At 39.4% G+C, this 141,097-nt stretch overlaps 11 protein-coding genes across 24 annotated transcripts in view; 8 read left to right on the top strand and 3 right to left on the bottom strand.

Annotated features, from left to right (window-relative positions):
- LOC116265001 (uncharacterized) overlaps nt 1–4,945 on the top strand; it is a 7,063-nt gene extending 2,118 nt beyond the window's left edge. The window contains exons 3-9 of the mRNA XM_031645501.2: nt 1–40; nt 1,108–1,225; nt 1,750–1,819; nt 1,899–1,979; nt 3,244–3,300; nt 3,598–3,709; nt 3,780–4,945. The exon at nt 1–40 is cut by the window's left edge and continues 120 nt beyond it. Of these exons, the coding sequence (XP_031501361.1) occupies nt 1–40; nt 1,108–1,225; nt 1,750–1,819; nt 1,899–1,979; nt 3,244–3,300; nt 3,598–3,709; nt 3,780–4,288 (987 nt within the window). The 3' untranslated portion in view covers nt 4,289–4,945. The remainder of the gene's footprint in view (nt 41–1,107; nt 1,226–1,749; nt 1,820–1,898; nt 1,980–3,243; nt 3,301–3,597; nt 3,710–3,779) is intronic.
- A 1,756-nt stretch (nt 4,946–6,701) lies between these two features.
- On the bottom strand, nt 6,702–13,052 carry LOC116265061 (uncharacterized). 2 transcript variants are annotated; one of them, XM_031645597.2, is made up of 7 exons: nt 12,325–13,052; nt 11,999–12,088; nt 11,410–11,637; nt 9,424–9,588; nt 8,931–8,984; nt 8,448–8,594; nt 6,702–7,243 (listed from the first exon to the last, which is right to left on the bottom strand). In XM_031645597.2, the coding sequence occupies exons 1-7, from the start codon at nt 12,634–12,636 to the stop codon at nt 6,866–6,868; spliced, it is 1,374 nt and encodes a 457-aa protein (XP_031501457.1). In that variant the 5' UTR covers nt 12,637–13,052; the 3' UTR covers nt 6,702–6,865. The 2 variants fall into 2 exon arrangements, with proteins under 2 accessions (XP_031501457.1, XP_031501458.1); XM_031645598.2 differs by having other exon boundaries at nt 11,999–12,085; nt 12,325–13,047.
- Nucleotides 13,053–24,054: 11,002 nt separating this feature from the next.
- LOC116263819 (uncharacterized) lies at nt 24,055–28,986 on the top strand. 2 transcript variants are annotated; one of them, XR_004174700.2, is made up of 7 exons: nt 24,055–24,343; nt 25,421–25,573; nt 26,586–26,732; nt 27,226–27,378; nt 27,884–28,006; nt 28,490–28,754; nt 28,837–28,986. XR_004174700.2 is itself a non-coding variant. In XM_031643608.2 (6 exons), exons 1-6 carry the CDS (start codon nt 24,191–24,193, stop codon nt 28,565–28,567), a joined length of 807 nt encoding a protein of 268 aa, XP_031499468.1. In that variant the 5' UTR covers nt 24,055–24,190; the 3' UTR covers nt 28,568–28,986. The 2 variants fall into 2 exon arrangements, 1 of the variants encoding a protein (XP_031499468.1); XM_031643608.2 differs by having other exon boundaries at nt 28,490–28,986.
- A 1,414-nt stretch (nt 28,987–30,400) lies between these two features.
- LOC116264261 (glycosyltransferase BC10) lies at nt 30,401–38,360 on the bottom strand. 5 transcript variants are annotated; one of them, XM_031644395.2, is made up of 12 exons: nt 38,085–38,359; nt 36,415–36,734; nt 34,885–35,001; nt 34,266–34,366; nt 33,275–33,346; nt 32,846–32,927; nt 32,643–32,723; nt 32,246–32,284; nt 31,983–32,048; nt 31,518–31,667; nt 30,864–30,992; nt 30,401–30,733 (listed from the first exon to the last, which is right to left on the bottom strand). In XM_031644395.2, the coding sequence occupies exons 2-12, from the start codon at nt 36,631–36,633 to the stop codon at nt 30,713–30,715; spliced, it is 1,077 nt and encodes a 358-aa protein (XP_031500255.1). In that variant the 5' UTR covers nt 36,634–36,734; nt 38,085–38,359; the 3' UTR covers nt 30,401–30,712. The 5 variants fall into 5 exon arrangements, 4 of the variants coding, with proteins under 4 accessions (XP_031500255.1, XP_031500256.1, XP_031500254.1 ...); XM_031644396.2 differs by having other exon boundaries at nt 36,415–36,688; XM_031644394.2 differs by having other exon boundaries at nt 36,415–36,670.
- Nucleotides 38,361–39,513: 1,153 nt separating this feature from the next.
- On the top strand, nt 39,514–46,206 carry LOC116264727 (disease resistance protein RPV1-like). Of its 6 annotated transcripts, XM_031645088.2 has the most exons (7): nt 39,882–40,706; nt 41,800–42,904; nt 43,329–43,616; nt 43,725–45,002; nt 45,110–45,402; nt 45,671–45,715; nt 45,885–46,206. In XM_031645088.2, exons 1-6 carry the CDS (start codon nt 40,219–40,221, stop codon nt 45,711–45,713), a joined length of 3,495 nt encoding a protein of 1,164 aa, XP_031500948.1. In that variant the 5' UTR covers nt 39,882–40,218; the 3' UTR covers nt 45,714–45,715; nt 45,885–46,206. The 6 variants fall into 6 exon arrangements, 4 of the variants coding, with proteins under 4 accessions (XP_031500946.1, XP_031500948.1, XP_031500947.1 ...); XM_031645086.2 differs by adding an exon at nt 39,514–39,576 and having other exon boundaries at nt 39,987–40,706; nt 45,110–46,206; XR_004174919.2 differs by lacking the exons at nt 45,671–45,715; nt 45,885–46,206 and having other exon boundaries at nt 39,879–40,706; nt 43,725–44,697; nt 44,868–45,002; nt 45,110–45,248.
- Nucleotides 46,207–54,675: 8,469 nt separating this feature from the next.
- On the top strand, nt 54,676–59,133 carry LOC116263672 (disease resistance protein RPV1-like). The gene is made up of 5 exons (XM_050080380.1): nt 54,676–54,780; nt 55,979–57,163; nt 57,696–57,983; nt 58,091–59,089; nt 59,125–59,133. The coding sequence occupies exons 1-5, from the start codon at nt 54,676–54,678 to the stop codon at nt 59,131–59,133; spliced, it is 2,586 nt and encodes an 861-aa protein (XP_049936337.1).
- A 20,273-nt stretch (nt 59,134–79,406) lies between these two features.
- On the top strand, nt 79,407–86,853 carry LOC116264838 (disease resistance protein RPV1-like). Of its 2 annotated transcripts, none has more exons than XM_031645256.2 (5): nt 79,407–80,221; nt 82,173–83,280; nt 84,350–84,637; nt 84,746–86,020; nt 86,133–86,397. In XM_031645256.2, the coding sequence occupies exons 1-5, from the start codon at nt 79,593–79,595 to the stop codon at nt 86,253–86,255; spliced, it is 3,423 nt and encodes a 1,140-aa protein (XP_031501116.1). In that variant the 5' UTR covers nt 79,407–79,592; the 3' UTR covers nt 86,256–86,397. The 2 variants fall into 2 exon arrangements, with proteins under 2 accessions (XP_031501116.1, XP_031501115.1); XM_031645255.2 differs by having other exon boundaries at nt 79,409–80,221; nt 86,126–86,853.
- Nucleotides 86,854–92,141: 5,288 nt separating this feature from the next.
- On the top strand, nt 92,142–97,842 carry LOC116264932 (disease resistance protein RPV1-like). The gene is made up of 5 exons (XM_031645397.2): nt 92,142–93,183; nt 93,405–94,509; nt 95,337–95,624; nt 95,711–96,979; nt 97,175–97,842. Exons 1-5 carry the CDS (start codon nt 92,387–92,389, stop codon nt 97,532–97,534), a joined length of 3,819 nt encoding a protein of 1,272 aa, XP_031501257.1. The 5' UTR covers nt 92,142–92,386; the 3' UTR covers nt 97,535–97,842.
- A 1,358-nt stretch (nt 97,843–99,200) lies between these two features.
- LOC116265060 (disease resistance protein RPV1-like) lies at nt 99,201–104,936 on the top strand. 2 transcript variants are annotated; one of them, XM_031645596.2, is made up of 4 exons: nt 99,202–100,368; nt 100,513–101,611; nt 102,566–104,095; nt 104,233–104,936. In XM_031645596.2, the coding sequence occupies exons 1-4, from the start codon at nt 99,593–99,595 to the stop codon at nt 104,587–104,589; spliced, it is 3,762 nt and encodes a 1,253-aa protein (XP_031501456.1). In that variant the 5' UTR covers nt 99,202–99,592; the 3' UTR covers nt 104,590–104,936. The 2 variants fall into 2 exon arrangements, with proteins under 2 accessions (XP_031501455.1, XP_031501456.1); XM_031645595.2 differs by having other exon boundaries at nt 99,201–101,611.
- Nucleotides 104,937–107,523: 2,587 nt separating this feature from the next.
- On the top strand, nt 107,524–113,807 carry LOC116264788 (disease resistance protein Roq1-like). The gene is made up of 6 exons (XM_031645176.2): nt 107,524–107,620; nt 107,734–107,908; nt 108,646–109,199; nt 109,304–110,396; nt 111,105–112,598; nt 112,693–113,807. The coding sequence occupies exons 3-6, from the start codon at nt 108,667–108,669 to the stop codon at nt 113,113–113,115; spliced, it is 3,543 nt and encodes a 1,180-aa protein (XP_031501036.1). The 5' UTR covers nt 107,524–107,620; nt 107,734–107,908; nt 108,646–108,666; the 3' UTR covers nt 113,116–113,807.
- A 750-nt stretch (nt 113,808–114,557) lies between these two features.
- LOC116263671 (disease resistance protein RPS2-like) overlaps nt 114,558–141,097 on the bottom strand; it is a 38,764-nt gene continuing 12,224 nt past the window's right edge. Inside the window, exon 2 of the mRNA XM_031643402.2 lies at nt 114,558–116,305. Within this exon, the coding sequence (XP_031499262.2) occupies nt 114,719–116,305 (1,587 nt within the window). The 3' untranslated portion in view covers nt 114,558–114,718. The remainder of the gene's footprint in view (nt 116,306–141,097) is intronic.

Here is a 141,097-nt window from a genome sequence, read left to right as displayed (position 1 = left end):
AACTGCTCTGACTACCGCTTTGTGTATATGGGTTGTAAAGGTATGCTGCTTCACATCATTTTTTACTCTTTGCTGTTGTTCTCCTTATATGCTTTTGTCATTTTTAACTCCTTTTTTATTTTTTTTTTCTGAAATAACAAATAATGATAATAGAAACTTGTGCGTACACACACATGCTCATGTGTGCTTTTGCAAGCACTATATGATTTTAGTCATTCCTAAACAGTGTTCACTGAGGTCAATAGGGGGAATGGATGTAAAAATGCCACAAGTGTCACTGACTACATATTTCAAAATTCGAACATCTTCACCTTCCATGATATGAACTTTCACATTTGTGTTGATTATTCAGCTTTCTACTTGCTTAGGATATTCAGACTTTTCTGTAAAAAATCATCACTATCTATTATCCCTGGGGCAAAAGATAATAACTTTTCTGAGAATTTTTAAATCAGGAGAGAGCTTTCCCTACTCTCTCTCTCTCTTTCTCTCTCTCTCAAAATGAATTTGGTTATGGGAAATGGGAGTTGTTGATGATTCTCATTTCTCCAACATGTCAAATGTTGGGATGTGAATGCAGTTACATCACATCAAACTTCTGGAACTGTCCCCTAGAAAATTTCTTATGGAAAAGCATCTAATCTGTGCCTGATGTCTGAGAATAGAGTTAATTCACATTAATCATCTGAGGTTTTTGTTGTATATTATGTAGATCTGCAAAGGATCTTCCATCACTATTTTTCCCACGTAACTTTTGTTAGAAACTTAGAATAAGCATTGGCATTAATAGCAACTTGATGTGAACTTTATGGAAATTTAATACAAAGGAACATATGAAGGCTTATTATATAATATTGTAACAGGTTTGGCATGGAAGCATTTTACCATATAAGATCTACTCAGTTCTCAAGTTTAATGAGTTTTTATACATTTATTTTATGCTGGATGAGAGCTTTTGCATTTTTTAAAGTTAGTTGTTCATGTTCCTCTTTTTTTAGTCCACGGCTTGCTTTATTTTACAATCTGCTAAAATGCTTCTTATCTACAGTTTTAGAATTTTCTGGAGAATCCAATGTGCAGATAACTACATTTGCTTTTGTTGCATAGGGACTTGGACTCCTTTGCATGCTGATGTATTCAGGTCTTATAGCTGGTCAGCAAATGTTTGCGGAAAGAAAGTCTGGCATTTTCTGTCGCCATTACAATCTCACCTTATATTTGATAGGTACGCTTCTTATCCTACATCACTTGTTACTCAACAAGCACATCTAATCAAATAACAAAGCACCTGTTGAATATGATAGCATGTGATTTGTCAGTATGCACATAGACACTCCTTTGCTGCCGTTTGTTTCATTCTACCTGTGTTGAAATACGAAAATGACATCAATTTGGTTAAAGAGGGATGACCATGGATCTTTGCTAAGTCAGCTTTTCATGCAGAGGTCTGAATTGGTATACACAATTATGTGATATGTCTATAACATGCACATTCATGACATATTTATGGCATATCCTAACATTATCGTGAAGGATAACAAATGAAAGTTTTTAACAAAGACGTATTAGGTGATTTTTTTAATTGTTGAAAAATATTTGTGAAAACATCCAAGTAAAGACACTTTGCAGAAGATGTTATAAGCTAGTTTCACACTTTTTAACATTTTTCTGATAGTTTATGCAAGTAACATTGGTCATGTGCCTTTTTCTTATAACCTACATTTTTTTGGGCCTGTGATTTACTGTTAGGAATTTGAAAAATTCTGTATACGACATTTTTGATGATGTTTCTGATACACAGTTCCCAGGCTTTAGAAAGGTATCTTGGTTCTTTTTTTTTTATGTTCTACTTTTTGTAGATTTTAAATCTAGAGATGCTAAATAATATGTTTCTGCAGACCGTTTGGATGAGGTGTACTCAAGAGAAAAATGAAGTTATTTTTGTGCCTAGCGGCTGGTATCATCAAGTCCATAATCTGGTATTTTTCTCAGGCAACTGTTTGTCTTTATATCAAGTCTTAAATTCTTTTATTTTTCCCTCTTAGGCATGTATTTTCTTATGCATGATTACTTCTTCTAGGTGACTTCACCTATTTGATAATCTTCTTCTTCCTGGATCTTGTTTGTGAATTGTGACCGTGTAAAACTTATTGTTGATTTCTAATTCTTCTGCAAGTCTGTGAGCTTGTTTTTGAATGCCTTAAATGATAAATCTCATTTCCATCTAATAAATCTGGCATGGCTCCATCCCAAAATGGAAGTGAAAAACTGTGCATGTAAGAATTCGGATCTCAGTTTGTTCTTGTTGTTGTCAACATGGGTCTCTTCCTGAATGAAAAAATCCTCCAGTTTCATGGTGGTGTATCTGGGATAAAAGCTATCGTGGTGGGAAATGATATTTTGGTTTAAAGTATTTGCAAGTTAAAGGTCATGAGAATGATGAACAAAAACATGGCAAGGACCTCCTTAATCTATCAAAAGTGCAGATACTCAGTAATAGCTTATGATAACATTGTCAAACTTTTTATCAGCCTAATGAAGATACCGATATATCCATGTACATGTAGGCATCCTCGCTGGGTCATGCACAGTGGGTTCAATGCAAGTGATGATGCTTCTACTGGAGTATTGGTCATCTCTCCTTGTCTTTGTTTTGATAAAACCTCAGCTTTTCCCATGCCTAGCTATCCCATCTCTCTCTCCTTTTCTTTTCTCTTCATGAAAAATCCCCATACGAACCCTTGGCTGTGGTAGCTGCATGTAGCCTAAGACACTATAAGACAGGAGCTTCTTTCAAATCTGAAAACCAGACCCAAAACAGCCTGACTACGTGGCTGTGCAGTTCATTCCCCATCATTGTTGATATTTCCTGGATTTGTTTCTTTTTCCATGCTAAAAAATACCCCTTATTATTTGGCTAAGCGTGTTGGTACTCTGAATCTCATACTCATCCATGTTCATGTGTGCCACCTCAGAGTGTGTTCCATTAGGTAGTTTCTCAACAATTTAGATTGTCAGCTCAAATATGTTGAAGTCCGTTCAGCTGAATATTTCTCATTTTATGTAAATCCCCTTGTTTTCTTATTTTTGAATGGTTCAGTGCATGATATCCTGTTTCTGAAATAGTAGATGTGTGCTTGTCAAACATTTGGTAGTATTTGTCCTTCTATGTTGGCATTTAGTACCATCTGGATTGCTTGCTAGATTTGAGATTCTAATATCACTCTCTCTGATTTGGTGCAGGAGGACACTATTTCCATTAACCACAATTGGTTCAACGCTCACAACCTTTTTTGGGTGGTAAGAAAGAGTATTTCTGAATTTTGGTTGTATTAAGAGGATCAGAATGCCTTTTAAGGTGTTATAATAGCTTTTGGACTGAAACCAACTTGTCTAGTATGACTTTGTTAGTTGCCCATGAGCATGCAACAAATGGCACACACAAACCTGGTCAATTGACTCTTGAATTTCTTCTGTGCCACTTGATGTTGATATCTGTCTGTAAAAGTGGTGCTTGTGGTATTTTCCTTGAGCAGTATGAATATCAATACAAGGAATAGTTGGATAAGTTGTTGATTTTTTCTTTTTAATTTTCAGTGGAGTCTCTTAGTGAAAGATTATAATGAGGCAAAAGAATACATAGAAGACATACGAGATATCTGTGACGATTTTGAAGGCCTCTGTCAACGAAATCTTGCTGCAAATACAGGTAATGGTTGTTAGTCTCTGTCCTTCAGTATTCCTGCGCATCTAGCTCATTGACATTTTTCTTACTGCAGGCATGAACTTCCCTGACTTCTTCACTTTCATTGGAAGATTCGCAATTGCGAACATGAACCAACTCCATCAACTTGAGGATAAGGGACTTTGTATAAATTTGGCCAAAGCACGTCATCTATATTGCAATTTATTATCTATACATAAAGTTGCAGAAGAGATGAAATCAGCAGTTTTCTTCAAAGCTGAGCATTCTCATGAATTGACTAAGAATGAAAGTGCCTTTCAGGACATTAAAAGTTTGTTCAGGGAACCCAAGTTCCATGAGCTTTGCATGTCTGTCAATAGAATATATGGTACCTTGGCTACATCTGCGAGACCAGATAATGAGATGGGAAAAGTATTGGGATGCAGTGCAGAAAAATTAGCAGAGAAAGAAAGCAGGAAAGACTTGGATATTATCAGTGACCAGAACTGCAATAAAGATGTGAGCTTCAGCATATGGGGCCCTGAAGACCTTGCCAGAGTTATTGACTGTACAATTAGAAATTTCAAAATATTTTCATCTTAAACGGAATTTCTTTCTCAAATCTCTGGCACTTGAGAACGGTATATCAACTGCTCAATTTTGGGTGTGTTGATTTTGCTTGGTTATTCGTCATCAGTACTTTGCTGCTTATCAGACCACCATCACCAGGAAAATGCACCAATAATTGGAGACTTGCTTGTCTTTAGTGAAGGTATTTTGGTCAATCTGTCAAACATCTGCTTGACGTGCCTGATTCGGTTCGAACTGTCTAACCAGCTAATTCTTGCAAGTGTGGTCAGAGTCGTCTTTTCTGATAAGCATCTACAGAATTTTGAGATCGGGACCAACGTTATTTGGCCAATATCTGTTAGCTAATGGGAACAAAGGGCAGTTTGGTCACTTTACTGGAGGAACAGAGACTGGTCCTCATTGAGCATTTTCCGCTGCATCCGCTGATGAATTTTATGACAATGTCAGTAGCCATCCCTCCTTTTGAAGGCATGAAAGAGACTTCAACTCTTGTATCTAAACGGATGAGAGAGATTATAAAGCTGCAATTGTTACCCCCAAAGTTTGCATCTATCCTCTGTACTTCGTTCTTTTAGTTAAAAAACCTGGATTTTGTACACTCTGCACCATGCATCTGGGGACAAAATCTGATCCACTTGTTTGTCGAATGGAAAACACCCTTTCTTTGTCTTTCTATGTTTTGCATGTTGAACCGCCCAGTTGTGATCTACATTCTCCGTTGAGTCACCATCAAACTCTGGATTGTCTTCTTCTGAAATAATGATCTTTCTCTCTCCGGCGGTGCGATTGGAGAATCTGCTACCATGGTTTTTATAATCTTCGACCACATTTGAGAAAAGGTTAAAACGTTCAACGTGGTCCTAGCTCTGAAAGGGAGTGGCAGTAAAATCTTGCAGGTCATCTCCAACTTCAGGAGTAGTATACATGGTTGCTGGTTCTTCTGCAGTCAGTAACATTGGTGAAATTCAACTGACTTTGATGGCCTTGGCATGCCCAATAATGCTAACTCCTTTCAGTCTGAAAAATTTCTTGTGACATTCATTATCCAAGTCCAAGAGAGAGGCCTGACACTATCTAGTTTCCTTTTGATCAAAGCTATAACAACATTCATCTCCAAGGTTTGCTGCACAGGTGAATAGTGTCTGCGTTTTCAGAGGAGGATGATTGGTCCAACCCTTGTTCTTCCTGACTAAAATGCAGATCCGGTTCCCAACAAATCTATAGCTCTTCTGCACCTGAGTCATGGATTGAGTATCATTCCATTCTTATAAGATACAAGTATGTATAGTATACGTGGATTAGTGTGCCTGAACTAATAGTTGCTAACTTGCTGTGAGGTCAGCCAAGAGCGTATTAAATATCTGAAGAAAGTGGGTAATGAATATCCGGAAGAAAGTGGGCATACTAGTGGACATGTTTGTGTTGGATTCAGCGTCATATCCACGTGGGTAGAAGAAGCCTTGATTGGGGCCATTTCTTTCAGCAAAAGTGGAGTTAATAAGAGTGCTGCTAGTGACCAATACCCTCGTCCAATTAACAGAGGCTTGACATTTCATGGCGCCATCCATGGACGTAATCATGTGCACCACATCGGCACAGGTAGGTGTCAAATCGTAATCTTAAAGGGATCTGAAATCTTCAGCGTCCATCTTGTTGATGAACGATGGTGGAAGTTTAACATAGTTTCTCCAATGCCAATTTTCATAATCACATAGTTTCTCCAATGCCAATTTTCATAATGCGGATTCCATTAAAGATCATATTAGGTAGGATTTTTCGGTAACTGAACACCAACCACTCGGTTGCATTTACAGTTTGATTCATTGGTTGCATTGACAGTTTGATTCATTGTGCAGGCGAGGTAGGTGAAGCAGCAGAGGAGGAAAGAAGAAGTCAGTTTCAGACTTCAAAGTGTAGCGATTTGTTTATTGTTCTCCGGAACCAATTTCTTGGGTTCAGGATTGATCGAAAGCAGTGGTTGTCCCAGCCAACTTGACGTCCACGTTAAATTGGCTTGATGCCCAACACAATGATCTAAACAAGCAGCAATTGTACGTAGCAACCAAGTTGGTTTGTCAGCTCACCGAAGTAAATGTGAACATTTATGTCCCTTGCAGTGCAAGAAAAGGAGTATGGTGTTGGTTGGGGACCGTGCAACAATTTTGACTAGAAAACATGGTAAAAGATCCGCTTAATTCCATGAAATACATATAGTTAATTTTGTAAAATATGATCCCCACTATTCATATTGAACTCAAAAGTTCTTTTATAATTTTGAGTGATTGTATTCGATAATACGCACAGTAGTTTCTCTGTTGGCTCAAGAGTGACCTGCACCTTGCCTTTCATCCGAGTATATATATATATATATATATATATATATATATATATATATATATTTGACAACATGGGCACAAAGAATGCATAGCACAACACAAGCCGTTGTATATTTCACTAATTTTTTCCCCTAGAATTTACATACCATGAGAAGGTGGTATAAAATTAATCAATAAACCGCTGAAAAAAATAAAAGCAAAAAAAAAATGGGTAACTTATAGCTAAAGAAAGAAGCCCTTCGTCATCTTTTTTTCATGGACACCTTGCATTTCTTCCAGGGCCGCCGTAATAGAAATAATTTCCCCATACCCTGTTGATCCCTCCTTGAATATTGTAGCAGTTGGGGTGATCAGCCACAACACGAAGGTTGGTCGGAGGGATCAAGTTGTTATCCCAGTCAACCACCTGCAAGTTCCGGAAATAGCTGGATTTTCCGAATCCCTGGTCGGAAAAGTGGCCGCTTCCCATCTGAGTGTTCGTGTGGATTCCATAAGGCCTGGTGTTCACAATTTCTCCTCCAAATTGCACCATGCTGGCGTGGTCCGCTAGGTGGCTGAACAACACCGACGGCCAATACCCCACCAACACTCCCGATCCAAATTCCAGCCACCAATTCCCATGTTTCGGATCCTGGACAATTGAAAAACAAAAATTTAACACTTCTCAGTTAATTCTTGTAAAACATGTTCACACAGGTCTGAAGTAGTTCTAGACCCCAGAGGCGAGGTGAAGTGAGAGAGCTTCGGCCCTTCTTCGAACGGCTTCCGCTTATTATGGAACCGATCGGACATTATCAAGGGTAATTAACTCAAACACATACAGCCTAATCTTGTGTCCTCACATCAACTGAATCGGTTGTGAATCAGAATCGGCGGAGTCCAATTGATTTAATCCTCGATCATGTGCATCACGGCACTTTCTCATTACAAATATATAGTAGGATATATAGTTGGTGCATGGGGTTGTTGAGAATCGAACTAGAGACTAGCCTTCTACTTCTAGCTCTTGCTGTTGGTGTTCTGATCAGCTACCTCAAGCCCCTTCAAGCAGGTGTTTGTGTGCCCACACTAACTACTTTGCCCAGCATTTTCAACGAGGTAGGTACGCAATTAAATTCCCTAATTAATGAGAAAAATGTACATCATAAAAGGCTATATGCTATAAAATGTTATCCCCCAACGACTTCTTGCATCATTTCATGAATGCATGTACTTTCATTCATAACCAAGAGTAAATCCTACACTTCCTTTCTTTCTTTTTCCTAAAATTTATTCATAAATATAGTGTGGCAATTAACACCTAAAGGGTTGTTTGGCGAACAGAACAGTAATGTACCATTGGACAAGTTCTTGGACAGCTAGTTCTAGTGTTCTATAAATTAGCGTTCTATGAACCTGTAAAAAACAAACACTAGTTCTAGTGCTCCATGAACCCCCTCCACTGTTTAGGATGTGAAACCTTTTATCTAGCATTTAATAGTTTGCGACAAAAAAGGCTTCATATTTGCCCCCCGTTTTTCATAGATGCATTATCATACCACATGCACTTCATCTGCCCCATATAATTAACTGGAACATCATTAATATTCATCAACTGCATCTTTTGACTAAAATTATGAGCTCAAATTAATATCCCAACCTATAATTCGACCTCTAATTACTTCTAAGTGGCCAACTTATGTTATGTACCAATTTTCTCAAAGGACCTACAACCTTCTCAGCTGGTTATGAAATGTTTATGTTGTTAAATTGGATATCATTGTTTGGAATCTTAAGTGGCCACTTACCCTACAAAGGAGCAGAAGGAAATATAGGGAAGACAGAAGAAAGTTTACCTTCCAGACCAGCAGGCTGATGTCAAATTGGCCGCCATTGTAGGTGGAGATGGGAGAGATGGCTGCACCAATGGCGATCCTATTGTTGGTCTGGACGAACCCAGAACACAGTAGGTTGTAGCAGCCAGTCGTCTGGTACGCGTCGGTCTGTGAAAGTTACAAAACTACCCTTGTCATTCTAAATCACCCGTGATCCCAAACAAGGGCAAATCAGTCACAATTTCATGGAGATCCATGTCGTTTAATTTGCAAAAACTAGTTAGAAACCGGATTGAGGTTGAAACAGACCGGGTCAGTCCACTTGGATCCGGGGCAAAAGAAAAGATTTGTAGTTTTGTACTCCTGGTCGGTGGATCCAAAACCGGAGACACTTAGACCGGATTTAATCCACAACTAGAACGATTTTGGAAACTTTCTAAACACCAAAATGATTTGTGAATCCAAAGGAAGAAAGAAAAAAGCAAAAACAAAATTTCTCCTTACCGTCCAGTAGGTGAAAAATCGGGGACGAAGGTCTCCGTACAACTCGGGACTGACCTGCATAAAAGAGGAACGGAGAGTTGAGTCAGGAATTAATTGCGACAACCATAGCCCTTTCCAATCAAGAAACTATTGCACCATCAAACTGATAAGAGGAAATAATATGCATGAAGATCTAAGACCAACTAATTAATCTTAAAGTTTGAATGTTGGGCATGTCATATTTAGCTCCAAGCTGCTCTAAACTTGAGCAAGAAAGAAAAGATACAGATAAAGAAAGAAAGGAAGAAAGCTTTAGGTTATTAGTTAATACTCAAGATTGGTAGTGGTAAAAATTCATTAACATACATAATGTCATCAACCAAGTTTAATGAACGCCTGAAAAGACAGCATATTCAAGCATTTTGATGTCCCCGAAAAACTTAAAGACTGTGGTGCTCAATAAATGAGATATATACATGCTCTTAACTACCGGATTAATGTGAAGAGTACTGACCTGCCATCCGGCTTCAATGGTGTTGAGATCCTCCCCAAAGGAGCCAGAGATCACCCACATCTGTGATAGGCTGAACTCATTTCGGTTGTTCACAAAAGGGGCCCAGACATTTAAGCTAGACTTGGCCCCGTAGTATTGCTCCCCTGACATGTATCCGACTGCATGCTGTAGCCCCAATTAAAACACCCATAATCAGATGTTTCAGTTAAATCAACCATCAATGAAGACAACAGGACTGCACATGCATGGCTATGTTCACGTTGAAGGTAAATAACATAATATAGTTATTCGGTATTTTGATTGTTAAAACAAAGTAGTGAGATACCCAGAAAAGGCGAAAGCGCAAGGTTGCTTAGAGACTTGAGTGGAGAATGGTACACCCATTAACTAGAGTGTCGTAAGTCCACCATTGATATAATCTGAAAAATCAGACTGCCCTCTAATAGATTCATCCCAAAACCACCTAAAGTAGCCCCTTCTCATAGAATATAAGTGTTTGTACCCATACACAAACTAACTCACTGATCAGGGACCAGGCATTTCAGATCGACCATTCCAACGAGAGCAAGAAGATCGCAGAGAGCCGGTACGCGATCTTTGTTGCAGATCAGTACTCTTGGAGATGGAGGGTGGAGAAGGAAAGCTGCATATGATGGTGACCATCCACAGTTTCTGCATGTTCTTCTATTCCGATGTTTTTTCCATGCACAGTACTGCTGCCCCCACTGTGGGGCTCGTCTTGTACAATCCTTCTCTGGATATGCTCTTCCCCGAGTCATTATAGGGCACATAAAAGAACATGTTCATCGCTGTTGAAGGACTTCATGTCCTTTATGCGATGCTACAATGGAACCGTCCATCTCAAGATGGACGGTCTGGACATGATGATCGAATGCTGGATAAAGAAGGCGTTCTGCAAGCTTTTGCAGAACAGTGTACCAACACATTGACTATAGTGTCTGGTTTCAAAGACGCGGTCCTATATATACGCAACTGCTCAGTTTCTTTTGAAGCCAAAGAAGGTGGAACTAATTCGACATCATATGAACTTATATGCTTTATTTATCAAATTTCGTCGCATGAATGCGCCTAAGTTTTCTAAGAAACTAGCATCAGTACGTCCTTGTGATATGGGCATCCATCTCATGCACGCACCTCCTTTATCTGTTCAGATACTGTAAAATTCTTAAAAAGTGTCAGGGGCAAAATTGGTATTTCGTGTGGCGTATGTATGATCGACATGGTGGCGACCATGGGACAGGGGTTCGGTCGACTCGAGGTATTTCCCAGTTTGCCCCTCATGCTTTTGCAGAAGCCTGTATGAGAGATCTGAAACCCTAAAATAGAGCATTTCAGAGGGGAGTAAAAGCAAAAGGTGATCTTAAGTCCCTGAAACATAAATGTGTGAAAGGGACGTGCTGTGGTAATTTCTAGAACGCTCATACTGCTCCTTGAAATTACCGCTCCTACCTGCGGCTATCATAGTGCTGATTTTCATGGTTAAATGTGGATGGAAATTCTGATGAAAAGGAAGAGAACAGGTAAGGGATGCTAAAGAAGTTGCAGAGTAAATCAAGAACGCCAGAGAAAATCTTCCATTCTGGAAACACCACTTTTATGAAAAACCAATTTCTTGCATCTTTCAATGAAAAGTTGCCTTAATAAATCAAAATTAGATGCATTAACCGTGTCGATTTGCCATCATAAAATGCATCAATCGATAAAAGAAAAAGAATTCAACTGAACCAAGGAGCTCATTAAGAAACAGTATGAAAAGCAGAAGTTATAACTTCTCATATAAATAAATAATGTATTAAACAAATAAAGAGAATTTGCAAACAACTTTGGAAGAATTATGAAAAGAAACAATCGTGGGGGATCGATCTCCAAAGTAGGCCACAACCAGATTGTCTTGCTGCTGTCATGAAAGCTCTTTTTGACCCGGAGACTAAAACTGTTACTGCAGAGAGAAGACAGGTAACGAACCTCATGACTGCTGCTGGTCGTGTCTCGCCGGACCACCCTCAGTGCCGGCCTCCTTGCCTTCCGTCCAAATCTCGCAAGAGAGCTGGCCCGCAGAATGTCGGCCTCGGTCACCCTCCTGATGGGCACGGTTCCTTCTGGGCATGACTCTCCCCTCATGTTCCATGATTGAAAGTTCTGTGCCTCCGTCCCTGGTTCAGTGTTGTGTCCTTTAGGCCTCTCAGGCGGATCCTGATATCAGACAAGACCAGGAAGAAAGAAACAATGAGCGCCAGAACTTGAAGGACCGATAAGACTAGCTAGTGCTCAAGAAGGTGCTTCGAATCCCACAGCCATTGGCTGCGCTTGTTTGTTTTTTGGTTTCAGAAACACCCATAACTTCTGAATCAATGGCATCTAATTCTGGTTTGTACTTTTGCCGCGTGCATTTATTACACAATCAAGCGTCTGTCTATGCATTAAGCCTAATCTAATTCTTGCCAAGATTAGCATCAAAATAATGGGAATAAGAATGATACTAGGACTGATAGTAATGTAAAGCTGAAAACCAGAAGGAAATGGATGAAGAAAGGGAAAGTGAAGCGGGCGGTACCAAAGGCCTTCCTCCTCTCAATTTTGGATGATCAAATGCTGGTTGGAGGTGAGAAAGAACACAGTCAATCACGTCACCGTCTGGACTCTGCTGAAAAGTTTCAAGAAAAAATGGTTAGAGAGAAAAAGAGGATACGTGGTGAATTTGGTGCAAGCATCTTTTAGTCCATGGCAGACAAGGCATTTATTTGTGTTAATTGGTGCTTCGCTCCCATTAATTCGGGTGCACCAAGAAGCTGGTAGTATTCCGGCGTGCCGGAAACCAGGTAAAATTCGGAAAGCAGAAGACAGAAAAGAAAGAGAACGGAGAAGAGACTTCAGAATTGCCTGAATTGTCCTGACAGAAGGCTTGTTGAACTTCTTGAGGTGAGCTCTGATCCTCCTCAGCTTCTTCAACTCCTCCCCCACATTAAAAGTCTGGTTGGTCGATGGGACGCCGGAATCAGGCGAGATGGACGAGGAAACAGGGCAGGTGCAGACGAGGAGGAGCAGATAAATGATGGAGACGGCGAAGACGGCTGGAGAGATCCTGAGACCGCTAGCGTCCATTTTGGAAGAATTTTGAGAGTCTGTGGAGGCTAGTTTGAACCATCTCTGTTGTCTTCTTCTATGGCTATTATGATGGCCAAGGAGGTCCATCCAAGGGGAGGAGAGCCACACTGATGAGATCTTACTTCATTCTTTTTTCACCAATAACAATGGTATAAAAAAATTGCGAGACAGAGAGAGAGAGAGTTGGGGAGGAGGCAGAAGCTGAATTAAAAAAGGAAGCAGGAGGATGAGGGTGAGGATTTTTAGGGGGTTTTTCCCATGTGGGTTGGCGAGAAAAATGGTGCACTTACAAGGCCCAATGGCGTGCCCTGCAACTTTCACCTTTAAACATTTATTAAAGAGAGGAGGAGGGAAATAATGAAGCGGGTGGGCGGCTTTTTCTTTCTTCCTTCTGTTTTTCTTCCTGCTCTTTCATTTCTGTGTGTGGATGTGCGCGTGCTCCCCACTGCATCTCTGCGGGTTGCAGAGAGAGAGAAGATGATCCGGATTTAAATTCTTTACGTGGCCTTCTCTTTTCTCTCTTCCCCAGATGTTCCTCTAGGGAACTGACGTCTTCTCCTGTAGCTTCGAGTGCCAAAAGCAAGGGAGACATCATTATCATTTGTCTATATTATTACCGTGTTTATGCGGCAAAATTTATGACTCCATGGAATCTCACTGATGCCTTTATCTTTTCAATAAAAAAGTTCTTCATAACCTAGAGAAACTCCGAGCATGCATGCATGCATGTATGTGTGTGCGTGCCAGCGCCTTCTTCAAATTTGGTTTACCAGTTTCGATTAAAAAGCAGCTGAAACCTGTACAGATCTGTTCTTTATTATAAAGAACAGAGTTGGACTCTCTTGCTCAAGCACAGATCAGACCATTATTTACTCATCTATTTCAGTTCAGAGAATTTCCTTTCCCGCGGTACATAAAAGAGGTTTTTTGAAGGTACCAATTATTTATTACTTAATTTTCATGAGATTGGTAACTCTTCATTCTTATGAATCTCCCCGATGTTTCAGCTTGCAGAGGAAAAACCGGTAGAAATTCCCATGGCCGCTTCTTAAATCTAAAGCATTCGCGTCCTTTAACTTTCCCTTTCTCTGAAAGTTCTACCGTGTAAGTTAAGTGCCCATTTCAGGAAACCCCCTCTACTCAACACATTTTTTTTTCCCAATTTTTCTCAAATATTTGAAAGAAAATAAGAAAAATCTTGCACATTTTTTCCACAACTTACTTACTGCATAAAGCTAAAACAAAACTTACAAAATATCAATAGAGATTATTATTATTATTAATAATATGGTTGGGGGAACCAAGGTTGGGTAGCTTTTTAGGGTTTCTGGGCATCATGCTTCCCACTTGCCCTACAATCTTCCTTGTAAGATCCACTTACATCAATCCTGCCAATCTAAAGGCATGGCAAACTTGTGGGCCCACAAGAACCTAACTCCCAAGAGCTGTGAGAATAGATTCTCTCACGAATTCTCTCTTTCCCCTACTATATATATATATATATATATATATATATATATATATATATATATATATATATATATATATATAAAAGCATTATTAAGAGCACTGTATTTTTTGTTTTTTTTTTTTGGTATTTTGAAATATTTTTCCCGCATCTGTGAGTTGCACGCTGAGCAGTCCACTCTTGTTCGCCACTTCAATTCTTTCTTTCTCATCTCCTTAGAAGTTAAGTCAACCTTTCATTTTTCTTAAAAAAAAAAAAAGAAGATGACAGCCTGTGGTTTAGAAAGAACTGAAACTCAAAAAAATTCGAAAAATATTTAATTTAATTAGGTTTGGGATCTTAAGCATGTGGGGAGATGATCAGATCATTAAATAGGGCCGCGTGGTTCCATTAAATCCTTGGCAACCCATGCCCGTCAATCCATCCATCGGTTTCTCCCTATTTTTAAATCCTGGCCCTTGAAATTACCGTAAAAAATATAAAAAATCTTTTTCGGCTTTATTTTATTATTTATTTAATATGCATGATTAAGAGCAATCGGTAAAGTTAATTGAATTTTGTCAGTCAAAGGATAGGAGGAGGAATGGTCGATTTTGTCCTTTGACCGGGGCCAATCTCCGGCTTGGCCTACAAAGGCTGCCATGGATGCTTTTCCTCTTTAAAGAAGGGAGTGACATTCCAATATACAAAAACACGCCGTGCCGGGAGCTCGAAAAGTTGAGACCGCATAATTTTAAGCCACGGCACGCTTGTGGCATGATGACCGGCATCGTGAAATTCATTTTATAATTTAACGAGAAAAAGACCATTTCCGTTTTTTTTATTTATTTATTTTAAAGATGCCCAAGATACGCGGTCTCTCACGTTCGAAAAAAAAATACAACGATTTCCAAGTAGCAAGAGCCAATCTTTATATACTGTTCTTTCATAGTAGCTCAAATCTAAGTTTTGTTTTTTCAAATATTTAAAATTAGGTTATTATGTATTAACGCTCCTTAGTTACAAATTTCTGGCTTCGTCACTGATAGAATAACAGTTACGAGGGCTTCTGAGCATACTCAAAGTCTAACCGTGGCTGATTGAGCACCCCATATAGCTAAAGCTCGATCTATAGAGGTCCGCACATGCTCACATCTAGATCTTTCATTAGTTAAGATGTAACAACCCAACACATTTTTGGGTTCGGACTTTTAGTTTGGCAGACTCCAACTTGCTCCCTAACAGTTTCAGCTCTAACTTCAAAAGGACTATGAATCAAGACAACCATTTATTTAATAACTTTTTTTATAAGCCTTTTAAAATTTTTCATAATTTTTAATACATGACTAAATTTTTAAACTGTAACATATTTATCAAACTTTTGTTAATTTGCAATTTGGGGTTGAAAGGCTATGTGCATATGAAAGTCTAGAATCCAACTTTGGGGAATCAATCTTTTTTGACTTCTATGAGCTAAAAGATGTTGGATCCAATCTTTTTCTTTTTTCTTTTTTTTATATATAACTTGGATGGAGATAAAAAGTACCGGATGCCGTCAAGAGCAAGAGGGGAGCAAGTGGTTCCGTTTGAGCCAAGGAGTGAAGTGCAAGGACGTAATAACGTAATGCAGGCGTCATCTTCTTCCTTAGTTGCTTGAGCTGCTAGATCCATGCCCTTCTTCTTTGGGGCGGTAATAATTCATAATTGGTGCTTATCATATAAGTTCCGACTTTTTCACCGTGTTTGACAGCGAGGAGAAAATTTTTAGGTGTACCATTCTATTGTTTTAACTTTAATCTGTTGCAATCAATGATATCTTTTGAAGGGTACCATGTGCAACATTTTAATTTTCTCCTAAGGTGTTATAAGATTTATTTTTATTTTAAATTAATTCTTACATCTTTTCCTTTTTTGTTGAAAATAAATTTTTTATATTTTTGGCTAATTTTGGCTCGACAATATGAGCCTCAACAAAAACGAAAAGCTGGTTATAATTTTGGTGAAGCATATCTTAAGTAGAATTGCTAAGGGACGTAACAATAGTCTAAAAGATTTGGTTATGAAAAATTATTCTTTGCTTTAGAGTCTCATCTAAGCAATATGGAAAGATTATGCCCACGTTTGATTTGACAAAGACATTCCCTCTTGCTGCGTTTCTCCGAGATGCCTTCCTTTCATTCCTTAGGACATCGGTATCGATGGAACAATTTCTTCGTGTTTGCTTTTTATTTTATCCCCTCGACAAAGTGGAGCACGCTAAGATTAGAATATCATATCCAGACTTTTACTAAATCCGGTTTAGTTCAACTCTATTAAACTGAATTCAGATTTGGAGTTGGATTTTCACTGTAATTTTTAAGGTCCGACATATATATGCAACTGAAGTACCACTTTTATGAAATCTCACTCAGAAATGGGACTCGAATTGTGGATTCAACTGTAAAACTAGACACTGAATCTGTGCCACATTAGTGATTGATCTGGATTTCTTTACAAATTCTTACCAAAGAATTCGTAATCGAATCAATAATTCTATTATACTCAATCCATTTACATAGTGCTCAAAGTGGATGTTCATGGGTCATGTCTGAATGGACCCAACGTGGGTTAGTCTTGCTTCCCTAGAAATGAACCACTCAACTTTTCCCAAACAAATAAACAAACCAAAATTCTCGGTGGGTTCTGACCAAAGAGTAGTCATGTATGCATGCATTTATGTGGACAAGAAGATTGCAGTGGAACAACAGATCGGCCAACTTAAGATCAGAATGGAAGGTCTTGACAGGACGTGTTGAGAAACAAGGGAACACTTAACTTAGGTGACCACTAGTGTCTTTTTGGACTACAGCCATAGTGCACCCACTGGCAGCAGTGGTACTGCCATAATCTGAGAAATAAAGTGGGTCACTTGGCCCATGGAATTTCAACAAAAGAATTCGTGGGACACACTTTTTTTTGGCTACCAACCTCAAATCTTTTTGATACAGGAAAGTTAACTTTGTGCCAAAGAAATTAGAGTTGATGGTTGTAAACAATGTTACCGGCATCATGATCTTCCAAGTGAATATAGTGATTTTAAATGATGTTCTTATATTCAATCGTAAGGTTATTTAATTGTATGTATTAGCCCATACAGGCACTAGCAGAGCAAAAAAAATTTTTTAGTGAGAGCATTCATTCAATACCTTTAATTTCTTTGGGACACTTACATGTATAACAATCAAATATATAAAAACATTAACGTATATTTAAACTAATTTTGCGAGCCTGGTGTGGGTAGCCACCATGTGGCTACGCCACTGCATACAGGACACCATATGTATTGGTAAGTATTTGGAAGGATGCAGTTTGGGCCCTTTCTCGTTTCATTTCCGTTGCCGTTATGACGTGTAGACGTTGCGACAAATTTTTCCACCCCAAGAGCGGGTTTTTCTTTTGACCTAGAAAAAAATGTGTGAGATATTAATCAGGTTAGGCGTTTAATTACCATAACAAAAACTATGTTCAAGATCAGAAAGTTAAAGCATGGGGTTGACAAAGTGTACCATGGCTCCATCCAAATACGAAGAGGGGAGGTATTTGTCTCCTCTCATCTAAAGTTCGGACATGACATACGGGGTGCACTGGGTCCGAACCACACCGACCAACTTGTACAAAACAAGTTTAATTTGCCTCAATCCCTTAATTGAAGTATTCGACTCCCCAAGTGTAAGGGAATTCATGAACCAAATCAAAATTCTTTATTCACGAATGTGTTTACTTGCATCGCCGTGTGAACCAAGGGTTGGGAACTCAATGAAACTTGACCGGAAAAGCGATGGACCGGAACTTGCAAGGTAGAAAGAGAAGGCAAAAAAGAAAAGGTTCGTTGTGGAAACTTTTCTGCAAAGGTAAGAATATTTTGCACCTTTTAGAAGGGAGGTGGTGGCACACCAGTACATTATCAATATTCCATATTCGAGAACTTGAGATTGCCTTGCCCACTCAAAAAGAATAAGGTAGAAAAATCTTCCCTTCTTCAAAGCTTACATACACGCATGCATGTGTGTGTGTGTGTGCATCCACGTCTAAAATAATGTATCTTTTGCCTTTAGATTCACCATACACATACTGGTCTTCACCTTGAGGTTAGCTGCTTCCGCTGCTTCCGTTTCTGTTAATCACCTCGGCGGCTGGTCATGATGCCAACATTACTTGAAACCGGTGTCTTGTTTATCATATTGTATAACCGGAGAATGCCGTCATGATAAGGGGCGGAACCAGGATTTTCTTCAAGGATAGGCCCGACAGTTCAACCTCTGGATCTGAGTAGGGCCAAATTGAATTCAAAACCAAAAATACATGACACAATTAAAAAATTATATTTTTTTCAATGTAATTTTTTTTTTCATTGGTCAGGGTGGGGCCATGGCCTAAGCCCCCCCCCTCCGCCCCTGGTCTTGATCTGGATACCTGTAATTATCTGATTCAAATCAACTATGTACATGTGAATTGCAGTTTACATAAAGAAAATTTAACGAGAATTTGGTTATATATGTAAGATCAACTTGGTATTAGACATTATAACATAGTGCTCAAAAAAATCAAACTAACTAGCAACATGTCCTCCTTCGTGCACCACCTTGAAACGTGTGTATATATATATATATATATATAAATGATTATGTCCTTGTTAAGGACATACTGTGCAGTGGACGAAGACCTTGACGACTGAGATAGAATGTCCATGATTCCAAAGTGTTGCAACTACTATAGCCAGCTGACTTGCACAGTGAAAGTTAGTTGTTCTTGAATCCCCTTGTCCTTGGTTTCGTAGGCAGCAGAAATGATCGGTTCTCATGAGCTATCAGATCAAGTTTATGAAATGAAATGCTCTCAAATCTCCGTCGTCTGCTGTTTCGATCTGATGATTATTTGCTAGCCCAAGCGGTGGGGTCGACGGCATGCTCTCGCCGGCGATCATTGATCTTCATGATTGGCGACCACAGATATTAGAGCATTTTAACAGCGTATTTGGGTAGGTTCCATGATTTAGTTAGCGTATTTTTGGAATGCTCATCATTGTAATAATGGATCGTAGTTTCTTGGCATCATGATGAAGAGGGAGCTGCTCTTTTACCATTTCAATAAACAGTGGTCGTCTTTTCAAATTATGATGTATAGAAAGGGTCAGCTTCGTATTATGAGGAGTTTTCCAAGATTTCAGATCCAGGAAATTGATAACATAAATCTTCTTTTTTGCATAGGGGTCACAAGCTCTTGAATTTCAGATCCGAAGCTATCAAACATACCTGCAAACAGTCGTGAATTCAATTTATGGAACACTAATCTCCACTCAGCATGGTGCTGGTTGTATAGAAGAGTACTGAAAAGCCTCTGGTTTGGCTTTTCACTGTTGTAACAATTTTATAACAATAAAAAGAAGGCTTTATACCACGAGTAATTATGTCGCTACTAGTAACAATGGCCACATTTTTTCATGTGTGCGATTGTTCTATAAAGTAAAAGCAAAAGCAAAAGTTGGGGAGATAGAGAGAGAGAGGATACATCATAATTGCAAGTCTTGTTTCCAAGAATATGCTCACCGTGGTTTCATATATTAGATTGACCTATATAGTAAAAGAAAATGTTGGTATTCGTGTAGAAATTAATCAAGAGAGAGAGTAAGTTGAAACCCCATGATCCGGACTATAAGGATGTAGAAGAATAGCAATTCTTTATAGTAGAACGGGAAAAATGGGAGGGATGAAAGTCTCAAATGTACTCTAAACCAATAAAAAACAATTGAGATTTGGAACCAAAAGGTCTCTAAGTGCTTTATAAAAGTGGGACTCTGGACTCATCCTCTTGCTGGGACCATCATAATTTCGAGAAGTGTGAGCACTCATTGTACTGCTACGTCAGTTTACTGAAATAAATCAATAAAGCTTGATTTGATTTCAAATGGGTTTCATATAAAGTGAATTCAGGGCATTGCTTTTCTGCAGGTTAAATTAAAGTGCATAAGATTTTAAATAACGAAATACAATCATATAGTCCAACTAATATTATGTGTTAATGGTACCGTTGGATACCAATTTTTTGAAGTATGGAGCCAAGTGGTGGAACACATAATCCTACAAACAATCTTTATATAGTTTGCAGAAAAAAAAAAGAAGATGACAATTAACATAGCATTGTCTTCTGAGTTTATTATGGGTGTTCAGTGGATAAAAGAGATTAATTATTAAGATTCATCATATGTATTCCCAGTTGGACCTAAGTTTCTTCATTTGAAGCAGGACTGATCGGTATCTAAACTCTGGATCCAAATCAGTTTTTGGTATATCCAACCATTCTGCATGTAAAAGTGTGTAGTTGAGTGCCTTAAGGGGCCGTTTGGCAATAGTTAGATATATATGTTACTCAATCTGCATCAAAATATGAGACAGATTTATATAACATTTGTACAATTGTCCCAGTAAATCTGCTACAGAAATTTTTGGAAGAACTTTATGGAACAATAACAGTGCATTACTATTACCAAACAGCCCCTAAATAACCAACAGGTCAGAAAGGTTATTGAATCCGATAATCTTGTGCCATCTTTGTAACATCTGATAATCGAGGGTCACCTCTGGTTCACTTCTTAGATAGCAGATCCATTAAGCTACTTCTCAGCATGCTCCTTAAAATTAATTCAGAGAAGAAGAAGAAAAAAAAAAAAGTATGTTAGGGAAGATTGAAATATAGTATCTGCATTCATGCAACATCTTGGTGAACTCTTCAAATCTGAGCCTAAATTGACGTCTGTTTTCAAATTGAAGTTCTCGACAGATTGGATCTTCCGGCCATGTCAGAGAGCATAACTTCGCCACAACGAAAAATCTTTTTCGGGATTTATGGATTTCAAGGACAATGCGGGATTCAAGTGAAATTCTTGTATTAACATCTAAACAAGTGTTTCTTTCATAAATGTGATCCGTTTAATTTGGACTCCCCGTCTTGGTTTCTGCTTCAAATGATAAAAAATGTTTGCTCCACTCTTATATTTGTGTTGTCCTGTATTTCTAGCCAAGTTTTAAGAAATGACGATCATCAAACGTGCTAAACTATCACAATATGTTCTCTTGCCAAACTTTTTCTGAAAAGTAAGATCTATTGAGCTCCATGAATGCTATACTAGAGGAAGGAGACTGAGTAGACCTATATGGCCTAACAATACTTATATTTGGCTTCACAAGCCATGATGAGAGAACTGAGGCATCATTTGGTAAGACAAAAGATACAGTTCCTTTGAACAGAACTCTCTTATATCTCCATTTTTCTTTGTTATTTTCTAAGCACTTGCAGTTTTTAGGATTAAGAAAAACTACATTTGTTCCTTAAAAAATTGTCTAAGAAATGGATCATATAGAAGAAATGAACCACGAGCTGTGGAATGCAAGGGGACTTTATCAATCGTGCTTTTGCTCTCTCTCTCTCTTTCTCTCTCTCTCTTTATATATATATATATATATATATATATATATATATATATATATATATATATATATATATATATATATATATATATATATATATATAGCGCTCGCGTTCAGGGTTAGGGCTGATGGGTGTTTCTTGCAGTTTCCGGAGTTGGGTTATTAGTTGTGCTGTGTGTGTGTGTGCTGATATTGAGCCTAAGCAGATGGTGAAACAGACCCATCTAGCTAGCACTTAAGTGAAGGCATCGTTGGATGGAAACGTGATTAAATGAAATAAGATGCAAGGCATGTAAAGCATCAACTAATCATCAGCATGGTGCTTTTGCTGTCACTCCTACCAAATGCAAATAATTTATGTTTCTGATCTCATCAAAGTCACCTGAGCAAGTGCAAAAAGATCAGCTCCGTATCCAGCATCTGATCAAATCCACCCTCCGATAGCCAGTCAAGTTATTAAGCAAGCCGAATCTGATCAGTAAGAGGATCAGAAGTTGGCTTGAGATTATATTTTGTGAATTTGAGTATAAGACCACAAAAGTTTAGTCTCATAATAAAGTAGTTTGTTAAGTGATTGATTGTCCTAGTTCTTAATCTTTTTGAGGCTACAACTGAAACTGATTAGGAATGGGTTAAGATCTGCTAGCCGAGTCATTACGGTAGTATAAGAGCCAGTTCAACACTCAAACTTGGGGCCCCACACATGCAGATATATAAACTTTAAGGGGGGTAAATTGTAGCATTTCATAAGTTTAGTCTCGTATATAAGATTGTGATACATATTGAGGGACTTATAAATATAATTGTTAAGTAATTGGTTGTTAACCTTTTCGAACTATAACATTTTTGGACCGTAATAAAAACTACTAAGGGGCAGGTTGAGATCCACTAGGGTCGCTACACTGAGTCTCGCATATCCAAATCTTATTTACCATTTGTCTGGATCTGATTGTATTGGACTTCGCAAAAACAGCAACTGAACCAAATCCAACATGTTACTCTTCCGATCCAAAGCCATCGAAAGTGTCATTTGGCCATTTTAGCTTTGCACCACTGAACTAAAGCTCTTTGCATCATGTCTACCAGTGAGCTTTAATGGTGAGATGGGTCTTGGCTGTATGCGGACACAATCCAAATCTAGTGGACGTCAGTATTAAATCACGACAAAAAATGTTCTTATAACAGTTTGGAAAAATATTTTGAAGTCTAAAATCTATAAAATCCAATAAATTCATATGTGAAAATGAGAAAAAGTATTTCAGACTCATTTGGTTTGCTAAAAGAATCAGCAAAAAGAAAAACAATTAGAAAACAGCCTTTTTAATTCATAACAATTGTGAAATACACAAGAATAATAAATCATAACAAGAGAATTTGTTTCTCAGGCAATTTTTTTTTTCTTTTTTTCTCCCGATCCGATTTGGCTCGGAGGGTCCATTTAGGCCTATCCGAATCGATTCAGAAAACAGTTGAACCAACCACAGGATGCATCATTTTACCTTATGTATCGCAATGAAAACCTATTGTGTGGATAGCTTTTCTTTTTTCTTTTTTTTCCGCATAATTCCCATAATAATATAACTGATGTCGCCAAATGTGAACCATCTTAAATCATAGCCTATCGAGTTCACTCATGACGATGAGCATGCCTTATGATATATATATATATATATATATATATATATATATATATATATATATATATACAACACGAAAAGGTAAATACGGCGGTCACTGTTTTTTTTTTCTTATGTTTCTTAAAAAGTAAACACACGGAAAACCTGTGATTATTTATTTTATGTATGACTTTGTGTTCCAAAATCAGGAAGATTTCCAGCCAATTTTCAATTAGTGGTATAAAAATCTCATATTGTTACTGTTATATAAAATCTCATAGGTCGGACACGGTGATGAAACTTGGTTGAGAGACACTCTAGTCACCAGTCCAGGTCTAATGTAGGCGCTCCATATAATTGTTAAGTTATCATAATGTTTTTTTTTTTAATTCCAATAAAATTTTTGATGGGTAATGTGGGCAATAGCCCCCCATGTATCTATGCCACAAGTGGGAGAGAGATGTTCTATCTATCACAATGTTTTTCCTATCACACACACCCCATTGGTGTTGTTTAGTTTTCTATAGAGTATGTGGCCATTGGTGTTGTTTACTCTAGGATATGTGGACAATGGCATTCCTTGAATCAAACATGCCCAAAATATACAACCTTATCTTATGAGTCATAGACTTTCGAAGAAGGTTTTGCATCATTCATTACTATCTATACCGCCTGCCAATTTGGTTGTTTTTATTTATTAAGTAAGTTTATTTGTTTTAATCTTTGAATATGAGCTCCATTCAGTTCATATTAAGCTCATTCAATCTCATAAGCTTACCAGACATGCGACTCCTTTCTTGCTGCCTCGTTTCAGAATATGATCAAAATAATGATCAGTAAGACAAGAAGTTGAATTCAAGTGGATAGTTATACCAAAGAGACTTTGTCGGTTACAATGTCTTATCGCTTACAAAGTGAATCTCAAATATGTAATTTAGATTATTCCTGTTCAGAAAATTACGTAAAAAACACCGGAGAAACCTTGCTTCAGCTTCGTCTGATTCCGAAGCTCAACGGTGAGACGCCAAACACGTAGAACAGATTGTTCCATTTGATCAACAGCGGCTGCCACCAGTGCCACCAGGCAGCTCTCACAGAGAGAGAGAGAGAGAGAGATGGCGTTCGCTGTGCGTTCTTCTCTTCTTCCTCTGGTGTATGGGAATGCCAGCGTCTCTCTCCGGCGGCCCGGGCGGAGTCTTCCTGCCCTTCTCTGCAAGTCGTCCCTCCGCAACAATCTCTCCACGTCATCGTCCGTCGATGAGCAGAAGGTACTTCCTCTCTCGCTCCGGTTGAATGCCGACGCAGTTGTGTTTTTCCTCTATCCCTTTTTTTTTTAGGACCCGGCATAATGTATCCACGACCATTCGTTCTCCTACTTTTGTTTTTGCTTTCACGAATGGATGGCACTAGCTGTTTCCTTTTACTCTTTGGCGCTCTGTTAAGCTTTGCTTTTTCGTCCAATTGATGCATCTGCAGTGCGATGATGGAGGACAGGAGGAGGGTAAGAGTCTTATTTTGAGCATTTCTTCTGTGTTAGTGTTCTGGGTTAGACGACTACCCAAAACTAGTGAAACTTCTCTGAAGCTCTAGCTTCTATTGCCAAGGGCTGACAGTAGCAACTCTTCTATTGACAATTGATCCATGTCTCCATGGTCATATGGTGTACACTGGCTTCTTGCTGGCCGGCATTGGTCATAATAAGAGCCAAATAGGGGGCCTAAAGTGCTTGTCTTTCAGGCACAGACTAAAGAGGGAAACCTTTTTATCTCCCTCTGGTGCTATTAGAGATTCTTCGTGAAAAGAATGTTTTTTTCTTAAATTTCGGAAATTATAGGAACTTCCTTTCTGCGGAAACAGTAGTATGTTGAGGGGCCTAGCAATTTCCCCAAGTAAACATCTTTTCGCAATTTTTCCTGGCCGCCAAGTTCCTAAATAGCCTTTGCTTTGAAGTTCTGGAGTCTATAAGCCATGTGAAGAAGTAGGTGATGATGGATGGTTCTTATCTCTTCAAATGTTGCTTCGGTTGACTCCGGTTATCCAATAATCATCCGTGCACCTCTGTAATTCCTGTTGCCAACGCCTGTTCTTCAAGTTGACAAAGGCTTTGAATTTTCCTTCTCAACATGTCTGGTGAACCCAATTGGACCGGGGGCTTTAATTTCGTAGTAAATCTAACTGCCGGAAAACTACTAAATAAATGAGTTTTCAACTTTTTTATTTCATACGATTTATTAATTATTTTCACTTTCTTCTGCATATGTTTCTAGGCAATGCTGTTGATCTTTTGGTGTTACAGCCTTTTTCTTTTGTAGAATCTTTCATTTTGTTTATTCTGAACTGTGCAGCTCATACTAGAAGTGAAAAACAAGCTAGAGAGAGAATACCCCATGCTTCCACTAGGCAGCTATGGAAGGGATGACGATGAGATGATTCTGTGGTTTCTGAAGGATCGGAAGTTTCACATTGAAGAAACCATTTCAAAGCTTACCAAAGCTATCGTATCCACAAAGAGATGTTTATCAATTATGTTAGATGATCTGGAATTTAAATTGTTTGTGGAACAGGCTGCGGTGCTACATTCACTGATTTTTTGTTTTTAAAACCTTCCTTATTTCCACAGTTTCATTTTAACTAGCAATTAAAGGAGATATATTCTGGCTTGAAATTAATTTATATCTATTAAATAAGCCATTCTTCACCTTGTTTATTAGAAAATGAGAAATTTTTGGCAACTAGTGCACTTCCTGAAAGGATGTACTTAGGTTTAACGAGCGTCACAATTCAATATAGTCAAGTTGCTCTCAGCTTCTAAACTCGGGTTTTGGGTAAGCAGAGTCACTTGAGCAGACCAGACAAGCTTGGGGATGGAAGCAGAAGTTTTATAGCCTACCTGATAGGGGTGCCTAATACTGGTCTTAGTCATCTAGCTAGCCTGGACAAGGCCAAGGCAATTAGCTGATACAACACAGTCGTACAGAATAAGCATCTTTCAAACAGCAAAAAAGCAGACCAGTTACTTAATTAACTGGCACATCGGATGCAAGTTGCAAGCTCTCGACTGACCTTGAACTCAGGAAATGACACGCGTGCTATAAACCAGCCTTTTCAAGATCTGAACGTTCTGGATCTCGAATACTGCACAGACAATATATTCGGTATGGATTAGTTCCATTCATGCAAAGAAACAAAATGTTCTTACTTATGTTGCAAGAGGGATGAAAGAAAATGGTTGTCCGCCAGTTGCATATCCCCAGTTTGCTTTTTAACTATTATCTAAGCATAGGAAATCCAGCACTATGATAATCATATTTTTTGGTGCTCATTCTTTTAAAAGTGTGTGTCACAGCAGACTTCTTAGATTGTAACTGATAATTGTATAGTTAGCATGAAAACCTGATTTGTTTTTGTTTTTGAACAGATCCACTTGTGATTCGATGTAATTGGTCCTCTGAGATGGTTGTCTTTGGTAAATTTTTTCCTATGTGTGTTTGTCTTAAACTTCCTTTGTAGACATGGCGTAGAGAGTTTGGTGTGTCAGATCTCTCAGAAGACACTGTCAGTGAGATTGCTAAGACTGGCAAGGCCTATGTGCATGAATTCCCTGATGTTCATGGTAGGCCAGTTCTTGTGGTCATTGCCTCTAAACACTTCCCAGCAGTGAGTTCTTTGGCAAAATTCCATTTTGTGTTCTTGGAGTTCATAAAAGTTCTGCCAACATGTCACATTCTCTTAGCTATTCTTGTTTCGAGTGTACCATGAAAATTCTCTGCTTTTTCCTGTGACTGTATTTGCTATCATTCATTTCCTATCAATTGCATTAACAAACCCCTTCCCTTGGGAAGAAAGCACCAAAAGCTGTCATGGTTAGGTAAGTAGACATGTATATTCTCAACTACCATAAAAGTTCTTATTTAAGTAGACGGGCCCAGCGAAAAACATAAGATACGTTGTAAGAAGGAACTGGTTCCAACAGGTTGGAGTACCCCATGATTGCCTGCTTGATATTCTCTTGCATCTGACAGTTTTTTTTTGTTCTTTTCTTTCTCAGTTATGCAGATTTAATTGTCTGTAGAATTTACTTTCCATAATTTTTTCTCGTTTTTCGATACGTTTGCCTGGTATAACCTTGTTCTTTTTCCTTTTTTGTCAGAAGCATGATCCTTTGCAGAGTGAAAAGCTCTGCGTCTTTCTGATTGAGAAAATCATCAATTCATTGCCTGCTGGGAAAGGAGAGGTTCTGGGAATATTTGATCTCCGTGGATTTGGCCCTGAAAATGGAGATATTTTATTTTTGAAGTTCCTGGTAAGAGTATCAAGTTGCAAATGCTCATTTTTTTCATTGTTTTGGTTCTTTTTATGTAAAACAACATCTATTTATGTAAATGTGCTTTACAAAAGGGTGTCTTTCTCAGTTTATATTTTCTACTATGTGAAGTCGCAGCTACTGACCAATGTCTATGTTTTCTTGTAATTGTTCATGATCGTGCCCGTTGATACAAGTAAATTTTCTCATGAATGTCTTTTGCTTATGAACCATGAGAAGTTTGGCTTAATCAAGGAAGGTGAAATTCAGAAACCGAACTAAGGCTCGACGAGTTGCATGCAGAAACAGGAGCTATATTTCCTGTCAAGTCACCATCTTGATTTGTTGCTTTGAGGCTTTTCTTACTAAATGCATGTTGTATCTGTAGAACTCCGGACTCATATTCTATAGACTAGAATGTGCTTTTCATATGTTCATACTTCATAGGTATTCAGTATGCATTGGTTTCACCTTATAAGATGGTTTCTCTTTTCTGATGGTGCAGATTGATGTCTTTTATTACTACTATCCTCGGCGGCTGGGTCAAGTCCTTTTTGTCGACGCCCCTGTTGTTTTCCAGCCAATTTGGCAGTTAGTGAAGCCTTTATTGAGATCATATGCAAGTTTGGTATGTTTATACTAATGAGAACAAACTTTTGTGATTCTTTATTGTTAATGAATCTACTTTTGTATGGTTAAATTTTCATGTGTGGTTTCTCTTTACGTATACAGTATGAATTGGTAGTTTGACCCTTAAGGTTTTTATTTATTTTTAGTTTATATTCATTTCTCTGTTTTCTTGAGACCAAGTATTTGATCTGCTTTCTACTTCCGTCTATTGATAAGAAGATGCAGCATCAGGCTGCAGGTGCGTAAACTATGTATTCATAAATTGTTTGCATTTAAATTTATACAAAATGTTCAGTTACATAAATGCATGTGTTCTCAAAGACTTTCGTTCAATCAATGCTGCAGCAAAGATGGCGCAGAATGGGCGTCGATGGGTTTAGAGACCTTATTCATTCAACAGAAGAATGTAGCATTTTTAGTCTCAGTTCATTCTTTTAGTCTATTTTTCCTGCTGATGGATTTTTTCTGAACTCTTTTGAAGGTAAGGTTTTGCTCGTCAGACACTGTCCGAAGGGAGTACTTCACAGAGGCAACAATACCTCCGAACTTCAGAGGCTGAATTGGTGCCCAGTATCAATTTTCCTTTCACATTTCTCTACAGGAAGAGATGGAGGCCTCTTGGAGGAAAGAGATCAACGACTGCGCCATCCTTCACCATCATTAGTGCCAAAGAACTGTTAGTGCAGAGATGACGCAGGGGTATTGAAGATGTCTGCTTTTTTTGCAGCATCAGCTAGTTTGAACAGGTAAGTTCTTGCCACTTCTAGAACGAATAGTCCCAAAATCTATGCCACCCTTCATCTAAATTATGTTTTTGTCATGCATAAGGTTACATCAACTGTGACAATTCAGGCCATGCAATTACGGTATTCGCTATCGACAATGGATATCTTCTGTATATGATCAAGCTACCTGTAACTTGACAAAGCATATCAAGAGTATGGAATAATATCAAATTAGCAGCTTGAAATTAGAACACTTGCGACTGGTTCTATTATCTACTGATAATAATATAATTAAAATAAACGTGGTTTCCTGGTAAGGTCTTCGACCTCTTGGCTTCTATCCATTTCGATAAAAAACTGCAAACTTTGGAATACTAAGTCATGAATGTGAAACCAAATGTGGAACCTAAACCAATTCCAAAGAAGGTCCATTAGGTTATATGTTTGAGCTGGCTGGAATTGAATACTAACCCAAAATTTTTCTGCTTAATAAAAAATGATTATCCAAACTTTGGGGATGCTGATCTTTTCATGTCAACTTGGTTCAGTGGGCGATGAATTGGGTGATTATTTGATATATTTCTTCTTCGAGTTTCACTAGGAATGTCATCAATTTAGATCTGATATTTGGTTGAATCGTTTTAAAAAAATGGATATTGGGAAAAACTTGATATGAAATTAAGAAATTGGATCTGATTTGGACTTAAGGGATGGCATTCGATTGGATTCAGATCGGTTATAAATTTAATAAACATACTATATGCAATGTCTTTATATTTTGAAACTTGTATATTAAGATTGGGTTTCAAAGTCGTGTGGATTGGGATATTAATCTGACGATCAGATTTTGATAGGCTTCGGTTTGTGAATTGGGATATAGATATATTATAGATTTTTTTTTGTTGTTTTGTATTCGAATCCAAATGTGTGAAGATTCGAAAAAGCGTATGTGGTAAAGAATACATCCCGTTCGAATAGAATCTGCTGACATTGTCCTTAAGATGTACTGGTTTTTTATTTTTTTGACTGCTAAGCAAACCCCTAACCGTGTGTGCGTAGAAAATGAACATGTACTTTAAACAATATTGAAAAAACAGAACCTATTTTTTGGTTCCTAGTATCTTGTTCTCTGATCGTGATTGCCCCGCAGCCACTGGCCCCAGTAGAGGGTACAACCTTTAGATGGGAGGAGAAAGTCATAGCAACTTTTCTCTTAAATGATAATAAGAATTGGATCAATGCTTTAGAGAGTCATACGTCAGGCGAATTTAGTATGACAACGGTCGGCAACGAGGTAGAAATGTAACTTTGCATTTTTTCTTTATTTCCTTCTGAAAAAAAATTATATAATGATGCCTCATTAGGTCCAGAATACAAATGCAGAGTTGATTTATATGTTCTCAATCATTTGGTTAATTTCACGCATATTTGTCAACATAACTTCGCCTGCTAATCCCAAGATATATGCTCGTATCGATTATATGCCAAGTATCTTAGAGATTGCTTCATTCGGAAGCCTCAAACGATTACCCACGTTGAAATGCTGGAGGGAAAAAAAAAATTGGATGGACGTGCAGCACAGCAGGATATTTGCTCGGACAGAGGCTCTCTCTCTCTCTCTCTTACACTCTCTTACACGCACACACACACACAGAAAACACGCATAGTATCGAGGATGCAGAGTGCACTTGCTTTATTTTTCGCATACAAACAATCCTTTTTCTCCTTTGGTTTCGTCAAGATGCACAGCTCATCTTATTTAGCACACACAAGAACATATGATACTCTCCTATGACGCCAGTATGGCTACTTATTTTGTTGATGGAAGAGTTGGCGGAATAAACTGTTCAAGGCTAGGGGGGTGCTGTAAGGAGAATAAGCAGCTTCTGCGGTTGACGTTGTTTGATGATGCCATCGGGGTTTTTGTAATAGACAGCAGATACAAAACCATCACCGGCTTTCTCAATGCAAGAATAATACTACTGGAAATTCAACAGAGCCTGCATGAAAGGAAACCAAGGAACCAGCAAACAGGCACATAGGTCGATGAGCACGAGAAAGTCGACGAGCATAACGAGTTTTAGTTGAAGAACACGAATCATTACTAACCCAACGTGGGGCAGTGCTTACCGTATTAATAAGGCGGAGTGCAGCAGGCCGAGTGAATTTCCTGGCGAAAAGAAAACATGCGGATGGTCGGCCCTTGCTGCTGCACCATTCTCTTCTGTTCTCGGTCTCGTAGTGTATATTATCAATTGCCTGCAAAAGGAACGGTCAAATCAGGACAAGGATACGAGTAAAACAAAATACAGTTGCCAACTTGCCGCTCGTTCTCATCTATTTAATAGATGGGATCAGAATTTGCTAACGAAAATCTGTGCCAGATTTAGATTTGAAAACAACCAAAATGTAAGTCCGTATTTCCTTTGTTAAAAACAGATGCCAACATATTGTGTCAAAAGGAATGAACAAGTATTACCAGCCACTATACAAAATACCAACAAAGTGAACAGAGGTTTCGAGAAATAAGATACTTGACTTGATAAATTGATCCATTATATTATTTCTCTCATCTTCTCTAGATTATCGAGTGCGGTAGTAAAAGTCGTGACGCCACGCTCTTGGACATTAGTCTAGCTCATCCTTTTTCCACCATTACTGCATACAGATTCAATGCCTTTTCATTCTATTGGGTCTCAAACTATATGATATCTTCCCAACTTGTAAGGTACACCAGATTGAAAAATAATGTTTCAGAACTGATCCTGATTGCATTCTTCGTACCTTTATGTCTTGAATAAGTTTTGCTGTAGCATCTGAAAATTTGTAGGAAAGTGGATGCCATCCTCGTCTTTCAGGATCTTTTGAGGCTGACAAATCCCATGCAGAGTGGGTCAACGGTCTTCTAGTTATTTCCTTCTCAAGCCCCTTGTGCTGGAAATCAATGATGAAGAAAGGTCACAAAAACATACAGAATCAGCTACAAGAATGCAATGACCACCAACGAATTTATGCAGTTGAAGAGAGAAAACAGTGGCCACCAATTGCAGCTTCAGGAACAAGTACATAGATGAGGTGATCGTATTTGACCACCTTAACAACGTTATAGGGGTAAGGCTGTGCATTTCTCTAACTTGGAGTGACAAATGAAATTTTATGCATTGGTAATGCAAAGAGGCTACAGAAAAACAATTTTATGCACAAGTAATGAATTTCATGGTCTAAATCAAGGATTCTACAGTAACTTACTGCCAAAAGTGTCTGGACATAATGTTCATCAGGTATGCAGTTATGCTCTTTGGATGGATCCGCAGGCTAAAAAAGGAACCACTTCGTGTCAGAATATAGAACTCCAAGATCTAGAATTTTATATCTTACATCAAAGATGCATTGGTTAGCAAGGTACCAAGAAAACCAGCTATTTCTTTATATTTTCACATGAAAGCAAATATGTAAAGCAAATCAAACTTGGGGACACATCGTTATATCAATCTTGTTTGACAAGTACTTACAAAGGGTTTATCCCTCCAAAACTCTGGAAGTGACCTCCGCTGCAAATGTTAAACGATTCAGTAGACCAAGCGAAACAATATGGCTGTAAAGACAATATTCAAGAAATAAATGATTAAAGAATAATCGGAAGAGCTAATGAATTGCATGCTCTGTCACGGTAGAAAAACTGAGAAGCTTGTTTTCAATTTCCCAAGCACACCAACCCCATTGCAAAAGGATTAAGAGCGAGAAAACTTTTTGGCAGCTTTAGATCATAGACATTCCTAGAAAAGAGAATGTTTGTTGAACTCGAGACTTCAAGTAGAATCCGCTGCCAAAAAGCTAATAAAAGACCTCAACTATATCGTTCCAGGCCTGACCAAATACATAAAAACCCTGATTGAGAGCTCTGCAAACCTTGCAATGCAGCTGAAAAACTGGAAAAACCACTTCATCCTCCACTATGACCTCAGCATGTTTTCTGATCAAAACAGTCCACTGTAAAAAGAAGAAATGGTAAAACAAATGAGGATAAACAATCATGGAGAATATGTTGCAGGTGAAATGACAATAAAAAGTAGAGACAACCTTCACCAAAAAAATAGGCTCCCGTATCTTACCTGGGATCCCTTCCTCCAACTAGTAACAGGGACTATTGGATGCATTTTTGGATTATATCGACCATGTTTTGTGTCAGCAAAGCTGTTTGAAGTGTAAATGATCATTTAAATCAATACTGCTTCACTCAACACAGGAATCTGCTCTTTGATAATTATAACAGCATTCCAGCACACATAAAGAAATAGGTTGCAGAACGGCAAAAGTTTCTTCAATGAATGAAAAATTTGAACAGAAAAGCAGCAAATGAATTCAGATTCTTTTTCTTACATAATGGTCAGTAGCAAGGGCAATTGAAGCATGTCCAGAAAAAAAAGAAAGGGAGAAACATGAAGAAGAAAACTGAAAACCACTCATAAAAAAAATGAGAATTAGAAAACAGTGTCGACCCATGCAACAAAGGAGAGGCTGAGAGAAAGAACATTAGCTACCTGTCAACAAAACTTGTTGATGAAGACATTATGTAGTCGTATATGTAGCTGAAGTTGTACAAGGGAATACAACTGCCAATACATAAAAATAGAAGAGCATAAGCATCTACGTGAGAGTCAGAGGAGGAAGGCCATTCATCCATTGATAAACCAATCTTATCATCCCAACCTATGTTTTGACAAATCAATCCTAATTCTGGATTTATGCAAAATGATGTTTGATAGTGACAACATGGTGGTTTTCAGTCATTTCTAACGGCTGCTGTTACTTGGTGAGGCCAACTCTATCTCCAAAGACCGGAAAGGAAGGAATAGAATTGCAGAATGATATGCTACACAAACAAATTCCCTAACTAGTGTATACCACAGTTCTTTAAATTAAAGAAAAATCCCAGTTATTAATTCCATCATTAAAGTTAAATATACCAACGGTACCCATAGGAGAAAGTTATGTCTCTCAACTCGGATGCTGGATCCACGCTAAGTCATGAACTACCAAGTCTAGTCAGTCATTTCAAGAAGCTTACCAGCAACCAGGCTCAATCGTCCCTATGAAAAAGTCGATTAAACTAGAAAGGATTCAGATCCGCTGTTCTGCTCTAAGGAAGTTTCTGCTGTCCAAATTATAGAACCACTAAATGCACCAAACCATGGGACCCGAACATTAATCTTCTGAGTTACAGTCCATGAGTACGATGGACAAGAAACTTCTCCACTTCTACAATCACAGAAATCTTTTGTAGTAGAAATACTATTCACAGAAAATATTTTGCATAATAGATATGGGAGTCAAGTGAAACATTTTTTTAAGGGAAACCTGTTCTATTAAATGGCAACTCTGCAACATCAATTAACATGAATGAATGGCCATTTACAGCCTCAGAAGTAAATTTTTCTTATCATGCCTATTTCATTCATGAATTTTGGTAATATTTGCTCATACTAAGATGCTCAAACCACATGAATGCAATACCAAGGTAGACAAACCCACCTATCAGACAGAAAAACAAATCTTTGATTTAGTGGATCCTTCAAGGCATGCTGAAGCAAAATACGCTCAGCTTGAATCATGCTGGCCTCCCCCCAATCTACCTGAGATTATGGATGAGAACATAAGTCAAAATATTATGAAGATTCATAATCAGTTTTCCATATGAGCTCCATCCAAGAATTACTATGAAAACTAAAAGAAACACGGACTTCTAGTAAGAAAAAGGATTACTTTCAAAATATAATATATTAATAGACGAGAAAATAGCAAGCAGATACTTAGCAAAAAGATACCGATTATGACAAGAAAAATAACATGTCCAGGAGAGGTAGTGAATTTACTTTTTCCTTTGAGGTTAGAATTAACCTTCCGTCCTCGAGTGGAAATAGGTTAGTTAACAATTTCCTGATGGAATGCAACAGAATAAAGATTTAAAGTTTTAAAAAGTAAAGAATTTATAATAACCATTACAGGCTCTGACAGAGGAGGGGACAGGAAAGACAATCACGTGTCCCAAACCATAAAACACCATCAAGAAGGCAAAGGGAAAAAGAAAACATAGATTCATTTCCAAGTTAACGTTAACATTCATGTAGATATCAATTTGATCGCCACAAACCTGTATGCTGTCACTGACTTGACGGCCAAGAAAATATGCCGACTTTGTTGTTGCCTTGCTAAACACAAACCCAGGCCTTGAATGAACAAATATTGAAAATAGAGGCTCTTTTGCTCCCTGAGAAACGGTGGGAAGAAAAGCCCAATCAGATTATTGCTTTCATGCTCACAAGTGACACCTTAATGAGGAATCTTCCTGGTGTTAGAACTATCTCAGTCAAGAAAATCAACATATCTAATGTAACTGAAACAAGTAAGACAAGATACAAAATGCGAGAACAGGCTTATTACACCTCGTTAATTTTTTAGTGTTGGAAACTGTGATATGTATCTGTTGCTATGTTGTGAAACAGCTTGCACAAGTGAAGTGTAAAGTCCATGCTGTAGTTCGATAATGATATGAAAAGCTCAATTCATCTCCTTTTCTACATGAAGATTCTGATATACAGTAACCTTCATTAAGGCTGTTCATGAGCTGAATTTGACCCACAGTCAGACAGCTCAAATTAGGTTTGAGTCCTAGGCAGCCCAGCTCAAGCTTGAACGTATTAGCTTGGCTTGACTAAGAGCGTAGCCAAAGCCATGTATATAATTTCTTTTCTCTAGCATAGAAAATGCAATCATGAGCTTGAACTAAAAATATCTTTTTAGAAAATGAAAGAGGCACCCATTGATCCCAAAGCATTTCTTGCGACAACAAGAAGAAACATATTGTACATATGCACATTCAATGAGCCTGATTGTGCTTAAACAAGCTGAGCCTGCCTCGTTCAAGCTCGGCTCATTTGAATAAGGCTCAAACTTAGCCAAGCTTATAGAAGTCGAGCTCGAGCTCAAGTTACTCAACTCATTGTGCGAACATCTCCCAGTATATTGGAAGAATTCTAATTCTGCATATAAGAGAGGGAAAATGGAGGGAGAGATTTGCATATTTTTAGTTTCCCATTAGTATAATGCTTGTTGCTGTTATCCTTGTGTTTTTCTAACTCCTGAAGTGGAATTAACATAAATAATCCACATTACAGAAAACCACCTTCCGATTGACCCTTGCGGGCACAAAGATACATTCCTTTCCTAACAAGAATATGCTATAGCATGGTGTAATTAATATGCAACTCAAGTGATGTTCAATGCGGTTAAAAACACCAGAGCTAATGAAATTATTAAAGGGAGTCATGTCCTTGTTGGGAGATGTTGAATACGACAACCAGTGATTGAAGATCCTCTATCCACTAAGCCCTCTTTGATTAACAGCTCACATGCATGATCCGACAATCCTATTAAGCTGCCATCTTTCCACATGCATAGATAGCTTACTTATTCATGCACTCCAGTTTTACTGATTGCGTATTGTATGTCGCTTTGTTACCAAATATTATAAAAAGCTAACTCTTTTTTTTGTCACAAGAATATGCATGACATAGGCTCAAGCTTTATCGGCAATGTCTAAAAAGAAGTCCTAAATTGATGCAATTGAGTGAAAACTAAAATTTTCTGAAATTTTAGAAATTTTAGAGGAAAAAGGAACAACCTGAAAAAACTCATCCCAGACAAGATCTAAAGAGAGCCGGTTCCGTGCTATAAAAAGAAATGAAATCTTAGGCTCCCGAGATAATAACTGGAGCTTAATGCGGTTGTGCCACATATGCATCAACACAAAGCTCCCTAGACAACAAGTGATCAACAGGAAAGCAATAATTTTGTACTTCCATTGGTTCTGTTGCATCTGCTGGAGGTTTCTTCTTTTCATTCTCTTGTGGAAGGAAGTTATATCCAATTGATATACCCTAACAGGGAAGAAAAAGCTGCATCATGCTAAAGAATTATCAATTCCTTGTTTTCGTGAGCAACCTTGTCAAAACAACATAAAGGTTAGCCATTAAGAAAATATTCCGAGAAAGGTATCCATACGATCATCAACTAGTTCCTCAAATAAAGTAACCACGTGGACAGTTTTCATGCTGTACAGAAAAACATAAATTAAAGACTAAAGCAGATTGTTCATCATAAGAACCACATAATGCACAATGTTCCGACATGGTTTCAAAAGTAATCCCAGCTTCACAATAATTAATGAAATTTTTTCAAACTTTACTACTCTAGCAAACTTGAACCTAGAAATCGACCTGATTGTTCTTTAACACTACCAAAGTAGCCCATGTCCTTCACATGAAACTTAACCACAATTTCTTATAGACTAAAAAACAACAATACCAGTTTCCTCAAGTCTAGCCACAAACGGTTAGATTTTTTTTTTCCTTTCTATAGCAGAGAACTAATTACTGATTTAAATTTAAATTTCTATTAATTTCATGTTCTTGAAAAAAAAAAAAAAACTTAAGTGCAATTTCCAAAACAGTCACAAACATGACATTCTTGAAATCAAGCAATGAACTTCAAAAAAAATGTCTGCAAGCACGTGATTACCCTCTCCACAAAATTATACTTCGAAATCACAGAATACAAATGACGATCGTAAGGAAATAAAAAGATTTAATGCGAATGTGTTGTTAGCTCCAAAGGCTCGCATCAAGGATCAGAAGACGAACAACTAAATTTTATGTAAAGGAAAATTTTATTTCATGGGAACGTTTCTGACAGAGTTACAGGTAAAGTAAAGCAGGAAATTCTTCTTCAAGAAAAGACTACATAAATAACCGTTAATTTTGAGAAACGAAGAACACAATAAATTTGTTCGCTCTCCGTTGGATTGCTTAATTATACTGAACAAAAGCCTCTCCTCATCCGCCATTTTACATAAATTCTCATCCACTAGTCACATGGCATTATTTTCGGATGTTGACGACACAAAATACAGAAAAATAAAAATGCGATCCTGCACTTGTCCCACATTGTCTAAAGACTCTAAACTGAAAGCGTTTTAACAATTCCACGTTATATTATCTCTTTCGAAAGGCAAAAACATGAAAAACACAAAAAATAGCACAAGTGTCTCATCTTTGGCTCAATAATCGCACGAACTTTCAGTCGCCCTTCCATAAACCAAAAAACACACCATTCCTCTTCAAACACAATTTAATGCTTAATTCTCAACCAAATGCTTAATTCTCAACCATTACTCAACTATTACTTTAAAAAACATCACTCCGCAATCACAGGGAAAGCGCATAGGGCAACAACCTATCCTTTATTTCCTTATCGAAGGCTAGAAGCAAGAGAAAACAAAAAAGAACAACTTACAACTTCGAGCTCTGCTCTTTTCAAAGAAGAGAACAATCCCATCCGTCGTTCCTGCTCTAAAATTCATGATTCCCCCAAATTTTGCGACCTCCCCGACGATCGTGAGCTTAAGAAGAGCAAGCACGGGGATCTCGATCTGGGCGGCCAAACTCCGGGACTCAAAACTGTGGGGAAGGAGCAAAAATCAGGTGCCGCGAGTCCGAATTTCTGTCCGTTTCTATTTATTGCGGAGAGGGAAAAGAGAAAAGGGAAAGGTGAAGAGGACGCGGGAGCTGACTGACTGGAAGACTGCCAGGCAAGAGTATGGCCTCCTGGTGATGTCGTTTTACCAATCGGTCCTTGCCTTCCGTCCAAGCTAACGAGCATGTCTTCCAAGGAGACCGGTTCAGTGGATTCGTTCGACCCGATACAAGCCCCATAGATCGAGGATCGGTTGACCGATTCGATCGAATCCGTTGTGAACATTTAATCGAAATCATTTCAAGAAAAACAGGTAAATAAAATTTGCATAAAAGTTTATTACCAAATATTTTTAAGTATTGAAAAATAACTGAATCGGTCATCGGATCAATTGGATTCGCCACCGATCAGATTCGAACGCTAGACGTTGCAAACTCGTTGTTGCTTGTGCCTACCTCATCCAACCTAATTTTTTAACGCGAAGCCCAAAGTCATTAACAAGTCTTACAAAATTGACTCGAATCGAATCGGTCGTTCCAGATTCAGTCAATGGAAAATAAATTTTTATTTTGTAGCCGCTTTGGAAGTTTTTGGCAACCCATTGAACTATTCCTCCAACTATTTTAAATTATTCTTTTATATGCTTTATTTGTCTACTTTTCAAATCCCTCTTAGCACTGTGGATCTTAAATCCATGCTGTTTGTAAGAAAGTGTTGATTCTAATAGGAAGAATTGTTATTATTTTGTGAATCTGTTTTAAAGATTAGGACAGATTCATAAAACTATTGCGACATTAATGTAGCACAAACTATTTGTATCATTAAATAGCTCATCCAGTTTACCAAATTGGCAGTCTAGTCACCACAAGCCCTCTTTACAATTTTACTTTTAATATATCATGAAAAAAGTTGGCTACTCTTTTTCAATAAAATAGGCTTTTAATTTAAAACTTAATATCTAATGCGCTTTAACCGGAATTTTCTGACTTAGAAAAAAAGATTTAATGTTCAATTAACTGTGCAAGAAACCGTTGAAGGCTTTTGGAGATGGTGGTGTTTCAGAAAATTCATACCCAAATGGCTGCTTAAGGGATGGATATTAATTTTTTTTCCTATAGCCATATAACAACGTTACATAAAAGATTCGAGGAAAGGACATTTGCGTTATTGATGTCAAATCTGGGTGCAAAGCTCTTGTTTGAACGACCCGGAGGAGGAGAGGGTAATGTGTCTCTTCCCCCCACCCTCACGCGATTCTCACGAGAAAGAGACCACCTAACCGCTTTGGCCTTTTGCCCCCACCGGAGCTCAGGTGAAAGCGCCCTCTCGTTCTTTTCTTCTTCTTTTCCTGCATTCTTCCTATTGATAGATCTTATGTGGAGACCTTTTTTAAACAAATACTGTGATTTCATTTTTGTTTTTCTCAGAAATAAAAGTTTTTTAAGTCTTCTTGGCCGATTCAACTGGATCGTCAGCCATGAAATGATGACTCGGTTCACGAACGTCAACATTTATGACATTCGCCCATAAACATGAGTCATGCATTACTTATCTCAAAACTTCAATGCAACCATTCGCTCTCTTAACCTATAGTTTCGATTGGGTTTAACCAATGCTGTTATCACGATCTTCAATTAGTGCTTTATTGATGATATATCGGCCAACGTGAACTGATCAGCTTCGTATTTGGGGGTCACGCGCTGCTATTAACGGCGGTGGCAGGTCTGTTCTGTTCACAGCTCGAGCTCTCCAAGTCCATCCCTTGGTGCTCCCAAGTGAACTAACTATTCAAGAGATTCCTCAACATGACTTCTCAAGAACAAAAGATAGAAAGGTAGGAACGATACTGTCGCAAAAGGAACAGCGAGAGTGAATGGCCGGGAAACGGCCGGGAAGGTGATAAATCTGTTGCGTGCAAAGCTCCTCGGATTTGGGAGCAGCCTCTGTACCATCCATGACGCCGGCCGGTGGTGTTCATGATCAGTTCGAGTTCGATGTTTTCCTGAGCTTCACTCGGGAAGGCGACCTCCTTAATGGCTTCACTGAAGGTCTCTGCGCAGGCCTCAAGCAGAGAGGTGTGCGTGCCTCCTTTGGGGAGCAGGAAAAGAGTTTGGATGATGCGGTGGATCAGAAGGCGGGGGCGGCGCTCAGGGAGATCGAGGTGTCGGATATCTTCCTGCCCATCTTCTCCAGGGGATTTGCGGATTCCAAGCTCCGCCTTACGCAGGTGGCGGAGATGGTGGAACGTAGGCGCTTGATACTTCCCGTGTTCTACGACGTCGAGCCTCGGCAAGTCAGGAACCAGAAGGGCCCCTTCGAGACCGCGTTCAGGAAGCATGAAGAAAGCCAAGACTTAGATGAGAAGATGGTGGAGAGATGGAGGGCTGCTCTGAGAGAAGTTGGGGAGACTAAGGGATACGATATGCAAACCGAGGCTGATGGGTAGTCATTATACACACCCTCTCTTTCTTTTCACTTTCTTTCTTTGCAAGAAAAAAAACTTGGTTGAGAACAAAGTAATTGAGAGCATGACTTACTTCATTTTTATCTCAGGAAAATTCCCCTATCATTGTAGTAAGTGAACTCGATATATAATGGAAATCAACGAAACACAATCGTTCCTAATATGTTCAATTTTTTTTTTGAAAATGGAACATTGTAGTGAGAGGCAGCAGGCTTTTAGGTTCACATCGATGAAAATAGTTTCATGAAAAGCGCACTCACAACTAAATATTCGTTTGGAGTGCATTTTACTGCAATGTATATGACGAATTTTTCACATAGTTTACCTGAACTTGCATTTTCTTTGACCAAATGATAATGAAGATTGTCAGATCCGACTGGAGCCTTGGGTGGATATCTATTGAACAGGTAGCTGGGATGTATGTTTTAAACGGTCACTCTACAATTTATGACTCGTCTATCACATTGATGAAGTAGCTTATGGTATCGGACACTGGTGCTGATATGTTTTAATGCTAAATCCTGACGTTTGAGAAGACTTACACGCCTGAAAATTAATGATATCAAAAGTGTCTTTGATCTGACCATACAGATCTAAAAGACATTGCCTTAAAACTTTGTCCGCTTGAAATCCTTTGGCTTATAAAAAGTCATTTATACGCCAGAAAATTACTTACTGTATGTCACTCTCAGTTTTCGAACATGTGAAATCTACTGTATATGGTTCAATTTTTGCAAAAACAAGCACTTTGATTGAAGCTGTTGGATTTGCGAAAAGTGCACCTAGTTGAAGGCCCGAATGTCGGACTGAGCCTATTTAGATGTTGGAAGTACGTTAAGTGGCTGAAGAGATTGATTCTGATTGTTGAGACAGTCCATTACAAAGAGTGAAGACGTGAAATTGAATGGCTTCACATTTGTGGAGAGGGACTGAAGCCTTTTATTCTGTGGATTAACAATCTCTATCTCGGCAAATTTTTCGCTTTCTCGTAGCTCTTGCTTTCTGCTTGCATTGCTTTTCTTACTGCAAGTGCCCTTATAGTTTCTGCATCTGGTTCTTTGCTTTTGGCAGGAAAGAAGGTAAAATCATTCTGTTGATTGTGAAGGATGTTTTGGATAAAGTGAAAAAGGTGGCGTTGGATGTAGCGAAATACCCTGTTGGGCTTGATTCTCGTGTGAAACATATGATGAAGTTGTTGGATGTGGAAACCCCTGGCCTTCGAATGGTTGGCATCGTTGGGATGGGGGGAGTCGGGAAGACAACCCTCGCAAAGGCCGTTTACAACAGAATTTCTTCCAGGTATCAAGCTAGCTGCTTCTTTTCAAATATCAAAGATGTGTCAGAAAAATTTGGTGGGCTCGTCGCACTGCAAAAGCAACTGATCTCTGAGGTTCTGAGAGACAAATATGCATCCATACATAATGTTCAGGGGATCAACCTCATCAAAAGAAGAATACACAGCAAGGCTGTTCTTATTGTCCTTGATGATGTGAGTGATATTAGCCAACTTCAAGCATTGGCTGGTGAACGGAATTGGTTTTCTCCAAGAAGCAGAATCATCATTACGACAAGAAATAAGCACATACTGAACTTGCTAGGATTGGAAGAAGATGAGGTCTACCAGCTTGAAGAATTGAATCTGAGGGAATCGCTTCAGCTATTCAGTTACCACGCCTTTGGAACTGCCAAACCAATTGAGAAATTTGTGGACTTATCCAGGAAAGTGGTAAGGGTTACGGGTGGACTTCCCCTTACACTTGAAGTGTTAGGGTCTCTTTTCTTTGACAAGAATGACCCAAAAGAATGGGAGGTCTTGGTGGTGCGATTGAAAAGGGATCAGTCGAAAGATGTTCACTTAAGGTTAAAGATAAGTTATGATGGATTGGACGTGAATGAGAAGCAAATATTTCTCGATATAGCATGCTTTTTTATCGGAAAGGGCAAAGGAAACGCGATCCACATGTGGAAAGATTCCGATTTCTTCCCATACATTGGTCTCAAAGTTTTATTGCTGAAGTCTCTAATTAAAATTAACAATGGTGATGAGTTTGAAATGCACGACCAACTTCGAGATATGGGCAGACAAATTGTGGTCGAAGAAGGCCCTTTGAGGCCTGGGTTTCGTAGTAGGCTTTGGGATTCTTGCGAAACACTGGAAGTGTTACATGACCTAGAAGTAAGCTGGCTAACCGCTTTTCCACTTTTTCTTTTTCCTTTTTCTTTCTTCATTTGTTCTCTACTTGCACAATCTGATCTTGAGTCTTAAAGAAGAGCTTCTCTGACCAATCCAACGATTGAAAATATGGAATGATTTCAATGCAAACAAATTTTGATGCTTGTGGTGTCAAGATTAGAACTGTGGACCAGGTTATTTGGTGTTTTACACAACTTGCCCTAGAGATCATAGACATGCCCTTGACAAATTTGTCACTGTCGGGTCTTGATAATGTGTTCCAAGTAAAACGACAGGGTGACGGATCTCTCCAGTAGACCAATTCTTAAGCAACTCATAGTAATCGTTACTGGTTTGCACGTATAGAATCATGGTCACAACCATATGTCTTCTTGAAGCCTGAAGCTTTCGTCTGTTTTGTCTCCAGGGAACGAGTAACATTGAAGGTATTGTCCTTGACCTTGGGAAGGAAAACCTAACAGATTTGGAAACTAAGGCTTTTGCTGCAATGTCCGGGCTCAGACTGCTTCATATTGTGAATGTAAACTTTGTTGGTGAGCTCACTTGCATTCTCAACAAAGTAAAATGGTTGGAATGGAAAGGATGCCCTTTCAAGTCATTGCCTCCTGAGTTTAATCTTCAGGAAGTTGTTGTTCTGGACATATCTTTCGGCATGATGAGTGAAGTTTGGAACCAAAACGTGTCGATGATCAAGGTGCACCTAGTTAAAAATCAGTTCTTTTGCCAATGGGAATCAATGCTTCAACCTTTGTTATGTCTTTGCATCATATTATTTCTTATTAGATATTTTCATCATTGACAGGCCTTTGATAGATTAAAGGTGCTCAATCTCATGAACTGTATGCATCTTACTGCTACACCAGATTTTTCTTGCACTCCACACATAGTAAAATTGATGCTCGATGGATGCCATATGTTGGCCCAAGTTCATGAATCCATTGGATGCCTTAAGTCTTTGATTAACTTGAGTATGAGAGATTGCTACCAACTAAAGGAATTACCTGACAATATTTGTCAACTGAGTTCTCTTGAAACACTTAGCCTTTCCAGATGCTCCAAAGTTTCAGTATTGGCAAAACATTTGGGAGATATGGAATCATTAAAACATCTCATACTTGACCAGACAAAAATAAAGGCACTACCTGACTCCATGAAACAGCTGAAGAAGCTCATTCTACTATCTTTAGATGGGTGCAGATCATTGACAGAGCTTCCTGAATGGATAGCAAGCATGGAAGCTTTGAGGAAATTGACATTGCAAGGCAGCACAGTGGAAAAAATACCAGAATCCGTTGGACATTTGACCAACCTCTCTACGCTAAATGCTGAAGGTTGTAGTATTGTAGCTTTGCCCCATTCTATTGGCAGCGCAAAGAGCCTGAGGCGGATTTATGTTGATCATACAGCAATCAAGGTGGTGCCTGATTCAATTGGATCCTTGGAAAGACTTGAGATATTATCATTAGATGGTTGTAATGGCATCAAATCTCTGCCTTCCTCGATTGGGCTTCTGAAAAATCTTGCCGAATTATCAATTGGTGCACAAGTGGGATCCTCTGGTGGTATAAAAGAGCTCCCTGAAGGCTTTGGAAGGCTCACTGCTTTGAGGCGTTTAAACATGGATAATAACCTTGAGCTTCTCACAGTTCCTTCTAGTTTTTTCCAAATCAGCTCATTGGAGAATTTGAGCGCCCGTGGCTGTAACTGGCTAGAAGGGATAGATGGAAATGATTTTAGTAAATTGTCCTCATTGAAAGAATTGGACTTGGCACGCGGTAATTTCTACATTCTACCTTCTTTGGCTAACTTCTCTTTTCTGAAGACCCTTACTTTGAGCTTTTGTGAAAGGCTTTTGTCAATTCCTCAGCTTCCATCCTCCTTAGAAAAACTTTTTGCAATGAGTTGCTCTTCTTTAGCAATTATCTCTGATGTTTCGAACTTGAAGGCCTTGGGAGTGCTAAACCTTGATAGATGCGCAATGCTCATTGATGTTCATGGCCTTGAAAAATTGAGATCCTTGGAGGACTTGACATTGGACAACTGCAGTAATCTTTCTCATGCTCTAAGGAACAGACTGAAGGTAGCCTCTTATTCAATGTGGCAAATGCTTTGCATACTAACATTACTTGCCTCTTCAAAAACTGAGAACAATTTCGCTTACTGATTAATGGCCTGAACCTGAATCAGGATGCGGAGTTTGAATACTTATCCCGCTTCACAATTTCTGGTACTATGGGCCTTCACCAGTGTAATGATCAAGGCCTATCTTTCGTTCTTCCCAAAATGTTCAGATGCAACAACCCTCGATTGCAAATAACTGGAGACTTCAAGGGCAGGAGGGGTATAGCTGTTCATATCAAAGTCATGGTGGACAGCCTTTTGCTTTTTCAGACGACACGTCAACCTAATCTCGAACTCGATGACTATTGCATATGCAACTTTGACAAGGGCGATGAGATGCTGACGCATATCGGAAACAGGTATAGCATAATGCATGTCTGGACAGATGGCTTCCCTATGTTGGGAGCCACAATCTACATGGGGAACGCGGAAAGCTTTTAAAGCATCTGCAAAGAACCCATGGGAAACTAGATGCAGAGCAAAGGTCAAGGCAGGACATTGTTCTGTCAGCTACTCATAGTGGGTGTATGGAAAATGACATAATGTCTTCTTGGACAAGCTGCACAGCTCGAAATTTTTCAGTGAGTATGAATAATAATATAGATTTTCTTTTGTCTCAACCTACAGCTTCAAAGCCATCTTCAGAAGATTGATGACCAGTAGAAGATAAAGGTATTATAATACCAGCCTTTTGTCCTGCGTTCTTTTTGAAACTATCTGTGTCATAATTCTCAGGAAGGGAAAGAAAATTTTATTAGACTTCCTAAGTCAACGCCTCCATCAAGCTTCTCAGCATGCATTATTCGTTGAAGAGAAATTGAAAAACAAAGGTGGGATGCAGGTCCAAATGGTTTTTCAGTATGAAAAACAAAGGTTGGTGTTCATGTATCTACTGCAAAGTAGCGCAACGGTCGAATTTAAAGAAGGGCAGACGATAGCTGGTGGTTAGATACTTAACATCAGGAGGTTTTTGACAGAAATTCTATCATTTCAGTGATACGTGAAGCAGAACAGAGGAGAAGAGGAAAATGAACTCTAAAATGCTTTTGTATATCACAATGAATTGCTTTTGCTTCCTTTAAAATATTATGTCATTTTCTGGGTGTGAAACTAAACTACGCATACCAATGATTTAACTTTGTGTTTTACCCTAAATTTGATAAGGTTGAACTGTGGTTAGTTTGTCCCCTGCTTGATTATGCCCACAGAGACGAAAGATGTTCACTTACCAATCCGAATCGCGAGTCAAGTCAGTTAGGATCGTCCCTTCATTGCGAGTCAAAGCCCGCCGAGTTTGCTGGGATTGTCAACTAAGTACCTTTTCTCTTTTATTGTGCATCGGTTAATACTGAAGTTTGTATTTTTTGAATTGTGAAATATAGTAAACTTTACTAAATATACACAATACTCATATTACATGTCATTCACTTTTATTTGATGATAAAATCAAATATGAAGTCTCAACAGACTTATGTCTTTCATTTATTAATTATTCAAAAAATGCACTATAAAAATTTATGACATAACCCAGCCGAGTTGCCAAGTCCACTCTCTAACCCCATAACCCAGCCTTCAACCGATCCGACTCTTAGTCATGAATTTACCAACTATGTGCTCTCCTTTTAGTTCCTAGAGGGAAAAAAATTGGTTCTTTGCTTAGAAAAGGAGCAATGAAAAGTTTGTTGCTCCACCTGATTGAATTACTCCGAATAAACTGGGTGAGAATGAAACAGTAAGCAAGATGTAAGCAGCTTCTTATGGGTATAGGCCGAATTATTTTTATGAAACAAAATGAGGCAAAATCTCTAAACTATAAGGGGTATTTGGTTATTTCGCATTTTAATTTATATAGACATGATGTCGTAAACGTTTGTTGGTGTGAGCATTTGTTGATGTGACAAAAGATCCACACTGATAAATATAGTTCATCAAACTAAGGATCTTAAATCAGACTTAATATATGTACAATTGAGATCCTTATTTTACTTTTTACATTAGCAAAAGACTTGATCTAATTAAGATTGGTGAGAAAGGTTCTCTACTAAATTTATAGCTCGAAAACTCATTTAAGCCCAAAATTAAACAGACTCAATTAAGCCCAGGTTTATACTAAACCCACTTTCTGTTTCTAACTTTTGCTTCTTCAACTTATTCGTTTGCTTTCTCCTAAAAAAAAAAATGTCATAAGTTTTGTTTGTAATTTTGTCCTTGCTTTCTTAAACTGTTTTGTCTATTTTTCATTTTATATATAACGATTTGTTTCTTTTGCATTATTGATTTTTATCTTTGCTTAACTCAATCACATACTTGTTTCTTATTAATTTTTCCTTTTTGTTGCTATTTGCTTTACTAATTTGTTTCTATTCACTTTATTTATTTGTTAGTTAGTTTAGAAAGCATGTCAACTTATTGAGAAGCTCCTGACGCAATCCTGTGAACTTCAACCAATATTGGCTGCTTCTTGAAGTTGGAGAGAGAGGATATAATCTTGTAATCTTCCACCATTTTTGGCTGTTCCTGGAATCTGGAAGAGGACATGATTTTGTAATCATCAACCATTATTGGCTATATCTCAAATGTAGCGAGACAGAGAGAGAGAGAGAGAGAGAGAGAGAGAGCATGAGAGAAAATGAACATGAGGCAGGCACTACAAGGAAGAAGCAACTACATTGGCCAGCCACGGCAGATGCTTTATCTGGAACTTCGGCAAATATGTCTGGTTCCATCACTTTCCAGGCATACAGTTACTTTATTCTTCTCTGGTAACGTCGTTGAGGAAAACTATCCAGGATTCGTTTTCTTAATCGAAGAGGAATTATATGCGGATGTTACACAAGCAGAAAGAGAGAGAGACAGAGGGTGTGCGAGAGAGGACCGCTGCGAGGGGAAGAGACTCGAGAGGAGGCGGCTCTCCATGTCTCCAACAAGAAAAATGCTTATGATTGTAATGCTGGTAACAGCGGTGGTCGTAGCAGCAGCAATCGTAGTATGGAGATTTAGAAGGAGGAGGAGGAAGAGAAGAACAGCTGCTGCTAAAAACAATGGGAGGGAAGAGACGGAGGAGATTTGGGTGTCTTCTGCACCTGCAGGATTATCTTCAGATACAAACGTAAATAGGGATGAAGTTGAGGATCCCCCCGCATCTTCTAGGTCGCCGTCTTCAGCTGCAACCGTTGCGAGAGATGAAGGTGAGGAACGCTCGGTGTCTTCTTCAGCATCAGGGGATGGGGCCGGTGGTCGGCTTGAGTTTGAAGTGTTCATCAGCTTCAGATGGCAAGACACAGCCAGTGGCTTCTCTTGGCAACTCCACGAGGCACTCAAGCAGAGGGATGCACGTGCTTTCCTCATGCATACCGATGTAGAGATGTTGAACACAGCAGGAGATATGAGTGAGAAGGCATTTGAGGCCATGAACAGCGCGGTGGTCTTCATACCTATCTTCTCCAAAGGCTACGCGGAGTGCAGATCCTGCCTTGATGAGATGGCCAAGATGGTAAAATGCAAAAAATTGATGCTTCCTGTGTTCTATGACGTTGAACCAAGGGAAGTCAGAAACCAAAAGGGACCATTTGAAGCAGCCTTCAAGAGATATGAAGAGGATGAGGGATTGGACAAGAAGAAGGTGAAGGCATAGAGGGATGTGTTGGGATTTCTCCCCGTATCGCATATACAAAACCAAACGTATATACCCTAAACAGGATCATGCTCATGCTAAATCATTGAAATAAACGAAACTTTAAACTGAAGCGAAAGCGTACCTGAATCCATTTGATCTGGTGCACGGGAAAATCGCAGCAGGGTCTTCCAGGGTACGTGCGGTGCGCGTGAGGTCTCTCTCAGATGGGGAAGAGAAAACCCTAGAAACCAAAAGCAACTGTTCGCATGACCCCAGTGACCACTACCATTATATAATGAGGACAATTACGGATTCAACCCATCAAAGAGTCCGTAATTGCGTACTGGTATCTACACATTTCAAAATTACCCCATACCATCTAAAATGACGTAATATCCCAAAATGCAATCACTTAAGCGGATATTTACGTTAAGACAGCCATAATGTCTGAAATTCCTCATAGACATATGTCGGCCCACCAAATAATCTTACAATCTCCCACTTGGGCCAAATATGTCTTAATACATTCAGACATTACATAAAACCTTAGGAGCTCATAATTGCTATCTTATAAACGTCATTTTCACCAATCTCGTCCATGACCATATCAACACAGAACCAAAGCGGCTTTCGCTATAATAAAAATTAGCTAAACCTTCAATGATCACAAATGTTAACATAATCAATGACATAGATCTGATATGGATGTATAGCATGAGAATTACATGTAATGTGATTACAACATGTCTATTCTCAACTGGTCCAACTTTAAAACCTTATGGAGATCAAAACATAAACACAGAATGGAACCAAAGAACTTTAAACTTTATTCTGCAGAAAACTGAATATGTGTCCATACATAAGAGCAAACAAAATACAAACTCCCACTAAACCAGCACATCATCCAAGGATAACACCCCCATATGAACAACATGTTCGTGAAAGACCTTATGTGTTAAACCCTTGGTAAGCGGATCCGCAAATCATAGAGTTTGTCCCAATATGCTCTAAAGACACCTGACCATTCTGTATCCCCTCTTTAACAGCCCAAAAACTTAATGTCGATGTGCTTCGACTTTGACAAACTGTGGCTGTTATAAGAGTACATGACTGCTGAATTATTGTCACACAACAACCTTAGTGGTATTTCTATATCATACATAATGCGCAGCCTCGTGACAAAATTCTGCAATCACAAAACCTGATTGAATGCCATGATCTTGGCACTTAGTAAAGTCAGAATCTGAATACCTAATGATCTCCCACTGGTCTGACTTCCTGTATGTGAGCATAAAATCTTATGTTCTTTTTAAGTACCTCAAAACTCTTTTGGCTGCTTTCCAATGACCCATACTAGGATCACTTAAGTATCTGCCTAACATTCCAATGATAAATGCAATATCCAAACGAGTACAAACCTGAACATACATAAGGCTTCCCACAACAGACAAATAGGAAATCCTTTCCATTTCTTTAGATTCGATTTTACTTTTAGGGCACTGTTTGAGACTAAACTTGTCTCCTTTAGCAACTGGAGTCTTTCATGGTTTACAATCCTTCATGTCATATCGCTGAAGCACCTTATTAATGTAGGTCTTTTGTGATGATCCAAGAATACCTCGAGAACGATCTCAAAATATTTGGATCCCCAATACAAAAGATGCACAACCAAGATCCTTCATGTCAAACTTTGTTGACTAAAAATCTTAGTTTCATGTAATATGCCAACATCATTACTTGCCAACAATATATCATCGACATATAAAACTAGAAAGATAAATTTGCCCCCACTGAACTTTTAGTATACACATTTATCAACCATATTAATTTCGAAACCAAATGAAACTATAACTTGATGAAGTTTGTAATACCATTGACTGGAAAACTTGCTTTAGTCCATATATGGATTTCCTTAGTGACACCTCTACTTAATTTTCTTGAGGTTGTTGAGTTTGTTCTTCAGTATGGAGATCGACATCATTGCCTTCTTCTGAATAGAGTGGACTCAGGTCCCTCTTCAAAAAACAATGTTCATAACCTGATCACCTCCCAAACTCAATATCCTCAAAGAAATGAGTGTTTCCCTTTCAAAGAAAGACTTACTGAATGGATTAAATAAAACTTATACCCCTTAATGTTTGTTCATTTTCCCTTTATACATTCAGTGCAGATATTAAAGTTTGCAAAATCAAGGGACTCAAGAATTCCTTTTGACATAAGCCTTTATATTATCTTTTCAGAGATATGTCCTAAGCGCCAATGTCATAACATAGCAGAATTCTCTTTGGCTAATTTTCTTTTAGTACCACTAAACGTAACATGCAAAGTTTCATTATATGAAGCAACCGTATCAAACAAATAAAGGTTATCGCTACTAGACAAAGAACCAGTAGAATTCAAATTTGAATGCAGAAACTACTTAAATTTATTTCCTCCAAATGAACAATAATAACCAAATTTGTTCAGTAAGGAAATAACAACCAAATTCCGTCTAAAAGGCGGTATTACATAAGTTTCTATCAAATTCAAATAACAACCAGTCTTTAACAATAACTCAAAAAATCTGCTATGGCTTCAATCTTCGCCTTCATGTCATCGCCCTCATAGATGAATCTTTCAGCATCAATTGGCGTCCGACAATTTAGGCAGCCCTGCACAGAAACACTTATGTGAGTAGTAGCAACTGAATCTACCCACAAGTGCCTTGGTACTGAAATTAAATTAACCTCAGAACAAACCAAAGTAAGAATCGTACCTTTCTTTTCACGCCATGCGTGATACTTAGTACAATCATTCTTCATATGACCTTCATCCTTGCAAAAGAAGCAGCTTGATTTGCCTTCCTTATGCTTCTTCTGTTTCTTAATGGATGCGTGATCAATTGCAATTTCCTTAATAGCCTTCCTTTTCTTACTTTTAGGCGTAGTAGCCAAGTGAGCACTTTCTATCCTATCATGCTTCAATCTCTCATCTTCTTCCACACAGTGCGAAATGAGCTCATTAAGAGTCCATTTCTCCTTCTGACAGTTATAACTAACTTTAAACTGTCCAAACTGTGGTGGAAGAGAAAGAAGAACCATATGCACTATAAAGTCTTCGGGTAACCTCAGACCTGGCGCCTGTAATTTTGAAGCAAGATGAGACATTTCCATAATGTGCTCCCGTATGTTCCCCTTATTTTTATACTTCAGCATCACAAGTTTACTCAAAAGACTGTTTGTTTCAGTCTTTTCATTTTAGCAAAACGTTTTTCAATCTCTTCAAGGAACGCCTTGGCACTAGCCTTTTCAGTAATAGAGCCTCTAAAATTTTCTGGGATTGACCTCTTCATAATCATTAGACACATGCGGTTTGAGCGTTCCCACCGTTCAAAGTACCGCTTATCCTCATGGGAACTTTGATCTGTTGGATGAGGTGGGCACAACTCCCTAAATGCAAGGTCAAGATCCATACAACCCAGAACAATCATAACAGTTTCTTTCCAGTCCTTAAAATTCGAACCATTTAACTCAGGAACAGTACTCAAATTTGCAGATATCATAGAAGCAGAACCCACTGTACAAAGAACAACAAAAATACCAAACATGCTCACAATCAATACATGTACAAAGATGAAATAACAAATATAAATGAATTTAAATACAATGGCCTGAATCCCATCACAAGGTACCGGTGCAACATTAATATCCAATCTTTGGATTGAAATACTAACTGCAAGTGGTATTCTTGGTCAACAATGAATATAGATGATTAACCCTGTCAAACAACGAGCCTATCTTTGGATTGACTCGCTATTCACATGGAAACCTGAAAAAATTATCACATATTCATTGTCCTGTATACTTAAACCTGACCAAACAACAATCATCCTTTGGGCTGATCATTGTCCGCATGGATCAAGTATACTATCATCTAATGTTTAAAACAAGCAAATTCGTACAACAGAGGTCACTTTGGCGACATAAAGTACAAACGTACTCATTTAAAACAACAGACATGGCCAAAGATCAAAATTCATAATCCAAACATTCATCTAAAGTACACCCATAATTTTAATAACATGCAAAACATGATACATGAATTAAAATTTACATACAAAATTTGTCATTCATTGAATCCAAAACCTGATGCATAAACCAAATTACATACAAATTTGCCCTACATTAAATCCAAAACCAAATGATTCAATGATATGGGCCCAAAAGAGTCCAAAATTTTATAAACCGATACCATAATTGTGTTTAAGTGGGTCAAGAACCACTGAATCGGCCTTAAAGTGGCCCTTATCATTCTTAAACCGCAACTAGAACACCCACATTACCCTAAATAGAGCTGAACCGGTCTAAAAATTGGACAAACCGGTCAAAATTAGACCGTATCGGTTCTAAAACCCACTGAACCGGTTAAAATTGGCCAAAAACAGTTTCCGAACTCAATGAACCGGTCTGAAAATGCCCGAATCGGTTCGAAAATCAACTTAATCAGTTCTGAAATGCTAGAATCGGTTCTAAAACTGAATGAACCGGTTCTGAAAAGCCCTGAATCGGTCCGAATCGGTTTTGAAATGAATGAACCGGTCCCAAAATGGTTCGAATCGGATCTGAAAGGTCCCAACCGGTCTGAATCGGATTGAATCGGTTCTGAATCGTAATGAACCGGTTCGAGTCTTTTCCAAAACCGGTTTAAAAAATGAACCGTTTCTATAAAATTAAACCCGACCCGGTCCAAAAACCGAACACAGCACGCAGGCGGGCGGGCGAGCGCGGCAAAATGATTTTTTTTTTTTTTTAAACTGATGGATCCGAATCGGGTCTGTCACGACCCGACCCGGACCGAACCGCTCGCTCGACCGCGCGAGCGGTCGCGGGCGTCGTCTCCACCGCTTGCCTGCCGAACGGCAGGAGTGCGGTGGTGATCCTCCGGCAGGCCACCCAACTGCGTGGGTGGCCGCCGGCGGGTGCCACCTCGACGGCCGGCCGTCGCCGCTGCGATGCTGGCCATCGCCCGCCCAACACCGGTCTGAATCGGTCCTGGTTTTCTCGATTGCAAATCTGCCCCTTTTCTGGTTTTGGGCGGTTGAAACGGCAGCCAGAAAACCACCGGCAGGCCACCCAACAGCGTGGGTGGTTGCCGGCGTGTCGCGCTAGGACGCGGACGTCCGGCCATCGCCTAAGGGCCGGCCGACGCCTGCCTGACCGCCGGAAATCGATGCCCTAGCCTGAATCCCCTTCTGCCCGTTCCTGTTCCTTCGCCTTACGGTTGCATCTGAGGCGCAGAGGGCACCGCAGGCCACCCACAGCGTGGGTGTCCGCCGTCGGGGTTTCCTCACGACTGCCGGAAGCCTGCCGTCGCCTACCAGCGATGGACGCCGCCGATCCGGCCGTCCCCTTGTCCACGCCTCGTCCTCCTGATGCTGCAACGGAAGCCCGACATCTTCCGTCGCACGCCCTCAACCCTAAATTTTTTTTTTTTTTTTTGAAAACCAAAAATTGCAGTCGAAGGAAAGGAACATCCAAATGGGAAGAACGCCAAAAAATCAACGATTCAACAACAAGCATAGACTCTGATACCAAATGTTGGGATTTCTCCCCATATCGCATATACAAAACCAAACGTATATACCCTAAACAGGATCATGCTCATGCTAAATCATTGAAATAAACGAAACTTTAAACTGAAGCGGAAGCGTACCTGAATCCATCTGATCTGGTGCACGGGAAGATCGCAGCAGTGTCTTCCAGTGTACGTGCGGTGCGCGTGAGGTCTATCTCAGATGGGGAAGAGAAAACCCTAGAAACCAAAAGCAACTGTTCGCACGACCCCAGGGACCACTACCATTATATAATGAGGACAATTACGGATTCAACCCATCAAAGAGTCCGTAATTGCGTACTGGTATCTACACATTTCAAAATTACCCCATACCATCTAAAATGACGTAATATCCCAAAATGCAATCACTTAAGCGGATATTTACGTTAAGACAGCCATAATGTCTGAAATTCCTCATAGACATATGTCGGCCCACCAAATGATCTTACAGGATGCTCTTAAAGAAGCAGGGGAAATCAAGGGATACGATATGAAGACCGAAGCTGAAGGGTATGCTCTCTCTCCTTTGGTAATATAAATAAAATACAGAGCGGGCAGGGTGAACAGTTCCTACCTTTGTTTATTTTGATTTCTCCGGGGGCTGGCCCCCCTTGAGTCTTCTGATCTCCCTCTTTGAATTGACAGCAGATTTGGTGCAACGCAATCTCTCCCAGTCTCTCAATTCAGAACAGTTTGGGTTCTCTGTCATCTCACAATTTTATAGTTTGCATTTCTCAAATCAGTTTACAATTCAAAATTCTAGTCGTAGGTATGCAGTTTACAGCTCGGTGTTGAAATCCTGAAAATCTGGACCAATTTATTTGGACTGCGTTGTGGATAAAAACCATTTTTTGAATATTATAAATCATAACTAAGTGTAAAAAAGAGTCTGATACAGTCACGGCAATCTATTGGAAAAATATGTTTTAATGTTTTCAGACATTTAGATTTACATCCACGAAAGTAGTTTCTTAAAAAATGCACCGAACTAAAATATTTATTCGGCATGTAAAAGGTGAATTATATGTCAGAAAATTATTTATTGTGTGTCAGTTCTTAGTTCACCGAACTTGTGAAATCCACAGTATATGGTGAACTTTTTAAAAAATTTGCACTTGATTGAAGCTGTTAGATTTGCGAAAGGTGCACCTATTTGAAGGCCTTAATGTGGAGAAAGAGCTCATTTGAAGGCACTTGTGGGTATAATACTTGGCTAAAAATTGTTGTTGGCATCCACTATAAAGGATGAAGTGAATGTAAGAGATGAAACTGAGAGCTTTCACGTTCATTATGGGGAGAGTGGACTGAAACCTTTTATTCTGTTGGCTGACAGTCCCTATCTGGGCAATTCTTTTGTTTTCCATTAGCTCTGGTTTCTTCTCTGCCATTAATTTTTCTTCTTGCAAATGCCCCTTATATTTGTGCATTTGGTCTTAGTCACTCGGGCACCCGCATCGGTGTGGGTGCTTGTGTTGGTGCGGCCGACGTAAAATGAGTTTTTGTTGAGTTTTCATTGATATATAACCTTGACAAAAGAAAGTTAGAAATATAGACAAAAAAAACTAATTATATAACAAATAACAATATATATATATATATATATATTGGAGCTCGAACTGGTATCCACACCAGCACCTGCACCCCGCACCATGTGTCATAGCATTTGGTTCTATTCTATTCGGTGGGGACCCATGTGGCATAGCATTTGGTTCTTTGCTTTTTGGCAGGAAAGAAGGCAAGATTATTCTGTTCTTTGCTTTTTGGCAGGAAAGAAGGCAAGATTATTCTGTTCTTTGCTTTTTGGCAGGAAAGAAATCAAGATTATTCTGTTGATTGTCAAGGATGCTTTGGATAAAGTCAACAAGGTGGTGTGGGATGTAGCAAAATACCCTGTTGGACTTGATTCTCGTGTGAATCACATGATGAAGCTGTTGGATGTGGATACCCCTGGCCTTCGAATTGTTGGCATCTATGGGATGGGCGGAGTCGGGAAGACAACCCTCGCAAAGGCCGTCTACAACAGAATTTCTTCCAGATATAAAGCTAGTTGCTTCTTTTCAAATATCAAAGAAGCATCGACAAAATTCGATGGGCTCGTCGCCCTGCAAAAGCAACTCATCTCTGAGGTTCTGCATGACAAATATACATCCATAGATAGTGTGAGTCAGGGGATCAACGTAATCAAAAGAAGAGTACACAGCAAGACCGTTCTTATTGTCCTTGATGATGTGAGTGATGTTAGCCAACTTCAGGCATTGGCTGGTGAACGGAATTGGTTTTCTCCGAGAAGCAGGATCATCATTACGACAAGAAATAAGCACATACTGAATTTGCAAGGATTGAAAGAAGATGAGACCTACCAACTTGAAGAATTGAACCCGAAGGAATCCCTTCAGCTGTTCAGTTATCACGCCTTTGGAACTGCCAAACCAATTGAGAAATATGTGGACTTATCCATGAAGGTTGTGAGGGTTACTGGTGGACTTCCCCTGACACTTGAAGTTTTAGGGTCTCTTTTCTTTGACAAGAATGGCTCTAAAGAATGGGAGGACCTGCTGGAGCGATTGAAACGGGATCAATCGAAAGACGTTCACCTGAGGTTAAAGATAAGTTATGATGGATTGGATGTGAATGAGAAGCAAATATTTCTAGATATTGCATGCTTTTTCATTGGGAAAGGCAAAGAAAGAGCTATCCACATGTGGAAAGATTCCCACTTCTTCCCAAGCATCGCAATCAAAGTTTTATTGCAAAAGTCTCTAATTAAAAATAAGAGTGGTGAGTTTGAAATGCATGACCAGCTTCGAGATATGGGCAGGCAAATCGTGGTTCAAGAAAGTCCTTTGAGGCCCGGTCTGCGTAGCAGGCTTTGGGATTCTGCTGAAAGCTTGGAAGTATTACACAACCTAGAAGTAAGGGACTGCGAGCCAACCTCTCATTTTTCTTTTTCTTCTGTTCTTCAATTCGTCTTCTACTTGCAGAGCCTGATCTCTCAAGACTTACAATTGAAATTGGATGCTCTCAAGTTCGAGTCTTGTAGAAGAGTTTACAATTTCTTAGACCGGACCATCGGTTGGGAATATTGAACCATTTCAATTTTCAACTTAAAGTAGTTATGAGTTTCGATGCTTCTACTGTCCTTACCAATTTAAATCAGGTTATTTGGTGTTTTTCACAACTTGTTCTAGACGTCATAGATATGCCCTGATAGCTTTGTCACTGTGTGGTCTTGGTGGTGTTTTTCATTACTAAATTAAAACACTCTGTGACCGGCCCTCTATTAAACCATTTCTTAAACAATTCCTGTTAATTGTTACTATTGCTTGATGCAACTCATAAACTAAGAGTAGACAACACAAAACCTTGTGCTATTATGTATAAAATCCTGGATATAAATGACCATGTCTTCTTGATGACGCAAGTTTTTATTTGTTTTTTCTATAGGGAACGAGTAACATTGAAGCTATTGCCCTTGACATTGGGAAGAAAGACCTAACAGATTTAAGAACTGAGGCTTTTGCTGCAATGTCCGGGCTCAGACTGCTACACATTGCCAATGTGAATTTTGCTGGTGATTTTACTTGCATTCCCAACAAGCTAAAATGGTTGAAATGGGAAGGATGCCCCTTCAAGTCGTTGCCTTCTGAGTTTAATCTTCAGGAAGTTGTTGTGTTGGACTTATCTTTTGGCATGGTCAGTGAGGTTTGGAACCGAGACGTGTCGATGATCAAGGTGCACATGGCAGAGTCTTTTCTTTTACCGAAGGGGATCAATGCTTCAACTCTTTTTGATCTATTTTGCCCCATACACTTTCTTATTCGATGTTTTCATCATTGCAGGCCTTTGGTAGATTAAGAGTGCTCAATCTGATGGACTGTAAGCATCTTACTGCTACACCAGATTTTTCTAACACTCCTCACATGGTTAAATTGATACTCGATCGATGCATTTTGTTGGCCCAAGTTCATGAATCCGTTGGGTGCCTCAAGAATTTGATTTGCCTGAGTATGAGAGATTGCTACCAACTGAAGGAATTACCCAACAGCATTTGTGAATTGAGCTCGCTTGAAACACTTGACCTTCACAGATGCTCCAAAGTTTCAGCATTGGCGATGCATGTGGGGGACATGGAATCATTGAAACGTCTCATACTTGACCAGACAAAAATAAAGACACTGCCCGACTCCATGAGACAACTGAAGAAGCTCAATCTACTGTCTCTAGATGGGTGCAGATCGCTGACAGAGCTTCCTGAATGGATAGGAAGCATGGAATCTTTGAGAAACCTGACATTGCGAGGCAGCACCGTGGAAAGAATTCCAGAATCTATTGGGCAGTTGACCAATCTAGTAAGACTAAATGCTGAACGTTCTAGTATTGTCGCTTTGCCCCATTCTATTGGCAAGGCGAAGAACCTGAGAAGAATTTATGTGGATCATACAGCAATTGAGGAGGTACCAGATTCAATTGGATCACTGGAAAGACTAGAGATATTTTCATTAGATGGTTGTAATCACATCAAATTTTTTCCTTCTTCCATTGGGCTTCTCAAAAATCTTGCAGAATTATCAATAGGTGCAACACTGGGATGCACCGGTGGTATAAGAGAGCTCCCTGAAAGCTTTGGAAGCCTCACCGCTTTGAGACGTTTATACATAAATCTTAACGCTGAGCTTCTCACAGTTCCTTCTAGTTTTTTCCAGATCAGTTCATTGGAGGATTTGAGCGCCCATGGCTGTAACTGGCTAGAAGGGGTAGACGGAAATGATTTTTCTAAATTGTCTTCATTGAAAAAGTTGAACTTAGCAGACGGCAATTTCTACACCCTACCTTCTTTGGCTAGCTTCTCTTTTCTTAAGACTCTTACTTTGAGCTTTTGTGAAAGGCTTCTGTCAATTCCTCAGCTTCCATCCTCCTTCGAAGAACTTGTTGCGATGGGTTGCTCTGCTTTGGAAACCATCTTCGATATTTCGCACTTGAAGGCTCTGAGAGTGCTAAAGCTTAACGAATGCACAAAGCTCATTGATGTTCATGGCCTTGAAAAATTGAGATCCTTGGAGGAGTTGACATTAAATGACTGCAGTAATCTTTCTCATGCACTCAGGGATAGAATTAAGGTAACCTCTTACTCAATGTGGAAACTACTTCCTAAAGCTTTAAAAATTTACGACATTGCATATCGATTAACGCCTTGAACCTTAACCAGGCTGCAGAGTTTGAGTACTTATCCTACTTCACAATTTCTGGAACTCTGGGACTTCACCAGAGTAGACATCAAGTGCTATCTTTTTCTCTTCCCAAAATGTTCAGATGCAACAATCCTCAATTGCAACTAACCGGCGACTTCAAGGACAGGAATTGTGCAGCTGTGCATATCGAAGTCATGGTGGATAGTCTTCTGCTTTTTGAGGCAACACGTGAACCTAATCTTCAGCTTGATGACTACTGCATATGCGACTTTGAAGAGGGAGATGAGATGCTGACGCATGTGGGGAATGGGTATAGGATAATGCATGTGTGGATAGATGGCTTCACTATGGCGGGAGCCACCATCTACATGGGGAACTTGGAAAGCTTTTAGAGTTTCCCCAAAGAATCCATGTCACGACCCAATTTTTGACACCAATTTTTTTTTCTTTAATATAAATCATAGCAGACAAAACTTAAACGTCATGACCAAAACTTAAACAAATGCCCTGTATTAAAATAAAACACTTGGACCCAAACAACTAAAATGACCACTAAGCCCAAAACTGACGCAGTGTCCAGAATATCAATGCCCGTCCATCACAAGACTGAGGTCGTCACTCCAAGAGCCAAAATCTATCAAGGGCTACCTGCAGAGATAGAAAGAAGGGTCAGAATTCCTCTGAGTATGAGAAAAGAGCCAAAATCTATCAAGGGCTACCTGCAGAGATAGAAAGAAGGGTCAGAATTCCTCTGAGTATGAGAAAATCCAGCCATGAATGGAACATGACCCAAAATATTATTTAGTTTCGTAAAACTATTCCAAAAAGACCTTATGAACTACAACCATAAGTTTTCCAAAACTTTACACACACAAAAGTTACGACCCATTATCAGAACAAAACGAGGTGTTCACAACCTCCAAAATTTCATAGGCTTCCAACCATGGTTCTATGACAATGTCATGGTCATCGTGCCGATCAACAGAAAACCCCGTGGGCACAACTCACGGGCAGAACAGAACATATCATCACCAGGCGATCCAACGGATCGAGGGTACCTGAAGTGAAGCCTCTTGAGATATCCCAGATCGCCGCTGCAGCAGAATGAACCCTCTAGGAACCCGGTTTGAGGGACCAGGAGATGTCTCTCTCCCAACACAGCAGCAGTACCCCGGGCCCTTGTGCTGCCCAATACCCTGTGGGCCCTCCAGTACAGACAGAGGAGTGAGCGACAACAGTAAGCTCAGGCGCACCACTACCTCTCGGGATGAAACCAAACACTGGGTAGAAACAAAAAACTCGTACTCGCATAAACCATCGGACAGAGTTCACATTTCGCCTTCGAATTTCAAAAGTGAGAGTTTCTCATCACTAGACATCCTCTAGTACCTCTCACAGAAACCGCCCTTAGGCTCGGTTTCTCAGACCACAAAAATAAGCCATTTCATATCTTGATTTAATGGCAACAGAACAAAGTCAAATAGACTTGTAACGGTACAAAGCATATCACATCCAAAATTAACAGAATAATCACTATTTCAAAACAAGAGAGTTCAACACCCTTTTCCTGAAATTTAAATAACACAAAAGGTAACACAGAGCAATAATGCATAACATTGCGCTTTCCATCGAAATTGCAAACAACTTCATGAAAACCCCTATTGGGAAGATTTAAGAACTTAGAAAGTACTATTTTGCAATTTCGTATAAATCTTCGGTTTTTATTGAAAATAACTATTGCGAGCCTCTTTCTGAAAAAGGTTTCAGCAAAAACGTTGCGGGATGAATGTATAAAAATTATAACAGTCTTTTCGAGAATCTAGCTAATAAGATGGACCTGCTTTGTAATTTTTCAACAATGATATAAATTTGTCCAAACCCTCGTTTTCCTTCATTTCTATGACTGATTTTCTCTCTCCTCACGAGAGCACCTTCTTCTTCTTCTCGTTCGACGGTGGAGCCTTCTTCGTTCTCCAAAGGAGGACGGAACCAGAGAGGGACTCGACTTCGTCTCTGGCCTTCCTTCGTGTGCAGCAAGGCGAGCGGAAGGAGCCCCGTCTGAGCGACCGACGCTCACCGTCTCCGCCTCCTCTGCTGCTCCCCTTTTTTTTTCTTTCTGTTCGTTGGCAGAGCTAGAGGCATTCTCTTCTCTCTCTCTTGTTGCCACCGTGAGGGGGATGATCTCCCCAAACCAGGTGTGTGTCTCTCTGCTCCCCCTTCCTTACGACGAGAAAGAACCGACAGCAAGGAAGAGCGATGGGTCTGCTCGTAGATTGAGTTGAGGCAATTCCTTCCCTACCCTTTTCTTGATCTTTCACTGTATTCCTCTCTCATTTGGGCATTGATTTAAAGCTTGCTGATTTTGGTTTACCCCAAGTCAAGCAGAGCGGGCCTTGCCCTCTGCCGACAACGCTTTGGATTGTTGTTTTCCTTTCTTGTTTTTTTTTTTGTATTAGTTGCAATGTTCTACTGCAGCCCTAATCTAATATATACATGCTCTGCTAAAATCAGATACAGTCTCGGTTTCTGACTGATAGAGATAGCAACAAAAACAAAGAACAGGGAGAAACAACATAATACGAACATCAGAGAGGTTCAAAACCTAACGAAGTCTAACATACTTCACCCATCATACCTGGCATGCTTCATTTTCTTTTTCTTTGAAATCAAAGAGATCTATAAATGGGAACAATGTATTCCCTTTTTCCGCAGGCCACCATTAGGCATGTACGCACATAGTTCCGTCGTTAAATCATGCAACCTATATATATCTATCAATCCTTAGTAAAAGAAAAGTACACATGCTTCATGCTACATTCATGACTGAGTTTCCCCATACCTGTTAATCGAGATTGATTTCCAGCAGCAACCCCTTTTTGCTTCTCCTTCATTTCCAGCAGCCACCAACACAAATGAGGATCTCTTCCTCACCTTCTCCCTCTTTCTCTCAAAGTCTTTATCGTTGAGCCTTCTCCTTTATGAATGCAGTAAAGAAACAATCATTTTCTGAAACATGGAGTTAAATAAACCCTCTACAAAACCTCCCCCCTTGCCATAGAGTGTTATTTTTAGTTTCTTTTCTCCCCCACTTCATTTCCCCTTTGCAGTCATAACTTCCCATTATGGTAAACGTGACGGTTACAAAAAGATAAAGGGAAAACAAAAAGATAAGGGAAAAATAAATCGTGGGTCTTACATCCTTCTCCCCAAAAAAGAAATTTCGTCATCGAAATTTGAGCGTATCTTATTGAAACAATTGGGGATAACTCTTTCTCATGTCTTCTTCTGGCTCTCACGTACATTCTTTGATGTCATGATGTTGCCATTCTACTTAAACTAGGGGGATAGTCTTCTTTCGCAATACATGCTCCTTTCGATCTATAATCCGAAGCGGCATTTCTTCTGTTGTCATGTCCTCTTGCAAATCAACTTCTTCGTAGTCTATCATATGCGAAGAATAAGGTACATACTTCCTTAGCATCGACACGTGAAACACTGGATGAACATGACTATACTATGGTGGAAGTGCAATTCGATATGCAACCTCTCCAACTTTTTCCAGAATCTCGAACGGACCAATGTATCTTGGGCTCAATTTTCCCTTCTTTCTGAATCGAAAAACACTTTTGGTGGGTGATATCTTGACAAAGACATGATCTCCTGCTTCAAAAGCCAACTCTCTTCGTCGTTGGTCTGCATAACTCTTTTGTCGACTTTGAGCAGCCAAAAGTTTCTTTCTAATCATGTTGACCTGATCAGTGTAATGTTGAATTACTAAAAGATCCTCAATCTTGTTGTCTCCTATCTCAGTCCAACATGATGGTGATTTACAAGGTCGGCCATAAAGAAATTCAAACGGAGTCATTCCAATGCTAGAATGATAGTTGTTGTAAGCAAATTCGGCCAACTGATCCTTCAGCTACTTTCTTCTATAATCTATCGTCGCATAATCATGGTATAACCAATCCATTCCTAGGACCACGTCATACCGCATCATATTTATTACCACAAGCTGAGCTGGTAATAAATGTCCATGTTTTTCCATTTTCACATTTTCTAAATACGTTCTACATGTATCTTTGTTTCCCATGGGCGTAGCGACTAACAATTCACAAGGCATATTCTTTCTTTCTAACTTTAAATGTTCAACAAAACTCTTAGAAACAAAAGAGTGCGATGCACCAGAGTCGAACAGAATATGAGTCCAATGAGATTGTACAAGAAGGGTACCTTCAATTCACGTCGGTGGATTTCAAATCCTCTACTGTGGTTGCATAAACTCTCCCAGGTACCTTCTTCTCTGCTGGTTGGTTGGCTGCACCACGCCTCTGCTTAGCCTCTTTCTTCTTTGGGCACTCACGAATAAAATGTCCTCGTGTTCCGCAATAAAGACATGCCCCGACCTCTCTATAACATGGTTTGCCCGGGTGTTGGCGATGACATGTGGGACATTCCTCGTCCTGCCTGAACGATGATGGCCTGTGTCTCTTGAATCTGTCCCCTTGATTCACCCTGTCACTGCTCCTTCTCTTGAACGTGTCTGGCCTCGACTTGGATTGCAGAAACTCACTCTTCCTATCTAACCCTTGCGTCCTATTCCAACCCTCCTCAAGACGTGTGGCCATGTCGATAGCGTCGTCTAGATCTCTCGGACGACTACTAATTACTTGGTTCTGCAACCTGTCTTTAAGTCCTCTTACGAACTTATTTGCTTGGTCTGCATCAACAATATACACATGGGGACAATATTTTTCCAAATGTTTGAATTTGATGACGTATTCATGCAGACTCAGACTCCCTTGTTGAAGGCCCAAGAATTCTTGCATGCGTTTCTCCCATGTGAAGGTTGAGATGTAGGCATGTGTGAAGGCTTCCTTGAATTCTCCCCAAGTCGCTTCGTGATTTGCGAACTTCACTTCACGTTGCGTCTGCCACCATTCCTTTAGCATCTCCTTTTAACATAAAGGTTCCATACCGAACCTTCTTGTTGTCAGGAACTTCCAGGGTGAGGTAAAGATCTCCTCAGTTTCCATTATCCACTGTTCAGCATCGTCAGCAGTGCCCTTCCCATGAAACTTCGGAGGATGCAAGCTCATAAACTGTTGGTGAGTTGTGCCCCTTGCCTCACCATTTGTTGTCCCGTTTGTATCCATACTAGTTCCTCCTGCAGAAGCATTCTGCACAAGACCATGCATCAATCCCGTAATCATATGCAATGTGTTCATGATGAACGCTTGTTGTTGTTGATTTCCACTAGACGTCCTAGGTCCAGTAGGATGAGTCTTGACGTTTCGGCTCCTGGTGCTGCGAGGAGTTCTCCCTCTTCCACTAACACTCCCTCCTCTAGTGCGTGCCATTTAACTACACCGATCGAAACAAAACATAAATATGTAAGACCCACGATTTTTGTACAGATTTCCTTAAACATTGGGAATGGAGATTAGGGAAGAATCAAATGGAAGATCAAATGAATTCCTAATGAACATTTCAAACTGTTAAGTTATCATAAATGAGAACTTTTTGGGAAAAGATAAGGATAAGGATGTAACTGCCAAGGGGAAACTATCGTTTTACTGTAGCATTAGAGGGGTTCGTCTAGGAGAGATTGAGATTGAAGTAGGAGGCTGATGGAAAAGAACCTCACGCAGAGGGAAGGAGTTGCTGCCAAGGTTTACTTCAGATTTTAAGAGGTATGGGAATATTCAGTGATGAATAGCATGAAGCCATGTATTTTCTTTTGATTTTGTAGATACATATACATGTACGTCTATGTATGCTTATGCCTGAGTATGAATCTATGCTTGAGTTATTATATGCTGGAATGGAAATAGAGTACTCTACTGTTCTAGTTCCTTATGATTTTCAAGAAACAAAGCATGCTAAGTGTAAGGCATGTTGGTATCGGTTGAACTTTGAAACCCTCGGTTTACTGTATTATACTATGTGCTTTCATCCGTGAGAAACCAGAACTACAATCAACCCAAAAACAGAACATGTCTCTCAAACCAACTACAGAAGAAAAACAAAGAGATAAACATAGTCATACAGGGATAAAACGTAATAACACAGTTGCAAAATAAAAAGGAGAGAGCAGTCCAGAACGACATCGACAGAAGGCAAGGCCTGCCCTGCTTGTCGTGCAGCAAGTGTAAAATCATCACCTCATATTGAGGGAAATACAATAGGTTTTAACGAAGAGCACTCGACCGACTGAAAAGAAACAAAAAAAAAAGTCGCCTCTTCGTGGTGGTAGCAGAGGCGAGTTGGGGAAAACGAGGACGACGACATTGAAGTTGCAGGCTTCCTCCCGTCGTTTCTCTATGATTGTCAATTCATCCCCGTCGCAGCGAAGGTGGAGACTGAGGAAGACACCATTGAAGCACCAGTTTTTGGGGAGGCTGCTTTCCTCACTGTGGATCCGATGGAAGAACGAGAGGAGAGGATGAGACGGCGGCGGCTGAAGGCGTGGTCCGTCAGTGGCGTGGCGGCGTGAGAAACCCAAACGCAGGAACGAAGCTCTCTTTCCCTCTCTGTTTTTGGGTGGTGGAAGAACCGTGTGTCACGACCTTAATCATGTAATGACCATTGTGGCATCGTGGTAATGGTTAGTAGGCGTCATGGTCCTAGTTAGTCATCAATTATGTTGATTTTAGTTATTCCATGTAGTGGGGGTTTCCCACTACCTTGCGAGAAGTTAGTTCCTGTTAGTGGGTTAGCCACGTTGCTTGTTTTGAGGCTTCCACTTCTGGTTATAAGGCCTTAGTTGTTAATGAAAGGTTCATGGTTCTAATTCCAATTTCTCTTACTCGCTTCTGTCTCTTCCTTCTCACTCTGCTCTCTTCCTCTCTTCAAAACTCTGTTCACAAGCAGAACGTAACAAGTGGTATCAGAGCCACACGATGGCTACACGCTCCAAAACCACCGACAACAAAGCACCTGATGATCTTGTCCAATGGCTGGAGTCCTCCATGGCCGACTTTCGCCAAGAAATTAACCTTCGTCTTCAGGAATCTTGGCAACGCATGGAGCAATACTTTAAGCAAGCTGATCAAAGGTTCACCGACTTACAGGATGCGATGGCTTCCTGTCCTTAGATGGGCATGGACTCTGATAATCACGGGCTCTTAGGAGCACCCCCTTCCCACCCCACCTCAACAGCAGCAACACCTTCCATCACCGCAACATCATCCGCTTCACCCGCTACTGCACAACCTCCCGTTCCCCCTACGATGCGGCGTTCTAGTGATGTTTCATTTCGCCTCTATTTTCTCGAGTTCACTCCGACTAATCCCAGATATTGGATTCAAAAATGTGAGCAATACTTTGATGTCCATGACGTTGAGGAACACCGTAAGGTAAAGCTCGCCCGCCTCCATCTAAACAAAGAAGGAGACACTTGGCTGTCCAATGAACTGCTCCACCACAATGACCTCACCTGGCCTCAATTCGTGAATCGATTATGCGATAGATTTGGCATTCAAGATTCTGAAACCGTCTTTGCTGAATTCAACCACCTCAAACAAATAGGAAGTGTCTCTAATTACATCAAGCGCTTCGAGGAGCTACAAGGACATGTGTTACGTGCTCACGTCACCCTGTCTGATAAGTACTTCATTTCCTGTTTTCTTGGTGGACTTACGGACCCGCTTCAGCCCCTCGTCCGGGCCCACACACCCCTCACGATTCAGGAGGCCATGGCCAAGGCCAAGTTGCACGAAGCCGCCTTGAAGTCACTTGCAAAACACCAATTTCGTAGCTCGCCATCCACCCCATTCCCTTCCGGCGGACTGAAAACCCCACGGGATCAACATCCTGTCAAGAAGGATCCCACATGTTACCGTTGCGGTGCCCCTTGGGTTCGCGGACACTCTTGCAGACCTCGTCCGCATGGTGAAGCTCACGTCTTGGATGAACCCGGTTCGGATGAAGGTGGCCTCGAGGAAGACCACCCACTCCCTAGCCCGGATGAGCAACTTGTGGAACTCTCCATGCACGCCATTAATGGGAGTACCGGCCGAGGCACCTTAAAGTTGAGGGGGCACATCCGTCAAAAGCCAGTCTTGATTCTATTAGATACAGGGAGTACCGCAACCTTTCTTAACTCCAAATTGGTTGATGCTCTTAACCTGGATGTCCTGGACGGCCCGGATATGACCATTGCTCTAGCCAATGGCACCAGAGTCGGGTGCTCCAAAACTTGCCCTGACTTGAGTTGGGAGATGTGCGGCAGTCACTTTCGACGTGATTTTCGCATTCTTGATCTTGGTACTTACGACCTTGTCTTGGGTACTGATTGGATGCAGGAGGTGAACCCCATCACTTTCGATTTTGTGCAGTCCCAGGCCACTATTAAAAAGAACGGGAAGGAGGTTATTCTCAAGGGCCATCGTGGTGATTTAAAACACTTGGAGGAGCTCAGCTGTCTCATAGCTAGTAGTACTTCCCAAAACATCAACATTCAGCAGATCGAGCACGTGGCTTGGGTATTTCAGATAGACCACTAGCTGCCAGCGCTTTCACCATCAAATTCACTTGGATTTCCTACTTGCAGCAGATCAGACCTCCCCATGGATTTCCAAGACAGGCTGCATTCCTTGCTTCGCTCCTTCGGCGACTTGTTTGAAGAACCCAAGAAACTCCCACCTCAACGTTCTCATGACCACGGGATCACACTAGTTCCAGGGACTCCACCCATAGCCGTCTGCCCATATCGCTACTCATACCACTAAAAACGGGAGATCGAGGTCCAAGTGCAAAACCTATTGGATGCTGGGTTCATCCGCCACAGTCACAGTCCTTTCGCCTCGCCCGTCTTGCTTGTTAAAAAGAAGGATGGTAGCTGGCGACTGTGTGTAGATTACCGTCAACTCAACTGTCGGACGATCAAGGATCGATATCCGATTCCAATCATTGACGACCTTCTGGATGAACTACATGGCGCCAAGGTATTCTCCAAGCTCGACTTACGGGCTGGGTACCATCAAATTCGTATGAAGGAGGAGACGTGCCTAAAACGACATTTCAGACGCACCAAGGCCATTATGAGTTCAGGGTGCTACCCTTTGGTCTTACTAATGCCCCGGCCACCTTTCAGTCCTTAATGAATCAGGTTTTGGCTCCATTCTTACGTCAATTTGTCCTGGTATTTTTTGACGACATATTGATTTACAGTCGCGAGTGGACCTTGCACATTGAGCATTTGCGATGGTGCTAGAGTTACTACGCCGTCAACAATTCTACCTCAAGTTATCCAAATGCGAGTTTGGCATGACTAAAGTTGATTACTTGGGACACGTCACATCGGGATAAGGAGTCAATACCGACCCAAGGAAGGTGGAAGCCATACTCAGCTGGCCCACACCTAAAACCGTCCGAGAGTTGCGGGGTTTCCTCGGCTTATCTGGTTACTACCGAAAATTCATACGGCATTATGGCATGGTGGCGCAACCCCTAACTAACCTCCTCAAGAAGGACGCCTTCTGCTGGTCTCCAGCCGCAGATGAGGCTTTCACAAATCTCAAGCATCTCCTATCCACTTCTCCCATACTTTCATATCCTGACTTTAATAGTGGATTTGTGTTGGAAACAGATGCATCAGAACGGGGCATAGGGGCAGTCTTAACTCAACATGGGCATCCAATCGCCTACATGAGTGAAGCATTAGGTCCTCGCAATGCTGGATTGGCCACCTACGAAAAGGAGTTGATGGCTGTCCTATCGGCAGTGACGCATTGGCGACATTATCTGGAGGGAGCCCATTTTGTGATCAAGACGGATCATCGCAGTTTACAATTTCTTACGGATCAGAAGGTTCATACAAACTTACAACAGAAGGGTGTCTCTCGTTTGATGGGGCTGAACTTCTCTATCACCTATCGAAGGGGATTTGATAACAAGGCAGCCGAGCCGATGCCCTTTCACGCTTCGCTAACACAACCAAGAACGACATTCCAAACGAGGTTAGCGCTATATCCTCAGTCATTCCAGCCTGGAGGGCTTCCGTTGAGAAGAGTTATATTGGGGACACCAAGGCAACTCAAATCAAAGAGGAGTTATTACTAGCTCCTAATGGCAGGCCCAAATTCAAGCTGCAACATGGCTTGCTGCGTTACAAAAACCACCTCTATATCGGCTGTTCTAGCAATCTTCGCCACAAGATTATTCAACAATTACATAATGCAGCCATTGGAGGGCACTCGGGCAGGTTAGCAACTTATAAACGAATCAAAAGACATTTTTATTGGCCTGGCCTCAAGAAGGAAGTAGATCAGTACGTTGCTAATTATGACACATGCCAACGTTGCAAATCTGAAACCGTGGCAAACCCCGGTTTACTTTAGCCCCTACCAATTCCAACAGGCAATTGGAAGAACATTGCGCTTGATTTCATCAAAGGATTGCCTCGTTCGCAAGGCAAGGATGTGATATTAGTGGTGGTGGATAGATTCTCTAAGTACGGCCACTTCATTGCCATGGCGCATCCATTCACTGCCATTCAATTGGCGCAAGCTCTCTTCGACAATGTGTTCAAGCACCACGGACTTCCGGAAACAATGGTCTTAGACCGAGACAAAGTCTTCACCAGCAATATGTGGCGTGAGCTCTTCAAAAGATTCGGGACCCAGCTGGCCCTTAGTTCAGCATATCATCCCCAATCTGACGGCCAAACAGAAAGACTTAATCAATGTCTCAAACATTATCTAAGAGCAATGTGTTTCAATCGACCGAGCACTTGGAACACTTGGTTGTCACTAGCTGAATTCTGGTGCAATAGTTCCTACCATACGGCCATCAAGAGTTCACCCTTCAAGGTGGTTTATGGTTACTCGCCACCTCCCATTCCCGGAATTCACGGCGAACAGCCCTCCGTAGCCGTGGTTGCAGACTACACCACCAGGCATGCTCAAATGGTGCGCTTATTATCTGACTCGCTCGTTCAAGCACAGAACCGCATGAAGATTCAAGCTGACAAACAATGAACTGAGAGGGAGTTCGCTGTAGGAGACTGGGTGTTCTTAAAGCTCCAGCCTTACAGGCAAAGCTCACTAGCTATCCGTACCAACCTCAAGCTTGCAGCCAAGTATTATGGGCCCTTCCGTGTACTAGCCCGGATAGGATTGGTGGCTTACAAACTCGACCTACCTCTATTCTGCGCAATCCACCCAGTTTTTCATGTGTCGTTACTAAAACGACAAGTTGGGGAAGGACAAGTACCAATCACTACACCACCTGTCACTGATAAGGAGGGCCTAATTCGGTCCGAACCTAAGGCAATACTGGATCGTCGTTTGGTGAAGCGTAACAATGTGGCAGTCGTCCAAGTACTTGTCAAATGGGCCAATTTACATGATGATGAGGCGACATGGGATGATTATAATGCAATTAGGGCTCAATTTCCCATCATATCCGAATTGAATCAAATTGCTATTCTTGAGGACAAGAACAGTTCCGAGGGAGGTCGATTGTCACGACCTTAATCGTGTAATGGCCATTGTGGCATCGTGGTAACGGTTAGTAGGCGTCATGGTCCTAGTTAGTCATCAGTTATGTTGATTTTAGTTATTCCATGTAGTGGGGGTTTCCCACTACCTTGCGAGAAGTTAGTTCCTGTTAGTGGGTTAGCCACGTTGCTTGTTTTGAGGCCTCCACTTCTGGTTATAAGGCCTTAGTTGTTAATGAAAGGTTCATGGTTCTAATTCCAATTTCTCTTACTCGCTTCCATCTCTTCCTTCTTACTCTGCTCTCTTCCTCTCTTCAAAACTCTGTTCACAAGCAGAACGTAACACCGTGGAAGTTCCACGTCGGTCGGACGGTGGGCGGCGGTGTGGTAGACCCAAACGCAGGGAGCTCTGCTCTCTCTCTCCCTCTCTGGTTTCGTTTTCTTTGAAGACAGAAGGAGACTCCACCGGCGGTTGAACGAGAGAGGGAAGGAGCAGCCCGTGAGAAGAAGAGGGAGATGCTCTTGCGTGAGGAGAGAGAAAACGAGGGCAAGAAATGAGGGAAACGAGCGTTCGGGTGATTTTATAACAAAGTTGAAAAATTTCAAAAGGGGTCCATCTAATTAGCAAAATTTATGGATAAGCTGTTAAAATTTGTAAATGTTCATGCCGCATCATTTTGCTAAAAACCTCTTCAAAAAGAGGCTTGCGAAAGTGACTTTCAGCAAGAACCTGATTTTTAATATGAAATTACGATTTGGTACCCTCTAAGTTCTTGAAAATTGCCAAAAGGGGGTTTTATAAATTAAAAACCTAGTGTTATGTTTTATTGCTCTTTGATGCCTTTAGTTGTGTTTAAACTTCAAACAAAGGGTTCTCAAAATAAGTTCACGCTCTAAGGATTTTAAAAATGTAACTTCTCTTGCTTTTGAATGATTATTTTATTTGAGAATTCTTGGCGTGATATTTCGTATGTTGTTTCTCTATTCGACTCTATTTTGTTGCCATTGTTAGAAAATGACTTATTACTTCTGTCTGTGAAATCAAGCCTGAGGGCGGTTTCTATGAGTGGTAATAGACAAGGTCTAATAATGGTAAATCCTCACTTTTGAAATTCGAAGGCGAAACATGGACTTTGTGTGATGGTTTATGCGAGTACGAGCTTTCTGTTTTGCCCAGTGTTTGGTTTCGTCCCGGGAGGTAGTGGTCACACTCCTCTGTCTGTACAGGGTATTGGGCGGCACAAGGGCCCGGGATTCTGTTCTGTTTTTGTTTGGGAGCGAGACGTCTCCTTGTCTCTCTACCCGGGTTTTTAGAGAGACCATGCTACTGCAGTGGCGATCTGGGATATCTCAGGAGGCTTCACTGCAAGTGTCCTCGATCCGTTGGATCGCCTGGTGAAGAGATGTTCTGTTTTGCCCGTGAGTGCCCACGGAGATTTATGTTGCTCGGCACAATGACCATGACATTGTCAGAGAACCACGGTTGGAAGCCTACGAAATTTTGGAGGTCGTGCACACCTCATTTTGTTTCTGTTAATGAGTCGTAACTGTAATATGTGTTAAGATTTGGAGACTTATGGTTGTGAATCATAAGGTCCTTATATGGATTTGTTTTACGAAATCAAATATTATTTTGTTGGGTCATGTTCCATTCATGGCTAGATTTTTCCATACTCAGAGGAATTCTGACCCTTCTTTCTATCACTACAGGTAGTCATTGATAGATTTTGGCTCACAGAGTGACGACCTCAGCCTTGTGATGGACGGGCATTGGCATTCTGGACACTGCGTCGGTTTTGGGCTTAGTGGTCATTTTAGTTGTTTGGGTCCAAGTTTTTTATTTTAATACAGTGCTTTTGTTTATGTTTTGGTCATGACTCAATGTTGCTTCCGCAATTATTTATGATAAAGAAAGAAGAAAATTTTTGGTGTAAAAAATTGGGCCGTGACACTCCTTCTTTCACTAACACTCCCTCCTCTAGTGTGTGCCATTTAACTACACCGCACGAAGGAAAACAAAACATAAATACGTAAAACAACTCGTTAGAACTACCACAAAAATATGAAACTCAATATTCACAACGAAATCTAAACACCCTTCTTTAACAGGTTTGGATGACCTTCTTCTGCTTGTGATCGACATTGACATTGAACATGAACTCTAGACACTCTGCTCTGATACCAAAGTTGTGACGACCCAATTTTTTACACCAATTTTTTTTTTCTTTAATATAAATCATAGCGAAAGCAACATTGAGTCATGACCAAAACTTAAACAAATGCATTGTATTAAAATAAAACACTTGGACCCAAACAACTAAAATGACCACTAAGCCCAAAACTGACGTAGTGTCCAGAATGCCAATGTCCGTCCATCACAAGACTGAGGTCGTCACTCCAAGAGCCAAAATCTATCAAGGGCTACCTGTAGAGATAGAAAGAAGGGTCATAATTCCTCTGAGTACGAGAAAATCCAGCCATGAATAGATCATGACCCAAAATATTATTTAGTTTCGTAAAACTATTCCAAAAAGGCCTTATGTACTACAACCATAAGTTTTCCAAAACTTTACACACACAAAAGTTACGACCCATTATCAGAACAAAACGAGGTGTTCACAACCTCCAAAATTTCATAGGCTTCCAACCATGGTTCTATGACAATGTCATGGTCATCGTGCCGATCAACAGAAAACCCCGTGGGCACAACTCACGGGCAGAACAGAACATATCATCACCAGGCGATCCAACGGATCGAGGGTACCTGAAGTGAAGCCTCTTGAGATATCCCAGATCGCCGCTGCAGCAGAATGAACCCTCTAGGAACCCGGTTTGAGGGACCAAGAGATGTCTCTCTCCCAACACAGCAGCAGTACCCCGGGCCCTTGTGCCGCCCAATACCCTGTGGGCCCTCCAGTACAGACAGAGGAGTGAGCGACAATAGTAAGGTCAGACGCACCACTACCTCCCGTGACGAAACCAAACACTGGGCAGAAACAAAAAGCTCGCACTCGCATAAACCATTGGATACAGTCCACGTTTCGCCTTCGAATTTCAAAAGTGAGAGTTTCTCATCACTAGACATCGTCTAGTACCTCTCACAGAAACCGCCCTTAGGCTCGGTTTCCCAAACCACAAAAATAAGCCATTTCACATTTTGATTTAATGGCAACAGAACAAAGTCAAATAGACTTGTATCGGTACAAAACATATCACATCCAAAATTAACAGAATAATTACTATTTCAAAACAAGAGAGTTCAACACCCTTTTCCTGAAATTTAAATAACACAAAAGGTAGCACAGAGCAATAGCAATAATGCATAACATTGCGCTTTCCACCGAAATTGCAAACAACTTCATGAAAACCCCTATTGGGAAGATTTAAGAACTTAGGAAGTACTATTTTGCAATTTCGTATAAATCTTCGGTTTTTATTGAAAATACCTATTCGAGCCTCTTTCTGAAAAAGGTCTCAGCAAAAACGTTGCGGGATGAATGTATAAAAATTATAACAGTCTTTTCGAGAATCTAGCTAATAAGATGGACCCGCTTTGTAATTTTTCAACATTGATATAAATTTGTCCAAACCCTCGTTTTCCTTCATTTCTACGCCTGATTTTCTCTCTCCTCGCGAGAGCACCTTCTTCTTCTTCTCGTTCGACGATGGAGCCTTCTTCGTTCTCCAAGGGCCCGTTTGATTGCCCAGATAAAATTGATGGAGCGGTTGAAATTCGTACGGGCGGGTGAAATTTCACTCGCCCGACACAAAAACCATCAAACGGGGTGAAATTTCACCCCGTTTACAATAAAGTGAGCGGGTGAAATTTCACCTGCTCGACGTCTTCCTCCGCAGTCGACGAGCTCCCTCGCGGGCATCGGGTTAGGGCTTTTCGGAGGTGAGGCCATGGGAATCAAGACTCGACGGTGCTGAGGCTGTCAATGGACGCGGACAGGAGATTGGGGTTCTTCGCAATGGCCGCCGAGGAGTTAACCCATAGGCTCTCGAGGTAAAGGAGCTTGCGGCGAAAGAGGAGGCCAGAATCGGAGATGGGAGACGAAGAAGGGGAATTGGTGGACTTGAGCGGCACAACAGAATGAAGGTCAGGGATGGAGTAAGCGACAGCGTCGAGGAATATCAGGGCTTTGGAGAGAGGCCGGTACTTGCGAGGGAGGTCGGAGGAGGAAAGGGATCCCCATGACGTCAATGAAGTTCGCGGTGCATTCCAAGAACCTGAGGATTAGAAAACCCTAAATTAATGAAAGGGAGGCCGGTGCTTACTGAAAACCTAAATTAATGAGCCATCGAACCTGGACAAAAGAGACTCCTCATGAAAGTTACCTTCTTTTGTTTTTCTGTTTATTTTTCCAGCAATTGGCTTGTCTATCACTAAGATTCTGAGGATTATGAGAAGTCAGTTTTGTCAAATCTGCAATAAATTATTTTTTTTGGCATCCCTTGGTTCATCGTTTTAGAATTTGTGTCTGTTCTTCTTTTCTCCCCCTTCAGTATGTTTCAAAATTACCGATGCATAGTGATTACATGCAGTTCTCGCTGGCCCTCTGTTCCATAGTTTATGTTGCAACCCATCGGCTGCTTACAGGTGCGTTCTCAATTGATTACATGCAGTTCTCGCTGGCCCTCTGTTCCACAGTTTATGTTGCAACCAGCTTCTTCGGTTTCCTTCTGTTTGGGGAGTTAACTCAGGATGATGTCTTGGCTAACTTTGATTCTAACCTTGGGATCTGCTATAGCTCAATACTGAATGATGCTGTCCGCATTAGCTATGCTGCTCACTTGATGTTTGTCTATCCCATCATAACTCAGTGATTTCCCTCCTTGCAACTACAGAAAGACACATAAATGTTGTTGCTAGTGAATAATGGTAGCTCAGGTGGTTGGATTAAAAGTCTAGACAGTTTTTCAATTAAGTGCCCCTCAAAGATCTGCTGCAACCCAGCAGCTGCTTACAGGTGCGTTCCAAGAATGGATGTCAAAAGATTGAATCCAAGTCCATATCTGGTTAGCCAGATCCAGCAACTTATTCTTAGTGTCAAATTATGTTTTAGCTTGTTCTACCGAACTTGAATTTGATATAGCAAAATCTGATTATGTCAAATCCAATAATGTTTATATCAGACCTGGCCTGCTTCCCTAATTCCCACGTCAAATTTGGAGAGGAAAAGACAAAAAAAAAACATTTACCATGTTAAATTCTTATTGTGCATCAAACAAGGTTACATTTACCACGTTAAATTCTTCTTGTGCATCAAACATGGTTAAATTTACCACGTTAAATTCTTCCTGTGCATCAAACAGGGCCTCAGATTAGAAGAGGAAAAAATTTCATCCTGTAAATTTTTCCAAAAAAATTTACCATGTTAAATTTACCACGTAAAATTTCACCCGACAATCAAACGGGCCCCAAAGGAGGACGGAACCAGAGAGGGACCCGACTTCGTCTCTGGCCTTCCTCTGTGTGCAGCAAGGCGAGCGGAAGGAGCCCCGTCTGAGCGACCGACGCTCACCATCGCCGCCGCCTCCTCTACTACTCCCCTTTTTTTTCTTTCTGTTCGTCGGCAGAGCTAGAGGCATTCTCTTCTCTCTCTCTTGTTGCCACCGTGAGGGGGATGATCTCCCCAAACCAGGTGTGTGTCTCTCTGCTTCCCCTTCCTTGCGACGAGAAAGAACCGGCAGCAAGGAAGACCGATGGGTCTGCTCATAGATTGAGTTGAGGCAATTCCTTCCCTACCCTTTTCTTTCCCTGGTCTTTCACTGTATTCCTCTCTCATTTGGGCGTTGATTTAAAGCTTGCTGATTTTGGTTTACCCGAAGTCGAGCAGAGCAGGCCTTGCCATCTGCCGACAATGCTCTGGACTGTTGTTTCCCTTTCTTGTTTTTTTTTTTTGTATTAGTTGCAATGTTCTACTGCAGCCCTAATCTAATATATGCATGCTCTGCTAAAATCAGATACAGTCTCGGTTTCTGACTGATAGAGATAGCAACAAAAACAAAGAACAGGGAGAAACAACATAATAAGAACATCAGAGAGGTTGAAAACCTAACGAAGTCTAACATACTTCACCCACCATACCTCGCATGCTTCATTTTCTTTTTCTTTGAAATAAGAGAGATCTATAAATGGGAACAATGTATTCCCTTTTTCCGCAGGCCATCATTCAAGCACAGTATCATATTTAGGCATGTACGCACATAGTTCCATCTTTAAATCATGCAACCTATATATATCTATCAATCCTTAAAAGAAAAGTACACAGGCTTCATGCTACATTCATGACTGAGTTTCCCCATGTTAATCGAGATTGATTTCCAGCAGCAACCCCTTTTTGCTTCTCGTTCCTTTCCAGCAGCCACCAGCACAAATGAGGATCTCTTCCTCACCTTCTCCCTCTTTCTCTCAAAGTCTTTATCGTTGAGCCTTCTCCTCTATGAATGCAGTAAAGAAACGATCATTTTCTGAAACATGGGGTTAAATAAACCCTCTACAAAACCTCCCCCCTTGCCATAGAGTGTTATTTTCAGTTTCTTTTCTCCCCCACTCCATTTCCCCTTTGCAGTTATAACCTCCCATTATGGTAAACGTGACGGTTACAAAAAGATAAAGGGAAAACAAAAAGATAAGGGAAAAATAAATCGTGGGTCTTACAATCCATGTGAAAGTAGATGCAGAGCTAAGGCTAACTGACCAAGGCCAAACCATGCAGGACATTGTTTTCTCTAGAATTTGAAGGACTAGAAAAGTTGAGCCTCTTAAAATAAATGTAATTGGTTGATCGAACTGTGCTTGAGATTGTGCTTCCAACAGTCGGGTGTTCCTAAAATCAGGTTAAAGATGGTGGTCCTCTCCTACTTTCTTCAAGTATAATGGTAATCTTGAGTTTCTTGCTGTATCTGCTTGATCTGTTTAGTGTTCAATTCCACAAGGTAAACACTCTAATCCATAAGTTCATCTTTTTATGGGGAAGTGCGGATTAGTTACCAAGGGGTCTTATACATGGGAACTTTCAGAGATGGAGCATGGGCGATTAAGAATATATCCTGCAAATCCATAAGTCGCTAGCACTTCTAAGAAAACTAGCTCTTCTCATTCGCAAATAGAAACTCAAAATCTTTGGCTGATCGTCTACGGAAATTCTTTTCTTTTTTTTGATAAATAAATTATGGGTTTTTTGGGTTAGCTACATATTACTTGAATCTTCGAGGCAAGGAAATTTCTTTGCTCATGTGAAATGTAGGGCGCGAGAGATGTATTTAGGGTTGAAAGCTGGCCTCCTTCAAGTGCCTTGTGGAAGTACAATGGCGCCAGTTGGAGGCCAGCAATGAATGTGTTTCCTATCCCATGCAATCCTGAGAAATCATCACAATACAGAGGTAATTCCTTTTCAGGGGAGGAACGGTCAAAGGAGAAATTATCTGGCCTCAGTCACGACTTTGCAAATGTTTCTTTGGATTAAATAAGTTATCCGGCCCATCAAACACGCCTTTAATGCAGCCCAAATAGAACCAAGCAACTCGTTGAGCTCATTTACTGTGAACTAAACAACTAGTTGAGTTCGTTCATGGGCACCAAATAAAGTACTAAAGCAGGTTGAAAAAACTTCAATTTGAAGACCTAGCAACGGGTTTCTTTTGTGGCCTAGTTATGATATAGGTCGAACTTTGGATCAGCTAAATTCCAAAGAAAAATCCATGAAACCAAACGAGGGGAAATCTTGGAATTGTAAAGAGATCATTTTATTACTTCAGATTTTAAAATATTTAATATAATATGCATTTGCTGATATGGCAAAAGATCCATACGAAAATCTATAGTTCATAAAATTAAAGAACTTATGTCCAAACCGAGGATCTATACATGAAATCCTCATCTTACTTCTTAGATTAACATAAGGATTGACCTAGGATCAAAAGAGTGAAAGGCTGTTCTTAAATCTATGTTACTCAAATACTGAGGATCTTATATCAAAATAACTAAGAGGATAGTCAAACGACCATTAATAAAACAATTTAACCTCCTATTAGCAAATAATATCGGCTTCTAAATTGATTATTCTTTTCATATAAATTGGCTAGTTTAAATTTTTTTTTACTGCATTTTTTTTTGTGTTTCTTATTTGAAGGTTCCATATCCGAAGTTTCAATTATAGTGTATCGGTTATTGAAGCCCGATACGGGCTAATACGACATTTATCAGGTCCGTGCCAGCCGATAATTGAAAGGGGCTGATATGGGCTGTTTTCTTGTTGGAACATTCGTATTAGGTGCCCACGGAATCTGGAGACCTTTTTTTCTCAGAAAAATTATTGTAATTACATGATTATTTTTCTCAGAAATAAAATTTTGAATTCGTTTTGGCCGATTCACGACCGATTCAGCATGAACTGAATCGTCAGCCATGCTGACTCGGTTTAAGAACTGATATTTACAGCATTAGCACAGCAACTCGTCTCAAAACTAAAACGCAACCATTTGTTCTCTTAGCCTTAGTTTCATTTGTGTTTAACCGATGCTGTAATCTTGATCTTGTATTAGTGCTTCACTAAAACATCGGCCAACGTGAACTGATCAGCTTCGTAGTTGAGGATTACGCACCGTTATTAACAGCAGTGGCAGTTCTTTCTGTTCGCAGCTCGAGCTCTCCAAGTCCATCCGTTGGTGCTCCCAAGTGAACCATTCAAGAGATTCCCCAACATGATTCCACGGAGAAAAGGAACAAAAGATAGAAAAGCAGGAACGATACTGTCACAAAAGGAACAGCCAGATGTGTGCCTGGAAGGTGATAAATCTGTTACGTGCAAAGCTCCTCGGATTTGGGTACCATCCATGAGGCCGGACGATGGTGTTCATGATCAGTTCGAGTTCGACGTTTTCCTGAGCTTCACTCGGGAAAGCGACCTCCTTAATGGCTTCACTGAAGGTCTCTGCGCAGCCCTCGAGCAGAGAGATGTGCGTGCCTCTTTTGGGGAGCAGGAAAAGAGTTTGGATGATGCGGTGGGTCAGAAGACGGCGGCGGCGGCAAAAGCGCTCAGGGCAATCGAGGTGTCGGAGATCTTCTTGCCCATCTTCTCCAGGGGATTTGCGGATTCCAAGCTCTGCCTTACGCAAGTGGCGGAGATGGTGGAGCGCAGGCGCTTGATACTTCCCGTGTTTTACGGCGTCGAGCCTCGGCAAGTCAGGAACCAGAAAGGCCCCTTCGAGACCGCGTTCAAGAAGCATGAAGAAAGCAAAGACTTAGATGAGAAGACGGTGGAGAGATGGAGGGATGCTCTGAGAGAAGTTGGGGAGATCAAGGGATACGATATGCAAAACGAGGCTGATGGGTAGCCATTATACACACCCTCTCTTTCTTTTCATGTCTTTGGTTGAGAAAAAAACTTTGGTTGGGAACAAATTAATTAATAAAAAGCATGACTTCACTCATTGTGGTAAGCGAGCGCAGCATATAATAGAAATCAACGCACTCATAATCGTTCCTAATATGTACGAATTTCATTTCTTGGAAACTGAACAGTGTAGAGAAGAGCAGAAGGTCTGTGAAGCTTATTAAATGTTTGGGGCCCAAATAGTTCGATGGGTGTTTGAAAAGACAAAAACACCTTCAGAACACAAAAATTGAGGAAACAAACGAAAACAACCCCTTCTGTAACGACTAAATAAAGAACTAAAAAAAATCACCTTTTCTTTTTCATAGTGACGTGCTGGTCTGCCAGGAGGATCGAACGTAAACACCCAGCACGCACTAGAAGGTTCACGTTGAAAATCCCCTGAATGGAGTAAAGCATCTGCAGTGGCATAGATCACGACACAGATTACAATGCTCTCTTTGAGATTTTACTTAAATAATACGAAAATTGCCGCGTCTCTGGTTCGTAATAGCAAGAATGCAGAACGAGAATCTTTGCCTCTTCCTCGTTATTCCCCCCCTTTCTCTCTCTCTCTCTCTCTGGCTCTGGCTCTGGCTCTCTCTTCATCTTTTTTTCTCTCATATTTCTTCTTTGTTGGGTAGCTTCTTTATTTACGTTGTTTTTTTGCTTACTTTTTTTTAGTGACTACTAGTCACTCAATTTTGTTAATAATTTTTTATTTCGTCGTCTCTCTCTCCTCTTCCTTCCTCTCCTTCTTCCTCTCTCCACACACACACATATATGTCATATATATGAAGAAAGAGAGAGAGAATCTGAAAAAAAAAAAAAAAGAAAGAAAGCTCCTGATCTCTCTCTTGGAGTTGAAAATATATTTGGTGGAGTGTAATCTCTGTGAGTTCAGAACAGATTGGGTTCACAGCCGCATCACAATTTTGTACGAACAAATTTCTCAAATCAGTTCTTCAATTCAAAATTCTAATCGTAGGGATGCGGTTTGCAGCTAAAGATTAAAATTCTAAAAATCAGTGCTCAACACATCGGAATAATGTGTTTTGTGTTTTCAGGCATTTATGTTCACACCGATGAAAATAGTTTCACGAAAACGCATTCACAACTAAAAGAATCAGTTGTCGTGCATTTAACTGCAGTATATCTGCGAAATTTTCTCATACATTTACCTGAACTTGTGTTGTCTTTGATCAAATGAGGAAGATTGTTAGATCCGAAAGGTTTCTTTGGTGGCTATCTACTGAACAGGTAATTGCGATGTGTGTTCTTAAAAGGTCGCCCTACAATTCATGATCCGTGCTATCATATTGATGAGACCCTGTACTGATATTTTAATGTTAAATCCTTACATTTGAGGATATGTGGTCCAAGACTTACACGCCTGAAATTAATGACATCAAAAGTATATTTGATCTGACCATAGAGATATAATATATTTTGTGTTAAAACTGTCTGTTTCAAAACATTTGTCTTACGGAAGGTGATTTATGTGAGAGAATTACTTTGTCATTCTCAGCCTTCGAACATGTGAAATCTACTGTATATGCTTCAATTTTTGCAAAAACAAGCACTTTGATTGAAGCCGTTGGATTTGCGAAAAGTGCACCTAATTGAACGCCAGAATGTGGGCAGAGAGCCTACTTAGATGGTGAAGTATATTTTGCGGCTCAAAAGATTGACGTTGAGAGATTCAATTCCATTTCAAAGTGTGAAGATGTGAAAAACTGAACGGCTTCACACAGTGGGAGAGGGGCTGAAGCCTCCCATTCTGTGGGTTAACAATCTCTAGCTTGGCAACTGTTTGGCTTTCTCGCGGCTCTTGCTTTCTGCTTGGCGATTGCTTTTCTTACTGCAAGTGAGTTTTACAGTTTCTGCATCTGGTTTTTGCTTTTGGCAGGAAAGGAGGCAAAATCATTCTGTTGATTGTGAAGGATGTTTTGGATAAAGTGAAAAAGGTGGCATTGGATGTAGCGAAATATCCTGTTGGGCTTGATTCTCGTGTGAAACGTATGATGAAGTTGTTGGATGTGGAAACCCCTGGCCTTCGAATGGTTGGCATCTATGGGATGGGCGGAGTCGGGAAGACAACCCTCGCAAAGGCCGTCTACAACAGAATCTCTTCCAGGTATCAAACTAGCTGCTTCTTTTCAAATATCAAAGAAGTGTCGACAAAATTTGGTGGGCTCGTCGCACTGCAGAAGCAACTCATCTCTGAGGTTCTGAATGACAAATTTGCACCCATACATAGTGTGAGTAACGGGATCAACCTAATCAAAAGAAGAATACACAGCAAGACTCTTCTTATTGTCCTTGATGATGTGAGTGATATTAGCCAGCTTCAGGCTTTGGCTGGTGAACGGAATTGGTTTTCTCCGAGAAGCAGGATCATCATTACGACAAGAAATAAGCACATACTGAATTTGCAAGGATTGGAAGAAGATGAGACCTACCAACTTGAAGAATTGAATCCGAAGGAATCCCTTCATCTATTCAGTTATCACGCCTTTGGAACTGCCAAACCAATTGGGAAATATGTGGACTTATCCAGAAAGGTTGTAAGGGTTACTGGTGGACTTCCCCTGACGCTTGAAGTTTTAGGGTCTCTTTTCTTTGACAAGAATGGCTCGAAAGAATGGGAGGACCTGCTGAGGCGATTGAAAAAGGATCAATCGAAAGATGTTCACCTGAGGTTAAAGATAAGTTATGATGGACTGGATGTAAATGAGAGGCGAATATTTCTAGATATTGCGTGCTTTTTTATTGGGAAGGGCAAAGAAAGCGCGATCCACATGTGGAAAGATTCCCACTTCTTCCCAATCATTGGAATCAAAGTTTTATTGCACAAGTCTCTAATTAAACTTAACAACGACGATGAGTTTGAAATGCATGACCAGCTTAGAGATCTGGGCAGGCAAATCGTTGTTGAAGAAAGCCCTTCCAACCCTGGACTGCGTAGTAGGCTTTGGGATTCTGGTGAAACCTTGGAAGTGTTACGCAACCTACAAGTAAGCGACTACCGACCTCTCATTCAGTTTTTTCCTTTCTCGTTTTCTTTCCAGTCATTTTCTACTTGCAGAATTTGATTTCTCACAACTCCACGACTGAATTGGATGCTTCACTTCATAAGTCTTGAGAAGAATTAACAATTTCTCCGCGACCGGATTGAGAAGACTGAACCATTTTAACTCAAGAAAGAGTTTTGGAGTTAATTTGAAGCTTTGTAGCGTCTAGTAAAAAGATTTGAGGTAAGGTTAGTTGGTGGTTCACACGACTAGTACTAGAGACAGTAGATGTGCCCTTCACAGCTTTGTCACTGTGTTGTCTTGATGGTGTTTCACATTAAACAATACTGGGTGACAGCTCTCCTGTAAGCCAATTCTTAAGCAACACATAGTAGTCTCTGCTGGTGCTTGATGCAACCCATAAATTCAGAGCCTCCGACAAGACACAGCTCCTTTTGGTTATTTCTATGTACAAAATAGTGGTTACAACCATATTTATTACGGATGCACTGCTGAAAGCTTGGAAGTATTACACAACCTAGATGTAAGGGACTGCGAGCCAACCTCTCATTTTTCTTTTTCTTCTGTTCTTCAATTCGTCTTCTACTTGAAGAGTATGATCCCTCATGACTTACAATTGAAATTGGATGCTCTCAAGTTCGAGCCTTGTAGAAGAGTTTACAATTTCTTAGACCGGACCATCGGTTGGGAATATTGAACCATTTCAACTTAAAGTAGTTATGAGTTTCGATGCTTCTATTGTCCTTAACCAATTTAAATCAGGTTATTTGGTGTTTTTCACAACTTGTTCTAGACGTCATAGATATGCCCTGATAGCTTTGTCACTGTGTGGTCTTGGTGGTGTTTTTCATTACTAAATTAAAACACTCTGTGACCGGCCCTCTATTAAACCATTTCTTAAACAATTCCTGTTAATTGTTACTATTGCTTGATGCAACTCATAAACTAAGAGTAGACAACACAAAACCTTGTGCTATTATGTATAAAATCCTGGATATAAATGACCATATGTCTTCTTGATGACGCAAGTTTTTATTTGTTTTTTCTATAGGGAACGAGTAACATTGAAGCTATTGCCCTTGACATTGGGAAGAAAGACCTAACAGATTTAAGAACTGAGGCTTTTGCTGCAATGTCCGGGCTCAGACTGCTACACATTGCCAATGTGAATTTTGCTGGTGATTTTGCTTGCATTCCCAACAAACTAAAATGGTTGAAATGGGAAGGATGCCCCTTCAAGTCGTTTCCTTCTGAGTTTAATCTTCAGGAAGTTGTTGTGTTGGACTTACCTTTTGGCATGGTCAGTGAGGTTTGGAACCGAAACGTGTCGATGATCAAGGTGCACATGGCAGAGCCTTTTCTTTTACCGAAGGGGATCAATGCTTCAACTTTTTTTGATGTATTTTGCCCCAGACACTTTCTTATTCGATGTTTTTCATCATTGCAGGCTTTTGATAGATTAAAAGTGCTCAATCTGATGGGCTGTGAGCATCTTACTGCTACACCAGATTTTTCTAGCACTCCTCACATAGTTAAATTGATATTCGATCGATGCTTTCTGTTGGCCCAAGTTCATGAATCCATTGGGTGCCTCAAGAATTTGATTTGTGTGAGAATGAGTGATGGCTTCCAACTGAAGGAATTACCCAACAGCATTTGTGAATTGAGCTCGCTTGAAACACTTAACCTTCACAGATGCTCCAAAGTTTCAGCATTGGCGATGCATGTGGGGGACATGAAATCATTGAATCGTCTCATACTTGACCAGACAAAAATAAAGACACTGCCTGACTCCATGAGACAACTGAAGAAGCTCAATCTACTATCTCTAGATGGGTGCAGGTCACTGACAGAGCTTCCTGAATGGATAGGAAGCATGGAATCTTTGAGAAACCTGACATTGCGAGGCAGCACCATGGAAAGAATTCCAGAATCTATTGGGCATTTGACCAATCTAGCAAGACTAAATGCTGAACGTTCTAGTATCGTCGCTTTGCCCCATTCTATTGGCAATGCGAAGAACCTGAGGGGCATTTATGTTGATTATACAGCAACCGGGGAGGTGCCTGATTCAATCGGATCACTGGAAAGACTTGAGACATTATCTTTAGATGGTTGTAGTCACATTAAAGTTCTACCTTCTTCTATTGGGCTTCTGAAAAATCTTGCAAAATTATCAATTTGTCCAGAATTAGGATGCACTGGTATAAGAGAACTCCCTGAATGCTTTGGAAGCCTCACTGCATTGAGACATTTATACATTGATAATAATGCTGAGCTTCTCAGAGTTCCTTCTAGTTTTTTCCAGATCAATTCATTGGAGGTTTTGAGTGCCCGTGGCTGTAACTGGCTAGAAGGGCTAGATGGGAATGATGTTAGTAAATTGTCCTCATTGAAAGAGTTGAACTTGGCAGACAGCAATTTCTGCACCCTACCTTCTTTGGCTGGCTTCTCTTTTCTCAAGAGTCTTACTTTGAGATTATGTGAAAGACTTTTGTCAATTCCTCAGCTTCCATCCTCCTTAGAAGAACTTCATGCAATGGATTGCTCAGCTTTGGAAATTATCTCTGATATTTCCGATTTGAAGGTTCTGAGAGTTCTAAAACTAGATGGATGCACGAAGCTCCTCGATGTTCATGGCCTTGAAAAACTGAGGTCCTTGGAGGATTTGACATTGCATAGCTGCAGTAACCTTTCTCATGCTCTAAGGGACAGAATTAAGGTAACCTCTTACTCATGTGGAAAATGCTTTGCATACTCACTTTACCTATTGCTTCTTTTCTAGTTTTAGAACATTGCATCGGTTAATGGCCTGAATCTGAATCAGGAAGCAGAGTTTGAGTACTTATCTCACTTCACGATTTCTGGAATTCTGGGTCTTCACCAGACTAAACCTGAAGGACTATCTTTTGTTCTTCCCAAAATGTTCGGATGCAACTATCCACAGTTGCAAATAACGGGCAACTTCAAGGACAAGAATGCTACAGCTGTTCATATCGAAGTCATGGTGGCCAGTCGTTTGCTTTTTGAGACAACACGTGAACCTAATCTTCAGCTTGATGACTACTGTATATGCTACTTTAAAGAGGGAGACGAGATGCTGAGGCATGTCGGAGATGGGTATAGGGTGATGCATGTCTGGATAGATGGCTTCACCATGGCGGGAGCCACCATCTACATGGCGACTGTCGATAGCTTTTAGAACCTCTACAAAGAATCCATGTGTAACTAGATGCAGAGCAAAAGCCAAGGCAGTAATAAGTTCTCTCAGCTACTCGTAGTGGGTGCGCCTAGACTTGAACAAGCGGCAAGGCTCCAAATTATTGTCTACATACGATTAAGTAGATCTCTTTTTTCACAACCTACAACTACAAAACCATAGTAATCAAGAGACTGATGACTATTTGCTTTTCTCCTGCATTTATCTTGAAATTATTTGCCTCAATTCTTCAGGAAAGGAAACAAATTTTTATTTGCTTCTTAACTCAGCCTCCACGAAGCTGTGAATTGGCTTTGTATATTAAAATGAATTGTTCTTGCTCGTTTGAAACATTATGTTAATTTTTCATGCCTAGAAACAAGGTCTTATTGTACCCGAGTGAACAGATTTACTATGAGTTGTAGGTTGTGTTTGATTCACCATGGTTCTCAGATTTGCAGTGATCTGAGATCCCTAAGATCTCAAATACATGAATTTAAGATCGGATCTCCCCAATCCATTTTTAAAATCCACGACTTTTAACATGTAGCATGTATTTGAAATCCAGGCTACTAAGATCCCAAAACACGACTTTTACTGCTTCGGATGTAAGATCTGAGACTATCAAATGCAACCTTATGTTACCAAGTCGAGGTTGACTCAACCATCTTTCTTATTGATAAACTGTGGTTAGGTTGTCCCGTCCAGATTATGCCAAGAGAGTCGTACCTTGGGCCTTGTTATAGCACGTGGAAGCAGGGGGCGGAGCTAGAATTTTTTTTCTTGTTGAGGGGTCGGGGTAGACATTATATAAATTTTCAAAATTTTCAACAGGGCCGATTGAAGTTTTTTATAACTTTTACATTTTCTTTTTCAAAACTCACGTGGAGTCATGGCCCCTGCCCGCCTCCCCTTGCCTCCACCCATGCGCAGGTCCCAAGTCTAACCTCTTAAGATCAATCACACATCTAAGTTGTGCCCAACCTCTTAAGATCAATCACACATCTAAGTTGTGCCCAACCTCTTAAGATCAATCACACATCTAGAGTTGTGTTTGATTGCTCAAATTATGCTTCTAAGCATACTCCCACTAGGACATACTTTAGACATCCTAGAACCAATTAAAACAAGACCACTCCAACCTTCAAGCATAAAGAAAATATCTTGGACTTCTTCATCTCGTGTTTGATTAACTCATTAATTTTAAATTGGTTACTTGAGGTAATCAAACACGCCCTTTATAGTATACAAACACTCCCCACATAGACAAGTGACAAGAAAATTTTGTACTTCATATTATTGTTCTTTTTATATATAAAAGGATGCAAATATCACATGAAACCTGGGGAACAATAAGTCCAAGCGCTTAAAAATGGAGGCTCCTATTCTTGCATCATGATCATATAATCATAATTCCAAGTTCTTACTTGAGCACCTGGACAATTTTACTTGAAGTGTACAAGTTGGACAAGCTGTGGTTCAGTTCAGCTCATGGTGTGTTTTGTGGAAGTTTTCTGCAATAAATGTCACACTTAGGTATTGTTTGGGCCGTAGATAAAAAAGTCACACCCGACTTTTTTGTTCATAGGTGATTGCAACACAAACATACATTTTCTGCAGAAGAGAAATTTCCAAAAGAGATATTATCTGGCCCATCAATCTTGACTTCAAGTAATATCTCTTTGCATTTATGAAGTTATCTGGACAATTAAAACAGGCTCAGTTAAAGACTTGGAAACAGGTTTCTCCGTGGCCCTTTGTAGGTTTATAATTTCGGTCGGCTAAATTTAAAAGAAAAAAAATCAAATTCATGGACCCAAATGAAGGAAATGCCAAAACTATAAGGGGTGTTTATTATTTCATATTTTCAATTTATATAGACATGATGTGATATGCATTTGTTCATGTGGTAAAAGATCCACATCAAAAGATATAGTTCATCAAATCAAGGATCTTAAATCACACCTATTATCTACAATTGATATCCTCATTTTACTTTTTAAGTTAGTAAAAGGCTTGATCTAAGATCGGTGGGGAATATCTGATATTAAAAATTTATATATCACAAAACTTTCGGATCTTACATCATATTAGATCAAAGGTAATCAAACACCTCCTAAAGACACGATTTGCAGCTTGCCATCCTGATATTGTACTTATTGCAGGTGTAAACAATGGGAATGTGGTTTTCGGATTTGGTTTTTTTCATTATAAAAAATTCCGATCTGCATTGAAGATTAGATATCTGGATCCAAACATTCTATATTTGTAAAAACTTGCAATAATCGGTTGGAAGCTATGCCGGATTGAGTGGCCATCTTGATCCAACGTCTTAAAATAAATTTGTGCTTCCGATTGTGCTTCCTATGTATTCTTTCAGTCGGGTGTTCCTAAAATCAGGTAAAAAATGTTTGCCCTTTCCAACCCTCTTCAAGTATAATGGTAATTTTGGGTTTCTTCTCCTTGTGCTTGTTTTTCTACATAACTGTTATTTGGCATTTAAAATGATCAAACACGTCCGGAATGAAGGGTTCATCCACCTGCTTTATCTGCACAGTCTAGATTCAATTCCACAAGTTAAACACTTTAGTCCTCAAGTTCCAATTTTTTATGGGCAAGTTCGGATTAGTTACCAAGGGGGTCGTTGGGCAAATAGAATACTTTATAAGTGTTCTAGGAACTCTCTTTAAAGATTAAGATAGATTCATGGATACCTAGTACTAGTGTTATATAAGTTTGCTCTAATATTTGAAGTAAATTTATATAATACTCATAAAGTGTTCTAATTGTCAAACGATCAAATGAAGTTTTATACATACAAACTTTCATAGATAAAGTATGGGCAATAATATAACTTGCAAATACATAAGTTGCTAGCACTTCTAGGAAAATTAGCTCATCTCATCTTGTTCTCTACAACATAGAAAAACTCACAAATTTTGGCTGATCATATATAAAATTCTATTTTTTTAAAAAATTATGTTTTTTTGTTAACTACACATTAAAATAAAATTTGTATCTTCAATGTATGAGCATTATATAGACAGAAGGCATATATTAGGCCTACACCAAGCACCAATGCAACCTTAAGCTTTATGGGCAAAAAGACACTTCTACTTTTTCTAGGTGATTCCCTAGCTTATACAAAATAATGTACTTTATTGTGTATTCCCTACCTAATGTTATTAGTTTTGTTACCTATTAGTCAAAAATATTATATCAGCCTATACCTAAACTCAAATAGTATCAATTTTTTATTTTTAATACAATTATTTATTCCTAGACAAGTGACTCGTTGTTTAGTACCACCCCAATGTGTCATATTTTTTAGATGGCATCAAAACTGATTTCAACTAGAGGCACTGGCACCGCCGCTGAAGGCAGGTGAAGCACGGGAGAAAAAGTTGTGTGCATTGTGCGCACACAATAAAGATGGGAAGGATATTTTGGTAATTTATTTAAAAAATGTCCTCTATATTTTTTTTTTACTTTTTTGCATTTTTAATTTTGTCTTTACAAAAAGTTTTTTTTTAAGTGTAAACTAAAGACATTTTAATAATTAACCAGTGGTGCACGAAAATTTGTGCACCTGCATGGCACATATTGGGAAGCATGGCAGCTATATTATTTCTTTACAATATTGTCACAAAAAACGTCATTTTTTTTTAAAAAACGCGTATTTAATACCAAAAACAGTTCTACCGTATAATATTCATACTATTCTTTTTTTAAAAAAAAGAACGTCGAAAAACAAAAAACGCTTATAATACCTGTTTAATACCCGTATTATATGTTATTTTCCCGTTTTTTGCCGTTTTTTTCTCGTTTTTTGCCGTTTTTTATTAATTATTATTTTTTATAATTTTTAAGATGTATTAAATGTTTAATTTTTTAAAAAAATTTGCCGAACTTTTTTTGTTTTATTTCCGATATATAAAACTTTACCGTATTATACCTGTTTTTTTTTCACCGTTTAATACCCATCCTCGTTTTTTATGACAATGCTTTAGATCCTACCTTTCAGTAGGTCCTTTGCTTCCAAAAGAAGATGAGGATGATTCTTTGCTTAAGAAAGGAGGAGGAAGATGCCAAGTTTACAAGTTTTGCAGTGCTACCAAACCACTCGAATGCCCGCAGCTAAAAAAAGGTCATGGCTCCACCACGCTCAACTTTCTTAGGTTTGTTGCTGATTAAGTTCAAGTGCCACCTTCCTCTTGCTATGCTTTTCATGGCTATGCTTTTCATGACCATGTTATGCTAGTTGAACGTAACTTAGTGCGCATTTATTGATTATGCGAGTATATATTATGCTTATACGTAATGTATAGTTCTTTGGAATGATTTGATATAGATACTCCCTTTTTTTTTTTGAGAAATATGTGGTGTCGTGAATGACTCAATGACCTGCAAAATTCGAACAGGCTCGAGCCCGCTTAGGTCATGGTATGATTGTGGAGATTTCACACTTTAGGCAGCGTTTGGTGCCGCCGATAAAAAGTCAGACTCGACCTTTTTTGTCGATAGGTGATCACAATGCAGAGATATTTCCTTTGCAGAGGAGAAATGATCATAAGAGAAATTATTTGGCCTGTCAGACATGACTTTGCAGATATGTATTTGGATTTATCCGGCGCCTTTAATGAAGCCCAAATAGAAGCAAGCAACTCGTTGAGCTCATTTACAGTGAATTAAACAACTGGTTGAGTTCATTTATGGGCACCAGATAAAGTGCTAAACGGGTTTTTTTGTGGCCTACTTATGATATAGGCCGAATTTGGATCACCTAAATTCAAAGAAAAATTCATGAAAACCAACGAAATTTGATTACTTCAAATTTTAAATTTATCCATCCAAAATAATATGCTTTTCTTGATATGGGCAGAAGATCCATACTAAAATCTATAGTTCATAAAATTAAAGAACTTGTGTCCAACCTAGGATGTATACATGAAATCCTCATCTCGCTTCTTACATTACACAAGGATTGATCTAGGATCAAAAGATTGAATGGCTGATCTTAAATCCATGGAACTCAAATATTAAGGATCTTAGATCAAATAACTAGGGAGGGTCAAACATGTATTAATGAAATAATTTAACCTCCTATTGGCAAATAATATCGGCTTCTAAAGCAAATAGTTCAGCCGTAATCAAATAAAATTTGTAGCAGGCCATCCTCGCGTATTTACTACAGATGTAAACTGGTGGAATATGGTTTTCAAATTCTGGCTTTTTTTCGTTATAAATTTCTGATACTTCGAAAATTAGATAGCTTTTGGGCAGAGGGCGTACACTTCTTAGGAAGAAAAGAAAGTTTGAAGACTCATTTAAGCCCAAGCTTTTAATTCAATCAACTTTTCTGTTTTCATATTCAACCATCTTAAGTTGATCCGCTTGTTTGACCTCCAAAAGTTTGAGTCTTATGTTTTGTTTGTCGTTTTCCCATTGCTTTCTTAACCCGTTTAGTCTATTTTTTTACATTATATAAGATGTTTTACTATAATAATCGTTGCACTTGCTTTTTTTTTTTTGTCTCTTTCTAATCTCAATCTCGTGCATGTTTCTTATTAATCTTCGTTTTGTTTCCATTGACTTTATTTGTTTGTCTATTTGCAAGATAGTTGAGAAAACATGATTATTTATTGAGAGGCTTCTCCGTCTAGCTTCTATGAGGGCACAATTTTTTGTACTTCAACCACTATTGGATGTTTCTGAATTTTGGAGACAAAGGACGTGATTTTGTGGTGATCTTCCACCATTATTCGCTGTCTCTGGAAGTTGGGAGAGAAAATGATCTTTAATCATCAACCATTGTTGGCTCTTTCTGAAATCTACAGAGGAAATGAGTGAAACAGGGACTGCCACAAGGGGAAGAGGAGAAGGGAATCCATGTCGCCAACAAGAAAAATGCTGATGATTGTGATGATGCTGGTAATAGCAATGGCTGTTGCAGCAGCAATAGTAGTATGGAGAATTAAAACAAGAAGAAGGAGGAGGAGACCAGCTGCTGCATCATACATTGGGAGAGAAGAGACGGAGGAAATTTTGGTGTCTTCTGCAGGATTGCCTTCAGATACAAAGGTACATCGTGGTGAATCTGAGGAATGCCCTGCAACTTCTTGTTCGTCGCCCCCACCCGCTGCAGTTGCGGGAGATGAGGGTGAGGACCGCGCAGTGTCTTCATCAAGGTACCCTTCAGGTCCTTCAGCATCAGAGGATGGGGCTGGTTGTGTGTTTGAGTTTGAAGTGTTCATCAGCTTCAAATGGCAAGACACGGCCAATGGCTTCTGTTGGCAACTCCATGAGGCACTCAAGCAGAAAGATGTAGGTGCTTTCCTCATGAATGCCGATGATGAGATGTTGAACCCACGGGATATGAGTGAGAAGGCATCTGAGGCCATGAACAAGGCGGAGGTCTTCATACCCATCTTCTCCAAAGGCTATGCGGGGAGCAGATCCTGCCTTGACGAGATGGCCAAGATTGTCGAATGCAAAAAATTGATGCTTCCTGTGTTCTATGACATTGAGCCAAGAGAAGTCAGAAACCAAAAGGGACCATTTGAAGCCGCCTTCAAGAGATATGAACAGGATGACGGATTGGACAAGAAGAAGGTGAAGGCATGGAGGGATGCTCTTAAAGAAGCAGGGGAAATCAAGGGATACGATGTGAAGACCGACGCGGAAGGGTATGCTCTCTCTCTCTTTCTTTCTATGAAAAAAAAAAATCGTCATAACAATAGCCTTTTGAAGGGAGAAATGAAAACCATTCTAAACTGGGAAACGAAAACTGTCAAAAAAATAACCTTTTCTTTAACTCGCTGAGGACATTTCTTCTGTTTCGATTCAATAATTCAATCCGCTCTTCGTGCTACAATACTTAGTTCTTGCGGTTGTTTACTTTTCGCAGGCAAGAGAGAAAGCTTATACAGTTAATTGTTAAGAGGGTAATAGATGGAGTAAACAAGATGTCCGTTAATGTAGCTAAGTACCCTGTTGGGCTTGATTCGCGAGTGTCCGACGTGATGGAGTTGTTGGATCTACAAGATTATCGTTCTCGAATGTTAGGTATCTGCGGCATCGGAGGAGTTGGAAAAACAACCCTTGCGAAGGCTATCTACAATAAATTGTCTTCGAGCTTTGAGGCTCGCTGTTTTCTGTTCGGTATTAAGGAAACATCAAAAAAATTCAATGGGCTCGTTTCCTTGCAAAAACAGCTTATTCTTGAAGTCCTGAATGATAAACATACGACTATAGCTAGTGTTGATGAAGGAATAAACGTGATCAAGAAGAGATTCCATTGCAAGAGCGCTCTTATTATTCTCGATGATGTAGATGATAATGGCCAAATTAAGGCCCTAGCGGGTGCTAGAGATTGGTTCCATCCAAAAAGCAGAATACTTATCACAACAAGAGATATGCATGTTTTGAATTTGCAAAAATTGACGAAAGATGACATTTTTCAGCTGGAGGAATTGAATGATGAACAGTCACTTCAACTTTTCAGCTATCATGCTTTTGGACGGTCAAAGCCAATAGCGAAATACATCAAATTATCTGAGAACATTGTACAGTCTACAGGTGGACTACCATTGACACTTGAAGTAGTGGGGTCACTGTTTTTTGACAAGAACAGTCTGGAGGAATGGGAAGATGTATTGAAGACTTTGAGGAAGAATCAGCCTAAAGATGTTCACCAGAGTTTAAGAATAAGTTACGATAATCTTGATCTAACAGAGAAGGAAATGTTTCTGGATATTGCATGTTTCTTCATTGGAAGGGGCAAGGAAAATGCAATCTACATGTGGAAGGATTGCAACTTTTTTCCAATTATAGGAATTAAAGTCTTGCTGCACAAATCTCTCGTTAAAATTGCTGGCAGAGAGGATGAGTTCGAGATGCATGATCAGATTCGAGACATGGGTAGGCAGATAGTTTTGCAGGATAGGAGTCCTGGTCTGCGGACAAGGCTCTGGAATAATGACGATATATTTGATGTATTACAACATCAAACGGTACGATCTAAATCAACAGATCTTTTTGAAGTCCCTTTACTCTTCTATATAACAGAGCGGTTTGTTTACTAATCTATGTTATAGTGTCAGCATACATCAAAGCTTATTCTCTTTCAAACCTGCATTGGTGCTTCCTCAGATTTTAGTATATTGTGAATTGCACCATTTTCGTAGGAATCGTAGTTGGGAGGCTGCTCTGTTAATTTGGATGGATGTGGTGGAAGATTCATGTTGTACAGTTGTAGTCGGTCAATCTTAGATTGCTTCTAATGAATGGAAATCTTGTCGTTGGCTAGATTAACTCTTATAGCCCTTTGTTTCATTGAAAACTTGGAATGATCATGTTTTTTGGTTGCAATATTGTACCCTGATCATTTAGGCAAGTCAGCACGTAGCATTGTGTTTCCTTGACTTTGTTGAGATAATGTTGTAGTCCATTGAAACAAAAGTGTTGCTTGAGGGAGAAAGCTCGGTTCTTTTTTTTAGTTAAGATGAATAATATAATGTTCTCCTACTTTCTTTAGTTTGCCTTACACTACTTGCTATAAATTTTGTTGCCCTTTTCATTTAAATGAGAAAAAAGGAAAAAATATATGTGACTGTAAAATTCGTGACAGACTATACATTACTATGAAAATTTTTCTTGACTGGATTCATGATACATTATCTCCTCAGTTTGCTCATGCATAGCAGTATTCTACCAATTTGTGAGGTTTTTCCTTGCATGCGCATAGAATCAAATAGTCAATGAAGCTGATCCTTTTGGCATTGGTGGTTTTGTATTTGTGCATTCTTAGTTTTGAACATGGTTGTCTTCTTTCTTTCAGGGGACAAGGAATATTGAAGGTGTTGTGTTCGATTTAAAAGAGGGTGATAAGATGTGTTTGAACTCAAAGGAATTTACAACTATGCCTGAACTTAGGTTGCTTAATGTGAGTTATGCTGAATTTGAAGGTGACTATCAGCACCTTCCCAGGACACTCAAGTGGTTGGAATGGAGAGAATGCCCCTTGGACTCACTGCCGTATGACTTTTACCTTGAGAAAGTCGTTGTCCTTGACCTATCTTATGGCATGATAACCAAAGTCTGGGAACAAGAAGGAGCAACAACCAAGGTAGGCATGCAATCTTGTGTCATTTTTTTCTTTTTATTTTCTTCTTTTCATTAAGTTTTCTCATTTTTCTTTTCTATTGTTCTCAGGCATTTGATAAATTGAAAGTCCTTGATCTCAATTGGTGTGAAAATCTCACTGCAGCTCCAGATTTTTCTAGCATGCAATATGTAGTGAAGTTGGTATTTGATATGTGTTGTGAGTTGGCTCAACTTGATGACTCTATTGGTCTGCTTAAGAGTTTGAGGTACCTGAGTATGATAGATTGCAGAAAATTGAAAAAATTACCCAACAACATTTGTCAGTTGCGTTCTCTTGAAATTCTTGACGTCTCCCGTTGCTATAAAATTTCTGTATTACCGGAACAGTTGGGAGATTTGGAATCATTGAGTAGGCTTATCATTGATCAAACTCGCATAATAGCTCTCCCAGACTCTGTGTCACTCATGAAAAAACTGGTTGTGCTATCGGTAGAAGGTTGTAAATTACTCAGAGGGCTCCCAGAATGGATTGGAAGAGTTGAATCTTTAAGAGAACTCAAATTGCAGGAGTCTTGTATAGTATGGATACCAGAATCCATTGGGTCTTTGACCAACCTGTTAACCTTAGATGCTGCAGCTTGCATGTCACTTCGGACTCTACCTGACTCAGTTGGCAATGCAAAAGCTTTGAGGCATCTTGATTTGAGTGGTACAGCCATTCAAGAGCTTCCTGATTCCATTGTGTCATTGGAAAAGCTTGAGACATTATCTGTGCATGGTTGTCCTAACCTCAAGGCCTTAACTTCCTCCATTGGATTGTTGAAAAATCTTGAGATGCTATCACTGCATAGATTAGGTATTAAAGAACTCCCTGAAAATATTGGAAGCTTAAGAAAATTAAGAAAGTTAATCTTAGCTTCTAATCCTGAGCTGACCATTCTTCCTTCTAGCTTTTTCCTTCTCACCTCTTTAGAGGATTTGAATGCTGCCGAATGCAATTGGTTGGAGGGGATAGATGGGAAAGATTTTGGTAAATTGTCTTCATTGAGGGAACTGCACTTAAATAGTAGCAGTTTCCGCAGCTTACCTTCAACTTTGTATAGCCTTTCTCATCTCACGCTACTGAATTTACATGAATGCAAAAGGCTCCAATTTCTCCCCAAGCTTCCCAGGTCCTTGCTGAGTCTTGCTTTAACAGACTGCATTGCATTGGAGAGTATCTCAGACATGTCAAACTTGAGTTCCTTGGCAATACTAGATTTGGATGGATGCTTGATGCTCTATGATGTCCCTGGCCTTGAAAATTTGAAAAGCTTGGAGAAACTGTCTGTGAAACACTGTAGCAGACTTTCTGATACTTTAAGAAACAGGCTTAAGGTACATTTTCCTTATGCAAATCAGCTGCATTTTTTGTACTTGAAGCCATTAGCTCTTGTTTTGCTCGACAAGTGAATTCATAATACATTCTAAAATTGCAAATATCATAAAAAATTATGTTTATCGTTCTAGCTGTAACAATGGCTTGCCAAAGAGTTGCTGACTGATGAAATTCATCCTCTCAATTTTGTTCAGGTGGCGAATTTTGAACGTTTATCCCAGTTCTCAATTTCCGAATGTCTAAGGCTTGGGGACTTTGCAGATTCGCGGCTCTCTTTTGTTATCCCCAAAATGTCTAGAAGCAGAAAGGTTCACTTGGATCTGAAGGGATGTTTCAACAGTGGTAAGGAGATGTCTGTGGATATTGAAGTAACAGCAGGTAAACATACTGTCTATCGGAGCATCGGGCAACATGTTCTTCAGTTGGATCAATATTGCCAAATAACATTCAGTGAGGACGATGAAATTCATGAGCACATGAGAGGTGGATACGTGGTTGTCCACATAGCAAGGGAAGGTCTGGGACAAGGCAATATCTATGCAACCATGGAGTGAGCTGAGTTTGTGAAGAGACTTACAGGTCTTGGATTTGGACAATTAAGCTTGTGTTTCGGCAGGCAATTTAGTTTGTTTCCTGTCTCCTTGCATTTAGGAATGCACTGGGGTTTGTAGTGGAATACGTCAGTGACCTCTTAATTCATTAAAAAACTTCACTGCAGCAGTTGAACGTGCCGCTGTCATTGTTGTAGTCACCTGTTAATCGTTGGGGCAATGACCCTTCAACCTCTTAAGAACTTCTATCAATTTCCGTAGCAAGAACTTAAATAGCATTCATGTCTGAAGAATCAAATTTAGCATATTCATATCTTTGCGAAGTCTCTCTCTCTCTCTCTCTCTCTCTCTCTCTACCTTAAATATAGTAAAATACGGAGGTTGACATTGAATAGATGGATTTAACCACAACTTGTTTGATTCAAGAATAGATTGGTCAATTCGTCAATCCCCTTTAACCAACGGGTCCATCAAATGTTTTATTTACTTTTGGGGATTAAAAGAGACTCGTCAAGTCGTATACGAACAAAACTGTGGAAAGCTCATGCAACAAAAGAAATGAATTGAGAATTGAGCCAAAAGCTTCAGCTCGACATCCTTCGCTTTTTTGAATAAATTTTATAGAAACTCTAGAGATCTAGGTATCAAAGATCGTAGGATCTCTTTTTAACTTTTAACTCTTTATAGGAGACAGACAAGTCACTCAATAGGTGGACACTTGGTCGTGCTGGTTAACCTACAATATTTAAAAACTTCAACCTTTTCTTTCACATGCTTAACATAAAGATTAAGGTTTTTTTTTTCCTTTCTTTTTGCGACTGTATCTTAGGGGCACACATATAATGCTGGTGTATATATCGAAAGTGGAATTCCTCTCTAGACGTTTGGAAAATTTGACACGTATATATATATATATATATATATGAGAGAGAGAGAGAAACAAAAAAAAATGTGGAGAAATAAATTTTAAGTGTATACATTGTGCCAGATTAAGCCTCCAATACCCCACTAGGGCAAACTCGATTCAATAAGTTTTTTTTTTTTTTTATTGAAATTTATCGAACTGGCCCAAATGTCAAATAGGCAGCCCAAGCTCAGCCCAAGTTACTCGTGAACCGTAGAGATTAAGTCAAGGACAAAATCAAACCACTTTAATTCTTGGTATGAAATATTTTAAGTAAAACTCAAACATGTTGACGTGTTTACATAAGCATGTTATTTTAACGAAAAGTATTGATTTTCTACTATTTTGATCTTACAAGAGCCACTAACTTTTTGATGATCCGAAAAGTACATTTAAACTCGAATTGGAAACTAGTGACTTAATGCATGGTTTCAATCAAATAAAACTTGAGATCCTATCTAAAAAGTTAGATTAGTTCAACTATGAACATTGATTAAAAAAATGGATAGCAGGGAACAACAAACCTCAGCCATCCATCATGATGAACAGTTTAAAGAAAAGCAAGAAAGAAGATGTGAATTAGTTCATATATTTTCTTTTTGTTTTTCTTCATACCATCCATCAAATGATCTTTATAAGTAAGTTGGGTGACTTCAAATTTTTTAATAGAAGAAAAATTGAATGGTGACTTGAGTTTTTAAGGTAAGACCGTCGGGTTGAGAACTTGTGGCTGTCATGGTCGGCCGACTACCTTTTGTTGTTTTTTCAAAAAAAAAAAACATTTCTTTGCGGACAAGGAAGGGAAGGTATCAGCACATTCTGTGTCAACAGCAAATCTTGAACATTTTGGTCTTTTTTGTTTTAATAACTGAGATGGAATCAGAATTGGGTTGGGGGAGGGGGGATGTCATGACCCTAAAACTTTCTTTTGGAAGGAGAATTCTACAAAAATTCTTCTCGAATTTAAATATATTGAAAACAAATGAGGGGTTAAGTGCAGAAATCTAAGACTCGAGCTTGTTTGTGGTACATGCGCAAAGGTTTTCTACTGTTGCTGCAGCTAACCTTCGACCAATGATATTGGCTGTTTCCGGGAAATTTGGAGAGGAAAAGAGAGAGCTGCCAGGGGAAGAGGAGAGGGCAGTCCGAGAAGAAAAATGCTGATGATGGTAGCAATACTGGTAATGACAATAGTCATGGCATCATATGTAATAGTATGGAGATTGAGAAGTAGAAGAAGAAAGAGAACGGCTGCTGATCCAAAAATTGAGAGGGAAGTAGGAAAAGAAGTTCGGGTGTCTTCTGCAGAATTACCTTCAGATAAAAACGTAGATCGTCGTGAAGTTGAGGTATGCCCTGCAACTTCTAGTTCGTCGCCCTTGTCCGCACCAGGTGCGGGAGATGAAGGCGAGGACCGCGCGTTGTCATCTTTAGGGACTCCTGGAGAACCTTCAGCATCAGAGGATGGCTCTGGTGGTGCGCTTGAGTTTGAAGTGTTCATCAGCTTCAGATGGCAAGACACAGCCAATGGCTTCAGTTGGCAACTCCATGAGGCACTTAAGCACAGGGATATTCGTGCATTCCTCATGGATGCCGATGCAGATATGTTGAAGACGGGGAATATGATGGAGACGGCATCCAAGGCCATGAACAGGGCGGAGGTCTTCATACCCATCTTCTCCAGAGGCTACGCGGAGAGCACATCCTGCCTGGAGGAGATAGCCAAGATGGTAGAATGCAAAAAATTGATGCTTCCAGTGTTCTATGACGTTGAGCCACGGGATGTCAGAAACCAAAAGGGACCATTTGAAGCAGCCTTCAAGAGATATGAAAAGGACGAGGGATTGGACAAGAAGAAGCTGAAGGCATGGAGGGATGCTCTTAAGGAAACGGGGGAATTCAAGGGATATGATGTGCAAAACGAGGCTGATGGGTTCTCTCTCTCTCATTCTCTCTCTCTGATGAAACCCTTCATAATGAATAGACTTGTATTTGGCTTCTCGCAAACTACCCTACTTGTGTTTTGTTTGTGTATTCTTGTCACCACCAGATATTTATCAAGCTTTTTTTTTTGCAGGCAAGAGGGAAAGTTTATCCATTTGATCGTTAAGAGGGTTTTAGATAGATCACACAAGATTGACGTGACGAAGTACCCAGTTGGGCTTGATTCCCGAGTGTACCATGTGATGAAATTGTTGAATCTTGAAGATTATGTTGCTCGAATGATTGGCATTTATGGTATTGGAGGAGTTGGAAAGACAACTGTTGCCAAGGCTATCTGTAATGGAATCTCATCCAGCTTTGAGGCTAGCTGTTTTCTTTCGGATGTTAAGGAAGTAGCGAAAGATTTTAACGGACTTGTTTCCTTGCAACAGCAACTTATTATCGAGGTTTTGAATGATAAGCATACATCTGTAACCAGTGTCAGTCAAGGAATAAACGTGATCAAGAAAAGAGTTCATTGCAAGAGCGCCCTTATTGTTCTTGATGATGTTGATGATGATAATCAGATTAAAGCTTTGGCTGGTGCTAGAGATTGGTTTCACCCAAAAAGTAGAATAATTATCACCACAAGAGATAAGCATGTTTTAAATTTGCAAGGAATCGAGGAACATGAGATGTATCATCTTGAGGAACTGGATGGTGAACAATCACTTCAACTTTTCAGCTACCATGCTTTTGGGAGACCCAAGCCTATGAACAAATATGTAAAGTTGTCTAAGAAGGTTGTAGAGTGTACAGGTGGGCTGCCACTAACGCTTGAAGTGCTGGGATCGCTTTTCTTTGATAAGAACAGTATAGAGGAATGGGAATACTTGTTGAAGACCCTAAAGGAGAATCAACATAAAAATGTTTATATGAGTCTCAAACTAAGTTATGACGGACTCGATCAAACGGAAAAGCAAATATTTTTGGATATTGCATGCTTTTTTGTCAGAAATGGCAAGGAAAATGCAATTTTTATGTGGAAAGACTGTAACTATTTTCCGATTATAGGAACTAAAGTATTGTTGCATAAATCTCTTATTAAAATTTCTCCAAGCAAGGATGAATTTGAAATGCATGATCAGATTAGAGACATGGGCCGGCAAATTATTTTAGAAGAAAAATGTCCTGGGCTGCGTACAAGGCTGTGGAATGACAAAGAGGTTTTGGATGTGTTGCGAAATCTCAAGGTAAGATATTAATCAGTAATTTCCTTTTGATCAGATCCGCTCTTTGTTTCTAATTGACATATATGGTGTTGTTTCTTTAACAAATGGTTCATTTTCGTTAGAGTTTGCCTTTGGACTTCTCTGGTACTAACCTATTTTGGCTTGCTCACTAGCACCATCTCATAGGAACCAATGGTACAGTACTTTGTGAAATTAGATGAAATATGTTTGGATTCTCAAGTGTAAAGTATTCCCCCCAAAAAAAAAGTTGTTAGTCTTCATTGAATTGTTAAATGTTTAATTGAATCTTGTTATGCCAAGATCCAACTCTTACAGGTCTTTGATTTATTTTAGGCTTGAAAGATTCATGCTTTTGTCTGCAAATTTTATTTGGATCGACCACAATCAAGTTATCGAGATCTGTTTCTTAGAAGATAATTTTTCTCACCTATGTGAAATACACAGAAAGTCATGATCAGGTGCACTAAATCCAACTCCTAGTCCTACAATCTGAGAACGGACATGACAATATTCTCTTTCGTCTCTCATAATTTCTCCTTGCTTTTCCTTTTGTTGATTTGAACAGCATGAAAGGAAAATAAAGACAAAGGCATGCCTTCCCCAGAAAAAAAGTGTGTCTCTAGCACTATGGATAATTTGTAATGAACTGCCTTGTCAATTACTTTTCATCACTAGAAAAATGTGCTTCTACCTTATGGTTTTTGTCTTTCTCAGCTTGTATGAACCAAAATCTTAATTTATATGGCCTTGAGTGTAATGTTTATTTCTTTTCTTTACCATAGGAAACAAAGAGCACATAAAGAAATGCAAGAATTGCACGCACACACAAAAACACAGACATGCATGCAACTGGTTATGTAAATCCACTTGAATGTTCTTAAAACACCAAGTTGCATATGCGGATTTTGCTCCTAAATGACATACGAAATTCTGATCATTTTGTCTTTTTCTTAGGGAACCAACAAAATTGAAGGTATTGCTTTTCATCGCAGTGTGGAAGATTTGGACACAAAACAGTTTGAGGAGATATGTAGACTCAGGCTACTTCGAATGCGTTATGCTAGATTCCAAGGTCCATACCATCATCTGCCTAGTACATTGAAATGGTTGGAGTGGAAGGGATGCCCATTGGAGTCATTACCGACAGACTTTAATCTAGGGGAAGTTGTTGTACTTGATCTAACGGAAGGCATGGTAACTCAAGTTTGGAGTCAAGGGTCAAGGTTCACAAGAAATCTATTTCCTTTCAAACATTTTATAAGTTGGTTTCCTGAAATTAGTTATCCCTACAATTTTAACAGATTGAGAGTTCTCAATCTCGGTTTATGCAAGAATCTCATTGGTACTCCTGATTTTACTACTATGCCAAATCTGTTCAAGTTGATACTTAATAAATGTGGTAAATTGGTCGAAGTTCATGAATCAATTGGCCACCTGAAGAGCTTGGTCTTCTTGAGTATGCAAAGTTGTGTCTCTCTGAACAACCTCCCAGACAGTGTCTGTCATTTGAGTTCTCTCAAAACACTTGATCTTCATGGCTGTTACAAGATTTCAGCTTTACCAGAGCAGTTGGGAGATTTGATATCATTAAAGGACCTCATCCTGGTTGCAACTAAAATAAAAACTCTTCCTGAATCCATGACAAATATGAAGAATCTTGTGCTGCTATCTTTAGTCCGGTGCACATCGTTGAATCATCTGCCTGAGCAGATTGGAAGATTGGAATCATTGAAAGAGCTTAAGTTGAACCAATGTACCATACAGAGACTTCCACAATCCATTGGGCAGTTGACCAACCTTCAAATACTGGATGCTGCATCGTGCACATCACTTGTGTCTTTGCCAGAATGTATTAGCAATTTAAAGAATTTGAAGCAGCTTTTTCTAGATGATACATCCATTAAAGATTTGCCTGAATCTATCGGTTTACTGAAAAATCTTGAGGAATTATCATTATTTGAATTAGGTATTAGGGAGCTGCCTGACATCTTTGGAGGTCTCACGAAATTGAAGGTTTTAAACTTGTGCAATCCACATCTCAAAGTGCTTCCTTCTAGTATGTTCCATCTGCACTCCCTGGAGAGGTTGTATGATGTCGACTGTAACTGGTTAGAGGGGACAGATATGATTGATTTTAGTGATTTATGTTCACTAACCCAGTTAAGCATCAGGGGAGACAATGTGTACATGCTACCATCAAGTCTGAACAGCTTTCCAAAACTTCAGGTGCTTACTCTAAATTACTGCAAGAATCTCAAGTTTATCCCAACACTTCCACATTCATTGACCAGACTTTCTGCAAGTGAATGCCCTTCTCTGGAAAAAATCTCAAATGTTTCACATCTGAATGCCCTGCGGAGCATATCGCTAAGAGACTGCACGAAACTTGTGGACATTCCTGGTCTTGAAAAACTAAGACACTTGGAAGAATTGCATCTTGGAGGATGTAGCAGCCTTACCCACGTCGTAAGGGACAGAATAAAGGTTATGCTTTTCTTAGCTTGGTGATAATATTTCCATATTAGTTCTCTTCAATTTTGAAGTTTATTATGTACGTAGACTTTGTTACTACTTTTTTTTCTCCTTCTTTTGTCAACTAAATTATGTCTAAACTTTTTCAGGTAGCAAACTTTGAGCATTTGTTGAAAATGGGGATCTCTGGAACTCCGACTTCTTCAGGTGGACAGATATCTTTTGTTATTCCCAAAGTGCTGAACATAAGTAGAGTTCAAATCTCAATAGTAGGAAGTTTCGATTGCGACCAAAAATTAACAGGTCATATTGAAATTGTCAAGGAAGATTGTTTAATCTTTGAGACCAGAAGGGAGGCTGTTTATCAGTACTTCTGCGCTTTTCGATTTGGGGAGGAAGACGACATGGTCAGGCAAATAGGGAGTGGAAATGGTTACAGGATTGTGCGTGTATCATTGGATGATGGTCTCATAACAGGAGGCGACATCTTTGTTGGCACTCTTTGAGCTGCCTAAAATTTGCTCAGCCAGCAGGCATTTGCTTGGCTTCTCCACTATTTTGGCAATGTGGATAGCATTGCCGGTTGACCAAGTGTTACGGTTCGCCTGGTTCTTCAGAACCGACTAGTAATGGCTACCTTTGGAGGAAACTACGACAGAAAGCATTCTGAAAACTGCAGTTAAGTTCAAGCTATGATGAAACATCATTCGGGACTTGAATTACATGCAGAACACACAATCACGAAAGAAACAGATGCGGAGAATTCCGTGTGCTACTGAAAATGATTTCTAACGTGATTAATGAATGTTATAATTCTTGTAGACGAATGTCAATAAATTTGATTTAGATTCGATATCTAATTTAATTTAAGAAGAAAAAACAGATATACAAAAAAAAAAACAGATATATAAAAAAAAACAGATATATAAAAAGAAATTGATGTCTCAATTAAGAATTCAAAGTGGCTTCAGATATAAGAATGACATCCAATCTAATACAGATTCATATTTAAATAAATATTAACCGGATTTGAATTCGGAGTTACATCAAACATAGTTTTCAATAAATATCCTACACTGAATGTCTTATAAGTTTAAAAGTCGAATAAAGATTCAGATGTTAATTTAAAAATCAGATTCAGGTCGAATTGGTATTATGAATTCAAATTTTGGATATGGATATCTTTCCGCATATATATATATATATATATATATATATTCGTAAACCAAATCGGAATCTTTTGTTGAAGCAAGAAGACGGACCTGTATTTGGCTAGTAGTGGACCAAGCTAGGTTAGGTGCAAACTGGTGGGGGCCCGGGCGGCGTTCTTGGGGACCAAGCCAACAACATCTTATTGACATCTTTGCCCCCGCAGATGCAGAATTATATGGATTTATATTTTTTTAGTTTTTTTTCTTAATTTATTTTATTATTTAACTAAAAAATGACAAAAAGGAGATGGGATGAGATGATTGAATCAATAAGACACGATACCAAATATTTACATTAGTTCAAGGCACCATTACTGCTTTCTCACACCTTCTGCTAAGCGGCTAAAAATAAAAAAATGTAGCTGAAAAAGTGAAAATACTACAAATCATTGCTAAAGTACCATATATTATTATTCACATCATAAATTGCTGTTATATTTTTTAACAATATATTATTAAGTTTTAACCATACAAATGCAACAACATGGTAGATCTGAATATATGTATATGTAAAATCTGTTGGTCGAATCCGATAGAAATTTAACCCCACCTGAACTATAGGATTGAATGGTGCAGATCAAACCAAAAAAAAAAAGCAAGGAGGAAAAAACCATCACCCAATTTTTATTTTCACTCCTTCAAAATTTGACAAAAAAAACAATTTTGACATTAATTAATGGATAAATTTTTTATGTAAAAAAAAAACAAGAACAATATAATATTAAATGTGCAATTTCTTTGCAGCCTCAATCACTTTTACTTTTACTTTCTATTTCTATTTGCTTAAGTGTCAAAGGCTTTGTTTTGACGTGACATGACCTTGAAGATCAGATTCAAAGGATCTGAAAAATCATGTCGGCAACGTGTGTATCTAATGTCATACGCGATGTGCTATTGTATTTTATACATATGTATATTATGACATAAAAGGCCGGACCATGATATGACATAATCAATACGTGATTATTAAAAGAAAAAAATTATTGTTTATGGTTTTGAGAAAGAAATAAAAAATTATTAAAAAAACTTATAAAAATAAACATAAATTATGTATGATCAATTTGCGACCCATTTTATTCGTACTTCTTTAAACCTTTTACAATATTGAACCATTATTACAAAAAAAAACGTATATGAGTATTAAACCACAAATAAAAAGATGAATATAATACACTAAAGTTTTATATTTCAAGAATAAAATGGAGAAAGTTCAATATTGAATCACTCCTTAATGTGTACGGGTATTAAACGACAAAGAAAAAAATAAGTATAATATGGTAAAATTTTATATTTCAGATATAAAGCGGGAAAAGTTTGATAAATTTTTAAAAAATTTTAAATATTTAATATATCTTAAAAATTGTAAAAAAATAAAAATTAATAAAAAACGATAAAAAACGAAAAAAAGCGACAAAAAATATATAATACAAATATAATATGGGTATTATATGCGTTTTTTGTTTTTTGACATTTAAAAAAAAAGCACGTTTTATTCCCGTTTTATATGGCAGAAGGATGCATTTTTTTTTTAAAACTGCGTTTTTTTGTGACAACTAAGACTCATAACCCACGCTACCAACCAACCAGTGTGGCTGTTCGAGTGTCCCGAACGATGTTTTATGAAACACTGCGTTCCGGACAAAGCAGCTCGGGCCTCAAATATGACCAAAATGCATTCAGACAGATGTGAAAAAAGATAGGACTGGACGCAATGTTCTCATGGAGCATGTGTACAGGCACGTGCCTGCGAGTGGGAAATGGACGAACGGACACCCCCTGTGGTTCGGCATGTCCCTCGGAACGCGTTTTTTTTTTTCGGCATTTCATATTTTTGGGCACATTATTGTTTATATGTGATTCGACCCCTTTGGGCACATTATTGTTTTAATTTTAAAGAATATTCAATTTGGTTTCCATTTTGAAGCTTATTGAATCAAGAGCGCAAAGCGTCAAGTTTAAATAGATTTTTATTTTTAATTTGTTTCTAATTATCATTTTAATTATTTTGTGAAAAAATGTCTTTTTAATGTTTTTGTTTTGAAGATCGTCGTGATCGGTTCCAAACACCGATTTTTGCAACTTTCAATCGGCTTGACGGTTTGGCTGCTTCCATGAAATGTAAAGGACATTGCAGTGAAGCTACGTACGAAACTGAAGGCTGAAGCTCTCTCTCTCTCTCGCGCGCGCGCGTATAAAAGGGAGAATTTAGAGGCGTCCCTTTGTGGAACTCTTCCTCAAGAGCTTGAGGGTGGGCATGTCTTTGGCAATTAACTCCTCCAGAACTTCTGTGGTTGCTTCGTCTGTCTTTCTTGTGACTTCTCTTCAGGTATTAGAAAATGTAGTTTTTTCGTTTTTGTTGCTCTTTTTTAGGATTACGTTTCATATGTCGAATGTGTTTTCTGTTTATCTGATTCGTTCTGGAGCCATTATCAATTTTAGGGATTTGTAGTGAGGATTGTTGTTTGGTCGATTTGCCTTCAATTAAGAAGAAGAAGAAGAAGAAATCAATACCTTCTGGTGACCTCCATAATTGGTGTGCGGCTGTGATGCTGTGCTCGAAGAAGGACGGATGCATAATCGGGTTTCAGTTTGACTGAAACCGTGAAAATTTTGGGTGAGTCCACCAAAAACCATTCAAGCTGTCGACACTTGTTTTTAATTTTTTTCAGAAGCAAAATCAGCAGTTGGGTTTGAATCGCCCGATTCTCAGGGATGATTCAAGCGATTCGGACAAAAATCGGCCGATTTTTTCAAAGACCCTTGAATTGGCCCCCGCGTCAAATTGAAAAGGGGCCGATTCGGACCCATTTTTACAGCACCATGCTGAAGCACCAACCTACTTAGGTGTTCTACTCTCATAACGAATTGACCGTTACGTCGCACCAGCAACATGGCCAGAACTCATCTCCGTTGCTAAGGTCGTCGATGTCTCGGTAAGGGTACACTAGCAACTCACATAGAAGACTCCTGTGACCTAGTGGCCTGAAGCCCTCGCTTTCTGGAAGGAGCCCACACCAGCCACTTGAGCCTCACAGAAGGTGGTGCAAGATTCATATTTTAAGTTATATTCGTAGGTGGACTCGTTCGTATCTTCCAATGATTTGTTGGGTCAGTATATTTTTAGTTATTTTCAGCACACGGGCCTGAGGGCCGGCGGATCCCAAAAGTCTAAGACCTTGGAAATTTGGAATTCCGGCCATCAAGGACCTTGTAGAAAAGGATGATTTGGACCACCGAAAAAGAGCATGAAAGCACTCTGTTCTCTGTAAGAAAACGTTGCGTCGGATGGGGTTTTATCATTCTACATGGGACTCATTCTAGCTTGTCGCCCTTCTGTTATCTCTTTGGCAGGACTATCGCCTTTGCCAAGCAATGGAGGAAATTGACACGAGGAGGTGGGGAGCGGTCTTCTCTCATGATGATGGAGCAGGGCCATCCTCACTACCTTCACCAAGAGACGATGGGTGGGAGTTCGATGTTTTCTTAAGTTTTAGAGGGCAGGACACCCGCAATGGTTTCACTGGCCATCTTTATCAAGCCTTGCTAGAAAAGGGTGTCACTGTTTTCATAGACGACCAGACGCTGGAGAAGGGTGAGAAGGTGGAGGAGCTGTTTAGGTTCATAGAGAGGTCCAGGATATTTGTTCCCATCTTTTCCAGGGGCTACGCCGATTCTGTATGGTGCTTGCAAGAGATCGCCAAGATTGTGGAGTGCGGGAGGTCCATACTTCCTGTCTTCTTCCATGTTGAGCCTTCCGAAGTTCAAAACCAGAGAGGGCCTTTTCGGCCGGCATTTGAGAGCCATGAGAAGAATGAGGGGCTGAAGGAAGAGGATGTGAGCAAGTGGAAGGATGCCCTGCGCAAGGTTGGGGAGATCTCGGGGTTCAACCTGAAGGACGCTAATTGGTATGCCATCAGCCTTACCCTTCCCTCCCTCCCTCTCTCTGATTGACACTTTGCTCATCTGATCATTACGGGAAAGATCGAGTAATCTTGTGATTTCATTGCAGGCACGAGGCAAATCTCATAAAGAAAATTGTGAATAGGGTCCTGAAAGAAGTGAATCCGAGCTGCCTCGACGTAGCTGTGCATCCTGTGGGACTTGATTCTCGCGTAAATGAGGTTTTGGAGTTACTGAAGATTGAATCTTCTTATGAAGTTCAAATGGTCGGCATCTGCGGGATGGGCGGGATCGGCAAGACCACCCTTGCCAAAGCAGTCTATAACAGATTACATTCCAGTTTCGAAGCCTGCAGCTTTCTTGCAAACGTCCGAGAAGTATCATCACATGCCAATGGCGTTGTCACCTTGCAAGAACAGCTGCTCCGTGACATTTTCAGGGACAATAAAACACGTATAAGCAACAAGGACGAAGGCATCAGCCAAATCAGACGACGAATTGGTGGTAAGAAAGTTCTTATTGTTATCGACGACGTTGATCATAAAGATCGACTTGACGAATTGGCTGGTAGTCGAGATTGGTTTGGTGGTAAAAGCAGAATCATCATCACCACTAGAGATGAAAAGGTGCTAAGTTCGCGGCTGCATGTCATCTACAAGCTTGCAGAATTGGATTGTGCCCAATCGCTTCAACTTTTCAGTTGGCATGCGTTTGGGCAGCCTGAGCCAAGGCCGGAATACGGCGAATTGTCGGAGAAAGTTGTGTCCGTTGCTGGTGGTTTACCTTTATGCCTTAAAGTATTTGGGTCGCTCTTCTATGATATCGAAAGTTTTGACGAATGGAACTCGATGTTGGAAAAGCTGAAAAGAGTCCAAGATAAAGAAGTTCATGAGAGATTGAGAATTAGCTACGACGGACTTGATGAGGAAACGAAGTGCATATTCTTGGATATAGCATGTTTTTTCATTGGGAAGGACAGAAAGAATGCGGTTTCCATGTGGAAAGGTTCTAAACTTTCTCCAATTCCTGCAATTCGAATCTTAGAGCGTAAATCTCTCATCAGAATAAGTGATAAGACGGGGGAGTTCGAAATGCATGATCAAATTCGAGACATGGGAAGACAGATTGTTCGGCAGCAAAGCTCAGTGCCGAGCAGGTTATGGGAAAATGAGGAAACGTTAAACGTGCTACAGGAAAAACAAGTAAGTATCAGCTCCATATTGTTCTTTTTTTTTTCTTTTAGTTAATGATGCAGAAAGTTTGATGCCCTTTCTTTACTGATGGACGAGTGCAGTCTTCATAAAATGGAAAACTTGAGGGAATGTTTTATTATTGTCAGCAGTTACGGATGCGTTTGGATGTTTCTCTGAAAAAAACGTGTTTGGATGTATACCAAAATTAAATGCCTCTATGTGCATTTACCTTTGAAGTAAGAGAACATTTTCAAATGCACTTAAAAATATTTATTTGGGTAAAATGAGTTAAAAAATTTAGGCTACAAAGGCTTTGATTTTTTTTTTTTGACCTACCTCTCTTTCGGGTATTAAATATTTTATTTTGAGCCTTATTTGTTGGTGACAAAAATGTTATTTTACCTTCAAGTAGAGAGAAATTTCGTCTTCCTAAATGCAATGCGTACCTAGAGATTGTTTTCTTACTATAACTTGCCTTTTTTCTTTTGAAGCTTGATCCAAATGAGCTTAAGGGCGCTTGAAAATTTCCAAACAAAACATGAAAAGTACTCCTGCATTAGTGTCGTACTGAGGTTAAGGCTGGCCAGAAGTGAATTCATGCTTGAGGTTCAGTTTAGGTCTAGGACATTGCAGTATTCAGACCTGCATCATTTTCATTTTGCTGATACGCGAGTCTCATAGTTGTTTTTTACTTAACATGCTGCTTTCTCATCATAGGGAACAGAGAATGTTGAAGCCATCTTTCCCCAGCTCGGTTGGGGACGTATCTTTTTGAACACTAAGCAATTTAAAAACATGCCGAAACTGAGAATGCTTGATATCAGCGGTGGTAGACTGGAAGGCCCATATCACCATTTTTGCAAATCCCTGAAATGGTTGAGATGGAGGAGATGTCCATTAAAGTCGTTGCCCATTAGCTTTCATCTTCGAAATGTTGTGGTACTTGACCTGTCAAGTAGCGAGATAGAAGAGGTTTGGGATCAAAATGGATGGAAATGGTCGTCCATGATGAAAAATCCGATTCTCCTTAGTCCTTCCCGTCATGGTAACCAGGCGTGGTCATTTGGCCAATTGAATGTCCTCGATCTCGGGTGGTGCAAGAACCTTAGGGGAACTCCAGATTTTAGGTGGATACCGAACGTAGCCAAGTTGATATTTGATGGATGCACCAGTTTGAGACGAGTCGATGAATCCATCGGCCACCTCAGTAGCCTGGTTTGCTTGAACCTGAGAGAGTGCTCTTCTCTGGAGCAAATACCTGATACCATCTCTCGCTTGAGTTGCTTGGAGACGCTGGACCTTCACGGATGCTCCAATGTTTCAACCTTGCCAGAGAATTTGGGAAATTTGACATCATTGAAGAACCTCGTCCTCGACGCTACCAATCTAACAGGTTTGCCTGAATCTGTGACGCTCATGGTGAATCTGAAGTTGCTATCTTTATGCCGGTGCCGGTCGCTGAAGCAACTCCCGAAACTGATCGGAAGGCTGAAATCCTTAACGGAGTTCCAAATAAGTCAAGGGGAGATACCAAGTATTCCGGAATCCATCGGCCTCTTGACCAACCTCCGGAAACTGAAAATTGAAGGATGCAGATCACTCGTTGCTTTGCCAGCTTCCATCAGATCGCTGGAAAACCTTGAGGACTTATCAATTGAGGGCTGCAAAGGCATCAGAGACATCCCTGATTTCTTCGGAGGTCTACTGAAACTGAAAAGGCTAAGCATGGGAGGTACTGATCTCTTGAAAGCGCTTCCTTCAAGTTTCTTCCATCTCCGCTCACTGGAGAGATGGAGTTTCTCTTGCACCGGCCAGCAGTTCGAGTGGGCAGGTGGGGCTGATTTCAGTCATCTCTCTTCGTTAACTCACGTGGACTTCAGCCCGCATTTTGCGAGCTACAGTTATGCATGCCGCGGCTTGCACTCAGGCTTGGACACCTTCCCTCGACTTGAGAGCCTCGACTTAAGCAGATGCCGCGATGTTGGTAGCATACCGAAACTCCCACCATCGCTGATCCATCTGAATGCCGCGTGCTGCGAGGCTCTGGAGACAATTTCAGATGTCTCGAATTTGAATATGCTGCGAGAATTAAATCTAAACAAGTGCGGGAATCTCGTCGACATTCCTGGCCTTGAGAAATTGAAATGCTTGGAGAACTTGGATCTTAGAGAATGCACCAGCCTTTCCGATGCCTTGTGGAACAGGATGAAGGTAAACAAAGAGAGAATTGTGCCTTATGAATGGTGGCTTATTAAATTTGGTTTGCTAATCCGCAATTTATTATACTATAAATGTTTGTTTTCAGGAGGCGAATTTTGAAGGCTATGTAAAGCTCCGCCTTCCTGGATTTCTGAATTGTTCGAGCCCCAACAGGACGGGAGTAATATCTTTCCTTGTTCCAAATGTGCCGAGTGTGGGTTCTTTCAGTGTCCAGTTCGAGCGTTTCTGGAGGGGGCAGTCCGTGACAAGTACTCGGTTTATAGTCTCAAAGGATGATTTTTTGATCTGTGATCGGAGGGGAATGCAATGGAGAGAAATGTCGTTGAGGGAAATGGAATGTGGAGAGCTGGAATCGAACGCCCGCATCGGGTGTTTGGTTCTTCGAGAACAGAAGGAAGCGGAAGAAGTTAGCCAGATGCTAGCAAATGGAATTGGCTACCGGACGATGGATCTTACAGTCGCCGGAGCTTACAAGTTGAGAAAATGTAGTATCGTTTTGAGGAGGTAAACCCCCACTGCTGCACATCATGGTTAAGCTGCCGCTTAATTACCTGGTGCAGCACGCACTGCTGTTTTGGATCCTTGACTTGTGAGGAAGATTTTTCTTGTTCAAGGCAAACAGGGGATGAGCACATTTGTGACCTCTGAATAATTCGTTTGAAACGAGAGATCATTAAAGGTTAAGTGGTCGAGTATTGATCTTCCTAATCGATCACGAGCTAATCTTGATACACAAGAATTAAAGTTGTACAACCCAAGAAATTGGTTTCGCAGTTTACTTTCATTCGTCAGGAGCAGAACCATTGTACTTATTGGGGTTGCTTTTCTGAGGATTTATGCTTGTTTTCCAACTTGTGCCGTTCTCCTCAACCTGATAGACTTGATGAAAACGAGGAATCACACAGGAAACTCGAAGGGAATGCCCATTTAGATGTTAAACTTTTGCTTGGCACTCTGTTCCCTGCAGATACTTGGTTTGTCACCGGCGCCAAAGGTGCAGCTTTAGACAGTTGCAAGATAATGAAAAATAATTGTGCTTGCTAACAGAAGTGCATCTGAAGTTCAGTTGGGAGATTCAGCTGTTGAGTGGAGATGCAGGACTGTCTCAAGAAAGCTCTGGATTTGAATTCATATTATATGTGATTCTGTGACCGCGTGCAAGATTACATGATATGGTACATCGTCGATCATTTGATGGTATAGTCCATCTCTGCATAAGCTAAGCCTTTGGAAGAATCTTTAATTTTTAAAAATGGACATTTATATATAATTAAGTATATCCCAGTTTTCAAATGATGGTTTCTCCTAATTGATGTATAGGTCAGAGGTGAGATGGAACACTAGAAAAACCAACCAGCGACCTCCAAAAATAAAACTTGTAGTGCACCATTTGAGGGCCGTCCTCCACCAGATGAGGACAGACCTGATCGCCTGACAGGCAATAAGCAGGTTGCTCCAACTTGAGTCAACAAGCTGATCAAGTTTTACGCAATGAAAGTTCTTAGCCATAATTCAAGTCTTAATGAACTAAACCACTTTTCGAGTATCAACGACTAGCAACAATTAAAATCAATGGGGTAGAATAAATTACTTTTTATTTGGATATGGCTATTACCTAGTCCAAGCTAACCGAATCAAAACCTATTTTGATGTGGATCGAGCCTTCCACTCCAAATTGATTTTCTGAAACTAAATCCAAACTTGTCAAGCTAGCTTAAAATCTATCATTTTCTTGTACTTCGATTTTGGTTCTGCGTAGGATTGAGATTGGATTCATACTCAAACGTGGAACTGAATACCAGATCCCAACATGGATTCTTTTTTCTTAGCAAGCTCTAGTCAAATCAACTTTTCTTTTACACAAGGTCTTTATACAAATCTTCAACAAATTAATTTATGCACGACATTGCAAACGTTTTGCAATTCGAAATCAAACAGACCATTCCTGCAGTTTCATACAAAAGAAAGCCAAACAACATATCAATCCACAAACAAGAAGTTCTTCAATCTCAAAAGCCACTCAGCAGTAGCAATCCGGAGCTTCACTCCCAGCCCCTTGAAAAAGCTCTGAATCCACTACCCATTTTAAACACCAAGTCAATTCGACCAAATTAAGCTTTGTCAAAGAACCCTTCATACTTATCCACCATCGATGATGCAGTGGCTAGGATCTTGGCAACCATGTCTTCTTCCTCAAATTCGCTCTCCCACTTGTTGAATTTGCCTTCAAACTTCATAGTCGTCGACGTCTCTAAGATTCTGCACTCTATGGTAACGTCATCTTTCCATGACTGTAGAGATGTACTTTGGTCAAAGAATTCGAAATCAGCAACACTTCTCACTACAAGTGCTAAATCATCTAAGCGTCTCAAGCCCAACAGCTCCTGCAAGCTGGCTTCACCGACCAGGCCCTCGCTTTGCCAAGCATAGGAACTACCTCCCATCTTGAGGATTTCCAGAAAACAGAGTCTGGGCAAGATCCCACTAGCAACTCTCTTGAGATGCACAGTGGCAAACATGTGCAGGTGTCTCAGCTGAGTCAGTTCACCGATTTCCACTGGCAGCTCTTCTATTGGGGTGGCTGAGAGATCAAGAGTGATCAGTTGCTTGAGAGCCCCTACACCTGTTATGTTTCTCAAGGACCTGCAGAAGTCCAAATCAAGCAATCGAAGCTTCACAAGATGAGAGATTGATCTTGGCAGAGAATCAATTCCTGTCCATGACAAATCTAGAAAGCGAAGTTCCGGCATTTGCTCAAAAAACTCTGGGGAGATCTTTCTCAGCTGATGGTTGCTACAGAGGTGCAGGCAAGTGAGATTGGGACAGTTTGGGTTCTGCTCAAGGCTTGTTATATGGTTTTCTTTCAGTGATATCATCTCTGCTTCTTCCCATGCTTCTCTGTCTGGTGCTTCGAGTAGCTTTTGATCGATCTTCTTTATGAACTCTTTAGATTTGATAATTAGAGCTAGGTCCTTCATCACATCATTGAATTTAATAAGGCCTCCATCACGAACTTCGATCATACTTGCATCTCTTAGATCTTCTATCAGATGAGCCCCCTTCTCATAAGCCTCCAACAATGTCATTTCCTCTGTAAGGTCAATGTAGCCTTCATAAATCCACCAGTGTATCAGTTCTATCACATTGACCTCCTGTTTTTCTGCATATAAAGAACACGCTAAGAAACATTTTCTTAGGAGTTCACTTTCCAAGTGATCATAACTCAACTTCAAACGCAGGAACAACTTTTCGAAGATTCGCCTTGAAGGCCTAAAGTGCATCCAATCACCCAACATTCTCAGCCAAGAAACCTCATCGCTTCTGCCCGCCATAGCCTCCATTGTCGCTTTAAGTGCAAGAGGCAAGCAATCACATTCTTTTGCAACTCGTTTAGCTATGGGCTCGATCGATGGCTGCTTCACGACGTCGCCGGCTGCTTCACAGATGTAGCTCCATGCATCTTCCTCAGTAAAACCAGACACCCTGACATCAACCTGAGTGCCCATAAGGTCACACAGTTTGCGGTTTCGAGTGATCACCAAGAGCTTGCAGCCATTTTCTTCAGTGGGTTCAGGAACTCCCAGTTCTTCTAAACTGATTGTTTCCCACAAGTCATCTAAGATGAGAAGGAACTTCTTCCCTCTCAGCCTCCTGTACAACAAGGCAGCAGCTTTCATGTCATCATCTTCACTATCAACCTTAATAACGCCTAGTTCCCTGATCAAATCATTTCTCAGAGTTCTCAAGCCGTCTTTGACGGTGAAGAAGAGGATACAATCAAATATTTTATTTTTCAATTCATTTAAAGTTCCCAGTGCCGTCGTGACATTCAAGGTTTTGCCTGTTCCAGCCATTCCCCAGACTCCAATCTTTTGAATTGCCGGGTTTAAGAAGCATAGAATCAATTTCGCGTTGAGGCCAAGCTCACTGTCCTGTGATTCTTCGTTATTGGTGTCACGATTTTCTGAATCCTTTTTCCTGTTCTTTAGGCTAAAATGGCGTAACATGCCGGTAAATGTGCTCATGTCTGAGACAGAATGGGATATGTCAATAGATCTGCAAAGGAGAGATATGTGCATGAGTTAATAACTTATCTCAACCTTGAAAAAACACCATCAATGAAGAGAGTCAGGTCTTTCTTCCATCCACATTCTTCACCCGATTTCAAGTAAAAAGAGATGCACGTTGGCAGAGAAAAAAGATGTACAGTGGTGAGGTATTGAAGTCTTTGGTTGCCTCTTTAAGCGTTTCACCAAATGGCTGGTTTGAGGAATTTTTTTGGCTACGGAGCACCTTTATAAAAATTCTCAATTTTTTAAGGGTCACAACATATATAAACAAATAAATAATTGAAAGAAATTTATGTAAAAATATTTAAAAATAAATAAAAATTTTGTTGCTGGCATGGGCAACTGCTTATGGCAGCCTATATGTAGCTCCATTACTGATGATATGTTTTATGCGAGTGATATTTTTGGTTCCAAGGGCTTAGCTTAGTTGGTCAGACTGATGGACTGCTAATATTCTAGGCAACTGCTGCATTCTTATTTGGCTTAACGCTTTTAGCCTTTGTTATATATATAGAACATACTGTAATTCGCTTATGAGAATCAAGTGAAGATAGATCACTCAGTTCATGAACGTAGGCATCTAATAGCCGAACCATGTTCTTCCACTCTTATTCTGTTTCTATCTCAATCAACCATCTTGACTTCAAACAATGATGGTGCGAAGTCCTAAACAGCGGAGCAAGAGAAGGGAAAGAGTTACACCCCTTGTTCAAGAGGTTTCCCCATACATGAAGAAATGAAGGATTTTCTATTTTATTTTGTAAACTAAGATGGTTAACGATGAATTTTGCATGATCTGTAAATTAGGATGGCTAAGAATGAGTTGGAGAAGAAGGTATGGAGCGTGGCAAGCATGTTTTGTGTTTCTACATTTTTGGTCAAGGCAGACGATTGACAAACTGACGTGCGTTACAATTTAAGAGCTTAAAATAGACTAGTTCACAATAGTAAAAATATTTTATTTGAAATCAACAGGTAATAATAATAATAATAAAGTAATAACGATAGTAATAATAATGGTGAGAAATGAGTACCCTACCCATTTGGCAAGTTATATTGCTTCGCATGTACCAATGTTGCTAAAATCAATTGGAATCAGGCCAGAGTCGACCTATTTGATTAAATTTAAGGAAAGTAATATAGTTTTAGCATCGATTCGTGTCATGCCATTTCTTAATTATACTTTAAAGTTCTAAACTACATTGTATTTTGTTATTGCTCAATACCTTACGTTTTTTTTTTCTTAAGACTGATGAAACCTCATTGTTACTCCATTTCCCCAATTTGTTGTCAAATCTTTGAACTTCTCTTATTTTTCTTTTATATATCTTTCGCTACTTTTGAAAAACCACAGCTAATTTCGACCACAATTAATCAAATGAATGGATTTGTTTCATTTAGGAGAATGAGACGTTTAAATTAATAAAACTTTGAGCTGCATACAGGATTTCTGTCAGGTATCCTAAAGATGGATTGCAGTAAACTCCTTCCAACCTATCTAATCTAGACTAAACTATACTTGCCCTTGAAAATGTGGTTCAAGTTCATGAAATCTCTTGAACTTTACTCACCCGGCCTATCATTTGAGTGTCGGAGTTTACAATCCGGCTACGTCAATACTGTTATAAGGTCCTGACTTGTGGTAATTCACCACAAATCTTTTGCCGGATTCTCCAAGATCAAAATACTAACAGCTTGTTTGGATGGATGGAGAGGGAAAGAAAGGAATGGAAAAAAAGGTCTTTCCTGTATTTGAAAGAAAGGTCTTTCCTTTCTTTTCCATCCATTTCTTTTCCTCTGTTTCCCTTCATCCAAACATAGCATAAGGTTCAATTTAATTAGTAACTAATGAAACTCCTTTGACCTCCTAAAATAATCAACGTGTTCTACGTTTAACTCAATAAAACGAATTACATGTAAAGTATCATTATATATCACAAAAGGTAATTGAATTACTTACCTTTAGGAGAGATATGATGCAGAACGATGTAAGGAGATCCAAGATTTAAGTTAGAGGAATTAAGAGAGATGAATCGTATCTATATATAGCACATGGTAGTCATGCAGAGTGTCGTTTATGTAGATTATTTATTGTTTGCTTATTCAAAGCAGAGAGAGAATAGGTGGCATTTTGAGATTAAACAAATCAAGGTAAACTAAAAAAAAAAAAGGGTTTCATTTGCCAAACCCAGGCATCCCTTGTGAGATTCGTTTGGTAAACAGTTGGCTTTCGTGCACTAACACGTTGAATACAAGCATTGTCGTCTGTGCTTTTCTTGGTCGAGAAGTTGCGCTCTTTGACCCGTTAAACGAAAGCGACATGGTGCGTTCCGTGGTAAGAAAAATGAATGAGACACTTAAACGGTGACCCTGCTGTGTCATAGCTGACTCACATTTAAAACTAACATAGTCTCTCTCTATCTCTCTCTAGTTATATATATATATATATATAGTGACTTTAGTTTTTTAAAGTCACCCAACACCATCTAACATGATAGATGGTTAAGAAAAAAAAAAAAAAGAAGACATTTTCGTCATCTAATATTAGTTTACATATATATATATATATATATTGTTTTTCGCTCAACCATTTATGTGTTTTACATGGATGGCCTTGATTAGATAGCTGAGTGATTATATATATATATATATATATATATTGACAATATTAGTTTTTTAGAATGAATATATATATATACCCCGATTCTCCCAGCTAATTCATCAATACCCATACCATGGAGACGAGTTGGGGTAATTGGCTAGCGACCCAAAATGTGAGAAGTGGAGATGAATTTATCAATACCCATACAATGGTGACGAGTTGGGGTAATTGGCAAGTGACCCAGAATGTGAGGATTATGAATATGAAAAGAAAAACAAGAAATAAACATTTATTTTTCATTGTCAATGAGTAATGAAATATCAGCAGTTATTTCTTTTCTCGTGTGATAAATCTTGGCGTCCAAGGATTTTCCTGATTTAGGGGATGATATTCCCAGCTAAAGTATCGTCGCAAATGGATTGGATTTGGAAAGAGAGTTGTGTCGCAAATGGATTAGAAGATGATATTTCACATTTTACAACGCAGTGTTTCTGTTGCCAAACGCCTTTCAGTAACAAAGGTATGAAAGTTACCCAGACATACCGCCATCGGTACAGTGTTTCCTTGAGACGGGGTATGCCAAAAGGCAACTGGGTACATGTTGAATCGGGTCTAGTTAATGGTACAAGCACTAGTAAAGTTTCAATCTTTCTTTGTCGCTGAAAAGAATGCTTCTCTAGTTTCAACGTTGTGTTTTGGCTATTTACCATGCAAAGAAACATATTATCTACTAGAACAGTTCTGTTTGAGATCATCATGATTCATTAAAATTCCAATTGATATAGATTCCTCCAGGAAACAGTGTAATTAGCGAAATAAAAAAACATCATTGAAGAATATTTGCTAAGCACATATATAGAAACAAGTTATAAGGTATTCAAGAACCTTCCACGTTTTTCCATGTTAGATGCTCTAGAGAGTAAGGGACTCTCTCATTCTCATCTTCTGTAGCAGTCGTTCAAGTGTGAGAATCAATGTCAAAGTTTATGTGTGCTGAGTGTGTTGATAGACGGCAGGTGAGGGGTTCAAATCTTACGAAGGTACAATCTTACTAGGCCTACGGAGGTAAAAGTTTGTAGGTTCTAAGGCCGTTTTTGTTATATTAAAGCCGTTTTCTGTAAATCCAATTGCAGAATGACGTCCAATTGTTTAAATTCTAAAATATAAAAGAAAAAAATGTAAGTTTATGATGTTATATATATGCGTGTGTGTTTGGATGAAAACAAGTAGTTGTCAAACTCATATAATAGCTTTTGATGGGAATCATAGAGCTACCAATTCCAAAATCCAAAGAGATCAGATGGTAAAAATTAAGTTGTAAATGTAGAAACCAAATTGTTTTTTCAAGAGTTTGAAATATGTTTCAGGATGAGAGAGAGAAGAAAAAGAGAAAGAAGGAAACAAATGAGATTCCTTAAAAGGAAACTCTTGTTTGGGATAAGTATTTTGAACTCTTAAAAATACAATTGCCTTGTATATTTGCAATTTAATCTTAACAGCCCAATCTTTTTGAAATCGATTGCTAGATAATTCCTATTAAATCAAGTATATGAGACTCTGTAGATGGTCGGCATCTGCGGGATGGGCGGGATCGGCAAGACCACCCTTGCCAAAGCAGTCTATAACAGATTACATTCCAGTTTCGAAGCCCACAGCTTTCTTTCAAACGTCCGAGAAGTATCATCACATGCCAATGGCGTTGTCACCTTGCAAGAACAGCTGCTCCGTGACATTTTCAGGGACAATAAAACACGTATAAGCAACAAGGACGAAGGCATCAGCCAAATCAGACGACGAATTGGTGGTAAGAAAGTTCTCATTGTTCTCAGCCAAATCATAATGATCGACTTGACGAATTGGCTGGTGGTCGAGATTGGTTTGGTGGTAAAAGCAGAATCATCATCACCACTAGAGATGAAAAGTTGCTAAGATCGCGGCTGCAAGTCATCTACAAGCTTGCAGAATTGGATTGTGCCCAATCGCTTCAACTTTCCAGTTGGCATGCGTTTGGGCAGCCTGAGCCAAGGCCGGAATACGGCGAATTGTTGGAGAAAGTTGTGTCCGTTGCTGGTGGTTTACCTTTATGCCTTAAAGTATTTGGGTCGCTCTTCTATGATATCGAAAGTTTTGACGAATGGAACTCGATGTTGGAAAAGTTGAAAAGAGTCCTAGATAAAGAAGTTCATGAGAGATTGAGAATTAGCTAGGACGGACTTGATGAGGAAACGAAGTGCATATTCTTGGATATAGCATGTTTTTTCATTGGGAAGGACAGAAAGAATGCGGTTTCCATGTGGAAAGGTTCTAAACTTTCTCCAATTCCTGCAATTCGAATCTTAGAGCGTAAATCTCTCATCAGAATAAGTGATAAGACGGGGGAGTTCGAAATGCATGATCAAATTCGAGACATGGGAAGACAGATTGTTCGGCAGCAAAGCTCAGTGCCGAGCAGGTTATGGGAAAATGAGGAAGCGTTAAACGTGCTACAGGAAAAACAAGTAAGTATCAGCTCCATATTGTTCTTTTTTTTTTCTTTTAGTTAATGATGCAGAAAGTTTGATGCCCTTTCTTTACTGATGGACGAGTGCAGTCTTCATAAAATGGAAAACTTGAGGGAATGTTTTATTATTGTCAGCAGTTACGGATGCGTTTGGATGTTTCTCTGAAAAGAACATGTTTGGATGTACACCAAAATTAAATGCCTCTATGTGCATTTATCTTTGAAGTAAGAGAACATTTTCAAATGCACTTAAAAATATTTATTTGGGTAAAATGAGTCGAAAATTTTCGGCTACAAAGGCTTTGATTTTTTTTTTGACCTACCTCTCTTTCGGGTATTAAATATTTTATTTTGAGCCATATTTGTTGGTGACAAAAATGTTATTTTACCTTCAAGTAGAGAGAAATTTCGTCTTCCTAAATACAATGCGTACCTAGAGATTGTTTTCTTACTATAACTTGCCTTTTTTCTTTTGAAGCTTGATCCAAATGAGCTTAAGGGCGCTTGAAAATTTCCAAACAAAACATGAAAAGTACTCCTGCATTCGTGTCGTACTGAGGTTAAGGCTGGCTAGAAGTGAATTCATGCTTGAGGTTCAGTTTAGGTCTAGGACATTGCAGTATTCAGACCTGCATCATTTTCATTTTGCTGATACGCGAGTCTCATAGTTGTTTCAAGCGTGGTCATTTGGCCAATTGAATGTCCTCGATCTCGGGTGGTGCTAGAACCTTAGGGGAACTCCAGATTTTAGGAGGATACCGAACGTAGCCAAGTTGATATTTGATGGATGCACCAGTTTGAGATGAGTCGATGAATCCATCGGCCACCTCCATAGCCTGGTTTGCTTGAACCTGAGAGAGTGCTCTTCTATGGAGCAAATGCCTGATACCATCTCTCGCTTGAGTTCCTTGGATTCATTGGACCTTCATGGATGCTCCAATGTTTCAACTGTTGGATGTTTTGTGCTTCGCAGCGGAAGTCTCCCTTATAGATGCAGCAAGATCTCCAACAGACGTCCCCTGTGAAGAACAGCAAAACAAAAGCAAAAGGAAGAGGAAGAAGGAGAAGTCAGCTTTAGGGGTTTTCTTCCATGGGGCTGCTCACGGCTGATATCTGTTCAAGAAAGCTTGCTAGGAATATGTAGTCCAGCCCCTTAGGTTTTCCCCAAACCCTAGCTGCGGTTCTTTGGGAGATTTTCTAGGAGATTTTTATGAACAGTTTTAGATTAAAATCTAGTAAGATATCCGGATAGGGCTCAGTGGCCACTATCCAACATCTCCCACTTGGCCATGCGACCGCCAATTTCTTCCACTATATGTGGGTTTTCTATTTTCAATTTGTTACGTGGTTTTCCTTAATTGGCTTATCCAACGTAACCTAAACCTTTTTCAAGGTTTACAGCGAGGTTTTCCATTCAATGGTTTTTCCTTCGCAACCTTTCAAATATATCTTAGCCCCATATGAACTATATGTTTTGAAAACAAGTCTTCAGATATTCCCTTGATTAAGGGATCAACCACCATATCATTTGTAGGCAAATATTCAACTGAGATTTCATTTTTCTCGATCATTTCATGAATATAATGGTATTTCACCATTATATGTTTACTCTTTGAGCTAACAACTCCATTTTTCATAAGAGATATCGCTGCCTGATTATCACAGTACAGTTGGACCAGTTCATGAGCAAGATCTAATTTCAAGTCTTTCAAGAACCGATTTATCCAGACAGCAAAAGTAGTTGCAACATTGCATGCTACATACTCTGCTTCTTGAGTGTGCTGAGCAACACATCCCTGTTTCTTATAGGACCAGGCTATCGCCCCACCTCCAAAGAGGAATACATAACCAGAAGTAGACTTACTATCATCTTTGCATCCTATAAAATCCGCATCTGAATAGCCAACTAAGGTCAGCTCATCAGTTTGGTAGGACAATTTCAGTCCTTTTGTTCCTTTAATATACCGAAAAATCCTTTTGACTGCTTGCCAAAGAGGCCATCTAGGATTACTTTGATAACGACTAACTAGACCGATAGGAAAACTTATGTCAGGTCTGGTACACAACATTAGATACATTAGACTGCCAACAGCTTGGGCATAGGGAACATTTAATTATTGTTGTCCTTCACCCGGACAATCGCTCCTGCTCAAGTTTGCTCCTTTAGCTATAGGAGTCCCAATCGATTTGCAATCTAACATCCGAAATTTCTTCAAGATATAATCAATATATCGTTCTTGGCTTAGACTCAGGATTCTTGAGTTTCTATCTCGAGTGATTTTAATTCCTAATAAGTAGGATGCTTCACCCAAGTTCTTCATTTCGAAGTTTTTGTTCAGCCAAGTCATTGTTTTGACAATCATGTCGTTATCATTTCCTGTTAGCAATATGTCATCAACGTATAATGATAGAATACAGATTAGGCTCACACTTTTCCAAACATACACACAGTGGTCTAGTTGGTTTGCAACGAACCCAAGTTTTGTAATTGTTTTGTGGAAAGCAAAATACCACTGTCTAGGAGACTGTTTCAGTCCATACAATGATTTATTCAACTTGTACACTTTGTCTTCTTTTTCCTTGATGACATATCCTTGCGGTTGAGTCATATATATACTTTCTTTCAACTCACCATTCAGAAAAGCAGTCTTCACATCCATCTGACAAATATCCAAGTCATAGAATGCCGCGATAGCCAAAATTCTTCTGATTGATGCGAACTTTGCAACCGGCGAATAAGTCTCTGAGTAATCAATTCCTTCCTTTTGAGAAAAACCTTTCGCCACTAGTCTGGCTTTGAATTTTTCAACTGATCCGTCAACTTTATACTTCTTCCTTAGCACCCATTTACATCCAGTGGGTTTTCTGTCATTAGGAAGATCTACTAATTCCCAGACTTTATTCTTTTCTATGGATTCAATTTCTTCATCCATAGCATTCACCCAATCCGACGATTCATGCGAGCTAACCGCTTCATCATATGTCAAATTGTCAGACATTTCGTCAATATCTACTAAATAGCATAGATCCTCTGCTAGATATACATAATAATAATTTAAATATGAAGGAGGAGCTCTAGGTCTTTTGTGACCTGATAACGTCTGAGATGACGAGGTATTCATACAATTGGTTCATTGCCTAACTGATCTTCAGTCGGTTCATTACCTGACTGTTCCTCAGACGATTCCTGCTCAGTTGGTTCATTGCCAAACTGACCTCCAGTCGACTCATTACCAGACTGATCTCTAGTCGGTTCATTACTAGACTGATCATTTCAATAAATCAGATCATCCAGTATATCGTTTCGATATTCCACTGGATCAAAATCTTTATTGTTCAGTTCTTCTATGAACTCTACATCTCTGCTTTCTATAAGTCCCATAGATGAATGATATAATCTGTAGCCCTTGGATCCTTTTGGGTATCCAATAAACATATACATCTCACTGATCTGTTATCTAGTTTATCCAATTTTGGATCTAGAATTTTCACGTGTGCTACAGATCCCCATCTCCTTAAATATCTTAGATCTGGTTTTACACCAGTCAATCTTTCATAAGGAGTGGTTGGGACTGCTTTACAGGGCACTCGGTTTATTGTATACATAACTGTTAACACAGCTTCTCCCCAAAAAGCTTTTGGTAATTGTGCTCTTGCCAACATGGATCTCACCATGTTCAAGAGGGTTCTATTACACCTCTCAGCCACACCATTTTGTTGTGGTGTCCTAGGCATTGTCTTTTGCCTATTAATTCCAAGGTCTTTGCAGTATTCGAGGAATCCACTAGAAGTGTATTCTCCTCATCGATCAGACCTTATGATTTTGATATTCCTTTCAAGTTGTCTCTCGACTTCAGATTTGTATTCCTTGAATTTCTCAAGTGTTTATGATTTATATCTGATTAAGTATATGTAACCAAATCTTGAGAAGTCGTCAATAAATATTATGAAATATAACTTCCCATTGTGAGTTTGGATCCTGAAAGGTCCACAGATATCAGTATGAATTATCTCTAATAATTCAGTGGCCCGTATTACTTCAGACGAAAATGGTTTCCTTGTCATTTTTTCATATACACATGACTCGCATTTCGCAAAATCATTTATATTTATGTCAGGTATTAAACCTTGTTGTGCTAGAGTCTGCATCTTTTTGATGCTTATATGGCTTAATCTTTGATGCCATAAGTTTACATTCACACTCATTGCACAATCGAAATAACAGAACTTGAAGCTTCATTCATGTCATTCAGTTTGAACATACCATGTTCTTTTACAATTTTTCCACCAAACATGAACCTTCCATGTTTTCCCACTGTTACTTTCCCTGAAATAAAACGTACTTCAAAACCTTTCCCAGTTAGTGCGGGAACAGACACTAGATTCCTCCTCATAGAGGGGACATACAAAACCTCGTTAAGTACAACACTTGTACCCCCAACATTTAGACGATATGCCACAATTCCCATGACATCACAATAAGAGTTGTTTCCCATATAGACCTTGTGGGTTCCCGGACTCAGATTTTCCATGTGGATCACTCATTCTTTTGTCTTTGCAATGTGACGAGTAGCTCCCGAATCGACCCACCAGCCAGTTAGATCTCCATCTGCAAACAGACATTCTGACACGACACAGATGACTTCTCTGTCAGAGTCCCCTTGAGGCTTCCTTCCGTTGTAGTTGCCCTGACCATTGTTGTCTTTCTTACTCGGGAATTTTGTCCTGCAGTTCTTCTTTATATGTCCAGGCTTTCCGCATCTGTAGCATTTCACTACAGTTCCTTGAGATTTCTTAGTACATGCATAATTGCCCTTGAACTTGCCATCGTTTCGATTTTTAAATTGTTTTGGTTTTACAAGCACATGACTACCAGCAGGTTTTTCCTGGTCTGTCACCAACTCTGCTCTATTTCTCTTGGTCAGACGTTGTTGTTGTAGAGCTAACTGTATAGGAAGCTTTTCTAAAGTAAGAGTATCAAATTGAACATTCAAAACAGTAACTGCCATATCCCAAGAAGGAGGTAGGCTGTTCAGAATTGTGTTTATCTGCATATTGTCAGATATGACATTCCCCACAACGGCTAAATCTTTAGCCATGACCAACATCTTATTAACATGGTCTATTACATTGTCTGACTCTTTCATCCTATAGGAATTGTACTATTCTTGCGGTAACTAAATGTGCATAGCAATCATGGTGTTGTATTTTGAAACGATAGTACCAAACATATCCTTGGCAGTTGGACAATCCTCAAAGACTCTGATTTGATCATCTTCCATGAAGGCTAACATGATAGTTTCAGCCATTAGATCATCAAAAGTAAATGACTCATATGCCTTTTTCTCTTTGTCTGTGGGTTTGTCTCCTAAAGTAGAAAAAAGCTCGTTGATCACATAAATGAGTCTTTCTAAAGTCAAGGCCAACATTATTCTGCGCTTCCATGCATGGAAATTTGTCCCATTCAGTTTCTCAGTCTTAGCTAATTCAGAAGCTCCCACTCTTGATGTCATTTTTAAATTAATTTACGATGGCAAGTAAAGAACAATCATAACAAAGAAAGAAGTTTACAATATTACATCAAGAGGCCTTAAAGAAAGTACTCTAGAGCATGTACATGAATCTCAGACAACACTCTAAAATAATATTTAGAATAACAAGACATTAGATTAAATATGAAACATACATAATCTCTTTTCAGAGTTATTCTCAGGACCCTTCTTTTATAATTGTCTAACAAGCTTATGGGTGTCTCTATGTAATTCTCATAAAATCATGGTTTCCTACTGAAATTGCAAAATAATTTTCCGTAACCCTCTTTTAGTAATTTCTAATAATTTTGAGGGTACCCAAAAGCAATTTTTTATAAAGTTCCAGGTTTTTGATGAAAATAACTTTCGCGAGCCTCTTTTGGAAGAGTTTTTCAGCAAAAAAGTTGCGGCATGAAATTCTGGAATTTATAATAGCCTTTTTGAGAATTTCACTAACATGGTGGACTATTTTTGTAATTTCTGAAATTTGATATAAAAATCGGTTGAACCCTCGTTTTTCTTCATTTCACCGGTTTCCTTCTCTCTCCTCTCGAGAGCTTCTCTTGCCTGTCGTGAAACCCTAACAGAGGGTTTCGACCGTGGAGCTGCGCCGCGAGTCCGCCACCGTATCTGCCTCCGCCGTGCCTTCGACGCTGCACCATTTCCGACTGTTTTCCGTCGTTCCAATCAGAGAACGACTAGAGCTTCTTTCGGCTCGTTCTCAGAAGAAGACCGGAGCTTCTTCCGGCTGCACGAGTGACTTTCATCAACTCGTTCTTAGAGGCACGCTCACTACTCACTCTGCTCTTCCTTCCTTTGCCGGCAGCCACATATCCCGTAAGTGAGAGGGCCACCGCCTGTTCCCCTTTCCCCCCCTTTTTTTTTGTTTTGATTACCAAAAAGAAGGAAAGGCCGTTGGCTCAGGCCCCTCCTCTTCCTTGATTGAGGAGAGGAAAGGCCACTGGAAGGCTGTCGGCAGGGAGAGAGTGCAGTGGCAGGGAGGGAGTGCAGTCTTCCCTCTCTCACGGCTTTTCGCATTTGAGAGAAGAACATGTAAAAGGCAACTGCCCTTTTCCGCCGGTGAGGAGGTTATGCACCTGCTCAGGCGGCAGCAACCCTTGAGCCCTTATCTATGATTCGGTTATTATCACAAAAGGGGTCGACAGAGAAGAAAAAAAATCACAATCTTCTGATTTGTGCGCCCTCTGTTCAAACCCTCTTTTTTTTTTGTTTCTGATCCGGCATAGTATATGCAAACGTCTGTCTACTGAAATTCATGTACAGAAGTTGTTTCTAACTGAACTGCAAGTAACATGCTACATATCTTCAAATTGATTTTTAATTTAGCATGCTTCCATCGTTTTGCCTTGTGAACAGTAAGCTTTAGCCTAGCACGCTTCATATGCGCCACATAGTTTTAATCTATGGTCTAGCATGCTTCATTCATTCATGTTCATCAGAGGACACTATCTTGATAACTGTCGATGTACTTACTTGTGGGAGAACCGTGGGAGAACCTGTCTCTGATACCACTGTTTTGTGCTTCGCAGCGGAAGTCTCCCTTATAGATGCAGCAAGATCTCCAACAGACGTCCCCTGTGAAGAACAGCAAAACAAAAGCAAAAGGAAGAGGAAGAAGGAGAAGTCAGCTTTAGGGGTTGTTTGCTTCCCAAAATTTTCATCAGTTTTGGAGTGCTCCAGAAAAATGAGATTTTTATTTGAAAATAAAAGAGAAAGGGACTCGCCCGTCGGTACGAGGATCAACCATTCCCGGTGCCTTTACCTGGGGTAATCAATCCAAGGGCTATGTTTATTATTGATGCATTTTATTATGGCTTAAACATCATTTTTATTCTATATGCAGTGAAGAAGAATATTGGAAGTTTGATGTTTCAAACTTTTGAGAAGGTTCTTGAACAATTGCTTGAGAATGTGAAACATTTTGATGAAAACTAGAGTTGAGAAATCTTTTAAATATCATTTGAAAAGCTTGGGGAATCACTTTGAAGTCATTTTACTGTTCTCTTAAGACTTTAAGTAGGTTTGAGATTTTGCTCTAATTCGGTTACCACCTAGTTAGAGCTCCATCTCATCTTGCTTAAATTCTTTTAGAGATGTGTTTGTGCTCATTTGTGATATTGAGTGAAAGTGAATGCATGAATGCATCAATCCTAAGATGAATGGAAGAAAAATGACTCATTCCTACCACAACATTCATCTAAGGCATTCCTACCATAACATACATCTAATATTTTTATTTTCATAGTTATCATATATAAGAAAGAAAAGTTTTTGAAAATGGATTGAGATTGTAGACCATCAAGCATGAATCCAATATTTGGTCATTACTTGAGTTGTGGTCTTAATGAAGTCGGTAAATGAAAAAATTAAAATCTTAAATGGTAAGATATTGGAAGAATGAAAAAGATGAAGGACTACATTCAAAGAGGGATATGGAGAAAGAAAAGATCTTGAAAATCATAAAATCACATATATTGTATACATATATGAAAGCTTATGAAAATGATGTTATATCAAGTAGAGAAGAGAAGATCATTTTAGAAAGAGAAAGAGAGATTTTAAAATGGAATACACGTACGTATATATATATATATATATATATATATATATATATATACATACATACATATACGAGAGTTTATAAAAGTATGTTAAATCATATAAAGAGAAACAACAAATAAAGATATTCATGTGCATGCATACGTATATAACATGTATATACGCATACGTTTTCATGAATATGAAAATCAAGGAATGATTTGAAAATAGCCGACTTCAAATTTTGATATAGGTCGGAAGAGAGCTTGGACTCATGCAAGAGCTTAAGCTAAGTCTCCAAGACCGCATTAGAGAGATTTCTTTTGAAAATGTTTTGAAAAATATGATTTATATAAAAACATAGAATGTTATGATTTAGTTTTCCACAATGGATATATTTCTTCCACCGTTGGGTGTGGAAGGAAACAAATCATACAATAAGATGCTCATTAGGGTTCTTAATGGGATGATTAAAAGAAAACTAACGCGAAATGTCATGCAAATGCATATTAACATGTACATATTCGTGAGGGTTTTTCTCGGGTTGGACAAGTCCCAACCTCAAAAATCAATATGAAAATAAAGAATCCCCAAACCACACTCTCATTCTCACCATACATTCACATATAGAGGGAAAACCAAACAACTATGCATGGGTGATACATGGACAATATTCAAGGAAGGAAAGAAAGAGAGAGAGAAAGAGATGATCATAGGAAGAGAAAGATTCAACAAGGAAGGAGGGCATAATATAACTATGAAATAAAGGATGATCTCATCTTTCCATACTCCCGGTGAACTTGAACATAGCCTCTTGTCTCTAAGAAGAGATTGAGTGCTATTTCCTTTGGCCATGGGGAGATAAAGATGAGAAGAAAGTGAAGAAACGAAGGCAATGCTACATTCAATAAAAGGAAAAACATGATTCAATCATGAAATGAAAGATTATCTCATCTTTCCATGCTCCCGGTACACTTGAGCATAGCCTCTTGTCTCTGAAAAGAGGTTAAGTGCTATCTTCTTTGGCCATGGGGAGATGAAGAAGAGAGGAAAATGAAGAAAGAAAGAGATGAGATATTGATTACGTACCTCTAGTGAGAATAGCTTTTGGAAAAATGAACACCCTAAATTGAAGATCCCCTTGAGTGAAGTTCCAAGATGATGCCTCCAAGAGGGTTGTGGCTTGCTCCAAGTTGGAGAGGAGTGGAAAGAGGAGGAGGGAGAGAGAAAGAGCTCAGGAGAAACCCTAAGTCTTCAAGTGAGAATACTCTAGGGTTTCTCCCAAGGCCAACTCTTGCCCAAGAAGGGGGAAGTGGGGGGTATTTATAGAAGATTTTGGAGCCAAAACCCTAAATTTGAATTTTTTGACCTAAAAAAATTAAAATCACCCTCTAAAATGAGACTTTTTGTCAAAAGAAATGGCAAATTGGTCTTGTCTACCCAAAAAGACTAAAATCACCCTCTAAAATGAGACTTTTTGTCAAAAGAAAGGGCAAATTGGTCTTATCCGCCAAAAAAGACTAAAATTACCCTCTAAAATGAAGTTCTTTATAAAAAAGAAGGGGAAAATGGGTCTTGTTTACCAAAAATACCAAAATCACCCTCTAAAAGTAAGTTCTTTATAAAAAAAGAGGGGCAAATGGGTCTTGTTTACCAAAAAGACCAAAATCAGCCTCTGAAAAGAGGCCTTTTTATTAAAAGGATGGGTAAATGGTTCTCAAATGCTTGATTTGGATTTGAACTTGGGTTTTTGGATCTAATTTGGATTTGGATTGTGGCTTTCGACCAATTTAGATTCAAAAATTGAGTTTTGTGTTTTTAATAAATGAGGGCATTCTTTTTAAAAAAATTTGGGGTGATTACAGATGCCCCTCTTTGTTACTGAGCCGGTGCTAACCGTGCTTAGTGACAAAGATAAGCACCATAAATTTTTCAAACAAAACATTTTTGGAGAGATGTTTCAGGCTTAACCCCTTACCTGAATGGGTTGTTTGATCTTATATTGCAGGTTTAACTCTTTGCCTGCATGGGCTTGCCAATATTGAATTTAGGTTTAACCTCCCTGAAATGGGTTGCCTTGGTTCGCATTGTAAGTTTAAACCCTTACCTGTGTGCATTGCGTTAGCATGCATGTCCAAAAGCTTACCTGTGTGGGCTGTGTTGAATTATAGTGCAGGTTTAACCCTTTTACCTGCGTGGGTTGCTTTGGCTTGCAGTGCAAGTTTAACCCCTTTACCTGCGTGAGTTGCTTTGACTTGCATTACAGGTTTAACCCCTTGCCTGCATGGATTGCTCTTTGGTCCATAGTTTCAGGTTTTACCCATTTTCCTGAATGGGTTGCTCAAAAACAAGTGGCAATGCCAGGAAATAACCTTCATCACCTCGAACACGTTTGTTGAAGCAATGGCTGAGACCCTATTGTTCCTTCATTGGTTGTGACAAGAAAATTTCCTATCACCTCGAGTGCCTTTTGGTGAAATTTTTGTTTTCACCCAAGGTTGGATTTTGAACTTGTTAAAATTCCCCAAACTAGCGTTTGGGTTGAGCTTGCTTTGAAAAAGCCCTTAGCCAAACGACCAAGTTGCGCTTGCTCTATAAAAATCCCTTGTCTAGTGACATGGTTGAGCTAGCTTTTAGAAAGCTCCGAGCCTATCAGCCGGATTGCGCTTGATCAAATCTTTACCTTAACAGCTGGTTAATTTGATTGGGATATGATCCCTTTTTCTATGGACGATGATAATTGTTCATGAAAAATATTTGTCACAAAAGATATTTATAAATATCCTTGAAATATTAAAAAAAAAGCCCAAGTATTAGCAATTGTCATGATTGATAGGATCTTATTCAAAATAGATTGTTGGGTAGAAGATAAAAGGTTGATGTCTTGGATTGAGACTGAGGCAAAGAAAGTAATGAAAATTGCCTCAATCAAATAAGGTATGAGCAAAATTATAAAAACGAGGTATATGTTCCCTTAATGGGGAAATGAGGGTGCAAGGTAATGACATATATATGAACTTTGGTATGGAACAAATTTGTGTTTTGTCTCTGAGGTGAAGAAATTGAGACAAAGCTTGTAGGAGAGAAATTGTTATAAGAATATGATCGGTAGATGGTAATTCTCAGAGCGAAATATCAAGTTGATAATATAGGAAAATGGAATATCTCAATTTCGAAAGAATTAAATCACGAGTAGAGTATAAATATATGAGGTTTGACTCAAGAAGATATAGATTGAACCGGGGTGAATGAATAAGTCAAAAATTAGATGTCCAACAATTGAAAATAGAATGTAATCAGAGCATTAGTAAAAATCTTGGAATAAATGATGACCTAATAAAATCATAGAAGTAGAAAAATGGTAGAAAGACACACCATATGTTTTGAAGCCAAAAAATTATTGTGCTAAATGTAAGTGTGGAAACAAAAAAATGTATGACTCGAGTCAAGCACATGTTGATCACTGACTGAGATTGAGGCGGAGACACTAATGGAAGTTGCCTCAATAGAATGAATAGACAAAATTATATAAAGAAAAGTGATATGTGAGGGTGAAAGGTAATATCACATGTCTGAGCTTCAACATAAAACAATTTTGACATGCAATTGGGAGAAAGCTTGTATGAAAGAAATTTATTGTAGAAATATGCTTGGTAAATAGTGATTCTCGTAGAAAGATATCAAGTTGATAATAGAGGAAGATAAAGAGAATTATGAGCAATTTATCAATACATGATGTTTGATTCATGCATGTCTAATGATTGAAAATAGAGTATAATCGAGTAAAGCAAAGATTGACATTCAATTTGAAATAAAATAATAGCCCAATGAAATCCTGAAAGTAATAAAATAGGGAGAAAGATATACTATGGGTGTTGATGCTAGAAAATTGTCAAGCAGAGTCACATTCAAGAATGTAATTCCAGACAAATAACTGATGGATTGACAAAGAGCAATCGAGTCCCAACTTATGGAAGTAGTAAAATACAAAGAAATACACCCTATGAGTATTAAGGATAAGGAAAGAATGTATGACCTAAGCCAACCAAAGTTGGTAATTGAGTTAGAAAACATGAGAAACATGAGGTAAGACAAATAAATGAGAGATTGACAAAGTATGATGAAATGTACATTTTAAAGCAATTCAAAAAGATGGACTTGTCAAAGAATAATTGATGACCCATGGAAAGAAAGACACACTATGTGTATTGAAGTTAGAAAGTTATTTGGCTGCATATGAATGAGGACAAAAAATAATGCATGACTTGAGTCAAGTGAGTCGATAACTGGACCAATAGGTGGCCATCATGTTCAAGAATATGAGGTCAGACAAATAAATAAAGGATTGACAATGTATAATAAAATGTAGATTTTGAAGCAACTCTAGAGAAATAGACTTGCCAAGGAATAATTGATGATCCAATGAAGTTATGAAAATAGTAAAAAGTGAGGAAAGACACATCATAGGTATTGAAACTTGGAAAATATTTGGCTAAAATGAGAGCAAAAGAATGCATGACCTAAGTCAAGCAAAGTTCGTAATTGAGCCAATAACTGACTATCATGTTTAAAAATATGAAGTTGGACAAATGAATAGATGAGAGATTGAAAATGTAGATCTTGAAGTTATTCAGAAAAACGGATGACAATATTTGAAAAATCAATGTCATTTAGGTAGTGGGGTTAAAGCATGAGCTTATGGTGTGATCATGTTGAAAATTATATAAAGATGATCGAAGAAGACATTGATTTAAATAAAAAAAATGGAATGTAAAATTATTCAATTGATCAAAGATTGTATGAAAAACAAACATGCAATCATCATACAATGATAAACATCCAACATTTTTGAAAGTCACCTTTATCATGCATATATTTGGAAAAGGAGCATAGGACCCTAATTGAATTAGGTTTGATTGAGTATAATTATTTCATATAAATATACCTTAGCCAAGAGGCTTAGTACGAGCATAGACTTCTTCATTTGGCAACTAAGGGTAAGGTTTATCAACTTCTTCTTGGACACTCGTCGATATACCACAAATTACCACTCATGGTACTAACGAGGGGGGCTTTCCCGCTTAAGGTGTGGTCTAGTTGTAAAGTTTAGTCTTGTGCTACCGCCTAAGACTAAGCCCGGCAACATGATGATCGGGACAAAATAGGTATGAGAAATTTTAAAATATGAGAAATCATGTATGAGTTCTCTCTAATGCAATGTTGCCTAAGATGAAGATTAAAATAAGAAGAAGAAAAAACATTGTCTTCAAACAACTCTTAAATTAAGGAGGGTTCTATTTGGTACTAGATCTAGGTGAACATGATTGATCCTCCTCAATTAGTCTTATGTGCAAGAAAGCAAACACAATCACAAGCAATGCAATGAAGTGCCAATGAGGTCAATGTCATGCTTTATCATTGGCAATATGTGGGATGTTCAAGTTAGTAAAAATGCATCAATTATAATCATAGCCAAACGATGACGGGTCCCATCACGGTCGCCATCTGTTTGCATCCCAAAATTTTCATTAGTTTTGGAGTGCTCCAGAAAAATGAGATTTTTATTTGAAAATAAAAGAGAAAGGGACTCGCCCGTTGGTACAAGGATCAACAATTCCCGGTGCCTTTACCTGGAGTAATCAATCCAAGGGCTATGTTTATTATTGATGCATTTTATTTTGGCTTAAACATCTTTTTTATTCTATATGCGGTGAAGAAGAATATTGGAAGTTTGATATTTCAAACTTTTGAGAAGGTTCTTGAACAATTGCTTGAGAATGTGAAACATTTTGATGAAAACTAGAGTTGAGAAATCTTTTAAATATCATTTGAAAAGTTTGGGGAATCACTTTGAAGTCATTTTAGTGTTCTCTTAAGACTTTAAGTAGGTTTGAGATTTTACTCTAATTCGGTTACCACCTAGTTAGAGCTTCATCTCATCTTGCTTAAATTCTTTTAGAGATGTGTTTGTGCTCAATTGTGATATTGAGTGGAAGTGAATGCATGAATGCATCAATCCTAAGATGAATAGAAGAAAAATGACTCATTCCTACCACAACATTCATCTAAGCCATTCCTACCATAACATACATCTAATATTTTTATTTTCATAGTTATCATATATAAGAAAGAAAAGTTTTTGAAAATGGATTGAGATTGTAGACCATCAAGCATGAAACCAATATTTGGTCATTACTTGAGTTGTGGTCTTAATGAAGTCGGTAAATGAAAAACTTGAGTTGTGGTCTTAATGAAGTCGGTAAATGAAAAATTAAAATCTTAAATGGTAAGATATTGGAAGAATGAAAAAGATGAAGGACTACATCCAAAGAGGGATATAGAAAAATAAAAGATCTTGAAAATCATAAAATCACATGTTTTGAAAAAGAAAGATATGTATTTCTATACATATATGAAAGCTTATGAAAATGATGTTATATCAAGTAAAGAAGAGAAGATCATTTTAGAAAGAGAAAGAGAGATTTAAAATGGAATACACGTATATATATATATATATATATATATATATATATATATATATATATATATATATATATATACATATACGAGAGTTTATAAAAGTATGTTAAATTATATAAAGAGAAACAACAAATAAAGATATTCATGTGCATGCATACGTATATAACATGTATATACGCATACGTTTTCATGAATATGAAAATCAAGGAATGATTTGAAAATAGCCGACTTCAAATTTTAATATAGGTCGGAAGGGAGCTTGGACTCATGCAAGAGCCTAAGCTAAGTCTCCAAGACCGCATTAGAGAGATTTCTTTGAAAATGTTTTGAAAATATGATTTATATAAAAACATAGAATGTTATGATTTAGTTTGCCACAAGGGATATATTTCTTCCACCGTTGGGTATGGAAGGAAACAAATCATACAATAAGATGCTCATTAGGGTTCTTAATGGGATGATTAAAAGAAAACTAACGCGAAATGTCATGCAAATGCATATTAACATGTACATATTCGTGAGGCTTTTCTCCAGGTTGGACAAGTCCCAACCTCAAAAATCAATATGAAAATAAAGAATCCCCAAACCACACTCTCATTCTCACCATACATTCACATATAGAGGGAAAACCAAACAACTATGCATGGGTGATACATGGACAATATTCAAGGAAGGAAAGAAAGAGAGAGAGAAAGAGAGGATCATAGGAAGAGAAAGATTCAACAAGGAAGGAGGGCATAATATAACTATGAAATAAAGGATCATCTCATCTTTTCATACTCCCGGTGAACTTGAGCATAGCCTCTTGTCTCTAAGAAGAGATTGAGTGCTATTTCCTTTGGCCATGGGGAGATAAAGATGAGAAGAAAATGATGAAAGGAATGCAATGCTACATTCAATAAAAGGAAAAACATGATTCAATCATGAAATGAAAGATTATCTCATCTTTCCATGCTCCCGGTACACTTGAGCATAGCCTCTTGTCTCTAAAAAGAGGTTAAGTGCTATCTTCTTTGGCCATGGGGAGATGAAGAAGAGAGGAAAATGAAGAAAGAAAGAGATGAGATATTGATTACATACCTCTAGTGAGAATAACTTTTGGAAAAATGAACACCCTAGATTGAAGATCCCCTTGAGTGAAGCTCCAAGATGATGCCTCCGTGGCTTGCTCCAAGTTGGAGAGGAGTGGAAAGAGGAAGAGGGAGAGAGAAAGAGCTTAAGAGAAAACCTAAGTCTTCAAGTGAGAATACTCTAGGGTTTCTCCCAAGGCCAACTCTTGCCTAAGAAGGGGGAAGTGGGGGGTATTTATAGAGGATTTTGGAGCCAAAACCCTAAATTTGAATTTTTTGACCTAAAAAGATTAAAATCACCCTCTAAAATGAGACTTTTTGTCAAAAGAAATGGCAAATTGGTCTTGTCTACCCAAAAAAATTAAAATCACCCTCTAAAATGAGACTTTTTGTCAAAAGAAAGGACAAATTGGTCTTGTCCACAAAAAAAGACTAAAATTACCCTCTAAAATGAAGTTCTTTATAAAAAAGGAGGGGCAAATGGGTCTTGTTTACCAAAAATACCAAAATCGCCCTCTAAAAGGAAGTTCTTTATAAAAAAAGAGGGGCAAATGGGTCTTGTTTACCAAAAAGACCAAAATCACCCTCTAAAAAGAGGCCTTTTTATTAAAAGGAAGGACAAATGGTTCTAAAATGCTTGATTTGGATTTGAACTTGGGTTTTTGGATCTAATTTGGATTTGGATTGTGGCTTTCGACCAATTTAGATTCAAAAATTGGGTTTTGTGTTTTTAATTAAAGAGGGTATTCTTTTTAAAAAAATTTGGGGTGATTACAGGGGTTTTCTTCCAAGGGGCTGCTCACGGCTAATATCTGTTCAAGAGAACTTGCTAGGAATATATAGTCCAGCCCCTTAGGTTTTCCCCAAACCCTAGCTGTGGTTCTTTGGGAGATTTTCTAGGAGATTTTTAGGAACAGTTTTAGATTAAAATCTAGTAACTGCTTTGCAATTACTAGATATCCGGATAGGGCTCAATGGCCACTACCCAACATCAACCTTGATAGATAATTTGGGAAATTTGACATCATTGAAGAACCTCGTCCTCGATGCTACCAATCTAACAGGTTTGCCTGAATCTGTGACGCTCATGGTGAATCTGAAGTTGCTATCTTTATGTTGGTGCCGGTCGCTGAACCAACTCCCGAAACTGATCGGAAGGCTGAAATCCTTAATGGAGTTCCAATAAGTAAAGGGGAGATACCAAGTATTCCGAAATCCATCGGCCTCTTGACCAACCTCCGGAAACTGAAAATTGAAGGATGCAGATCACTCGTTGCTTTGCTAGCTTCCATCAGATCAATGGAAAACCTTGAGGACTTATCAATTGAGGGCTGCAAAGGCATTAGAGACATCCCTGATTTCTTCGGAGGTCTACTGAAACTGAAAAGGCTAAGCATGGGAGGTACTGATCTCTTGAAAGCGCTTCCTTCAAGTTTCTTCCATCTCCGCTCACTAGAGAGATGGAATTTCTCTTGCATCGGCCAGCAGTTTGAGTGGGCAGGTGGGGCTGACTTCAGTCATCTCTCTTCGTTAACTCACGTGGACTTCAGCCCGCATTTTGCATGCTACAGTTATGCATGCCGCAGCTTGCACTCAGGCTTGGACACCTTCCCTCTACTTGAGAGCCTCGACTTAAGCAGATGCCGCGATTTTGGTAGCATACCGAAACTCCCACCTGTTGGGATAAAAAATGGAAAGGACACGAATCTACTAAAATTGATTCAACAACAAAATATATCCCAAATCGATCATGTAATGAGCAACGAATCAACCACCAAGCAATCCAAGCAAAGTAATCACAATCACAAACTGCAGAGGAAGATTTTTACATGGAAAACACCTAAAAAACAATGAGGGTAAAATCCATGGGGTACTACGACCCAAACTCAATCCACTATAATCAATGATATAAGTTATCCCACGAGGGGCTATACAAAGCCAACCCTCCAACAATAATATCTCATCAAAACTATATGAGAAAACAAGGGAAATATCACCGATTGATTGGGAGAAATCGTAGATTGTGAGGAGATGCGTCTGGCTTCCTCCTTGGAATCGAATCTTGCTGGAGCCAAGTGCTCGCAACCTTCTCTTCCTTGCCATCCTCTTCTCCTTCTATCATTTCCTCTTCTCCTTCTCTCCTCTTGTTGTGCAGCCACTAGAATTGCTCCCCCTTTCTTTTCCTTTTCCCAAAAGAAAACCCTAAAAGAGAGAGAGACGTAAGAAAAGAATGGGGGCACCATCGAGTGCCCTCCCCTTTATTTCTCCCGCCTGTCACTTAAGTGACGGGCCGGGTCATGTTCTCTTGAGGCTGGACCCGACCCAACACCACCATCGTTGATCCATCTGAATGCCGCATGCTGCGAGGCTCTGGAGACAATTTCAGATGTCTTGAATTTGAATATGCTGCGAGAATTAAATCTAAACAAGTGCGGGAATCTCGTCGACATTCCTGGCCTTGAGAAATTGAAATGCTTGGAGGACTTGGATCTTAGAGAATGCACCAGCCTTTCCGATGCCTTGTGGAACAGGATGAAGGTAAACAAAGAGAGAATTGTGCCTTCTGAATGGTGGCTTATTAAATTTGGTTTGCTAATCCACAATTTATTGTACTATAAATGTTTGTTTTCAAGAGGTGAATTTTGAAGGCTATGTAAAGCTCTGCCTTCATGGATTTCTGAATTGTTCGAGCCCCAACGGGACGGTAGTAATATCTTTCCTTGTTCCAAATGTGCCGAGTGTGGGTTCTTTCAGCGTCCAGTTCGAGCGTTTCTGGAGGGGGCAGTCCGTGACAAGTACTCGGTTTATAGTCTCAAAGGATGATTTTTTGATCTGTGATCGGAGGGGAATGCAAAGTAGAGAAATGTTGTTGAGGGAAATGGAATGTGGAGAGTTAGCCAGATGCTAGCAAATGGAAATGGCTACCGGACGATGGAACTTACAGTCGTCGGAGCTTACAAATTGAGAAAATGTAGTATCGTTTTGAGGAGGTAAACCCCCACTGCTGCGCATCATGTTTAAGCTACCGCTTAATTACTTGGTGCAACACGCACTACTACTTTGAATCCTTGAATTGTGAGGAAAATTTTTCTTGTTCAAGGCAAACAGGGGATGAGCACATTTGTGACCTCTGAATAATTCGTTTGAAACGAGAGATCTTTAAAGGTTTAAGTGGTCGAGTATAGATCTTCATAATTGATCACGAGCTAATCTTGATAAACAAGTTAAAGTTGTACAACATAAGAAATTGGTTTCGCAGTTTACTTTCATTCGTCAAGAGCAGAACCATTGTACTTCTTGGGGTTGCTTTTCTGAGGATTTATGCTTGTTTTCCAACTTGTGCCTTTTTCCTCAACCTGATAGACTTGTTGAAAACGAGGAATCACACAGGAAACTCGATGGGCATGCCCGTTTAGTGAAACGGTAAAGGAATATAATCAATATCATCAAACGGCTAGAATGAAGATTGTTGCGCCAGTTATAGAAAATCACAAATCAACCAGGCTGTCGATTACGTCAGTTACTAAAGAACAAGGCAACGATGAAGGAAATCAGGCCACGGTTAGCAATGATGAAGGAAATCAGGCGACCATTACACAAAATGATAAATCAGCCAGATTGCATATTACGGCAGTTACTAAAGAAGATGACGATGAAGGGAATCAGGCCACGGTTACA

The sequence above is a fragment of the Nymphaea colorata genome, chromosome 11 (assembly GCF_008831285.2).
Source record: "Nymphaea colorata isolate Beijing-Zhang1983 chromosome 11, ASM883128v2, whole genome shotgun sequence".
NCBI classification, from domain to species: Eukaryota; Viridiplantae; Streptophyta; class Magnoliopsida; order Nymphaeales; family Nymphaeaceae; genus Nymphaea; species Nymphaea colorata.
This window is presented reverse-complemented; position numbering and strand designations above follow the sequence as displayed.

Excerpts from the sequence above, each read along its gene's own strand:
- LOC116263672 (XM_050080380.1), top strand. The coding sequence starts at position 54,676 with ATGTCGGCCCACCAAATGATCTTACAGGATGCTCTTAAAGAAGCAGGG. Across the intron at positions 54,781-55,978 it reads GGTATGCTCTCTCTCCTTTG|GAAAGAAGGCAAGATTATTC; the intron begins GTAATATAAATA and ends GCTTTTTGGCAG. Across the intron at positions 57,984-58,090 it reads GAGACGTGTCGATGATCAAG|GCCTTTGGTAGATTAAGAGT; the intron begins GTGCACATGGCA and ends TCATCATTGCAG.
- LOC116264838 (XM_031645255.2), top strand. The coding sequence starts at position 79,593 with ATGATTCCACGGAGAAAAGGAACAAAAGATAGAAAAGCAGGAACGATA. Across the intron at positions 83,281-84,349 it reads AAGTGTTACGCAACCTACAA|GGAACGAGTAACATTGAAGC; the intron begins GTAAGCGACTAC and ends TTTTTTCTATAG. Across the intron at positions 86,021-86,125 it reads CTCTAAGGGACAGAATTAAG|GAAGCAGAGTTTGAGTACTT; the intron begins GTAACCTCTTAC and ends AATCTGAATCAG.
- LOC116264261 (XM_031644395.2), bottom strand. The coding sequence starts at position 36,633 with ATGAAAAGAAGAAACCTCCAGCAGATGCAACAGAACCAATGGAAGTAC. Across the intron at positions 33,347-34,265 it reads TTTGTTTTTCTGTCTGATAG|TTGTATTCCCTTGTACAACT; the intron begins GTGGGTTTGTCT and ends ATGTATTGGCAG. Across the intron at positions 32,285-32,642 it reads TTTTTCAGCTGCATTGCAAG|CGGAGGTCACTTCCAGAGTT; the intron begins GTTTGCAGAGCT and ends TAACATTTGCAG.
- LOC116265061 (XM_031645597.2), bottom strand. The coding sequence starts at position 12,636 with ATGGACCTCCTTGGCCATCATAATAGCCATAGAAGAAGACAACAGAGA. Across the intron at positions 8,985-9,423 it reads CCATTGAAGCCGGATGGCAG|GTCAGTCCCGAGTTGTACGG; the intron begins GTCAGTACTCTT and ends TCTTTTATGCAG. Across the intron at positions 8,595-8,930 it reads GATTTTTCACCTACTGGACG|ACCGACGCGTACCAGACGAC; the intron begins GTAAGGAGAAAT and ends TAACTTTCACAG.
- LOC116265060 (XM_031645595.2), top strand. The coding sequence starts at position 99,593 with ATGCTGATGATGGTAGCAATACTGGTAATGACAATAGTCATGGCATCA. Across the intron at positions 101,612-102,565 it reads ATGTGTTGCGAAATCTCAAG|GGAACCAACAAAATTGAAGG; the intron begins GTAAGATATTAA and ends TCTTTTTCTTAG. Across the intron at positions 104,096-104,232 it reads TCGTAAGGGACAGAATAAAG|GTAGCAAACTTTGAGCATTT; the intron begins GTTATGCTTTTC and ends AAACTTTTTCAG.
- LOC116263819 (XM_031643608.2), top strand. The coding sequence starts at position 24,191 with ATGGCGTTCGCTGTGCGTTCTTCTCTTCTTCCTCTGGTGTATGGGAAT. Across the intron at positions 27,379-27,883 it reads TTTTATTTTTGAAGTTCCTG|ATTGATGTCTTTTATTACTA; the intron begins GTAAGAGTATCA and ends CTGATGGTGCAG. Across the intron at positions 28,007-28,489 it reads TGAGATCATATGCAAGTTTG|GTAAGGTTTTGCTCGTCAGA; the intron begins GTATGTTTATAC and ends ACTCTTTTGAAG.
- LOC116264788 (XM_031645176.2), top strand. The coding sequence starts at position 108,667 with ATGGAGGAAATTGACACGAGGAGGTGGGGAGCGGTCTTCTCTCATGAT. Across the intron at positions 109,200-109,303 it reads AACCTGAAGGACGCTAATTG|GCACGAGGCAAATCTCATAA; the intron begins GTATGCCATCAG and ends ATTTCATTGCAG. Across the intron at positions 110,397-111,104 it reads ACGTGCTACAGGAAAAACAA|GGAACAGAGAATGTTGAAGC; the intron begins GTAAGTATCAGC and ends TTCTCATCATAG.
- LOC116264932 (XM_031645397.2), top strand. The coding sequence starts at position 92,387 with ATGTCGCCAACAAGAAAAATGCTGATGATTGTGATGATGCTGGTAATA. Across the intron at positions 93,184-93,404 it reads GTGAAGACCGACGCGGAAGG|GCAAGAGAGAAAGCTTATAC; the intron begins GTATGCTCTCTC and ends TACTTTTCGCAG. Across the intron at positions 94,510-95,336 it reads ATGTATTACAACATCAAACG|GGGACAAGGAATATTGAAGG; the intron begins GTACGATCTAAA and ends TCTTTCTTTCAG.
- LOC116264727 (XM_031645086.2), top strand. The coding sequence starts at position 40,219 with ATGACGCCGGCCGGTGGTGTTCATGATCAGTTCGAGTTCGATGTTTTC. Across the intron at positions 40,707-41,799 it reads ATGCAAACCGAGGCTGATGG|GAAAGAAGGTAAAATCATTC; the intron begins GTAGTCATTATA and ends TGCTTTTGGCAG. Across the intron at positions 45,003-45,109 it reads CTCTAAGGAACAGACTGAAG|GATGCGGAGTTTGAATACTT; the intron begins GTAGCCTCTTAT and ends AACCTGAATCAG.